This window comes from Hypomesus transpacificus, chromosome 1 (assembly GCF_021917145.1).
Source record: "Hypomesus transpacificus isolate Combined female chromosome 1, fHypTra1, whole genome shotgun sequence".
NCBI lineage: Eukaryota > Metazoa > Chordata > Actinopteri > Osmeriformes > Osmeridae > Hypomesus > Hypomesus transpacificus.
In genome coordinates this window covers 9,150,076-9,285,072 of record NC_061060.1, presented here as the reverse complement: position 1 = coordinate 9,285,072, position 134,997 = coordinate 9,150,076, and the positions used below count along the sequence as shown (strand labels likewise).

General features: G+C 42.8%; 1 protein-coding gene across 6 annotated transcripts; it reads left to right on the top strand.

The window, feature by feature from the left end:
• The first annotated feature begins 20,979 nt into the window (after window positions 1-20,979).
• pcdh19 (protocadherin 19) lies at window positions 20,980-72,341 on the top strand. 6 transcript variants are annotated; one of them, XM_047021995.1, is made up of 5 exons: window positions 20,980-24,198; window positions 26,710-26,842; window positions 49,585-49,643; window positions 51,153-51,337; window positions 69,421-72,341. In XM_047021995.1, the coding sequence occupies exons 1-5, from the start codon at window positions 22,046-22,048 to the stop codon at window positions 69,978-69,980; spliced, it is 3,090 nt and encodes a 1,029-aa protein (XP_046877951.1). In that variant the 5' UTR covers window positions 20,980-22,045; the 3' UTR covers window positions 69,981-72,341. The 6 variants fall into 6 exon arrangements, with proteins under 6 accessions (XP_046877951.1, XP_046877958.1, XP_046877942.1 ...); XM_047022002.1 differs by having other exon boundaries at window positions 26,728-26,842; window positions 51,153-51,325; window positions 69,421-72,340; XM_047021986.1 differs by having other exon boundaries at window positions 26,728-27,055; window positions 51,153-51,325; window positions 69,421-72,340.
• Window positions 72,342-134,997: the final 62,656 nt, after the last annotated feature.

The window sequence follows — 134,997 nt, the reverse complement described above, 5'->3', positions numbered from 1 at the left end:
TGACAGCTATTTAAATGCTGTGCACTAGCAGGGGAAGAAGGCACACTCAAGATTGCATCCTTTCATGGAAAGACAATGGAAAAAGCCAATCACACCATTTTATTACATGAACTAAGCTTACACATTTGAAAACACGCTCATACACTCAAACACTAAACTGCTAGTCCAAGAGAACGAGGGGCGTTTCGAATCAGTTTAGCCCCACTGTCGAGCAGGGCAGTCCCAGCAGTGGAGGAATCCAGATATGAATGCTTGTGAGAAGCCCTTTACCTTTTGAGTTATTGCTCTGGCGGTCAAACACCTACAAGAGGCGAGGCCCAGCTGAAAACATGAATGTTTAACAAGGCGCTTGCATGGTTCACCTCCATGCAAGCCTCCAGCTTTGGTCTGAATTATTAACAGAGGAAAGATTGCTCCAAATTCCTCTTCAGATTACACGTCCAGACTCTTGTTGCAGAATGATAGGATTTAAATGCAAGAAATTCTAAATGTCATAACAAAAACCCATTGGTGCGCCAGGTGAAGAAAGTGCAGGACACTGTCCTTTTTCAGAGTCAAACAAACCCTCAGCTGTAAATGTGTTGACATATAATTGTTGCAAACCAACTGCTGTAAGATCCTACCGGGCTACAATCACCACTATGTGTGGATGTCCAATCTAAACTCTGATTCTGGTTGAAAGTGGAAAATGTTTTCATCTGTCTGTGTAAGTATCATGCAATGCTTTCAGTATCACCAACCCTCTTGCCAGGCTCATATATCCTGCTTGCATGCACTTGCAAAATTAAATAAGGCATAGGCAGCACAACAATGTCTAGCCATACAGAGGTGTGTACATATTTCTAAATCAATTCAAGCCTTTACCCCATGAGCCAAAGGAAATGTGTCGCTGCTGTTGTCTGCGAGGCAGGCGGACAGCATTTTTCACTTGAATACATTCCTGCGGAAGCAGAACGTGGTTTTTGCTGCTCTACATTATCACCAGAGAGGGTCTGATATAGGAAGACATTTTACAAATTAAGAGACTTTAATACTGTTCACAGCCCTGCACACAACCTGGAGCCCTTGAACATAACATAGTTTTTATAGAGTTTAAAAGCACCTGTTGGTGCTATCTGAAATGGACCAATTGAGGATTCTGGCCTCAGTCACAAGATAGCAGACAATGTACATTTGAGAAAACATAATCAAAAGAAGGGAGATTACGAAAGAAACAACAGCCATGTTTATTTTTGATTGAGTGTAAATGAGGGCTGCTGGGGTGGGAGAGTGGAGTCTCAGAGTAGGAGCAGAGTGGAGTCATGGATGGGCTGCTCCTATCCACAGCCTATACAGTTGTTTATCAGTGCTGCTGTCAATTGCTACAGCTCCACGTTTGGCCAGCTTAATCTGGACTTCATAACAGGTACATATGGTGCAAGTACAGTTCATTACAGTGCCAGCCAACCTCCTCCGCACAGCTCTAATTTGATTCCAATGAAGAGGTAGTTGAACTGTGACTGCCGTGAGATTGCCGTCCTCCCGCTTCTAAAGATGGGCCCCGACACAGGTGTATGTGTGTGTGAGAGAGAGAGACAGAGAGAGAGAGCAGCAACATGTGTGGTATTATCTTAGTGAAAGAAAGAAAGGTTATAGAAGAGAGGTACGTAGAAAGAAGTGTTTAATGTGTTGTATTGTAACCAAAAAATAGTATTTTTCACACAAATACTATAGCAGCAATTTATGTTTTATGAGGTAGCTTCTATGCCAAACATACTTTTAGCCTTTATGTCTTTTCCTCACCATGCTTTGAGAAAACAGTCACTCCCCATTCGGTTACGGTTAATTTATCATGCTTCACAGAGATGTTTTCCCTAAAAAGATTTTAAATAGCATCTTTCTTTTGAATGTTCTTTGACTATTTGCTGTGCTTTCTGGGGATAATCAGGGGTGAAAATGTGACAGATCATTTTCTAGTCCAGTGTAAAACCAGGACAGGGGTAAATTATTCCACTTGTGCATACTTAAGGATAAACAGCAAATGAGCAGCGGAGCCGAGGCTGGGCTGCGAGATGAAAGGCAGAGCGAGAGAGAGAACACGGGAGCGTGAGCTGCAACTCTGATACCTGGGAGCAGGAGGGCCTCAAGTCCACACTGCTCCTCCTTGCAACAGGACTCAGATAGAGTCATCATTAAAGGGGTCCGAGATGGAGAGAGATTGAAGGATATGGAGGGAGGGACGGAGACAGAGGGACAGAGAGAAAGGGACAGAAATAGGGAAAGAGGGAAAGAAAAAGAATAAGGAATGGTGAAAAGGTGGGTGGGTACTTTGACTTCACTCACTCTCTTTCTCTCTCTCTCTCTATCTATCTCTCTCTCTCTCTCTCTTTCACCAATTCTCTTTCAACTCCTGGCCAATTTCTGGTGCTGGTGCAGATTTAAGCTTTTGAGACAAAAAAGCTGAGAGCTTCCATATTGCTGGGCCCTGCTGCCCAGCAACTCCAGGGCCCTCTCACCACCTCAACAGCCAGAGAAGCACAGGAACGACCAGACAGGAAGATGAAGGGCTGGTGCTGACACTCCCTTAGGGCCAGGTTAGTACTTGGGGCAGATAACCTCACACAATCCGTTACATTTTCAAATATCCCTTTTCAAAGTGCACATTCTATATATTGTTGCTGTAACCAAAAGGTGTGCTTTCAAAAAGAATTCGGATCCATCAGTGAATCCAGGACACCCCAGTCTTTACCACAATCTCCCAGTACAGTACATTGGTAAAGTAAGATATGTAACCCAAGTTTGGTGGGTGGAAATGATCGCTGAGGCAGATGTCTAGCCATTCTCCTCTTTGTCCCTTCCGTGCCAATATTGGTTTCAGCAACACATCATCCATGAAAAAAACAACTTCATCTGATTGGGTTCATTTGTTTTGAATTCCTGTCTGATATACTCTGACAGTTGGCCAGCCTCCACTCATGACTCAGTTAAAACGGTGATCCCTCTCACCTTCAGAAGAAGTTTAGCCTCCCTGTAAAAAGAATACATTTAAAGATATCATAAATTAATGCTGTAATTCACAGAGCAGAACGGAAAGCAAATGCTGGCTCACGCACCACTTGAAATATGATAGTGTGGATTTAAATGCGCATAAAACACTTACTCTCCAATAAGGCTTAATAGGAATTGCAGTACACTTTAACCATCAGTTGAACCATTAATTAAATGTAATGTCTAAAATCCAAAGTTTGACGATTAAGGCAGAGGAATCTCATGATGTTTGTGTATTTAAAAACAAAGGTTTAACAGCGCAAAGCAACACCATTGTATTATTACATAGTAGTTTACGACACTGTGGTGAGACATAATGATGGCCAGTAGGTTCTTATAAGGAAATGGGAAACAGACAGGAGGACCCCTGTACAACTCTCCTTCACCAGACCACCATTCACATTCACTTTGCACGCCTCCAGTGCGGTAACTATGGAAACAGTTACAGTACTACAAATAAAACAAATTGCCCATCTTTATCATATTTAGCCTGTTATGTTGTTTAGTATCATACAACTTGCTAATATTTTCACTGAATGACTGTTACGCCAACAGCAGGAGACTGAGGATATGACATTTTGCAACATGGGAGATGAATAGAGCCCACTGTCTCTGTGGTAAAGCAGATAGACTGTGGGCAGCTCAACACCCACTCTCAGCTCTTTCTTACCCTGCCAATGTGGTGAGAGGAACGCTTTATTACAAATGGCTCTATTAAGTGCCCTCTGTGGAGGATTTTAAGTGGCCCTGTGGTAATGTTGAATCCTGCTGCTTTGTCTCTCCCTCACTCTCTCTCTGTCTCTCTCCGTCTACTTTGCGTTCCCCGAGAGCTCTGAAAGACACTTGTCTCCAGTCTCTTTTCAAAGGAGAAATGACTTCCCTCTCTCCCTTATTCTATCCTTTATGCATATCTTCTAGAGTTAAAAAGGGTGGGGTGTGTTGGGGAGGGGGGGGGGGGTCTTTGGAATTTAGAGGGCTCCGTTTTGTATTCACTGGGGCCGGCTTATGTTAGGGATGAATGCAGATCAGCGCCTTTACTTGAGAGTGTTTGATACTTTCAAAATTCTTAATAGAAATGATTATGGATTCCAACAGGGAATCTGGGCTATTTGAATAGGCCTGAGCTGTAGGCCGATTCCCGTGCTACGAAGAAAAGAGAAGATCAGGCGTCATTGTCAGGCCCTGACAAGATTAAGCCGGCTCCAAAAGCTGATCAAATTGAGAGAGATACTGCCGGTGTCTGGTCAGGATAGTGGCTGCCTAAGCAGCATGGTGACATTGACAGGGATACATTTCTGTGTGTATATGCGTGTGTCTGTGTGGGGGGGGGGGGGGGGAGTAGGGGTCTTCCACTTGCATCTTGACAGTGACAGCATCATAGTCACCTTGTGCAGGGTGCAGATTATGGCACCCAGATCCCCATGCTCACCTACCTTCTGTGGCAAGGATAGTGAAGGGGTGACGGTGTAAAAATTTACATTGTTACTCTGGAGAAACTCCTATTTGTACCAAGACTTTCTCTGCTTTCTGTACTGTTTTTGAACTTTGAAGAAGTTGAATTTAAACTTAGAATAATTAGTCTGACGACAACTATCAAAATATGTGACCTTTGTGCCCAGGTCCAGATGTTGACCAGATGGATAATTGTCTTTTGTTTAGGCATAGCAAGGGCACTTAAGTCACCTGAGATGGTTTGGTTGGTGTGTCAGACATTTTCAGCCATGTGTCACGAACCCGGCTCAGTGGTTCGAGGCAAAACGAAGGGAACACATGCGCGAGGGTGATCTGCTGTGACCATTTATTAAATAATACTAACGGAACATAGCCAAAGATGAAGCATGTAAGTCAGTAAATCAGTGGTGTACCTGTGTTTGGGTGACTCATGTCAGTGTGTAGTGTTGAAAGGTGTATTACGTAACAAAAGTCAAAAAGGTTGCCACAACTCAAACAAACGTGCTGCGGACAAAAGGAAGGGTCTCCTCTCTCCCTCCGACGTCCTCTTAAAAGGGGAAGCAACACGCCGCCCAGGTGTATCCTCTTATTTCTTAATGGCCGAGGAGGAGGAGGCAGCACACATGTAACACGGAGGTCACATCACAACTTGGACAAATATGCTCAACAGCCAGACATAAGTATAAATTCATATTACATATTGCGACTAGCTAGTTAGCAGTGTGGATGTGGCATACTTAAGGACATGTGTTGCAGTATCACCACTGCAGAATTACCATTCATCAAGAATACCCGTGGATATTAAAATACATATCCAACAGATATACTTAATAACTTAAGATGACTTAGCATGTCATGTATACATGCAGCCCTGTAAATATCTGTGTTTACATTAACTAGAGTCTATTCTTTAAAAAGAACAAGAGTGCAACATTGCTGCTCATTCTAATGAGAAATTGTCTGCAACAGTAATCAGTGATGGTAACCTCATTATTTTAATGGGACATTATGTGAAGGTTTGCAGAGACATTTCACCACTTCTGCATCTGAGCTTAGTTTCTGTGTTAATAGCTGTCAGCCAGTAATGAATGTGGAAATTAGTGGAACAGCTGTACTGCATGGCAGAACAGAGAAAATATAGTAATCACAGTTTATATTGAACCAGACAATTCAGCCAACAACGTCACAGAAAGATTCATTCTCATTGAGATAGCAACCCCCCCACTACCACCACCCCCCTTCCACGTGTGTCTACGTGTGGTCTCCCTTGACAGGCAGAGCGGTAGATTATAACATTAGCAGAACGCCGACTCAGCAGTCACGCATACGTTCCGTTCCTTCTGTACCGCCAGGCGGCCATTCTCCACGTTTCCATTTCCTATGCAAATACAGACCCAGCGGAGCCAGTGATCATTCATCAGAGAACTGTCTCCCAATGGTTACAGCTCCTGTCCTGTTCATTAATTATTCATCAGCACCAGCGCATCCGGCTGTGAGACTCCACAAGTACACAATCTCGTTTAGCTGTTTACTTCATGCATGCGTTGAAAGAAACCAACGCAACACCAATCGCATGCGAGTGCGCCGCTGTAGCAATGTGTGACTTGTGGCCTGGATTCTACTGATTAAGCACCTGTACAAAATCCATTCATGTTTATTGATGCTCCATGAATCTTTATCATGCAGCATAACGCAAGGCACACAACATAAGATTCTTAACATGGAAGGAGAGGGTTCTTCATTCAAAGAGGAGTTGCATACCAAAACACATTTAAAATAAAATGATGAAGAAAAAAAAGAAGAAGCGTTCTCACGAAATGAACTCCCAGATGGCACACGGAAACGTAGAAGGCTAGGTATATACGCTGTCTCGCACTATCTCACGGACAGCTTAATTTAAATTATACGGAGGCACCTCGAGTGTTCCCACATACTTGCAGTACACATTACTATGACCTGGCTGGCAGTGGGAGAAAAATAAGACTGGTGAAGATGTTGCTGCAGCTCTCCGCAAGCGCTTCTCACTGGCAGCTCGTCCTGATCCCCGCAGCAACATTCTCTGTGTATTAATAACCACTTCAAAGTAGGAAGGCTTTCCTGAACGTCCTGCGCGTGCACATGTTCTATCCCCTCGTCATTGTGACACCCCGGGGTTCTAAACATGAAGCAGCAGACGCAAAACCGACCGACTAAATTCAGTCCGTGACGTCTACCACGTTCGTGTACTTCCTCAAGTCTTTTTTTTGTTGCACAGAACTACATGCTGTGCAAATATTGAACGATCGTAATACATCACATTTCATTGGGCACAGTAAAATGATAGAATTCAAGTCTGACAATTGTCACAAGTCAAGTGACAAGGAATAATAAATGTCATGAAATTTGAGAAAAATGGCTGACGTATTTGGCTAATGATGAAAATAACTAAGGTGGCGAAACAGCTGTTGCATACAGCATGTGCAGGTCTGACTCTGAACCTATTAGCAATAGACCACACAGTATGATTGTTTACTGACCAGAATTCAACATTGACTTGACCTTTGTGTCAAGGAAGTGTCTTCAGCAGGTGGAATTTGGGAGTTGTAGTTTTGGATGTAGTTTTGGATGCCTAATGTAAGAAAAGGCTGCTGCACATCTCCCCTTCCGGCTGTCATCATACTTGAGTGTGGCGTCGTCTAGGCTCCGAAGCCCCACCTCATAAAACTGCCAGTGGTGCAGTTTCCTCTGAGTCCCTTAGGGCCCATAATCCTCTTTGTAGGTTGGCTGACAATTTACCAAGCAGTTGAAGCCAGTCAAGTGAGGGAGAGGAGACTGAGAACGAACAAATCTCAGCCTACTGTACTATATTCACAGAACAGGAGCTGTGCTGACAATTATTCAAGACACTTGCCTTCTTTCTTTTCTTTCTTGAGCTAGACTGTCACATGAACAGTCACACACACACACACACACACACACACACACACACACACACACACACACACACACACACACACACACACACACACACACACACAAGGACGGACGCACACACAAGTGCCATACACTCACATACACACACAGAACATATTTACAAGGACACGACAGACTTGCATGCTCCTTTATGAATACGCACACAGAGCCAAAGACAGACTTAAAATGCACAAAATACACAAATGCACACACTAACACATCCATGCCCTCACACAGTAATCAATGTGTGTTGGTGCATGACAGAACGGATTTTATAGTGCTGGTGTATGTATTGTATGTTATAGTGCTGATATATGTATTGTATGTTATAGTGCTGGTGTATGTATTGTATGTTATGGTGCTGGCGTATGTATTGTATGTTATAGTGCTGGTGTATGTATTGTATGTTATAGTGTTGGTGAATGTATTGTATGTTATAGTGCTGGTGTATGTATTGTATGTTATAGTGCTGGTGTATGTATTGTATGTTATAGTGCTGGTGTATGTATTGTATGTTATAATGTTGGTGAATGTATTGTATGTTATAGTGCTAGTGTATGTATTGTATGTTATAGTGCTGGTGTATGTATTGTATGTTATAGTGCTGGCGTATGTATTGTATGTTTTAGTGCTGGTGTATGTATTGTATGTTATAGTGCTGGTGTAAGTATTGTATGTTATAGTGCTGGCGTATGTATTGTATGTTATAGTGCTGGTGTATGTATTGTATGTTATAGTGCTGGTGTATGTATTGTATGTTATAGTGCTGGTGTATGTATTGTATGTTATAGTGTTGGTGAATGTATTGTATGTTATAGTGTTGGTGTATGTATTGTATGTTATAGTGTTGGTGTATGTATTGTATGTTATAGTGTTGGTGTATGTATTGTATGTTATAGTGTTGGTGTATGTATTGTATGTTATAGTGCTGATATATGTATTGTATGTTATAGTGTTGGTGTATGTATTGTATGTTATAGTGTTGGTGTATGCATTGTATGTTATAGTGCTGATATATGTATTGTATGTCTAACAGAAGTGGAAGGACTAGACTGAGGTGACCTTGTATACGCCCCATTCTATGGTCAATTGCAGAACAAACAAGATTTTAGAAATCACTCTGTCTTGTGCTGATGCTTTCTGGGTAACCCAAATTTAACAAATCACAAGCGTTAATCACACTGCCAAGTGGAAAAATCACACCAAAGGAGGCTGGTGACTCTAAGCCAGAGTGACATACATTTAGAAAAAAAGGAGTTGTACCAGCTGATGCTATGGTAGATGAAGAATGCAGAATGCTCTCTCTCTCTCTCTCTCTCTCTCTCTCTCTCTCTCTCTCTCTCTCTCTCTGTCCTCGACTGATTGTAGACATGGTAATGATTGAGGTTATTTATCAAGCCATCTGTATATTCAATTGGTTAACGAATTAGTTACAATAGAGTGCTTACAGCAACCACAAAAAAAGCTGTATTGAACTGAACCAGCGTGCATCATTGAACTCTGATCTCATCTCTGCTGTGGCTTGTTGTTGGTGTGTCTATGTTGGTGTGTGTATGTTGATGTATGTTTGTATATGTATGCTGGTGTGTGTTACAAATAAATAAGGTGGTTGTATGCATACACAAACCCAGCTTCTACTGGCATTTCTCCCAGCGCTATTAAACCATATTTTTGTTTTACATCCGCTTTATGTCTCTCCGTGAATGAGTCGCCATATACCTGTAATATATTGTAAGAAGATATCGGCTTATAAACATCTCCATGATTACAATGGATAAAGGGCTCAACTTGCAATTCACCACAACTTATTTGAGAAAGAACATCCAATTGTAATTTCACAGTACTGCTGGAATGTGTCAATAAGTCTATTGTATTAAACAGCTCTCCGGACTAATTATGCACTGCAAAACACATAAGTGGTTTCCAAGGTGACATGAAGTGGGAGTACAAATCGGTGAGAATTAATTAATTAGGATGTCAACTTCAAAATGTTCCTCTGCTTCATTTTTCTTCCTAATTAGGGGATAATTTTGAATTTGGAGAGGCGGTAGATCCCAGGTAATGAAGATTGACATCTGTTGTTGCCTGGCCACCTTACTCTGACGGCTCTTTAAATGGCGCCACTGACCTTCTGTAAGGTTGCCTGGACCTCCTGTGAGTTCAATATGAGGTCACGAGGGTTCAGCCCCCAGAGGGAGCAAAGATTGGAGGGTTAGCGAAGCGTACACCCCCTGGGATAGACCAGGAAGGCGGAGCTGCCAATAGCTGCATATCTATCTTTAGCTTGACTGCTTTTCTAGGAAGTATAGGCAAAGTAACAGCTGTCTGTTGAGTGATGAGTTCATTTTGTGACAAGATTATTCCTATAAATACCAGACATAACAGCAGTATATTCATATTAACTCCTTTTGCTCCACCTTCTATACAGTACAAAAGGTCATGTATCTGCATCGCTGTTGATCACATACAAGTAGCCTGTAATCACCCACCACTGGCTAAATTGTTAATATTACAGGAAGAATTGCCTTCTACTGTCAAGCAGTTAAGTCTTGGAGTGTTGTGTGTACCCCCCTCCACACACCCACATACACAACTACACACATGTACACAGTTAAATGCTAGTCTGCAACACAGATTAAAGCAGTGGATACCCCAAATGGTGTTGTTTTACCACCGGACAGGCATCATAATCAAACCCAAGCCCCTTTGGCCAATTATCAGCTCTGCTTCCTCCGGGAGCACCAGGAGGTTGTGGAACAGTTGCTGGCCTGGTTCTGGCAGAAGCCGTTATCAAAGGAGAGACTAGGAATCCAGCAGATCGGGAAGCTTGGAAGGGTTAAGCACGAGTGGATTAAAAATCCGGCACACATCCGTTTCCATACTATAATCCTCTTAGTGTCCACTCCTAAGTAAAAAAAAATATATCTTTCCTATCTATCACCGAGGTGAAATACCAGATTAGTTGCCCAGCTTTGAGCATATCATATCCCATCCTCATCTAACACAGGGAAACAGGGGGGACAGAGCTACAATGATGGGTATTGCCATGACATATTTGGCACTTTTGGTATATTTTAAATAACAAAACCAACACCTACCTGATACATGTGTTATGATTCAGTTGTTTGGGGGTTGGCGACTGGGAGTTGCTTCACTGTTATTACAGTTAATCCCTTAAATAGATGATTTATTTATCATCCTTCGATTTTGCCAGAGGATTACTTTTTAACTCTCTCTGGTTTACAATGGGCTGACAGAAACCAGTCCTTCCTACCTGTGATGTCAGAGAAGTGAACTCCTTGCTTGTTCTGCACTGGCGGTTGTGTGCATATATAGGGGTTACTGTAGATAATGTTTGAATATGTGATGGGTTCACAATAAATCTGTCCTTACTGTTTTACCCCGGATGCCCATCAAAAAGAAGAAGCAATTAATGTGTTAATTTATTATGGATACTCATGAACACAAATTAAGTCATTTAAACCTGATATTTTATGGTAACTGAAACGTAAAGACCAGAAGTTAGAGGCCAGTTCACAAACAGCTCATTGTGCATGTGCCCAAATTAAATTGGTTAAATTAACTCACTGCTAAGCAATAGAAATACCCCCTATTCATGACATCAAATTGCTAGTTCTTACCTTTCTAAAGTGGGAATTTCTGATGTTTCCTCATGTGTGCGTAAAGAAGAGGATCCAAGATTCACCCCAGAGCAAGGCCAGCGTGGGTGGAAGCAATACTGATGAGCGACGCACTGACACCTGGAACACAGAGCCCACATCTTCCTCATGCAATTCTCACGCTGGTGCCTGGATTCAATTTACATGGGTCGTCTTTACCCTGAACTTTTTACCCTCTCACTCTCATAGAGCCAATTATTTTCTAGCAATAGTTAATGAGAAATAAAATGACACACAGACTCAACACACTGAATGCACTGTACAAAGGATATGTACAGTATTACTTTCATTCTGAACATTACACAAGAAACAGACACAGGTGAAACTCATGGCAGCCCTATTGATTTTCACAATTATTATTATGACACCAACATGTTACAAACGTTAGAGCCATGCCTGTTTACAGGTGAACCTAACATATCACTAACAGCATTTTCCTCCGTGAGAATTCAAGAAAATGCTAACAAGGCAAATGGGTCTTAGGTTCTAGCTGCACACTGTGCCTGGGTAAGAAGCTGTAAATCCACGGGGTTGCTTTAAGGAAAGTCCCGCTTTATCCACCAAGAGTTAAGCCTAGTACTGAGCCCTGCGGAGGTAAGCGGAGAAGGAGGTAAAATTGAGTATTTCCAAGTATCTAAGACTGAGGTCACATTGGGGTCAGACAGGCTGTTGCGTGGCTAGTGCGTGGTTGTGGTTACCTTTATGAGCGCTTTCTGATGCAGCCTGATACAGCCCGCCAAGCTCCCGGCTGGCAGTCGTGACCGAGGCGTGAAGGCGTATTGATGGGTGAGTTTAAGAGCCTGACTGCAGCTCGGGCCAGAGGGGAACAGTTGTTTCCGTTTGGGTTAAATTGCGCGTTGGCCAAACTTAATGAGGTGGCTAGTGGCAGGGGGAGAGGGCGAGGGGGGTTGTAGCTCATGTCTGCAGGGTGTGAAGTATCTTGTGTGTTAACTACTGTCCCGTATTGCCTCAGACGAAAGCCTTTGTTTAAACAGGGGCTGCTTCTTTTCCAGGAGAGCTGTCACACACATCTAGACTGTACATTTGCCTGTGCGTTACAGCTCTTTACAGGTGAAAAACATTCCAAGAAATGCTTCTGTGTCGTCAGTAGAGTGACATAAACAAACCGTACCTACCTCTTGAGTGAGATACTGTAATATAAATCTCCTTTGCATAAAGAAACACAGAGACTTTATAGCGTGACTTGAATGAATGGGATTCCAAACGTATAGTTCGCTAAAACTTGTGAATGGAAACCGAATGCAGGTAAAATCCCAACAAGGAGTTTATAGATGAATCATACTGCAGCTGTAACAGACAAAGCATCACATTCGTGGATGGATCCAAACCACTGTACGGCCTCCCTCCCCCATCGTTCACTCTGTCTCTCTATCTACATCTCCGCAGTGTCACTCTGTCCTGCGTCTAGCAGTGGGGAAATTACCCATGAATTAAACTACTGTTGACGCAAGGACAATTGTTTTCCCTCCTTGCTCCTTGCACAGAGCAGTGGATTGTGAAATTCAGTGATCCCCCCCCCCCCCCCCCCCCCCGTCCCTGAGAGCTAAACAAACATCAACCGACACATGGGGGAAAGGAATCTCCATGGCCTCTGGCTAGATCACCTCCTGTCCAACGTCGCATTGTTGCCCATTACCTGGCAAGACAGATCATAAATCCAGGAGGAAGCTGCCCGACAATTACCACAGTCCTGAAATCCATGGAGGTGGGTTTTACTGAGTTTAGTATGCCTTGAGGTACTACAGCACAATAGAGGGGGAGAGAGAGAGAGAGAGAGAGAGAGAGAGAGAGAGAGAGAGAGAGAGAGAGAGAGAGAGAGAGAGAGAGAGAGAGAGAGAGAGCTGGGAACAGAAAAGACAAATCAGTCTTGAGGACTGGTTGACATTTTGGGCATGGCTGTTGGTGACCTTCAGGACTAAGGAGGATTTATATGGTACAGGATCCAGACTGAGGATCTGCTACCTACCATCTCACCTTGCAAGCCATCTGGGATCAGCATGATCTCAAGCAGAGCTAGACCCTGCAGACTGGGTGGTCTGGAGCAGTGTTGTTCTAGAGCGAGATGACTCTCGGTGACTGTGTTGAGGAGGATGATGTGCAATACAATCTGCCCTCCGCAGCCTGTCCCACGCTGGACGTGCAATTAGCCTGTGCACTACACAGCATGCCATGGCCTTCATGTGCTATTTCCTTAATCCCCACTGCAAGCAGGGATATGAGTCTCCTAAGGAAACCAATCTCCCATTACCCCAGTGTTCCCTCTACCTCTCATATCTGCAAAGGGAACTGCCACCTCCGAGTCTCTCCTCACTCCACCTTTAATCGCCAGAGGCATTAAAGAGGGCTAATTTCCATAGTAATTTCGTTCTTCTCTACCCCCTTCTTGCAATAATTCCAGACCGGCGCAAGCCAAGCGGACGTGTGTCTCTTAATCCAATGGCGGAAGACTAATTGCATTCTGGGATACACGATTGGAATTCAGAATGTCAGAGAAAAAGGCATCTTATGCAAGCAGACCACATACAACATAGGGACAATTAATAACCCTCCTTCAGGGGAGGGAAAATTGGACTGTCCAGTCTCCAAAAGGACTACATTGCCTCCTTTATTGATATCTCTGGCCAGATAGAGACAGGCCTGCCATCCCTAGGCAGAGAGATTCCTCTGGGGCTACACTGTGACTCCACTGTTACGGGGCCAAGTTAGCCAGCCTGCACCAATCATAGAAGCACAAACAAGCAAAATGTTAAGCCAGATCAGTCTCGGGGGTGGTTTGTCAGGTTTTACAGGGATAAAGTAGCATGAGATTATTTTCTGTGTGTGAGTGTATGCCTGTGTGTGTGTAAGAGCAGGTCAGGCGCCTCCTCCTTAAAATAATACACATGCTCACACACACACACACACACACACACACACACACACACACACACCATGTATGCCAATGTCTCTCCAATACTCAGTGGAGCATCAAGGCCTCTGTGTGGGAGGTCTACGCTGCTCAGAGCACTGAGCTCAGTGGAGAAATGAGGGTGAGGTGCTGCTCCTGATAAGAGCTGCTATATAAATAAACAGAGGAGAGGTGCTGATTAAACCTGCCTTATGGAGCCTGTCACTGTACATTTAAGCATTGCTGGAGTCCAACGGCGAGGTGATGAAGTGTAACATTTAAAGCTGGCACAATCATAGGGCAAAGTCCCCATTACCTTGAACGCTGGTGGCACATTGTGAAAAGCAATAAACACAAGGCCCTTTGCGCCACTGCATCTATCACAGAGGCAGCATATGGGTGTCCAATGAGGGGAGGGGGGGGCACAAACACTCCCCCGGGGCAAACCAACCACAGTGGTATGGACTCTTTAAAGGTAAAGTTGCAAAGAACATTACAGAGAAATGTCCTCATTTATCCGACCCCCGCTGACAGGGGGAAAAAGTAAACAAAGGACTAGTTGGATTCAATGCTTCTGTAATAATGGTTTTAGTCCGTACTCAATGGAAGATTTACAACCCAAGCTTCCATTGACTGATTGTGTGCATAGGACAGTGAAAAAGAGGGGGGTTGGGGTGTGTGTGTCAGTGTGCGCGTGTGCAGGAGTGAGGGGTTATCCCCTTTCAGAAAAACATCCTTCCCTCTGAATTCACTAGCACACAATAACCAAATGAGACTAGGGAGGATTAAGAGAATTACTGGCTATGAATCAGCCATAGCTGCTCATAAACTATATACTTAGATTAGATAGGCAGATTTGGAAGGGAATATAAACACAGACAATATGTTTCTCATTTTTCCTAAGTACCAAGCTGTACATACATAGTGTACTAAACCATCAACACACTTACTGTAGTCACAGTGCTGTGTAGGTCAGCATATTTTCAAACCAGATTTAACCATGCCCCCTGTCTCTATGGTTTCATGCCCATGGCATCTCCTCAGGACACTTTTCTCTTCAGCCAGGGCAAAGTGAGCACTGGCCACCGTCATCAGCCTCCCTGCAAGCTGAATACATTGAAGGGGTCCGCAACTGGTAGCAGAGGCACTAATTTGTCTTGACTAGAAAACAGCTGTAAACGCTCCCCATGGGAGAAGGAGATAAGGGCTGTGTGGTGGAGATGGTATCAGGCTGCAGCATGCCCCACCCAGCCCCTGTACACGCCTCAGGTGCTCCATCCTTCATGTTACACAATTAATCTGGGTGACACTGAATAAACACAGCAACGCAACCTAATTGACCAGACAACAAGCGAACAAGAGCCTTTAAAGTCTATATCACCGGACCGGTTTTTGTATTCAGGCCGTTATGTTTGTGTAGCTTTCTTTTCAAATACCGCCCCAGGCTTGGCAACAAAGGCTACTGATTTTGCACATAGGGGTAATCAGATCAAAACGAAATCTCGCTCACCGTATTGTGTCCGTGATTGCACCTATTGTGCTAAATTTCAGGGAATGGGTGAGAAATAAGAGAGGTTTCATTTCATTCATAAGTCATCAATGTGTATTTAGGTCATGTGATATCAGGATATCATAGGACAGAGAAGATAAAATTATTCTCCAGCAAGGTCTTATCAGGTACTGAGTATAATGAGGGACAAGAAACTTTGATGCTTTGGAGAGCTCTGCAGGTAGTAGACAGTTAAGCTCTCTTTACTGTGGGGACAAAGCATTACTTAATGAATCATCAAAACAAAAGTGGATTTCTGCTCTGTTTCGTAATCATTGCATCACCCAAACCCCAAAACATATTAATTATTACACTTCAAACGGAACAACCACAAGCAAAGCAACCACCAGATCCCTATTTCAATCAGGAGAGACCTGGATGGTGAAAGATATTTATTACAGAATAATAAATGTACAATGTTTGGAGCTTGGACCCCGCAGGGAATTATATAAATCAACGGGCGCCTGCCCAACGCCCGAAGAGAATCCCCCGCGGAGACCAGACACTGGTGGCGGTGGCACATCCGACGACCAATCGAGCCGAAGAAGGAGACAGGAACCGGGTGGCGACGGGGAGGTGGAGGGTCGCACAGTTGATGGCATGAACGAACTACACAGGGAGAGAATCGTATTTAAAGGCACGGATCATATGACGCCATGTATTGTAGGCGGGAGCGCTAATCAACCTGAACCCCAGTGACCGCCCGACCCGGGAACGGGGGAAGGTAGGGCGTTCTTAGCGGGGGGAGTGAGTAGTGTACACTACGATTGCGCCCGAGTGCAGGGATCGGTCTTGCCTGACTGAATTTGCGCTATGCTTCATTTGGGACAGTTTCCCTCCAAATGCGTCCTCGTTCAGAACATTGCTGTCCTGGTCTAACATGAGATCAGTCGTAAAGAACAAAAACATTTTGGTTGCACAAGAAAAAGTCAATGTGGTTACAACGTAAACCACATTTACGTAGTTTAGTGATTAATTCATGTTTTTTCTACAAATACATCATTAAGATAAATGAACATTCTGTGAACTCTTCAGATAATAAGAAAAATGTATAAATTTAACAAACACTTTTATCCAAAGGAACATAAGGTACTGAGAGAGATTCAAACCTGCTTTCTCTTGATTTGCAGTCAAGTACTAAAACCACTGATCTATACCCTCACCCCAGATGAAAACCTGGCTGATGTTAGATGAATAAGTTATGATTTACAACATACTCATTTGGTAAATGTTCGGATCCACATAATTGCCTAGTGACTGCAGAAACAATCTGGGGGTTATATATAATAGCAGCTAATTAGTCAGACATCTTGGATGTTTAGCAGTAAAGGAGCATTTTGCTACAAACATGGGTATATGACACACAATATGGTAATTGCTAACTAACTGCATAAATATTCTGATTAATCATGCACAAACAGGGCATATTTCTCTTAAACATGTTTCATTTCAGAAGCAAATGGGTTATTGGGTTACAAATTATTAATTGCTTAAATATCCACAAACTGCATACTAAATCATTTCAGCTTTGATGACCCAGAACCTGCCCAACCCTCCTGGAACTTCAAACACAAACATTCAACAATGACTTGATTCATTTGCATCTCATTCTCCATCTAATGATCTGCATTTCCCTTCTCATACAGCAACATCTGCATTAGTTTTTTTTACCATGCCAGGAAAACATGGATGGCGAGCATTTGTTGAATGAAACCCTGGACAGCATGCCCAGCAAAGAAAAAACTCATAAATAAAAACCCGGACGTATTTGATAAGAGAAACTTCCAAACACATCACAAACTGAAACGCAAATGGTCAGTCTTTTTCTGAACCAATAGTAGCCAGAGCCACATTGTGTTGTTGACAGAAGCCATGGGGAAAAAACACATATTTCTGGCAACAATGAATAATAGGGAAGGGACATAGCTCAGAACCGGTTTCCACAAATACTTTGGACGTAATAGTTACATGCCATCATACACATACATCCACTATATTTCCATTCAATGAGAGGCGAGGAGTGGGGTATCATTACTGGGTGAGTGACAGAGGGCCAGGCTGAAACCTCTGTACTATGCCTTCCTCTACTGACACCATTAATAAGAAACTTTGGTTTAACTGAGAATGAGCATTCAGAAACAACTAAAACATCCAACTGGCAGACAAACAGCATGGCAGATGGCACAGTAAAAAAAAGAAAGTTTAAATGTGAGACTCGGCAGTGTAGAATGTGTGACGAGAAGACTTTCTCAGACGGAGAGCTCAAAATGGAGACATTAATTGATGTATCCTGAGTGGGCATGGTGTGCGATCAGATGTCATGGAGTGGAGGGCGTAACGTCATTGAGGACAGGCCCGTAGATTAAGCCTGTCAGTTCCTGGGCCGCATGCCTCTGTCCAGGGGCACTGGGGAGGAATCAATTTCTGGGGATGAGGACCGTAATAATAAGGTCATCCTCTGCCTCAGCCAAAACAAGCACGGCCATCTTGCCCATTCCGAATCAATGGGCTGCTGTCGGTCTCAGTTTTCCTCCAGCACCTGTAAAGCCATGTCTGTCTGAGCCTGTGCCAAGTTACAGCGGCAGACTGTCAGGCTAGGGGCGCAGGGTGATAATGCCAGCATGCGTCAGAGAAACTCAGATATTCCTTTCCAACTGAGCAGCAGGGACAGGGATAGAGAAGTATGCCATGCCTTGGCAGTAAGAGAGAGAAAAAAGCCTTACATTAAATCTGTCATTCTCTGTGTACTCTGTGTTCAAGTCTTGAGGCGAAAAGGATTTCAAAATGCTTAAACCTTGACTGAGGTTGTGAGATTGGGGTTGACTTGAGTAGTTTTTGGCATACAGTCTTAGATTATGCACTTCCAAAAAACTTTCCTAGGTATAGCTTTCCTAATTACAAAGTGTGTGCTTGTACATAATTGATGTTTAATTAAGACATACAATAAAACGGTTTGGGTTACTTTTGGTTCATCAATGTCGGTGGACTAAACTGTAATCGTCATCTCAGGTTGACAGTCCTTTTTTCCACTGTTGGTCACTTAAAAGTATCTTTTCAGCAGGCCTGGGTTGTTGTTTTGTACATGGCTATCTCTCCTCTTCTCTTGACTGACATCTGGACCCTTCTCTGACTGTCTATCAGCACATCACTTCCTTTGATGGTCATTTGAGATCCATTCAAATAAATGCTACCATTGACTAGAACTCCCTACATATGCATCACTCAGTGTGGCAAGATCAAAAGCCCTTGCAGACTATCAAAATGGGAAGCAGATTGCTAAGTGCAACACACAGAGAGAGGGAGAGGGAGAGAGGGACAGAGAGAGAGAGAGAGAGAGAGAGAGAGAGAGAGAGAGAGAGAGAGAGAGAGAGAGAGAGAGAGAGAGAGAGAGAGAGAATGTATCCAGGTTGGACTGGAAATGTAATTCAAACACAACTAACACCTTTCTGTGGCACAATATGGATGTTTGCATGATTTTTTGGGGGGGCTGTTTAAAAGCACAATATAGCTTTATGTTTTTTTATGTAGAAAACCATGTTGAGATTCAATTTCTACTGTCTTTTCAATATGGCCTCAAAAAATCACAAGAAAAAAGTCTTGCCATTATATGGTTTGATACTTCCTTGTCAACAAACACCCACAGTTAATCAAGATATGTTTCATATTTCATAAGAGATTGTTATGTGGCTGTACAAAAAAAACGCATTCGTTTAAATGTGTCAAGCTAAAGATAGTTCTGAATTTGTATATACAATCTTTAACTAAACGTGTGCAGTGTCTTATACTTCACTTCATGTGTGTCAGAAAAAAAACATCTACTTGAGGGAAGATGGAAACGTGCTTGGGTCAACGTCGAGAGCAAAGTCAAGCAGGAAAAGGACGCTAGGTGTCACCCTTGTGACTTTAAAACGTGGTTCCTCTAGTGTTGGATATCGTGAGCCAAGTTTACCTCAGTGAAGAATCCAGAGATAGGGAAATGTTTGAGGAGTTATGCAGACAAGAAGAAGACAATGCACAATGATTGGCAACAGCGTATAATTTTAAAACATGTACTCTACTACCAAAATATTTTAGGTGTTAATCTTTTAAGAGTGTGGTGCCGCCTAATCAAAATCTGATTACGAGCGAATATCAAAAATATCTACCGGAGGAACCCTGATAATACTGTGAAAGCAGAACAAAATCGTCCAAAGAACCAAGTATTGGGCCTACCCACGTTTTAAATGAGAGCGGGTATTGGGGAGGTTCCCATGAAGCGACGTGACACCTGTAGGATTAGATACGTTTTCTCATTACCTTCCTCTCTTACTTGCAGATTTTGTTCATATCATGACTAAACAGAGCAGACATGCAGCAGTGAGCTTTTCTTTGAGACATTCTAACGGTAATATACCATGCTGCTTCCAGCTGTATCTTTGTTTCGTAGTTCGGATTCAACCATTCATAGTAAATACATAGAGGGAGAGAGCGTACCATGTGCTGATTTGTGTGTGTGTTTGAGTGGAGAGAGGGACAAACAGACGACGGAGAAAGAGAGAGAGGAGGAGAGAGAGAGAGAGAGAGAGAGAGAGAGAGAGAGAGAGAGATGACTTACGCGGACCTTTGTATATATAGTGTCTGTCCTACAACTGAGTTGACTACCTAGCCAATTAAACACGAGTCGTGTTTAATCGCATTTAGTCGCATTTTTCAGCATGGTGGGGCTTTTAATGAAAGAGCATTTGTCATCTTCTCTGTTTATGTCATAGTCATCGACAACAAGTGTAGCCTATCCACCTTTGAAAACAAGAAACAATAAAGATCTCTTCACAACATTTCTTGTAAAAAAAGAAAGAAAAAAACATGTCTGTGCGCAAGCAACAAGCCCATCGACTACAATAGCTCAACATGATGCTGTTCTGCGCATCCGTTTAGCATACGTTGCAAGTGTTGCCTCCCGAGTCCCAATATGTCCTCCCGTTTAAATTGGCCGCAATCACCTGTTTCTGCCAGAGGAAAAATCCATTCCCTCCTATATGTTAGACCTAAATATTTGTTTTACATCTGAAAATGTGAGGGCATAGAGGAATATGCATGCATACATACACTGGAATGGAAAGTTGAATGAGGCTTCTAATCATTCAGTTGTCGACTAAAAAGATAAATGAAGCGACCAGACCACGAAGTAGCCTACGCCATGTTGTGGAGCTTTGGAAATACACACACGAGCCTACCTTATTTTGATTATTAGCATCCTGAAATATAGCCTATGTAGTAGTGTCCACATTTAACCCATTCCAGTCTCACGCAGCAAAAGTACAGGTAGTTGGCAGAGTTTCATTGCTGTCCTTGGCCCCACCCACCAGCAAATCCAGCCCTCCTGTGTAACCTCTGATTGGTTGAGGGTATTGCAGGTCCTGAGACGGAGCGCTAGGCGCTGAGCTGTGCATTCGGCAGTGTTCTCTAGTGATGCGAGAGGAGCGTGTATTGGAGTCAACTAACTGGCTACTGCCAACGAGTGGAGATTTTCGCCTCATCCCGGCTGGATATTCTAATGCTTTTAGTTCTGCTGCATTCTGACATGAACTGCTTCTTCTTATGACAGCGCTTCATTTTTAACTCTGGTTGTGCACACAGTGGATTTTACACGGACAACACTGGGATATGTTAAACAGCAATTTTCCAAGTGACAAATTTAAGGAAATTAATTAGCAGGAGAAAGCGTCTTGCAATAGTGAGAGGAACCTAAAGCTCCGCGGCTGGAAATAGAAAGGTAACTGTGGACATCAATGAGACCATTCCTGCTACAGCCTAAAATAACTGGACTTATTCCATGATTTTCTCAATCCGGAGTCAATTTTGATGTTTTCATCGGATGTGCAATTTGATTTAATTGTTCAAGAGGAATAAACGCCACAATTGATTCAATCTATCAATTCAACTATTATTCTAAATACGCTTTAACAGTGGACAATCGTGATTCTGATTATAATTCAACTGGAACATTTCTAAAACCTCTATTCATATCTACTTATCATAGTGGACTTGTTAATCGGAATTTTCCTTTTTGAATAAATCATTGAGCGAATTTTTTTTATTTGATCGAAATGGTCTGTTCATCTTTTCAGTCGTGCGTACCAGGTTATATGAGCTGCGCCGATTTACATGGGTAAATCACTGTTCTGAGACCATTCAGTATGTTTTCACGTTGCTGCCCTCCCCAATATCTCGCGCTCTGCAGCAGGCTGGAGGATTCGGTTTAGTGCAATGAAGTGCAATGAAGTAAAAAGACTTTGAACTTACATATTGATTAAAACACATCTGCATATCGGTTAAGAGCTATTCATGCCGTTAAATCTATTCCCCGGACAACTTTTTGATTGAAATGAACAAATTGGAAAATTTAGCCTGTTATCTCTAACGTGAAGGCGAGCGCGTTATTTGTTTATATACAAGATCCTAATTACGGAAAAGGAAGAAAGAACATCAACAGGTACAATGCAAAACAGAGAAATGGATTTGATACAATGTCTTTTGGTCGTCCTTTTATGTTGGACTGGGGCTGAGGCTGTGATCAATTTGAAATATTGGATAAACGAGGAGCAAAAACCAGGTTCAGTCATTGGAAATGTGACAAAGGACGCACAACTGCAAGGATTTCAGATTGCACCTCAACCTCCGTACTTGCGCGTGATCTCCAATTCGGAGCCGCGATGGGTGGAACTCAGTCCGGCTGGAATCCTTACGACTCAACAAAAAATCGACAGGGATGTAGTTTGCCGACAAAACCCCAAGTGCATTATCTCTCTGGAAGTGATGTCGAAGTCGAACTCTATGGAAATCTGTGTCATAAAAGTTGAAATTAAGGATTTGAATGACAATGCACCTAGATTTCCAACAAACCACATTGACATCGAAATTTCAGAGAATGCCTCTCCAGATACAAGGTTTCCCCTAGAGGGGGCAAGCGATCCGGACTCTGGCATCTTCGGTGTGCAATCATATTCCATCACCCCGAATGAGCTTTTCGACTTGGATGTAAAGACTAGAGGGGATGGGTCCAAGATTGCTGAGCTAGTGGTGCTAAAATATTTAGACAGGGAGACGCAGTCTCACTACACATATCAAATCAGTGCGGAAGATGGGGGAGACCCTCCTAAAATTGGTGCTGTTCAGTTAAACATCAGAGTAATAGATTCTAATGACAACAATCCCGTCTTTGATGAGTCTGTCTATACTGTTAATGTGATGGAGAATTCTCCCATCAATACAGTAGTTATAGACTTAAACGCAACGGATCCCGACGAGGGCACTAATGGCGAGGTTGTGTACTCATTCAACAGTTACGTCACAGACAAAACGAAGGATGCGTTCAAAATTGATCCTAGGACCGGCGTTATTACCGTAAATGGTGTCCTGGACTATGAATCCATGCACATATATGAGATTGACGTTCAGGCCAAAGATTTAGGTCCCAATTCAATACCAGCGCATTGCAAAGTCACAGTGAACGTGATGGACTCTAATGATAATCCACCTGTCATTAGCTTATTGTCGGTGAACACGGAGATGGTGGAAGTAAGTGAAAACGCACCTCGTGGATACGTGATAGCTTTGGTGAGGGTTTCAGACAAGGACTCGGGCGCCAACGGCAAAGTGCAGTGTAGGCTTCAGGGCAACGTACCTTTTAGGCTGCAAGAATACGAGAGCTTTTCAACCATACTTGTTGAAGGCAGACTGGACAGAGAGCAAAGAGACACGTACAATCTCACAATTCAAGCAGAGGATAGTGGTATTCCACCTTTACGCGCCACAAAGTCTTTTGTCGTTAGAGTTACTGATGAAAACGACAACCCCCCTCATTTCCTAAAACCCCACTACCAAGAAATGGTCCTGGAAAACAACCTGCCTGGTTCATGTTTGCTGGCAGTATCAGCTGTAGACCCGGACCTGGGCATGAACGGAACCGTGTCTTACACAATAGTTCCAAGTGAAATAAAACACATGGACGTTAACACTTATGTCAGCATTAATCCATCAGGTCGTATCTATTCCATGAGATCTTTTGACCATGAATACACAAGGACATTTGATTTCAAAGTGTTGGCCAGAGACAATGGGAATCCATCTTTATCAAGTAATGCAACAGTGCGTATTGTTGTACTGGATGTCAATGATAATACACCTATTATGACAACCCCCCCACTGGTAAATGGCACAGCCGAGGTGTCTATTCCAAGAAACGCTGGAGTAGGTTACATGGTGACACAAGTTAAAGCCGACGACTACGACGAGGGAGAAAATGGAAGGCTAACATATACCATCTCAGAAGGAGACCGGGCTTTCTTTGAAATAGACCAGGTGAATGGCGAAGTTAGATCAACGAGAATGTTCGGGGAGAACGCAAAATCCACCTACGAGATCACAGTTGTGGCACGAGACCATGGGAAGCCTTCGCTATCAGCATCAGCATACATTGTGGTCTACCTGTCACCAGACTTGAACGCACAGGAGTCTATCGGACCTGTAAACCTGTCTCTGATCTTCATCATTGCCTTGGGTTCAATTGCTGCTATCCTGTTTGTCACCATGATCTTTGTTGCTGTGAAGTGCAAAAGGGATAACAAGGAAATCCGAACATACAACTGCAGGTACTGACAACATTATATATAATTTATTTTTTAATGTCAAATCTTTCCTTCTATACATTACAACATCATTCCACCTTATGGTGTTTGCTGTGTGTGTGTGTGTGTGTGTGTGTCTGTGTGTGTGCGTGTGTGCCTAGGATGGTATTAGTGTGATGGTTTAATGGTTCCACGGTAGAAGGCCTAATGCACGACAATATACGCCCAAAAGTTAATTGGCTTTAAGGACTGTAGGCACAACATAAAGACATGTAAGACATGCAACGGGGTTCATAGGAACATACAGGTGTTTATTTAGGCTATTATGAACAAAATATATAAAGAGGTTATGAAGAAGATCAATTCAAAAGATAGATTTTAGTGTTTTGGTGTGAATGTGACTTTGGTGATCTAACCAAATTGAAATTGTATCAGTGGTGCCTTGGTTTATTGATTTACATAGTCAATCTCTCCTGGTAAACAATTGGCTCATAAATATGGGAGTGGAATTGCCAGGTTCAATTTGTGGGTGTGTCACAGGCCAATTAATAACTCACTTGTCCTAATCAATCATAAATGTTACCCACAAATATTGTGGCACCCACCATCTCCCAAGCTCCTTTTCATAAAATTAATGATGATTTGATTCTTGATAAAGCAGATAGATGTAAGACCATTTACCAAATCACTTAACTGTAACATCTCGTTTCTCTCATAAGATAATGAAGCTAATTACAACAAGCAGCTCATTATCTTTGAATAATTCAAAGTGATCCGCTTTTGACCTCTAACTCATGAACCTTTGGGCTGATGACAAGCCTGGCCAAGGACATTATTTGCTTGATCTTTCCTATTGAAAAGGCAGTTTTCTTCATAAATCTGTAACATCAGCTCCCACTCTGATTTCCCTGTGCTACATTACCTCTTCAAATTTACATATAGATTGCATTTGTGAATTTAACCTGGAGCCATTATCATATTTTCTTCTGAATGTAATTTTGTTGATGTGAAGTTGATTTAGGCCAATCATGCAAAGACTAGGATTTCCCCAAGCTTGTAAAAGCATGGGAAGTGGCCCATATTTTACAAAGAATATTATAGGCCAAATGGATTGCAATATTTATCTTAGATGAATCTTAAATATCTTAAAGTCATACATGTCCAAGATTACTTTGTTGGTCAGAGCTTATCTGAAAAAAACAATACAACGTCTGTATTTCCACAGGTGTTTAGGCCAAACGTTATGTGACACAGCACCTTTAAGGCATCCTTCTAGCTTTATCATAAAGAGACATCATCTTGCGAGTAGACCACATGGGAGTTTGGCTTGGTGGCATTAAAAGTAAAACAGACAATTCAAAATTTTCAAAATCAGCAATTTATTCTGAATCCCACTTACCCATCTCTTTGAAAGTCCTATGTGGGAATGAGGTTCCGTCTGGCTCCTTCAATCAGTATTGATGTGCTGTTCTTCTGAATAGCTACAGTACTGTGAATATGAGCTGTGTTTTATCTGCACTTCATTGCCTGTCCTCTGTCAGTCGGAAGAGGTTTCCAGACAGGTTTTCAATTTGGGCCAGGACCAGTATGGACAATGACAGTCACTTTTTTTTTACCCTTACAACCTCCCTTTTCTCCCCTTCTGAATCTAGGGAGAAAAACTGTTTTCAGATGGCCTGGAAAAGATTACAGTCCAGTGCCGTTTTCATACATTTTCTTTGATAATGCGCAGAGAGAAGAAGACATACAATGACAAAACCTTGTTAGTATGTTTTATATATACAGGACGTCAACGATTGTTTTTTTGCACTTACAATATAAAGGTCTATATATCTTTCCACTCAGGCTATATATAGTCTTTCTAAAGGGGTTTCTATGCAAATGTTCGAACATGTTAAAAACCAGTAGACTACACCATGGTCAGATGGGATTCATGGCTTGAGAGCACAAGCTGATTAATATAAAGGTTCCATTTATACATTTGCAAGCCAGAATGAAGAATAGACATTTTCCAGTTTTGGCATATTTTGATAAAAAATCTCTGGCTTTCTCATCTGGGCTGATTAGAGTCAAAATGCTTTTCTCAAGTTAGCACCAGGCACATATAATTTCTAAATTAATCTGAATCTACAACTCTCCTGCACTCCATATTGCCAGTGGGGCTTGGTAATGAAAAAAGGGAATTAGTGTGGGCTGCGCTTTGAATATGACTGCATATTCTGGTGGTGCTCTTTGATATCATGTGTTCTTGTGTGTGCGCGCTTCTGTGGTTTTGGCATGTTTGCATTGTGTGTGATTGTTTGTGACATGGTGACTTGCAAAGCATGCAAATGCAAACAAATGAGCTTTGACGGCTCCATTGGTGGCCGGGAGAGGAAGATCATCCGAGCGTGAACTTCCTCTCTTGGACACGGCCAATGAGCGTACGTCTGGCATGTCAGCAGTCAGTGCCCTGGCATGGCGGGCATGGCGGACCCTGGCTGAATGGGTGGGCGAGAGGGGCAGATAGAACACTGCTTTATTGAGTCTGTTCAGTTTCTTCTACCTGCGCAGGGTGGCGGAGTACTCCTACGGCAACCAGAAGAAGTCCAGCAAGAAGAAGAAGCTGAGCAAGAATGACATCCGTCTGGTGCCGCGCGACGTGGAGGAGACGGACAAGATGAACGTGGTGAGTTGCTCGTCTCTCACCTCCTCGCTCAACTACTTCGACTACCACCAGCAGAGCCTGCCGCTGGGCTGCAGGCGCTCCGAGAGCACCTTCCTCAACGTGGAGAACCAGAACTCGCGCAATGCCGCCCCCAACCACGGCTATCAGCACACCTTCACCGGCCAGGGTCCCCAGCAACCCGACCTCATCATCAACGGCATGCCACTGCCAGAGGTGAGACCCTCTCCGCTCAACTCTGATCTGCTCTGTCCATCTACAACCTGCGCTGCCAGTGCCTGGAAAGGGGGGGGTGGTGGTGGGGGGGGGTGGTGGGGAAGGGGGGAGCAAAGGAGGATCTGGGGGACATGGGGAGGCAGGTACTGGAAGGGCATAGCTGACTTTCTGGAGTCCGGTTTCGTGATTAGGTGCAGAAGGTCAATTATCAAACCAGTGAGGACGCCATTTTTTTGTTTATCTGTTGTACCTGATCTGAGGTGATGGGAGAAATATCCTCATACATATTAAATCACAGGGTTTGACATTTTCGGTGCCAGTTACAAGGTCGAACGTTATGGAGCGTTTCAGATAATACTAGGCCAGGTATCAACAGACTAACGGTTCATTTTCTATTCATTTGAAGCCAGGCCTATTTGAAGTGCCATGTGTGGCCTGGTATAGGGCCATGAGAGAGGATTCCATCCAGCCATTTCAAGGGACAGGCGACACAGGGACTGACCTGTGGCTGAGGGAGCAGTGCCAAGCTGAATTTGGAGGCCTGACAAAATGGATTATTTGGCTTCCCCTACCTCACTTGTTTTTTTGTGTGCTGAGTTATTGCAGAAGAACAGGAGTCTGAACACCTGCCAGATGCATTGACCCAGCTAATCAGCTCCACCACATGTCATTTCAGGTGCTAGCAGAAAAAATAATCATTGTTTAAATGCTCTGTCTGCCAGAGCACCGGTCAGCTTAACGTTGTGTTCAGAGCAAGGCAGAGGTTGCTGTGTGTAACTGTACAACTATGTCACACTATAGTGAGCCCCCATGCATTCTGTTTATCATATTGACGTTCAGTGCATGGATGGAGATGGCAAAGGTCTCACCCGAAAGACTATTCAAGCTGACAGTGTAAACCTACCAGCGGATCTTTAGTTTATAGATTTGCTGATCTTTTGTTTATAGATTTGGGGCTCTATGAACTGGTCTGTTGAAGTCCTTGGACAGCTTCTCTCCCTGACCCACTTCTGCTGTCTGCCTAGTCCCACAGGGCGAGGGTTTTCACAGCCATGCTTAGTCCTGAAGACAGCTGCAAACAAAGCCTCTCCACATACACGCATACACACAACCGCACGCGCACACACACACACACACATATAATTGATGATTCCAATCTCCAGTTGACAGTCCCTGTGAGGAGTAAAATTAAAAAAAAATCCCAAAACAAAACAAAAAACACGGGAATGGTATTGATCTATTGATTGGCTGATCCAGGGAGATCTGGGCACCTATAGATCCCGGGAGGTCGATAAGACCCACTTACAGCCATGCTGATTTACAGACACTGTCTGGATTAGATGGGAGAGAGAGAGGTAAAGAGAGAGAAAGAGGGAGGGAGGGAAAAAAATAGAAAAATGATTGAAGGGTGCACTGAGTTCATGCACTGAGAAGTTTTTTTAATGTACCTGAAGGTAAACATGCAGGTCACGACCCTCACTATAAGGGAAACAGAGGGAAGAATGGAGAATCCAGCTGCACAGAGGGATTGCCTAGTGTTGTAGGAGCTGTAGCAATGGCCTGTGTCTGAAGCTTAAGCATCCAATAAAAGCACCTGTGCTGCAGGATTACAGAGCCTTTATTTGTTTCAGTTAATGAAAAAGAGGAGGGAGACAAATAGCACAGCGGACTGATTTTGATGATTTCATATGCAAAGCTTGGAGATGTCTGATAGGGCTGTATTGGAGCAGTGTGCTAGATAGAGAAGGATGAAGAGAGGGAGGGGGGGAGGGAGAGAGGGAGGAGGGGATGCAGAGAGTCTTAATGCCAGGTGTCTGGGCCCCACCGCGTTTTCTCATTTTTTCAGAGCCGCTTGATTGGCCTGATAAAGGCAGCGGCTACTTAACATGCAAGCTCCATCGCACTCTGCGTTCCACATGACGTTGACAAACATCTCTTTGACCACAGGCCGTGCATATTTTTTTCTGGATCGAAAAAAAAGTGCTGAAGGCCGTTCAATTGGACCGAGGGAAAGAGAGCAAGTGAGGTAGACAATAAGAGAAGGAGAAATTGAGAGTTTTCTACCGGGAGTGTTTGTGGGTGTGCATCCCCCCCCCCCCACCCCCAAGCGAAGGAAGGCAAGCTCAAGATAGCCTTTTTATTGACATTTACAAAAAGCTAGTAGCTCCATTGTAAGACACTGCTGTTGAAGAAGATGTTGTCATTGTAATTATTTAGCCATTTATGTGTAGGACAAACAAATGCCTCTGCTGTGAAATGACCGATAATAGCTTTGTCACGGTGAGCAAGCCAGGACTTGAAAACCCCTTGACTCCACAAGTCTATCCATCTCCCAGAAGGTCTGCTTAGAACACACCGGCTGCTGCACTATTGTGATTACAGATGCTACTCTGTCCCCCCCCCCAAATAATTGTTGTCACTCTCAGGATGACCTTGCAATCATGTGTGATTTAGCCTTCCCACTTGTTTTTTTTTTCTGCCACACTCTCCATATTTGTTCACAAGCAAAGCCGTAATTGCAGGCTTCGTCTCATGGAGACAGAAGTTTTATGAAGACCAGTTGACTTTGAGCTTAGAGGTCTGCAGTGTGAGAAGGCTAAGAATACAGAGAATATCTTGTAGTTCCATTATTGCATCACACCACACACACCAGAGCTACACACCAAGAGCTAGAAACCAAGCAGATACCCAACCTGCTTTGTAGTGAGTGAGAGCAAAATACACTTTACAGTAGAGAAACAGCAGACTGGAGCAGAGTTGGCCATGACAACACTGACATGTGTCCCAAAGGGTGCAATAGCAGTGTGTGTACAGTATCCCCCTCCTGAGACAACTCAACACTAGAACAGGTTTCCCTCAGAACACTGTCAGTTGTTCTGCAAAGCCTCCACAGAGAACTGTGTGGTTGACCTGCTTGTGTTGGGCAGGAGGAATATAGTTGACTGGAAAATAGAACAGTCTTACATGGCTTAAATAAGGTAGATCAGTTGGTCGGAGAAGACAATTATACAGTAAAGGAATGGCCTCTGGCTAGCATGTGTTTTTGAATTGGTAATGTATACTGTGTCTCTCTGCACCTGTAATATCAGATAATGAACGTAGCAAGAGAATACATTTCCTGAATATTGATTCCTTTGACATTAGCCTTGTGGGGAAAAATAGATTGCAGATTTTTTTTATTGAGTTTCATTATGGTGCTAAATGAAACGGAAAAAGGTAGGTGTTCTTTGCACTCCTCGTGTTAAGTATTACATTTCTTTGAGGTGGGAAGTCTACAAAAGAGCCTTATTCCTCAGCCCTCCGATTTTGCCAAGTTCAGTTCGATGTTAATTGAAGTAATCCTCTCCCAGATGCTTTCATTCTGCTACCTAAAAGATGGCAACAGAAATGCCACTGTAAGCATATGGTTGCATGCCATGTAGTTGCCGTCCTGGGTTTTGTACAAAGTAGAGAAGGCACTTAGAGCTTGGCTTTGTTAATGAATCTCAGTCTGACTGAATTTCCAGCACTGCCCGAGTGACTCAAGGAACTCCACAAACAAAAACAATGGTAGCCACTGCAATATGATAATTGTGCTGTTTTCCCAGTTAGTGGTTAAGACATTTTTATGTCGTTTGGTTGGAAACCGTCAGGGAGCGGTCCCAGCTTGCCTGCACATCCCCCGCTATCACTTCACATCAGGACAATATGCAGCAAATGCATTCAATTGTGTCATATTGAGCATGCAAAATAGATGTCATGCTGTCGCCACGTACTACACATCTGCTTGACCTGCCAATCACTTCTTTTCTCTCCCTTTTGCTTAAAAAAATAGTGCATGTATATATACATATATATATTCAGCAGAGCCCTGAAACATTGACTTTTTAATGAAGATATTCCAATCTGAGTCTGAAATAAATGCACAGGAAGTTAGAGTGTTTTCTGTTTTCAGCTATTTGTTGTCAGATCTGGTACTTTTGATGTTTTGTCTCTCTCCAATATGGGTTGTAATTTATCGAAGCAGTCATTATTGTTTTGAGCTAGTGTTCTTCACATCCCGTGACCCATTGGCTTTCATGAGAGTGATGGATCTGGTTGAGTGGTATTATACAAACTCAAGTAGCTTCGTTAGCTGTGATCTTGATGTCTTTTGTTGTGTTCTGACAATCTAAGCCCTTCGTTTCCCCATCACATTTTAGTTTTCCAGAGTCTTTCTGTCTTCTTTAATCTGGTCGCTTTCCTTTTAAGCCACTGAGATATGTGGCACATGTGATGAGCACTATGTGGAGAATGAGATTTTTGACTCCCATTTAAACAGACAGCCTTTTTGTATTTCTCTAAATTTCATCAGACTAATCCAATTAATCACCCTAAATCCCAGACAAGATAAAGTAAAGGTCACAGCATGCCGTCTCAAACGTCAAGGCTTTCTGCAAAGACTCCATTGAGCTCAGGAGAGTGCTATTCAAACACTTTCAGTAAGAGGTGTCCTCTCCCTATCATGACAAGGAAGAGAAGAGTTGTTCGGGGAAGAGGGGAAAAGCCAGATCTCTCACACATAGAGGCTGCTGATTCGTGGAGGCCTGAACGTTTTATCTGCTGAACGAGTTGCGCGTGTACTTCACTGGCTTTAATGTCTTCTCTTCTGAGTTTGGTGAGAGAGCAGCATCTTATCTTCGACCCTTTCCGATGCACGCTGATTGAATCCTGGCAGATGAGCCTGGGAATTATCAAGAAAGGTTGTGTTTGTATGCCATAGACTTTAGCGCGTGCTGAGCCTCAAGTGTTTCCTTTTTGTCAAAACAAATAAAAAAGTGCCAGTCACGCAGAGAGATGAGGAACACAGTGACATTTATGCACATAGTGGAGTTGTTATGGTGTGTCGTTTTACCGTTGCTCTCATGATGAACCACTGTGAGGGAGGGGCCACTGTCTGATATACTGACGTTGTCCTATTCGACGTGTCTACACAGAGTTTACAAGGAATGGCAGCCCTGCCCTTGGTTGGGTTTATATAGCCTTGACCTGCCATCACTGGGCGTTCTTTTCTATGTGGGGGAGGTGCTGTAAACATGTCAAACCAACTTGAGGCAGCCAATCAGGACGCTTGAAGCCTCTGGACTGTTGCCCTCTTGTTGAGATCAGAGCGTGCAGGCAACAGCTGAGGTGTCAAATCAGACATGAGTGACAGGGCCTGACATACACGTCACTGTAGTCCCGGCCTAACCATATCTGATGACACAACGCTAGGCACGGCAGGCAGAGAGAGAGAGAGGGAAAGAGAGAGAGACCATTCATTTTCTACAAGTAATTCAGCATGCTCTCTTATTGCTCTACCTCCTAAACAACATTTTCGGTTCAGAGTCAGTACCTACACAAAGATGTGCATTTCAGTTGATGAAGTGTAAATAGCTACTCACCCAAAATGTTTGCATGCACATGCTGTGCCCTAAAGCTATGGGAGTCCAAACTGCAAACATCAGATGGTTGCAGAGTTTAGAATGTCAGCACTTCCTTGCTTTGACCTGATTGAATCATTATAGTAAAGTTTTTGAAATTAAAGCAGATAAATTGCTTTAGTATATTTAGAGGTTGTTCTCATACCTAAAGAACTATACAATTGCTATAATTACTTTCCTACAGTGTCTTGTTCAACATGTGATCTTTAGAGGTATGATCTTAATCAGATTGTTGCCCAAAATCCCCCACACTTAAAGAAAATCAGATGATACACATGTTATTTCCCACATCCTTAGCTGTGTTCCACACCAGAAAAACACAATGCTTGTCTTACAATGACTTTGTCATGACTAGAGGAGAATGTAACAAAACCTAATAAATCCCAGGCAATTCAAATATATTTCATCAACAAATAATAATCATAATTTAGCATTATTTTGAACGCATCCAGTGTCCATCTTGGACATGTGAGTTTCTAATGGTGTTGGGCCTGTCCTGGCATGTTCAACCCAAACAAGGACAGTAGAGGCCACCAGAATAAATGGAATGAATGAAAATGACATGGTGATGTTTATCACCAGGGAAAGAGAACATCATTATGCACCTTGTTAAGCCCTTCTAGCAACGTTGGTTTGGACGTAATTACCCATTTAAATGAGTTTCCTCCAGCACTGTTTTTATTTCTCAAATTAAACCCTATGACACAAATATGCCACACTCCATTTTCCTTCACTGCCGGTCTTGGGCTATCTCCAGTACATCCTTAGGCAGGTCTCAGGGCAGCATGTTGAGGAAACATACCTTTGAGCTATTAAATGTCTAGTATCCGTCTGTACTTTAACTCAGAATTTACTGCTCCAGTCAGTATTGTAAAGATGGCCCTGGATGGATCATAACGATCAAAAATGACAAAACAATATTCCTGTTGAAATCCTTTAAATGAATGAACACGGTAGACAAGCTTTGCCCCACAGTAAGAGCACGAATGCATCTTAATCTCAATTTAATCTTTCGTAAGATTTAAAATTTTGTGTATTTGGCTCATGAGAATTCCCGCGGCTGTCTGTTGCTTGGTATGATGGAAATCCATCGTACTGGTTTAGCCCAATCCCGTCTCATTTAAGAGAAGCACAGGATCAAGTGCAGTGTAAAGCATTTCACAGTTTTGTATACAAAATTCATGTATAGGATTTCTTTGTTGGGAGAGGAAACACGATGGCAGAGGTGAAAGCAGGCCTAATAAAGGTGAACAGGTCTGATTGAAGCCCAAATGGAAGTGAAAGCTTCAGGAGAGGGAGAAAATAACTTCATTAAATGATTTTTGTCTCTCCTAAGCTCATCTCTCATTAACACAGATTTGGCTGCCAGCGTTTAAAAATGCCTGCAGTTAAATTAATAGGAGACAAAAGGTCGGCCTACATTCTTAAACATGAGCCGCGCCTCTTGTTATTGCCTGGAGGAAAGGTTACTGTATATTCGGACTGTAGGACACATTCAGAATATGTTATTCTATAGTATTTTTCCCGTATATTCCTTTATTTTAGAATCAGAATCAAGTTTAATCGGTAGTAAGTAAGTAAGTGTAAACAAACAAGGATTTTACTATGGTGGGCAGGTGCACACGGCAAAGATATACAAGTATAAGATGTTGTTTACCATTTAGAGCTGTTTCATCATGGGATTGAAGATAGTAGACTCCCCTCCAGTATGTTAGCGCCCCTCGGCCGAATACTATCAAGTGACAAGGGACTTTAAGGCTCTTTAGGGAAATTAACATAATTCTTTTCATATCCAATGTGTGAGGAACAACCAAACCAAGCTATTTCCAATTGTGAGAAAGAGCATGAAAATAAGTAATTATGACTTCATATAATGACCATCGTTATTTGAGTGCACAAAAATTCATTTTGTCAAAATGTGTAGAGTGGAAAGGTATTAATTAAAATTTATGGATAACGATATAACTTGTATTCCTTTTTTGCACAGTCCTCTGTTGCTTTGCCAGTTAAGACATTTTTCTATACTCTCACTATTCTCTCTAAGGGGGGTTCTCACAACCTCAATAGTAGATGGTGATGTTGTTAAAGTGATTGAGAAGTGGGGGAGGGATGCAGTGGAATGTAACAATGCTCATTGTGAGAAGCAGGGTCATAGGAAAGCTGGTCTTTTCAGGCACCTAACTCCAACACTAGGGAAGAGTGACCTTTCCAAGTTTCCTTCTTTTCGCCTTAAATAAGAGCAAGTAGAAGGATGTTAGTTAGCATCTTCACTATCAGATTAAATGTCAACTTCTGCATTATTGGTGGAAAGAACTGCAAGGAAAGATTGGAGAAATATAAATGTCCTATTTAGCCACTGCAGTGCAGAGGTACATGTCACTGTTGCCACGCAATTTCAGTCATGTTTGGTCACACATTATTGCCACTTTACCTACCTTCAATATAGGAACAAGAAATGCGCATCATTTAATTTGGGAATAATATAATAATCCAGTTAACTATTTAATTCTATACAGAGACAATACATATTTTTTAGATTAGTTTATTATAGTTGTGTAACTGACTATCTGTTTCTGTCTTTTGAGGAATGCAGAACAAATGTTATAAAATAATACAATACATTGTAGCTGTATGATGACAGCGGAGCCGGTTTGTAGCCTAGCTACAGCTACAGCTGCAGGCTTAGAGGCAGGCAGGCTAAGGCTAAAGAAACAGCAGGCTAGCGTAATTGCGCATTGTTCATCCACAGAACAGGAGGCAATGCATGTAATGAGCTGTAGCACTCTCTCCCGACCTGCCTAATGGGCTATGACTAGCCATAGGCCTCTCAGAGGGGCCCCCGTCCCCCTCGGAGTCTCTGCCCGCGCCATCAATACCACGACCATCGTCTCAGACATCATCTGTCTTTCTCATCTTACTTTTTTTCTCTTCCCTTAACCTCTGTCGTTCTCTCTCTCCCTCCTCCACCCCTTCTTTTTGTCACTCTGTCTAAGGAGATGGTGGGGAGCCTTAATGTGTCACGTTGTTACAATGCGTTGTTCTCTTTCTTATTCATGATGTCAAGGCTCTGAGCAGTCATTCTGATGCACAATACTATAGTACGTATTCAGAATAGGCCACTGGCTGTGCAGGATTGTTTGATGGGATACTACTGCGTTAGCGAGCAATACACACTGACAAATGCACAATTCTGTGGGAAAATGCTGATGTTACGAGTAAGGGATTTGTTTTTAGAAATCGGTTTACTTGTTTTGTTTTTTTCTTCAATGTCTGTTTAGCATTTTGATTATCTAGTTCTGAAAGCAATTCAAGTGGGCCTTGTTTTGCTTCGAATTGTTTTCCTTGGATTAGGGCTTTGGAGAAAGGCCCTATGACATATTGTTTACGCCCATACAGTATCTTGTTTACTGGGAGACAGGGACACTGTTTCCTGGGTTGAGTTATATCAGGTCAAGTTAGAAAGACTAGAATGTGTGGCTCTGAATAGATTAAATACACACTTTCAACTGAGCAGGGCAGCTGAAAGGGGCAATAATGATAATGGCTATGGTTGTCTAGCTCTGGAATTCATAACTACATCGCTTTTATCACCTCGCTTATGTCGTCAGACAGCAACGCTCCGCATCCCAGCCAGTGTTGGTGCAACACAATAGGATGTCAGTCTTTGGGTTTCCTGTCACGTACGCCGTTTGACATCCCGCTGCACAAGTGACCGAGTTAATGAATGAAAGCGCTCCGGCTCTGACGTGCTTAGCTGTTGCGAGCGCAGTGGGTTTCAACAAGAGCCCTCAACTTCCCTTGCTCCCCTCTGCCCCACCAGCTGTTCTTAGACTGGCCTTAGAGGGAGCTAGAGTGCAAGGGAGAGCGCCCCTAGTGGTGTCATGGGAGACTACAGCTTGTTGCTGTACTGTAATGATGGGGGTTTAATGTCCCTCCAGGGAGCATGGTGGCAGGGTCACCATGGAGTTGTGCTCGCTCGCTCTGATCCTACCCAAGTGCTGAGGGATCATTATATTAAACCGGGCTGACAGGGCTGTTAATAGTACACACACATACACACACCCACACCCATGCGCACACACCCAGGCAGTCGCACAGATGCACATGTACACACACACAAACACAGTCAGGAATATATGGAAGGAAGGTAAGTAAATGTTTTACTTAAACACCCAAACTTCATCCTAATTAAAACAATGTCACTTTCTCACATATATCATGTGAATGTAGTTTTTTTGAGAGCATCACTGGTGCTATCCAGGGATTTTAATATAGCTTCATGTTGCATGAGTAATGTTATTGCACTGTTGGGGTACTTGGTCCTTTGTCCTTTGTCTAAGAATGGGAATGGAGATGGTTGCACTGGGATCGATTTGAACCCTTCTTTGCACACTCCATACTGTTTGTAATTTCCTTTAAAAAAATAAAACCCCAAAAATATATTCCTAGAACATCTTGAATCTAGTTTCAGGGGTGTTTAGTGGCCCCTTGCCTACAATAGCCCTTAAAAAACCATTGCCTGACTAGCGTGTTTGCTTGTGAGCTTTTCTTTCTGTTATTGGAGTCTATTCCTAAAGAAAACCAGACACAACACTATCGGGGGAAGGGCTACAGAGGGGAGTGACTTTTCATTTATTTGCTCCTCGGTAATGATTATTGTAGCCACTAAGCCCCAGATTTGGCCTTGTTTTGCTGTGAGTAGTAGCAACGACAACAGGGACAGGACAGCCTCGCCCTGGCTGACAGTGTTGTCTGGAGCTAAGCTGGGAGGCTAGTGGTGCCAGGTGAAGAGAATGGAAGACAATGGCTGGGCAGTCACAGGAGACCAGCTGGGCATGGGCAGAGAAAAGGAACAGGGGGGGATTTGGATGGGCAGGGACCGAGCTTGGCGGGTGTGGAACCTGAGGGCTTTGGGTTGTCAACGGAGCAGGATTTTTATTTATTTATCAGAGCCCACTCCAATTGGTCTGTTTTGGTGGGACGCGCCAAGCCTAGTGACTAGGGTCAGAGCCAGCCTGCATGAGCAACTGCAGAAAGATGACTTTTGGTTTAATTTGGAGGACCAGCCATAATCCAGACTAAGTCTTTTAAAGCTGTAGCCCCCCCCCCACCCCCCCCCCACCCCCCCCCCCCCCCCCCCCCCCCCCCCCCCCCCCCCCCACCCCCCGGAGGATTATGGGAGCGTCTTTAAAAGGATAAGGGGCTCCTTATCAGTGCCTCCCTCAACACTTCTTAGCAAACATGGGGGTGGAGGGCTCCCAGGCACCCAGTACTGACGCGCATTCATGTGTTTGTGCCACGGAGATTGCTGATCAAACAAGTGAGATCAATGAAAATCTCAATTGACCGTTCTAAACCTCTAAAGTCATGAAGGCAAATGGATTATAACAACCTCCAACGTATCCCACTAACTGTGGACTGTATGTAAATCTGGACTAAATATAAGACCATAAGGGGATGTCCAGCTGTTCTTTATAAGCTGAATGCTTCTAGCCTTTATAATCACCTTCCCATGCATACCGAGTAACTCCATTTGACACTATTGCCCCAGCACTTATTAAAGGAAACATTTAAAACATGTGCATTTAAGCCCAAATGGGAATGCATAAATGCTTCAATGTCAGAGGCATGAGGATCAAAGCCAAAGTCAGAAATTAGCACATTTCCTCAAGTTTATCTTGTTAATAAATGCACAGCCTCCACAAAAATACACCCACTGTTTTGTTTTGCAAACAATTATCCTAGTCATTTCAGGAAATGCATTGATATGAAAAAAAAGATATATGTATATTTTTGTTGTCAGAATGAGAACTTTGAAGATTGGCTTGAAACATTTCTTCTATTTTAAAGTGGCAATGCAAATGGAAATGTGTTTTTTAGGCAATTAATAAACACTTGTTTCTTGAACTACCATGCTGTGATGTACCTATCACACGGCAAATGCCAAAATCAGTAAATAGAAAACTTGTTTAGATTACATGTTCAGAGATAAGAGGAGAGTGAAGGAGGACTCCAATTTAAACCTGTTTGTCTCACTAGTGCTAATGAAGTATTGTTTTGGAGGCATGACTGGCTGTCAGAGTTGCAAAGGGAATAGGCACCAATATACCACTAGCCATCATACGTGTTGCTTGAGATGCTATATTTGAGTGCGAAGCTGCTATGTATCTCATTGGTGTGTGGAGAGGGAGCAGTGAGGCTTCCCTGGAGGGACCATCCTGAGGATCCTTGGTGAGAGATTTTGGAGTCCAGGGAGAGGGGTGTAGAGCAGAGGGAGGAGATGGAAATAGAAGTGCTTCTGAGTCTGTATACTTGTTTACCTGGTGACACCATTTCAGGCTCAGCTCATTAACCCCTGCACCTGGGTTTGGCAGCTCCATCTCTCTCCATCTCTATCTTTTTCTACTGATGTTAATTAAAGGTGATACTAAAACACAACACAAACAATACAGGGCTAGGACAGCTGGAAGGTAGAATGCAAGTCTATTTCACCTCGTTCTATTTCCAGTATTCACCAATTTTCTCCAGCTCCTAAGCTTGAAGCCTTTCAACTGAAATATTGTATTAGATGTTGGAACACAGGCAACGTGATAAAGTAAAAGGTCGGTCTCAGCGATCCCCAGATGCCATGTCCCTTGCTCTCACAACATCTTCTCTCCCCTATCTCTACGCAGTGAACAAGCCTACAAATTGTTTGGCTTGACCTTTGCTACAGTAGCACTAATTATTACCATTACAGAGGCCCTGGAAACCACACTGCTAATTATATTAGATTTATTTGAAGGGACTGCCATGCCATTTCTTTCTGGCCTGTCAGCACTGCTGTCAATGTGTGTGATCGAAACCCAGACTAGGTTCATTTGGGTAATTCAGTAATAGCAATTAGTGTTACAATAATTGCTTTGCTGTAATATCAACAAGGAGCATTACCATCAGTTCATATGGACCTAAATTAGCCTCCCTCATGCAAACAGTACCCTATGCAAATGATTGACCCTGGACTGTCGAATAAAGAGTGATCAAGAGCCAGCAATGTTGAGTAACACGTGTAGTTACCCTATTACCCTGCTGTTTTTAGTTTCCATCTCCAACACCATGTATAGGTGTTTTAGAAAGGAAGCACATTCAAAGATTTCTTATTGCCCATTAAAGTAGGACCTGCGACCTCAGGTATCACATATTTTGTATTACATAAAGAGCAGGGATGATAGGAAGCGATATTTCTCAAAGCTCCAACATGAATGAACAGGGGCAGAGGGAGCGGGCTTTTGGCTGCCGTGCTACTCATGTAATGAGCCTAAGAGGGGCCCAATTATTCCAGTTGCGATCAAAAAGAGCCCAAGATTACTTCTCTTCCCCTTTTTTCTTTGACATTTCCCACAGTAACATCTCTTGATGGGGATAAAGAGAAAAGAGAAAAAGAAAGCAGAGAAAAGAGAAGCTGCCAGTGAACAGTATTTTGCAAGTGCTCGAGAGTCTTTGAACAGTTGCATGGTGGTAGCGGCCATAGCCATGGTGGTAGAGCGTTCTCTTGTTTGAGGTTGTTTAGCCCTTCTTGAAACTATCTCCCTCTCCACGGCAGATGATCTGCTTTAGCATGCCTGTCACCTGGCCAGGAGAGAGTAGAGGCCTTCCAGTGACTGCCACCTTTAGTTGTGGTAGACCGATGGCTGCACACAATAAACTAATTATTCAGGGTTATGGAAAATCGCAGGGAGGCAGAGATATACTTCTTTACTGGCGCTCATTTCCCAGACTGCTTCCCGACTTCCAGGCTGCACAAAGAAAAGGGGAAGTTATTCTATTATGTTCAGATTTCGCACCCTTTTCATTTAATTAATTCCCCAGATTACAAGTAAAAAGCATATTAGATGTCTCTGGGTAAATAAAAGGATCGCTCTGCCGTAGGATATCAAACTACATCAGCCTGCGAGGAATTAGATTGGCTGTTAATCACAAAGCCATGAATATGGAAAAATGAATAACATTATTCACTGCTGCGCTGAGACAAAGACTAACTCCCCCAATCTACATCAAAACAGATAAACATCCACCCCTAAGATATGTTCTCCACTGATAACCATGCTGTGTATGTCGAAGACTCCCTCCTTCTCTCCTTTGCTCTCAGACAGCTCAGATAAGCAACAACAATTACGACATGTTGTTTACGGCAGCAGAACAAAAGGATTTCAGGTCTTTATTTCAAGGAAGTCGAGGTGTGGAGAGGTGTTTCGTCGGGTGTCTTATTCATTTCAAAGCGACTGCAGGGACTTCATTATGTCTAGGCAGAGCAGTCAGACAGCAGCAGGCATGAGTGAAGACAGTACAGGACGTGTTGAGGCCGCGGTGGGCTGTGTCCTCTGTCCCCTTTGGAACCAGGAGCGGTGGGAGAGAGAGGGACAAGGGGAGGCCTGCCGTCTGTTGTTGTTTTCAGCGGCCCTGGATTTCCTCTCTGTCCTCCCTCACGTTCCTCTCTCTCTCTTTCTCTCTCCCTCTCTGACTCAAAAAACCTGTTTTCCCCCCAAAGACGGCTCTAATATAAATTCAATTAAATGAAGTCGGAAGCTAATCCCTGTTTGTTTCAGATGCTGGAATCACCCTGCCCGCCCCCCCCCCCCTCCCCCGGTGTACCAGCGGGTCAAGCCCGCCGCATCTGGCCCCCTCTTTGCCGGGCACACTCTCAAGCTGCTTCTCTTCTGCTCTCTGATGGAGTCGACAGCAGGCCCCACTCTGCCCAACTCCCCCACTGAGACTGCTGCATGTGTGTGTGTGTGTGTGTGTCCACCTCCCTGCAAGCCCATTGTACGCTTGTAGATTTTTTAATTGTGCATTTACAGTATAGACAGACCAGCACCGTGGTCTTCTTGTCATGTTGTCACTATTAACAGCCATCATTGTCACGCTTACGTCTGTAAACACTGCAAGTGCTGAAACAACACAAACGTGGTTATCACGTGATAACTAGACAATGTGCAACTAATAATAATGCTGAAGAGGCTGGCTGACCAGTAGAGATGATATTTGGTATGTTATGCCCTGTTAGTTGTCTGTTGTGGCTCTGCTTTCCCAGTTTGGGAAAGATTCCACACACACACACACACTCCACCCCATCCTGCAGATGTGACGGCCGGTGACATGCTTGGAGCTAATGCGCTCTCGTCAATCCCGCTGCTGACAGATGCCTGCCATCTGAGGCCATCCTGAAAATGAGCACCAGATGTGCATCACATGTAAGCACCGGCAAACAGGATCAACAAGCTAACTAGGGCTCTATTACTGGATTCCTGATTGGAGTAGCCTTGTTGTGGTTGGAGACCAGGATCTATGCCCATCTGGCCTAAGCTCCTATGTCTGATGGCCCTCACAGCATCAGACCCTACACATCTACCACTGCTCTGAGGCCTGCCTCTTATCCACCAGACAGAGGTCTGGTAACTGGTTTAATGCAGATATTGAGTGCAGATATTGTGTGAGTGTTTGTGTGTGTGTGTGTGTACCTGTGTGTTTGTGCTTTGGGTCTCAGAACTAGCACACGTGCCCTAGCGGGGTTCCATCAGCCCTCTGGCCAGACCGAGCTCAGTGTAAACATCGTTTGTTTGAGTGAGTGGCCTGGTTTGCAGGATTAATGAGTACTGATGAAGTTCCACCTGTATCCAGGGTGCTGCCTTCCTGTTTGCCTGAGTGTCTCGGCCTGGTCTGGAGGCGGTGACTCATGCCTTTACCGAGTGTCAGATTAAGGCATGTCAATAACGAGACCGACTCAATCCATCTCAGAGTGAGTGCATCCGCTCACAGAGCCTCCCAGTCTGTAATGAGCTGCCGCAAATCTCCATCCAACAAAAATGTCTGGAAAGATGCCTTGTCATGGTGATGGAGCTGAGAGAGAGAGAGAGAGAGAGAGAGAGAGAGAGAGAGAGAGAGAGAGAGAGAGAGAGAGAGAGAGAGAGAGAGAGAGAGAGAGAGAGAGAAAGAGAGAGAAAAGAAAGAGATGGGAAGATGGAGAGGGGGTGGCTGCGGTAGAAAGCTTGTCTGCCGCCCGCCAGCCATTTGGGGAAAACACAGCCCAAAGGTACCATCTCATGACTCCACTACTCAATAGTGTGTCACACAGTTGAAATACACCCACAACAATGGCAGAGAGTCCTGAATTTACAGCTTTCTAGTAAACAAACTTGGACTCAGCAAGTGTTGTGTCCTGTCAGTAGCTCTTTTTTTTTAATAACTATTATGTGCTATACCACTGAGGTTAATTCAGTTCAACAACAGACTGACTGAGACAGTGGAGGTAGAAGTATACTTGATTTCTTAGACTGCTTTAATTAGTTCCATGCAAGATTTTGGTTTTTTGAGGGGGAACTTTCAACAAATCTCTGGAAACTATTAGATTAAATAACAGTGGCCCCTCCTCTGTGGAACAGTGTTTAAAAGATAGGCCACAATTGAGAATATTCAAAAAGTGCTTCCTGCTAATTCACTTGGAAGGCTAAAATGGCTGCTACAATAACAGCTCCTGTTTGTCATGCTTATTGCCTGAAGGACTGAAAGCCTAGCAAATCTGTGTGGATTAAATACTCTGTATTTCCTTTGACAAAGCCTGTGCAGAGATGTGCTACCCACATTTGTCTGGTGATGCCAAGCGGACGCTGCCGGAGTTTAGGAGGAAGGGTGTGAAAAGTTTTCATCCTGACATCCAAATTAAGGAAAACCCCCCGGAACTCGCCGGAGGGGAAGTTTCAACTATTGGAGTTTGATTAGGTTCTGCAAGCTTAAAGAAAAGTAAGCCGATTTATTCTTTGGAAAAAGCTATGTGATAGCCAAGTTTTTTTTCTCTCTCTCTCTCCCCCCCACTTTAAGTACTGTATGTAAAACGCGAAATCTTAATCTCATTGATTTATTTTATCTTTTCAAAAAGACAGGGTTGACAAAAGTAAGCTTTGACACACACCTGCACGCACACAGGCTTGAAACCACAGGTGTCAGATGTAACCAGCTCCCCATCCTGCCATCCGTGGTTTGAAGCTGTGGGGAGTGACACATGATGGCTCCCTATTCTTAGTAGAAACATTGGCTGTGTCTAATTTCCATGTCGCCACAAAGGCAAAACGGACGACAACACAGGTGCTACTTTGCTGCTCTCATGACTGGCACCTAGCAACAGGGGTGCGGTGGGGTGGAACAGCGATTCCCTCGTACGACAACAGGCAACGCTAAACCCCAGCCTTGGCCGAATGCGCTGGAATGCAGACGTCGGCAAGGGGGGTGGGGCTGCGGGGCTGGGGGGGGGGGGGGGCGCTATTATTTAAAATCTTTTCATCATCCTGAAAGAGAGGAAAATAGCTTTGACGTTGAAGACCTCATGAATTATGAATGCTGTTGCTATTAATGTATGTATAATTAATCACATCTTCTCTGACTGCACTCAAATGGAGTCTATAGGGCTGAGTGTGGGGAAGCCTGTCCCAGGCTATTGAGTAAGTTACAGGATAAAACACAAGGGCATGATCTGCTTCCCTATCTCTGGCTAACACAAAGGCAGAGCAGGGAAATAACTCAAAATACCCCAGCCTTTTTCCCTCAGTTTATTAGAGCAGCCGGTGATTGTTTTCCACAGAATGGGTAAATATTTGTTTAGTTTCACACGGGAAAGAAGCGAGATGAAGGGAGAGAGACAGAGAGAGAGAGAAGGGAGAGGGAGGCTGAGGCAGGAGGTGGTGTTCTGTCTGTTGACGTACGTATCTGTTTCATTGTGTTTCCTCCTGTCTTGCCGTCCGTCTAAACAATGCAAGGGCTTCACACGTGGTCAAGGCCATTCTCATGATCGTCTCAGATTCTATTCATCACTGTCTCTTTCCCATTTAAAATACAGTAGTATCTGCGGGCAAACAAAGCAATGTAAAATGCTCAATCCAGTGCAGCTTTAAAAAGCCATTACAACATTTTCTCTCAGAAATCACTCATGTTCATAATAAGATTGATTCCCAATTGGGCAAATTGAGTTTGGGCTGAATTGACAAGTGATAAAGTGAAATGATGCAGAGAACGTGACAGGTTATTTGTCACTTGTGCCCCCTTGTCACGATTGATTGCCTATAATTTGAGTTTGCAGGGGAGCCAGTTGATATTAAATGGTAACAACTCCTCGTATTCATCATCATGGCTCCTTTTAGCAAGCAGAAATAGAAAATGTAATCTCATCCACAAGCATGGGTGTGCCCGGGGCGCTCCTTCACCCTTTTTATCACTGATCCCCCCAGAGGGACCCTGCCTTTTCCAAGGGAAGAGACAAATCTATAATCTAGCAGATGGCAGAGGATCTATGGGAAATTCTATAACGGGGGAGGTGAAGTTGGGGGGGGGGGGGGGGGGTTGGTGGAGGGTTTGGCAACCTAACAGAGGCTGAGGAGTGTTTCCTCCCTCTCTGGGGTGGTAAACACCAGGGATAAATCCTCTCCCACTGTAGCAGGGGCTGCGGTGGTCTGTGTCACCATTGTCAAGGGTGCCACACAGAGCGGAGCGGAGCTACTTAGAGGTGCAGGGTGCAGACCTGGAATGCCGAAGGTGCTGGTGGAAGCAGCAGCATTGGTGGGGGCGCCGGCACAGGCGTGCAAATCGGAGCTGTGCTTTTTGGAGAGGGAGAAAAGGGAGACGCTCTGTCTGTGTGTGTGTGAGCGTGTGTGTGTGTGTGGAGAGAGAGTGTGAAAGGCTTGAGGGTGAGCGTCTTTCTTCTCTGTTGTTGGTTGTTGGAACAGGGGGTGTAGGATGAGAGATCTGCTCAGCTCTCTCATGTCTTCTTGGTCATGCACACACACACACACACACACACACACACAGTGACTACATGACCAAATCAACAGAAAAACAGAATCTCCCCTGCTCTGCAGCTTCACTGCAGCATTACACAAGAAGGAATATATGCATATGTAAACAGCTGCCTCAGACATTGACCTTTTCCCAGCCAACAGAGAGTTTGCCCCTCTCCTCTCCCCCCCCCCCCCTCTCCTCTCTCCCCCCCCCCCTCTCTCTCTCTCTGTCTCTCTCTCTCTCTCTCTCTCTCTCTCTCTCTCTCTCACTCTCCTCTTTCTCCCTCATGACTTTCACAGTCCTGCCTTCCTAAGCCTGGCCTGACAATAGGGCTTCTGTTATTTCTAATTACCAATGGCTTGCTCCATTGACAGCATAAAACCTGAAGAGTCTTAGTGTCCTGGTAGAGTATATCAACAACAGTTGCAACAGAGTGTGGTGGCTCATTACATGTCACAGTTCCTCCATGGACTCAGGGGACTGATGAGTAAGTCCTTACGATGAGTCAAAACTAAACCTATACACTGGAACTGTGAAGACCAAATCTGCAATCTGTTTGTAACAGAGATTCATGCTACCGTATGTGTTTTCAGACTCTAGATGACATTTGGGCTGTTTTCCTATTTGTAAGTGGTTGGTATAGGGGAAAAGATATAGCCAAGGGCAAGCCTGTCTGCAGTCATACACTGCTGTAGCTGAGTGTGTTTGCAGGCAGTTTGATGGGATTAGAAAGCTGCATCCATGACAGAACTAAAGCATTCCTCTTCCAGACCTCATTTTTCAGTGCTTATTTTTCAAAACACGTTTTTATCTAACCCTTTCCCATTCCATCCACATTTGAGGAAGATTTAGTCCGCGAATGAAGTAGTTTGCTCTCTAAAAAGGAATTATACAGTGAATTAACAGGCATTTTATCTAATGCTTGCAAAACAAGGACACAGTCTGATAATTAATAATTTGCTGTTAAAGTATGCTGCTTCAATTAGTCTTTTCATTTTTTTGGCCGCAAACCTTCCATGTGTAAATGTGGGTTTAATTGTAATGGTTGATGCATCGCCCTTGGTAGAGATAATGCGTAAATTGCTACCGCCGTCTGACATGTTTTTTCTTCTTCTTTTTTTCTATCTCCCTGACACCTGCTTAACTTGCTTGGTACTTGTGTCCCCCTCCCTTCCCCCCACCCTGGCACCCTGGCACCCCAACCCTCTCCGCTCGCTCCCTGTGCCCCCATACAATGAATACACTTGCATCCAGACTACGGAACCAATTGTCACGCTGGGAGGAAGGCAAATCAAATCTCACGGCAGCAACTAGGCGAGGAGATTGCTTTTCCTCTCTGCGGCAGAGAAGTGAGGCCCAGCATCCCTCGACTCCCTTTACGGAGGAAGTGAGAAGAGGGGCAGAGAGGGAGGTCGAGGGGGTACATCTGGGGCAGAGACAGGCGTCCTCTTCGTCATGCTTTACCCATCTTACTCTCTTTTTTCCCCCCCATCCTCCCCTCCCTTCATCACTTTCTTCCACTTTGCCCCCCCAAAAGCCCCTCCACATCAGTCAGCAGTGAGAAAAGGAGCCTCTCCACTCTCCTGGTGCCCCAGTCCTCTCCAGATGAAACGGAACAATAATTACGGGGATAGAGTGACTCTGCCCGCCAAACCGGGGCCACTCGGATCACAACAACACATTGTCCAACCTGATTAAGTAGCCATTTGTGGTTGCTGGCTGTAGTTAAGCAGCCCTCATCCTCTAGCCTGAAACTTGACCTCTAGGCAAGAAAAATTGACGTCTTCCAATTTGAAGTCAGTCAGGGGCACGGGGTACATTTCTTTACAGGAAGCCCTTTGCTAATGCATCAGATTCACAATCAGGTCAAGCTTTCCAAAGAGGAAATACATATATAATTTTTTTTATATACATTTTTTTTTGCCTAAGTGTGTCAAGAACTGTAGCTTGATTTCAGATTGATCATGACAATCACAGAGACCTTGACTTGGTCTAAACAGAACCAGGGATGGACAAGCATAGCAGTATTGGCACAGTAAATCGTACCACCATTACACACCATCGTGTTTTGTACTGCTAGTGAGACCATACATGAAGAAAAGAGATTGCAGTCCAAACCAATTACAGTTCCAGTCCAGTTAGACTTACACGGTTGTGTTTGTAGCCTGTAGCATATACGGATGTTTCCTTGTTACTCCCTCAATGTATGTTCATTAGCCCCTCTCTGGGTGCTATAGATAGAGCCTTTCTAATGACTGCTCACTAGAACTAAAGTGGGGCACAGGTAGAAGATAAATAAATATACACACGTGGGTACACATGCAAACCTGTAAGACTAGCAAAATAATTGGCAACACCAATTACTTGAATATTAATGGAGTCAAGTCAGACAGGAACAAAGCAGTGGAGTGTCATGAGCATGGCGGTGAACAAACACAGTGTGATCCAAATTAAGGGTCGCTAATAAAATGTTAATTAGAATGGCTTTTTACAAATTATCGTCTCCTTGATAACAACGAGTTAAAGTTTAATTAACTGTGGACCCAAAAAAGGACACCCAGGCGTTAACCTTCAGTGCGTCCAGATTGCATCACCATCTCGCAAATCTCAATCAGAGGCCTGCCCTGCCGTCACCGCTAATTACAGTATTATCTGTCTGCTGAGATAATTAGGACGCGGAGAGGTGCAACGACAAACAATGCCTTATTTGCCGGTGATTGAAGGCATTGCAATGGGCCTTGGGTACGTAGGCATGGCCTGTAAATGTGATATTCTGGATGATAATTATCTCTGTGACACACTTACATTGTTAGACCTGCAAGTTTCGGCAAGGCGAAGCCTGACAATACTGCCGCCAAGCCGTATGATAATAGTTCCATTGTGTTGCCTTTGAAGCTTCCACAAATGGCAAGACTACGAGTGAAACAAACACAGACATGCATTTGCTAGCATTAACAAGCTGTTACATTTTCAAAGACCGCAGCAGGGTCATGGCGTGCTATTTGCCAGAGGTAAACAATACACAGTCCCCTGTGATTTTACTGTTCCTATGCTGTGACTTTTAACAGTGGCAGATTCAAGAACACAGGGGGTTCCACATGCATCTAGTTTATCACCCAACGTCAGCACTGTGCTTTAAATTTGACTGCTGTACAAGTTGTACGATGTAGAAAATCAGATCTGGACCCTAATACTGGCTAACAAGGAGAATGTGCAACTGCATGACCGCCATTTTTAATCTAAATGTGTTTAGTCACCCTGTGTTGCGGTTGCACACGGCTGCTAGTCCCTGAACAGCAGGGCTGTGCTGAACGTGTCCCTCATTTGATAATCAGTGACTTTGTTCCAACACCTGCATTAACTTCTTATCTAGGGGTGACTTTTGTGTCTAGGTCTTGATAGGTAGACTTCCCCTAGGAAGTCAGGCATTGACTCCATCTTTTATCTGGCTGCATTATCGCTCCAGTGGAATTTAATGGGGAGGGGGCAGCTTTTTACTCACCTGCATCTTATCAAGACTTGTCGACAGGGTCGTGTCCTGGCCTTCCTTTGGGCAGCAAAAGTCCTGAGAGACTCTCCATCTACCCCCACTGACATCTTATCTGGTGTGAGTGGAGGCTAACCAGACACGGGGGCTACCTGTTCAACGTCCCCTCACCTCTGTCACTGCCTCTCTCTCTCTAGAAATGTTAATGGGGAAAAAAAGTGAATGCCTTTGAACCATGTTTTCTAATGTGGGCCAGAGATCCATCGTATGCAGATTTTCTGAGGCTTTTCATCTGCAATTGCAAAGTTAAGATTCCCCTGGTATGCTCTTAATTTCATCTCCTTCTCCTACATTTATTTATTTAATATTTACACATTCATATCTGCTTGAAAATTGTGAAAGAGAAGAGTTTGGAGGAAAATAAAAAAGGGAAACTTTTCTCTCTCGCTCTGTCTGCATGATGCACTGTCCTCCCTAATGACTCCATTTTGAAGACTGTGGTCTGACTGGCTGTGGAGGAGAGAATGGAGGGAGGGAGTGAAAGGCGGGGAGGGGAGAGACTCACTGCAGCACTCTCTTCCTCTGCTCTCTCAGTCAGCTCAACCTGATGTGTGCTTTGAAAGAGAATGGGATTCAGCCTTTGAAAGCTGAGGCTGCTCACTGGGGCCTTTTGTGTAAAATAACATTTCTATTGAAAGCCAATTACTGGTTACATTATTTTGGTTCCCTCCGTAATTAAATGCATCTCTGTTTTTCTCTCCCTCTCTTCCTCCCCCACCCCGCCCCACCTTGTCTTACAGACAGAGAATTATTCCATTGACTCCAGTTATGTGAACAGCAGAGCACACCTCATTAAAAGGTAGGTCTTGATTAGACAGTCTGTCTGTTTCTTGCTCATTGTTGTGGTGGTGGTATTGGCTGCACCTGCATGGCTATCGAATGTGAGCATGCTGTAAAACCAAGGCTTATTATTTCTCATCTTGCACAACGAGCATGGAGGAAGAACGGGTCTTTAGAACACAGGCTGTGACTGTGAAAAGCAGATCCTCCTCCTCTAGAATGCGCACACGGTCCTATTCAGAATATTAGATCACTCATCATCTTCAAAACATTAGTCCTCACTCACCATTAAAATTTTATCCAACTTAGTAGTAGTTGAAAAAAAATCTCTTGCATAGGATATGACATACATGAGATTTTAAATGGTATTAAATATGTCAAAGAGAATTACATTTTACATGGACGTGCCTTGAATGTTGGTGAACATGGTGCAAATAAAAAGTACACTATACAACAGTCATATACAACTGATTTAGGAGCACCCATTTGGGCCGGGAACAAGGCTTTTCATTGTGTGCCTACGGAGTCCGGTACATTCCTAAGTCAACCTAAATGAGAATATTAGGGGTATAGGATAGGCATCCATAATAATGCAATACCTGAGGGGCATTTGTGGCTGGGCTGTATTCCAAGAGTATAATTCGGCCCTTTACCTGCAGTCATGGGACATTCCAGGCTTCCTTTGTTTGAGGCCGTACCAGCTTTCTGAAAACCCATTATAGCAATTTTCCCCTAAAAAAGATTCCCGGTGTTTATGTAAACAAAGAGCATTCAAGTGCGGGCTCTGCAGCACAGTACAAAGAGATCCCCTCAGGAGCCTGTGGGCCTGTGGGCCTGTGGGCCTGTGGTCTGGGACAGGTGCAATTACACTGATAACATCACAGAGAGCCAGCTTTACCTCCACTGCAGCCCTCCCTCTTCCAGGACGAGCTCTCACAAGAGAACTGGAGACGAGAGCTGGGAGTCGCTGTCTTGCATCTTCTTTTCTCGCCTCTCTTCTCTCCTTTGCTCTTTTTCCTTCTTTCCTTCTCTTTACTCCTCCTCCTTATTTCCAGAGGAACACTTTCTGAACATACATGCATGGTGTACATTAAATACAATCTTCCTTTAACACTGTTTGCGAAGCAGACTATGTTCCAGTGGGGTACCAAACAAATGAAGGGAAATCATGCTTATACTCTACAGCTGTTGATGGTATTTCCCCCCAACCCCCTCTCTAATGACTGTGAGACCTAAACAAGCCACAGATGCAAGCTGTTTCTATGCTTTCCGTACTTCCTGTGGTATTCCCCCTTTCCTCCCAGGATTTCCTCATCATAACCTTTTTATTTAGTTGTAGTGAGTGAATGAGTGCCTGCCTCTTGTTTGTGGAACAATGACTGTTTACATCACTGCCATTTAAGTCGCAGCACCCACACCAGCCCTTTAAGAAACTTCCTGCAGCTTCTCTGCTATCGCTGAAGTTTAAAAATGGTTGAAAAGTTGATGTGACAGTAAATCAACATATTTCCCCCATGTCCTTGTGTAGCACGTCGACATTCAAGGACCTGGAGGGGAACAGTCTCAAGGACAGCGGGCATGAGGAGAGCGACCAGACTGACAGCGAACACGACGTCCAGCGAGGCCACTACGTGGACACGGCTGTCAACGATGTGCTGAACATGACCGTGCCCCCCAACATCTGCCAGCTGCCCGACCAAGGTAGGAGAAAAGGTGTGTTCATGCAACGAGACAGTTCATGTTTTAGTTTATGTTTGAAAAGAGCAATCAGGCATGTTTCTACTGTAGATAAGACCTCGGTGTCTGTGTTTATAGTATGTCTGTATGTGTGTCTGTGTTTGGTTGCGTTTGTGTGTGTGTTTATGCCACAAGAGCATACAAGCAGTGTATGTTAGCCATTTCTAGATAAGGCCTCAGATCTTTTAGCACCTTAATGTACACCCTTTGATGTCCCACTAAGGCAGCTAATGTTGAGGGATCTCGCCTAGCCTTTGATACAGGCCTGGGCAACGTTATTGACTGATAGTACCCATGTCTGTATTCCACAGAAGCCAACTTCAGATGCGCTTGAATGGCAGCAATTAGGCTGACAAAGGTGGAAGGTGGAAATCTAAATATCAGGCGTCCTCTCATGCATTATTCAGACGGATCATTTAACAAGGGAATTAATGTTGATGTTTCTTTTTGAGTTGGCGTTTAAGAAGACATCCACTCTGCTGGCATGAGTCAGAGGAAGAGTCATGTTCATTATTAGCTACTCCCTGTCACTGTACCCAGCTAGTAGGGTCTCACTGAGAGAGGGAGCGTCCGTAAGGAGGAGGGAGGATATATGAGATGAAGCGAGGGTGAGAGACGGCGTGACAGTGATGAGAGGAAGGTGGAGAGAGGGTGCAGGGAAGGGAGAGTGCGAGACGGAGAGATCTGTGGATGTGGATAGTTGGCACAGACCTGTGTGTAACTGTATGCACCTGGGGGTGTTTATCCAGCTCAGAGGAAACACACACAGGTGTTCAGGTTTGGAGAGCAGGGGAGTCAGTGTGTGGAGTCGGCAGCCATTTCACCACCTCTCGCTCCACTAAGCATTTCTCTTCAAACAGAGAGGGTGGAAGAGTAGGAGGAAACAAGATTTGCTATGTTTTGTTTGTCTTGGTGTAATGATCTTTAATCTCTGTCACTTGAAAGAATGAGATGCCTTCAGCACTCAAAAGGGAAGACAATGTTAGAATGTTATAAATGTTTGTCCTCAGTAGTACACCTTCCTCTTCTGTTTCGTTGAATTGGCTTTTGCTACAAGAGGCGATCGTTTAGAATGTCTACGGAGGAATGAGATTGAATTGGAGCTGTATTGTGATGGTGTCCAAACAACGTTCTTACCCCAAACTCTTTTCCCCTCAGCTTACCCCCACTTGATTTTGGTCCCATTTTCTCAAGCTTCCCCAGTGAGGTCCTCAACACATTAGCAGTTCCTTCGCCCTACATTGTTGTGTTTCATGCCATTATTCTGTAACTTGTGCAGGAAATATTCTAATGAGTGAGGAGGAATGACACAAGAAAAGGAATCACACTTTCTAAAAAAAAAGGGGAAATTATTTATGAGTGGTTTTATGTATTTGTTTAATATTTTAACAAAGGCAGATTGTGAATGGTTAGGGATCGGCAGAGGAACCAATTAGGTACTTGTTATCTCAGGATCATCTGCCCCTCTGGCTGCTCTTCCATGGCTAATTAACCCACCACTTTAGGCATTATGGGTAGAAAAGAATGTCACCCATCATGATTGGCGAATATATGCTTCCTGTTCCTGGTTCAGGCAGACTATCCACATATCACAGGGTCTAGTTTTGAAAGGAATTACGATGATGAAATACGAATTTAACAGATAAACAGGTAATGCTAGGGCGCAGAAACAGGAGGATTTATCTGCAAGGGATTCTGGGAGCACTGCTTCGACAGTGTCAGATGGTAATGAACAATGATTAGTGAGTTCGCAACTATTGGTCGCTGCCCGTAATTATTTCACAATCCGAAAACTGCCAGCGCCTTTTAAAATGCATACTGACAGGTCCTCTGGTCCAGGGATCTCATTATTGGAGACAATTAGGAAAGATGTACATGAAGAATATAACAAGTGGGTAGAGCCCACGGAGCCAGCTGTTTTTTCATCAGCCCGGCCTATGATTGTATCTGTTTCACCAGGACGGATGCACGCCTTTTAAATGTATAATGTGAATAAACATTGTCGGTAAACAGGATGAGAGGCTATTTCACACTGCCATCCACTGTTTTGACCATAGCAAATAGATAAGGACGACAGTTCTGTTTGGAATTGCAATTGGATCCTTTGCGTTGTTATTGCATTCTTCCCCGAGCCCAGTTATTACACCATCCAATGGGCCATTTTTTCTTTAGTTAAGGAGCAGTGAGCGACGGGCAAAGTGGCTTCATTTGGGCCTGTCTTCTCATTGTCTTGAGAGAGACATTGTGGCAGCGGTGCTTCTCTGCGGTAATGAGGGCCTGTACATAATTATTAAATGAATTGACCAAAGACCCTTACACATACAGAAATGTAATGACATAGCAAATGGAATTGTCCTTCCATTACGATCTCAGTGGTCTAATTACACAGTTGAAGTGTATGAAGGGCTGGCTAAGCTTGACCGATTCAGCACAACGCACAATTGAATCTCCTTCTCCTGGCATCATCCTTTCTCAAGAGGACATTAGCTGAAATCCCTGTTACGTATTCCTCTGCGATAATCGACCCCGTTGCCAAGAAACAAAATGGAGCTACTCGGTTTCGGATAACAAGTGTGATTGTCTTTGGTCACAAGGACCTATTCCAACATACTCATCTGGCTTAATTGACACCAAGTAAATTAACACCAACCAGCATCTTGGGTGAGTGGAGTGAATTGCGAGAAAACAAATAGGCATGTTCAGAATCCTTTGGGAAGGCCTCCAGGGATACCTCTGATCTGCCAGGGTCGTCACCTGTTGCTGCTAAACAAGTTGGGGAACCACAATCGCCAAAGGACACAAACATCACAATTCAAAAGTGTTTGTCTTGTGTTTTCACGTGTCAGGACTAAGGGAAGGCATGAAAGAGTCAAGTAAACATTTCTCTGCTGCCTCAAGGGACTTTTACAGTGTAAATGTTTACTATTCTCACAGCAGCATGTAAAGGTGGCGTTCGCACTGGGGACGTACCATTACCTCTGTACAAAGACCCCCCCCCCCCCCACACACACATACACCCACGTGGGAATCCCTGTACGATAGCTCTCCACATACCAAGGCCCCATATTCTTTACACAATGAGCAGGCATTCTTCCTGGCGAAGACTTCTTTCTGATACTATTACCAATGTTTTGTCAATTTCCGGTTCTATTCATCCTCTTTGCCCTACTGCTATGTACGGCAATGCACTGTGTCTCGGCCATCTAGTTCCTAGTACTGTCTCTGTGTCCATACAATACTGAGAGCCTGACCTTCAATCCCTTTTGTCAGTGGACTAGACCCTGGATGGATTGGAAATTCTAAACTGCATGACATATCTTAAAATCTATAATTGAATGTCTATCTTTAACTATTAATGTTCCCCATGCATCTTCCGAAACACTCAATATGGATGATATTGCAGCGTTGTAGATGCAGGAAAGAGTGGAGAAGGAGAATGAAATGAACTCCCTTCCTTTATCTTTATAGGCATGTCTGTGAAGTCGGTACTATTTTGTGCAAATGGATGACATGCTAGCTCTCACTCCAGAGAACCATTAGTGTCATGGGAGAACCAGGAGTCGGAGAACAGGCGCAGAGGGGACCTGGTGACTAAGACAAGCTAAAGCTGCTATTTTTTCCACCTCCTTTGATTGTCGCAGTTCTTGCTTAATTCCTCACGGATACGGATGAGCCACGGCTTTTAAGGCTTAAGATTCATGTATTGCTGAGCACTAAAGTTATCTGCTCAAGGAGACTGTGGAATCTCGATGCCATCTCTTTTTCTTGGTGGGCGTTGTTTTTGGTTTATGAGCGAGCTGGGAGCCTTGTTCAGAAATTCTAACTGGGGGGTTTCAATTGTAACTCCCAGCTTACAGATACAGAGGGTCCATTGTTGCTTCAATTAGCTGCTGAAGGGAACTATGCTCTCTCATTCCTGACATATTCCATATCCTCTCCCCCTGGAGGATCTCACTCCTCAATCTCTTCCCTCTCCCCGTGGGTGTGTTCCTGAAGCTAAGGCCCAGGAATGGAAGCCGCTCCCTGGGCTACAGACTACTCTCTACTCCCCTCTCTACCACCTGTAGATCCACCAGGGCCCAACTGCTCCTAATTGATTTTAAGATTTTTTTTCTTCTTCTTCCTCTTCACTCTTCTAGTCTCTGTGTCTCCATTGTCGGAATATCTCAACCTCTTCCTACCCCTTCATAAAAAAAGAAAAGAAAATCATTTAGAAGCTTTCTGTCAGTCGAGCTAGTTCCTTCCCCTGTTGAATATCAGAAACAGTAAAGCACCCTTACATGTTTATACTGTAAACCTGCCCTTAATCTACTCCGGCAGCATTTCTAGTTTGCAGTTCTCTGATCTACCATTGAAAATGCTGACAGGTGTCACACCAAGGACAGCAGCATGAACAGGGTTGGGAGGCCCTGAGAACCTGAGAGATGGGGAAAGAGAGATAGAGAGGAAGAGGGAGAGAGGGAGAGAGAGAGAGGGAGCGAGGGAGAGAGAGATGCACAGGAAGAGGAGTTAAGCCTAGTAAGCAGTCTAGTGAAAATGAAAAGGTAAGAGAGGAAATGATTTCTGACAAGGTAACGGTGTTATCTCTCCTTTTCTGCTTCATACCCCATGAGTGCATCAGAAGATATCCCTGGACCCTGCAAGTAATACAAATATTCGACCTGAATTAAACATCTAACTCAACATGGTGTTTCTGCCTGGCAACATTTCACTTCGCTCTGATATTTATTGATTCAATAAATTATCAAATGGTAAATTGGAACTGCCCGTTTAGATTTTTTGACTTGCTTAGTCAAACGATAAAACCCATTTGAAACTCGAGGTAAAAGGGCCGCCAGTGAACTCATTTCAATGCAGGCTTTTACTTTTTAATGAAATGTAGAACAAAGCTATATATTATAAAATGATGTATAATGAAAATCAAAAGGACAATGAAAAGGCACAGTTGCTCTGCTATAATGCAAGGGAATAAATTTTTTTTTTTTTAAATCTAATTGTGCCAACCTCATTTCTTTTTGGCACATTTATATATCTCTTAATCCAGTAGTTCAGAATAACTCACTAGGGTCTCAGCCTGGCTATGTCTGGTAATAACCACCTCCTGGTATAACCAGGGTGTAAGCAGAGACAATTCTGTAACACTTCCTCTGTTCCCCTTTAGACAACTATAAAAATAAGTTTCTGCATCCCTTAAGGTTATTTTCCAGGTGTCTGTTGAGTTTATTATCAGCATATGCCTTAAGGAGGCCCTCTGAGTAAGTCTGTGTGCTTAGTGACTCAGTTTGGAAGAAGCAAGGCTTGGCCTCAATGCCTTTCCTTCTCCACACCTTCTGACATTCAAGTTACACCGACACACACACACACACACACGCACACACACACACAGACAGACAAAAGAATCCCAGTCTCCAGCGCATGGCATCCCCTGATCCCTGGTTGTGCCGAGCCCCCTAGACTACACCAAACATATTTAATCAGCTCAAGAGGGGACTGCTTATCTCCCTGCACTTGTCATGGATAGCGCATTGAACATATCAGAAGGAGAAATGGGAACGGTTCATTATTTTGTAGGGCTCGCAATGAGCCTGATGTATCTCATTGCAGGTCCTCCACTGACAGCTCATTTTCTAGACAATCCTGGCATTCAGTTAGGAGCATGCCGGAGTGAGGGAAAATAGGGCCCCCGATCTCCATTGCTTATTCATGATGCCGTGGCATGCTAGGTGTGTTAATAATCTCCTCAGAAACCGAGTGAATCACAATTGTTTGTCGAACACCTAGCCAGGCTGGGCCCCAATCGACAGCAGATGGGAAAACAGGGGGATGAGGATTCTCTGGGACAGAGGGAGGAAGATTAAGGACAGGTAATGTGCTGGAGCTGATGGGGACTTAGAGAAGGAGAGAGGGAGGGATCTACGGTCTCTGCATTTGAATTGTTTGCGTGTTGGTGTGCATGTGTGTTTATGAGAGCAGTGGGGGCGGGGGAATGTGTGCACATGGCTATTAGAAAGAGAGAGGGAGGGAGAGTGTGTTTGTGTGTGTGTGTGTGTGTGTGTGCGTGTAGTAGTAGTATCAGAAGTAGAGCGCTGCCTGTGTGTGTTTAAAGGTTAATGAGGGAGAGAGAGGGAAAGAGAAGAATAAAGAGAGGGCAGGGAGAGATAAAGACTGAGGGAGAGAGAGAGAAGGACCGTCGGTGGGAGTGAAACCTGAGCAGGCGGTCCGTCGCACTGTCTCCAGTCTGCCAGCCTATTGTGGTTCTGATTGATTCTGGCCACTGTCTGGGAGCCAATGGCAGAGCGAGGACTCCCCTTTCCCCCCTACCCCAAAATGCACCCCCGTTCTCTAGGGACACCCCTTTAGGCACCATCCTCTCTCAACTGCAGCTGTGCTATAACAAGACTCAAGGGTAAAATGGTCTGGAGGCAGGGGAAGCTGTAGCCTCATCTATACCCTGACCGCACTCTAAATACCATCCCTGGACCTGGAACCAGAGCCCAGCGCAGCTGACCTGACCACAGCTCCTCTTAGGACCCTTGATCGCGATCATCTCGTTGAAGCTTAAGAATAAGAATAAGATTCCCTTATTCACCACCCCAGACCAAATCTAGCCTACTCTGAACCACCATCCTGGCCTTGAGTATCTTCAGTAGCGGTGGAACTGTCCAGGGCAAGGTTACTGCTGCCGGTAGGACGCTGTGCTGTAGGCTCTCTCCTCTGCGTGTGGTGGTACCGTAAGAGAGCAGGACAGCAGTGGAGTTTGCTGCCAAAGCAGGGCTTGTATTACAGAGATCCTGTGGTATCAGACACCCTCCCGCCCGCCCGCCCGCGCCGCCTCAACCCCCCCCCTCCTCCCCTAGGCTGGGCCTAGCTAGCTGGCAGCCTGCCCACTCTGAGCTATAATCAACCCCATTAGCCATAGTACAGACTCCCATTCAAAAACATTCTCACTGTAGGCAGCAATGTTCATAGAGGGAAGCATGGGCAAGTGTGTCCTATAGCACGTAGTGTGTCGGATGTAAATTAGTATACAACCGTCCAAGTAGTGTGCACACGCCACACACCATGCAACCGTTTATGATTATTCTCCTCATGCGCGAGCACACAAATACCATCTTGAGTGGGGGAGATTTTCTGGACATTATGGTCTTTGGCGATAGGCGTTTGTTTTATCTTCTCCCTCACTGAAGTGAAAGATTAAGCATATACTGTGCTCTGTTAAAGGGGAAAATCAGCTGTCTTCTGACAAGTACATTGTAGCCTGCAGTTTTCTGTCCAGAATACAAAGAGACATTTATCATTGCAGCTGCTGAAAGAGAGAGAGGGAGAGCGAGAGAGAGAGAGAGAGCGAGAGAGAGAGAGCGAGAGAGAGACAGAGAGAGAGAGAGGGAGGGCACCCCGCCATTGCTGCAATGTGTACGTTTCTCTTTTTAACCCCATTCACTTTCTCTATCCTGCATTTCATCATTGCCTTTTGCCGGATAACATTGCAACTTATTTGGAATTTGTTGCAGTAAAGTCATGTCCTCCTCTTCCTTGGTCGTAATTTAGATGGCAACAAAAGGTTAGTACCCCTGGGCATTTGGCATTTCCATATCTTGCTCCTCCACTCATGTATATTCAGTGGCAAATGATTTATTCTTTAACATTAAATCATTGGGAAAGTAGACCTTTCCTTGCAGAAACACAGCACACAGACGAGGCTATAAAACATGTGGAGTGACAGGCAGTATTCTATGGATTCCCTTGCTGGGGCACAGGTTGAGGAGAATCTGTCCGAACCCTCCTCCGTCCTCCGTCTCGGCCATATATCCCTCACGGATTAGAGTCTGTGTCCGCCCAGTGTCCCCTCCGTACGACCTTGGCTGGGTGAGCTCACCGCATTGAAATTCACAATTTTGAGCTGCGGCGATGTTGATAGAGCGAGGGAATTTCCCCTCTGTAGGTAAAGGAGTGTAGGTAGCCACATAGCCACCTGGCTGGGCCAGATTATCAGCTATTGATGAAAGATTAAAGCCCCAGGGCAGCAGGGTGGACGGCGGACGGGAGGAGGAGAGAGGGGAAGTGGTTAGGATCAGTGAAGATCCTGCCCCCCTCCCACTGCCCCCTCCCACTGCCCCCCTCCCACTACCCCCCCCCCCCCCACACCTTTCTAGAAGGCCTGTGTGAGTGCCACTGATAAACCAGACCTGCTGAGGCCACTGCCTCCACCACCCCCCCCCCCCCACCCCCTGCCATACCTTCATGTGCAAATGCCTCCCTTTCAAAGCAGAATGCTTTCCTTCAGGTCTTTTTTTTTCTTTTTTTGCAACCTAGTTTTTCGATGAAAAACATCAACAAATGCCAAAGTGCATTCTGGGAATGCCAATGAAACATTTTGCAGTCTGTGGTGGTTGTTGTTGTTTTTCCTTCTCTAAAATGAAGTGCATGGAATTCCATCCCTACACTGTTAAGGCCAGCCAATTATGATATTCAGACCCCTTCTCTTCATACCCCTTTTCAAAGGAGTATAAAAGTAATGGGAGATGTTGGCTGTTAAGTTTAATGGCAGGAAAGCCTCAGAACGGCATTTTTTAATGATGTGCTTGTTGTCATGCACTTCCTATTAAACAATACCCAGACTGTCCGAGTAGATGGCAGATAGAGGGCCAGGGCCAGACCTTCACTGCCCCAAACATGCACCACAATGGGGGGCTCAGGCCCGTTGTTCTTCTGCTGGCCAATTGATAACAGCACATAACCATGACTATAATAGATATCTTGTGCCTCAGTTCAACTCATATTGCATTAGCATCACAAAGACCTAAAACAAGAAACCTAATAAACCAGAATCAGAACAGAATCAGCTGACATTGATATCTTGCGAAGCTTACAATAGACGTCTAATTTAATATCCTGCTGCACAAGATTATTAGTTAATTTAACAATGGTTTCCTTTAAGGACATGTCTGGGGCTTCTCCACTCCCTGACCCTTCCAGAACCTAACCTTGTTATGTGCGTCTGTCTGTGGCTTTAAGCCTGGCTGTGTCTATTGTGTGTGTGTGCGTGTGTGTGTGTACGTACACATTTGCATTTGACCATGCATGCAAGCACACATGCGCATCTCAACCTACTTCTCAGGGCACCGTCGAGTGACGGGCAGAGCAACGGGGGTTCTAGAAGGACTAGGGTTCTAGGGGGAGCACCATGGTTCCCTGACACCAGTCACTTCCCCTCCAGTTCCTCCGTGCCTCCCTGCCCCTCCACATGGGGAGTTTAATGTCACACCTCAGCGTGGCAGCAGGAGTGGGCACAGGACCTAGGAACTCCAATTAAGACACCACTACCGTGCTCCCCTTGTGCCATAGTCGTGCTTCTCAAAGCAGACATGTACTGCTTCGTTTTCTCTTTTCCTTCTCTCTCTCTCACCTCAGTCTGTCTCCCTCCTCTACTCCTGTCTGCGTGTCTTAGATACCGACAACCTGCCTGGGATTGCCTTGGTGCTGACAATCCACTCTGTAGCCTGCCTCTGGGTGGGTGGCTGTACAGAGCGACGTGGACATGTGCTCTGACTGTGATATTAAATGCTACCTCTGCCAGGGTTCTCGGATGGGAACAATGGATAACCTGGCAGAGGATCAGACTCCCAGATGACAAACACAATATTTTGAAGATACAAAAGAAAATGGGACGTCCAACACAGACCAAGACCGCGTTTACATTTGGCTCTAATACAAGGCAGCAATAGATGTCTTTGCTAGCACAATTGCTACTTTTCATGCAGTGTGCCGGAGGTATAAATACAATGCGTGTGTGTTTGTGTGTCGATGAGTGTTTTCACTCCATTCCTTGGAGACCCCATCTGTCAAATTCACAGAGACTTTGTTCAGGTTCGACTGGCTGGGAGTGCTCTGGTGAACCTGTGGCCTCAGAAGCAGAGTGACCTGAGCCTGTAGCATAGCGGGCCCACTGGCTGGCTCTCTTATCAGACTCCACTGGACTGTTGGCTCTTCCCAGGAGGTCCAACCCTGCTTAAATGTTTCTGCATGCACAGCCAAACCTGCCTTGCCTGGCGCACCGCATGCTACATTGTCCTACTTCCAGAGATTGTTAAAGTAGCAGGAAAAGGGACAAGGGTAGTGAGAAAAAGGAAAGAAAAAACTGAAGGTTGGGGGCGCAGGGAAGAAAAGTAGAAGAAATAACAGGAAGAAATGGCATGAGGGAAGAGAGAACGCTGGTACTTTTTACATTGAGATGAAACAGAATATAAAACACATATAGTCCTGGCTGACACAGAGCGAACATGACTGAATGAGAAGGCATATACTATTAATTATTGAAGAGGTCTGTGTTGAAGCAGTGCTGAGTCTCACACAGGAAGCTGGGAGAGGGTGTCTGGAGATGTTAGTATGCCGGCCCAGTGAATTGGGCTTTGCTCTGGAGGACAAGATACAGTACATTGATTTGTTGAGGGCTGGCTGTGAGAAGTCCAGGTGGGTTTGTGTGTCTGTCTGCATTTCATCAGAGTAGGACACTTGGGATGAGGGGAAAAAAAAGAATCAAAGTACTCCACAGTGAGAGTGTAATGGGTTTGTGTATTAGTCTGAGGTGGAGGCTGAAAGGCATGTTCAGCCTCAAATCCATTCCCCTCAACTGACTCGAATGTTTCGTTTTATACATTTCAAGTAGTTTTGCACCAAAAAATAAAACCCTACCCCATTCAGAAGCCCCTCCTTAAATATGGTTGTCTCCCTGGAGATGGGAGAGAGCCTCGGCAGACTGCTCCTCACAGATCATTTCATCCTGAGCAGAGCTGCAGTCGAGCAGGGGGCTTTGATCCCTCAGCGCCACTCCCCCCCCCCATCCTCCCCCTCCCTGGACTCTATCCTCCATCCTTCTGTCCCCTATCCCCCATCCCCCCCTCCATTCCAACCCCAAAAGCCCAGCTCGGCCCCCATTTGCAGATGTAATTGACTGTCTGCTGCCGTCCCCGTCGCTTCTCCCAGACTCAAGGGTTTAGGAGCAAATTAGCTTGCTAGCTCGGTCAAGCTTAAACACAGAAATGCAGCATTTGTTCCAGTGTATTTAAAGATGTCCTCTGCCGGATGTATTGCAGGCAAAATGAGAAAAACCTGCATGCAGTAGGATGGCAAGGCGGGCAGCAACTAGGAGTGCCTATTGGTTGGCGGCGTGCGACGCGTTGGGATCGCATGCCGTTATAGTGTGCCTGGAGCACCGTAACCAGGTTAATTTGAGGTCTGCCGTTTGGAGGGTACTTTGGTGGGTGAGCACCCACTAGACTGTGTCCTCCTTCATCTAAGGAGCCAGTCAGCTGGAAGACCACAGCAAGGACTCCCAGAAAGGGATCCTGTTCTAGCCCTCCTGTCTCTGGTACCTTGGCCTAACCCTCAGTGTGTGCATGCTTGGTTGAACAGCTGGGCTCCATTCAGCCCACCCTGATCCAGGCCCGTTTAGGGCGCTACAGTGCTCGGCCTGGCACAGTGGGGGCAAATGGGTGCCATCTTTGTATTGCAGACACATGCGCGTGCACACACACACACACACTTCCATTCTCAGGCCTGTTTAGTCCAGTTCAGGCAGGCTGAGCCCTGCTCAGCTCTTCAAGTGTGTCAACCTGGGTTAGCTCCAGTTCAGATGTGTGCTGTCGTGGTGAAGGCCTGCAGCCCATGGCTCCAGTGGCATCATAGGAAGGCCGCTGCATGAAAAATTACCTCCACTGATCCAAGGGACCTATAGATCACGGCAGATCAGTCATGATCACTTGTGAGATATGTCATGTTTGGGGCCAAGGGTAAGGCCCCACAGGTATTTCCAGAACCTTCACCCAAGCACTGTGACCTCTGGAAGCCATTGATTGTAAGAATAGAGGCGTGCTGGGGAAAGGTGTGGAAAGATGCCTTTCAGACAAATAGAATTAGTTATCAGTGGTGGCAGTATCCGGAAACCAGCCCCCCCCCCCTCCCATCTACCCCCACCGCTTACTGTATGTCATCATGACAACCAGCTTGCCTTGTTACCACTACAGCAAGCAGTCCATTGGCCGACGCCTCTTCCTTTGAACAAAACATTGCACCACGATGACAAAGTGATTTATAAAACAACACAGAAAATGCCTTTTCTCTCTCCCGCCGTAGTTACACAGCTGTTAAGCAGATGCTGTTTGTACCAATTTAGAAGCTACTGCATTGTTTGTCAACACCGGTTTGGAAATTCATTCTTTAAGCTCGACCTGCTATAGAATTCTCGAGGCAAGACCAACAGACCAGAGGCAAGGACGGGGAGGGGTGCCTATACTGAATTAGTCATGATTCAATTATGACTGCTAAAGTAGTTGATGAAAGCAACACTTAAAAAAATGTAATAAAGAATAGATAAAAAATGGGGTCGGGTGTTGTTGATCGCAGATAGAAGTGATGCTGTCAGTTTGCATTAGCTTTCCTGGAGCCGCAGCCTGGCTGGGTAGAAGCGACTAGCTGTCAGACACACTCACCAGCTCTCCACAGAGCGGATAGCAAATCACTTTCTGATAAATTGACTGGTACTAATGCTCAGAAAGAGCGGTAAGGCTGCATCAAGCCCTCTGCTTGGCCGTCCGTACGCCAGCCTTAACAAGCCCGCCCAGAGAGTCTCATTTCCTTCATAATTAATATCTAGCAAGAAGAGGAAGTGAAAGTCTGGAGGTTGGGATATCTGAGAAAAAAAGAAGAGGTATTTTCAGTAGGATTTATTTAATTAAACTGATGTACGTGAGACAGACAGAATGACGCAGATGAGATAAGAGAGGAAGAGGGAAGAGGGGCGGGTTGGGGGGGAGAATGAGGACAGAAGATTAGCTGGCCAGGGAGTGGGGAGGGGAGGAGGACGAGGATGAAGAGGGGGGAAAGAGGGAGTTGGATGTGAGTGAACCAGATGCTACTGGGAGAGGGAAAGGCCTCTGCGCTGTGCGGAGAATGATGGCTTGCATGGCGCGGCTAAGGGTGCCCCTCCACTGTTTGTAAAAACAAGACCATCACACTCCATCTTGTGCTCCCGCAGGAGCCAGGGCTCCGGGCTGATTTATGGCCCACAGACGGAATTGGCGAGCAGGGATGACAGCAGTGCTTGGACTCTCCCTGGTGTGTATTGGAGGAAGTCTGTCTGGCGTAGCGCAGCCTAGTCATGGGGGCTAGTCCCTATCATCTCTCTGCTATCTGCCCCCTAAAACAGACCAGACACTAAGTCCCACTCCTGTGTCTGGATCAGCCTTGCTCGAGCCAATCAAATCCTCAGCAGGCCTCAGGTTCTGGGATGTGGTCTCCGATTGCAACACCAACCACACAACCACTCCCGTCCATTCGGGGCGAAAAACTTCTCTCCATCTCTTTCTTTCCCTCTGTACAGTAGCCCTCTCCCTCTTTTTCTCGACACTTCTCGCTCTCTTCTGTCCTTCTGCATCAGCAGCGTTGAGAGCCTGTAACCACTATTCAGATGTAATCTCTGTAATTTGGTGTGTGGCTGCTAGAATGGAAAATTAATATGGAGAGCAATTAGAAAACAGCAATTCCGCTATTACAGATATGGAATGGCACCTTGAGAGCAAAACCGAGGAGTGACAAAGCGGCGTTGCTGTAGCAGTGATGCTCCGACTGCCTGGATACATGGTGAAGTCACCCAGACATGACAGAGAGTCTGCCACCAGGACTGTGCTCAAAGGGGTCAGCAGGATAACTGCCTTGTCCATTTCGTTCTCATTTTGTACCAGTCCCTAGGACCGCTCATGCAGTGAAGTGAAAGAGACAAAAACAAAATGTCAGCCCTACAGTAGCTGGCTTTTGCTCTCTCGTCGTCTACAGACGATTATTTTGTCTCTCTACACAGACGAGAAGGAAAACAATATCAAAGACAGCAGGGGATGATGACAGTCAAAAGTAAAGCCTTTGTCGCAGAGTTTGGAAATCTCCCCAAAAAGCATGAATCTCTGCATGATATTGTCTAACCGTACCGTAGGGCGGTAGAATTATGTGGACTTATACCTGACCTTGCAGTGTAGATTTGAATTTCGACTGAGTCTAATCCAAAATGGTGGCACTAAGTGTATCCAATTATCTCTGTGTATTCTTTCTTTCACGATTATTACTTTTTATACACACAGTCTGCTCTATATTCTTTTTAGGGCTCATCATCATGTTGTAAAGCCAAAGTGACTGAATGGTGTCATACTGAGATTCCCCACAGCCCTATGGCCGCAATTAAACCCTCCAATAGAAAACGAGAGTTAGTGTGTCCAGAATATGAGCTCCTGTCATGTTCCTTCCCCATCCCCTATCCCTGACTCCAGTAGAAATGACCCCCTATTCATCCCTGACTCCAGTAGAGATGACCCCCTGTTCATCCCTGACTCCAGTAGAGATCACCTCCTGTTCTAGAGCATAACGTTGGCCGCTTCATGGGATGACATTATTGTTGTAGACCTCTAGGCCCTTTCCCTTCCATTTGTAGGGAAAAGCATGTCTGTTTTGTGAGACCACTCTAGCTGCCAGACGTGACGCAAAACTGCCTGGAGAGTTTTAGGAGGAATCTTTTCCTTAAATTAACGTCCCTTCCCTTCTGTGTGCTTGGTGTTTAAATCTTCATATCTGTTTCCTGTTCTTCACTTTTGCATTAAGTTCCTCTGGTACCATGGTGTCAAGGAAATAGCACCTCCAAGTGTACCAGATTGCTGGAATGGAGCACAGTAATAGATGGACTGGTGGTTGTGTCAGCTTCATAAAATGAGATGCTGACCTCTTGAATGCGGTGATGTATGGTTGTGACACCTTCCGCTGATTGAGAGAGTGAGACTGCACTGAGCTTACATAATGGTTGAATAGGTGTGATTTTCATCCGCTTGTTGACTTGTAGAATGACGTTACTCTAGGTAACACCGGAATAATACATGCACTGAAACATGGTCAATCCTGTCAGGAGATGAATGTGGCAATATTTATTATTCCACATTGTGCCGTGTATCAGGGCATACATATTTAAAGTGCTCCCCAAAGCCTTTTGGTATTCTTTGAACCCTGACTCAGAATTAAAGTGCAACATTTCCAATTTGTCGCTGCTGTGGGACTTTGAGTCCGCCCATTTTTTTAATTTATTTTTTATTTCCTCCCCACTATTTAGCTTGATTTCTATTTCAAATCTGGAACGCTGAAAAACACAGCCGGCTTCCGCATCCCGACGGAGCTCCCTCAGTAATTAATAGGTATTAAATCCTAGATAGGAAATGTTCCCACTGATATACGGCTCTGTTTCGTACTTTAAGACTCTTCCCGGAACTGATTGGCAATCTTATTTTGTGGATGACTTTTAATAGACATTCACAGCAGGGGTGCCTCCTCTCTGCTCTGCTCTCTGCTTGTCGTGTTTCAAAGCCTCCCCAGCATTGTAAAGAGCATTTAATTGCTTCATTTAGCTAGCATTAGATTTCACATCTTTTTTTTTCCTAGTGATGAGAAGAAATTTCAGTTTTGTCACAGGGTCGAAGGCCTTTGGGCTGTCTTGTTTTATGAATTTGTTCTGTTGTTTCTTTCTGGGGATCTTTGAGAACGACATCTGCTTGTTGTGGGGCTCCAAGCGGAGGCAGGATGTGTGAGTGCAACGTTAATGGCGCTCGTCTTTCAGAAACGATGTCATTTACAACCCAATCGGTCCCCCGGAGACCCCCTAAAGGAGAGAGGGAAAAAGGGATATTCACTGCATGTGCATGGGCCACTCGGTTAGCAGCATAAGACTTGAATAAGTCTCTTTGTGCCCTAAGACCTTTCAAGCTGAAACGAAATGCTTGGATTCTATTTGAGGAAAGTGGTATTGATCAAGCAGATGCTGATAAATTCCTGTCCCTAGAAAGTAGGAAGCTCCCGGTATGAGAGATGAAGTTTTGAAGGGAGATGGGAGGGAGTGGAACGCCAGGTGCTCAAGCTAGCTGCTGCCACTCTATGAATAAAGGTATAGCTCACTTCTTGTTGCCATGGCAATAGCATTGACTTTTGGTAATATAAAGCCCTTTCAAGATGTGGACTTATGTGTGTTCACAGGGTCTGGTAATTATAGACTAAATTTGAGCCACTCGAGGCACCTCCATAAAGCTAGAGTTTTATTTCCAGAACCATTAGATTTTTTCTTTTTTTTGCTTTCCTTTATTTAAGGTGAATGTGTGGGTGGGAATGGGTATGAACATTGTATGAGGTGTATATGGTTGTCAGTTTGGATTTGTGTGTGTGTGTGCACTATGGGAGACTGAGTACGCACAGTCAGGGTACTCACACACACACACACACACACACACAGACACACACACCCACTCACACACCAAAGCTCAAGGTAATCCTCCAGCACAGCCCTCCATGAAACATTCATGATAGAATTGACATTGGTCGCCCATGGTCCTTGCCTGGTTGGTCTTCGCGCTGAAATGTCCCTAACCACGAGCAAGCCCCCAATCCAGCTCTGAGATCTGCCATAGCTGGGTTAAAATGGCCCACAAGCTCAGCCAGTCAGTCATGCAGTCACCCAGTTAACCGTCAGTCTCATCAGATCACAGTTTAACGGAGACAGCTCTGGCAGGCCAGCCCCCAGAATGCCTGTCTGCCATCTTTAAATATCGATCTCCGAGCCTTGAAGCACAGGTGCTCCTCCGAGTGCAGAAAAGAGGGGAGAAAACTGATAATTAGTGATTTTAATTAGGTGATCTGTCAAACTGGGAGATCCAGATGTAAGCACACACACTTGGTCGATGGCAATCCCTCCCACAATCCCCTACCGTCACCTTGGGCTTGTTGTGTGGGGGAGGGTCCTTTGCCCGTAGGAGGGAAAACCAATAGGAAGTCTTAGAAATGTGGCATTGAACATCTGTGTGTCAGTTCATTTTACAAAGCTGACTCCAACAGCGACAACTCTGAGACACAGTGGCAGCCGGGATGCTTAACACTAATTACTGTAACTATTTAGGCAGTAAACTGTAATCTAGAAATGGTGCTACTTAGTTTGTCATTGATGCTATTGAAAATGGATGCTAAATAATCACATTAAAGGTTACATTTCCATTCTAACACCAGGCTGCTCTGTGCAGAAGCATTAGCATATGTGTTTTTATTTGATGTCTTTTGTCCTCTTCATGGGCAAGTGTGGTCTGGATAGACAAACAAACACTGAGGTTAATTTACAAACACGAGGGCATCTAGAATGCCCTTGTTAGTTTATCAGTCCAGGTGGCCTTTAATGAAATATGTATGGATTCAAAAGGCTATAAGCTTCAAGTACTGACCTGGCCTCTGAATGGGAAAGAGAGCTTATTTGGAAATCAGCGAGCACACTCTTGGATAATAGAAACGGAAGGAGCGCTCTTGTGCTTTAACACAGTAGTCGGCTTCTTTTTTCTTGTTGTTTTAATGATACAGAAATCGCCTTGAAACCCCTTCCCTCCGACACAACAAAGGCTGAGCGTGCGTGATGATACAGATTCAGACAAATTTTTCACAATGGTGTTTAAACATCATTATATATTTATAACGGAGCGCCGGATGACTGAGTGAGATATAAAGCAGGCAACAATACTGCAGCTATTCGTGAAATATCTTATTGCACTGTTTAAACCTCAGCTTTCATCAAGTCGTGCTACAGAAAAACGAATTATGTATGAGCAGGAAATTGACTTTTGATTTAACAATACATCCTTTAATTATCGCATTAGAAGTGCATTAAATATCCAACACTAGTGGCCTATAACAATGAGGCAGCAGAATAGTTTTGCAGCCTGTAATGGCAGGAAAGCCACACATGAAAGAGAGACACAAATCCACAAAAATCTAAACTAAGGCTGTTCAGATTACGACAAACTTTGCCCTTTTCTTCTTTTTTTTGACGCTTTGCAGCAAGATGAAAGCCCGTGAACACACCATGGTGAAATCCATGAAAGCGAGCACAAATGATTTAAAGCAGTGGAAAATAGTCCGCTTTAACAGACAAATCTAACGATTCCTTCTCCCCTTTCTCCTTCCCTCTACCCTTCTCTCCCCCACCTCCCACCATGCATCCACAGATCCCGGCGAAGGCTTCCATTGCCAGGATGAGTGCCGTATCCTTGGCCACTCCGACCGCTGCTGGATGCCCCGCGTTCCGGCCCGCGCCAAGTCTCCGGAACATGGCCGCAACGTCATTGCCCTGTCCATCGAGGCCACCACCGTGGACGTACCCCACTACGAGGACGGCACCGGAACCACTAAAAGGACTTTTGCCACCTTTGGCAAGGATGGGCCCGAGGATGTGGAGCGGGGCGAGCTAAGAGGCAAGCGGACAGCCGAATCTCAGGTGTGCAGCCCCAAGGCTAACGGCGGGGCGGTCCGCGAGGCCGGGAATGGGCGTGAGGCGGCCAGCCCCATCACCTCCCCCATGCACCTGAAGAGTCCCCTGTCCAAGACGCCGTCGGCTTACAACACGCTGAAATGCCGTGACGCCGAGCGAATCGCCAACCACAGCCTGCTGAGGCAGCCAGAGGGGAAGGACAGTGAGCCGGCCGTGAGGGAGATCAACACACTTCTACAAGATGCCCGGGAAAAGGAGTCTCCGAGCAGCAAGCGCCTGAAGGACATTGTGCTCTAACAGGCATCAGTCCCACACATGCTCTCACACTCATACACACACACAGTGTAAACACATGTATACATATGTGTGTATATATATGTATGTATATATACACACACACATATATATTTATATATATATATGTATGTACTCCGCAATAGCTGTGTGTGGTCAAGTTAAGGAATTTTAGAGAGACAAACACACGTTTCTGGCACAGTGTACACTTCCAAAGTATCAGGCCACACAAGGCCAGATGAGGAACTGAAGTGTTCTGAGCTTGCTATGTGCTCGAGAGCCAAGGCAGTTAATGTGGCTTTGTTGTAGTCGCAGTACTTTTGCTTTTTGTTCAGTTTCTTTGCGTGGGTTCCTGTAAGTAGACCAGCAGGTGACTGTTGACTGCAAAACGTGCCCGAGCGTGCTCTTTGGCCTGTTTTGCCGCAGTAGGACACCGTCGAGATTTGTTTGGACTCTTATGACGGTTCTAAGTACAGTTAGCCTTTTGAACTTTTTTGGTATCAAGTGAACTGATGTTTGCCTTCCACGGTTTGCAGCTTGTCTCGGCTGCGAACTCGCTCATTGTTCGTCTGTAGAGCGAGCTCCCACAATGCAACAGATGGCAAACGAACAGACGTGCCCGGGATTCTGTCTGAACCGTTGCCTCTATTTGCTCCTTCACCAGTTCTCTTTGCAGAGGGAGGGGGAGAGCTCCACACACCCTAGTCTCATTTCCCCCTCTGTCTGATAAGAGGATCCAGATCTGCGCCCCCCCTAAGGACACCCCAGTGTCATCAGACTGTGAGGTCTTTACAGTATTTATGTTTTATCACAGATGGAGTTAAATGAACTCTGCCTATCGGCCCAGCCATTCTGAACGCTGGAAGTGGGACAGACCGATCCTTCTGTTTCAGCTGAGCTGTATGAAAGAAAAAAGACACTGCTTTTGAAATCTCCTCTGCCCATTCTTGATTGTAGCCAGTGGAGCATAAATTAGAACTTTGTGCTCTGGTCTTGTACTTTTTCTGACTTTTGACTATGGGGCTAGGATAGAAGGGATCGTCACTCACGTCTTGCTATGTGGAACTCTGTATAGGGTTTACTATTATCATTTTTAATAACCTGTTGTTATGTGACAATCCCTTTTAATGTTTTGTTTTGAGAGTAAAAAAAAAGACAAATAAACATTGGTGTTCAACTGAAGCTACAGTAGCGTTTGTTACACAAACACAAAAAGAAAAAAACATATATGCCAAAATATATTTTATAAATAATTTAAAAATGTATAATGAGAATATTTAATGCTGTGTAGTTATTTTGTCAGTAAGTTATATTTGAAATTAACTTGCTTTTGTTTATTTGGTCTTTTTTTTAAATTCTGATTGATTTCTTTTTCTTTTTCAAATGAACTTTGAATTGTTTTGTTAACTGTGTTACCCCTGGCAACTGTTGACTTGCAGTCTACCTTGTTGTAAAGAGTTTCTTATTGGTCAGTTCTTGTGCCATCAAGTTTCCGTGTGGGCAAATAGAAAATGTAAAAAGACAAAAAAAAAGCAATTTCAGCACCAACAGTAGTGTGTCAGTTCAATGAGCTTAGAGTGAGATAGCAAAAGAAACCAAAAAAAACGCAAACAAAACCTTAAAGATAACAGGTCGTTGCTTAATCTAAATATTAAAAGTAAATGAACGAGGGTTAAGCTTGGTGGTTAAGCAAACAAGGGGATTCCACCGATATCTGTGTCTAGAGAATGGCCACTGGCCCTGTGTTCTGGTTGGAGTGTATAAGCAAGGCTTGTACTGCATACCGTAACACAGGAACACAAGGTCAGAGTATACCTAACTTTAGGCTATGGGGATTCAGAGACATTCAGAGACTAGCTTTGCTCAACAGCCTTGTCATCCTGCACTTTCTGCTTTGAATTGAATTCAAGGATAAGCTTGAGTAGAGGGTGACACAATCCAGGTTCACCTTACAGTTGGGAAGTGGAACAAAGGCCTTTGAAGAAACTTATTGCAAATCAGCAATGAGGTTTTCTGTTGCTTTGCAGTTCACTATGTACAACTTGGAAAAATGTGAATGAAAAAAGGACAAATTGCATACAACGAAATAGATGGTGTAGCTGAATGTTTTTTGCTGGTCTCACCCATGGCTTTTGGCAACATGAAAATCGGAATAATCACTGAATGTATACAGCAGCTTATTATTAAACTATTAAATGTTCACCACTTTGTTTCAGTGTTTTCCGTAGTCATGAGTTTCTCTTCATCTCAAAATTACCATCAAATAGTTCATAATGAAATGCACGCAAGTAGGGTGAGTGAGTGAGTGTGCATTGTTGTAAATTAATGAGCATGACTACAACCCTGCATATTGCAATTATCCGTTTTCATATTATCTTTTGTCTTGCCATAATTCATTAAAATCTATAATGTGATCTGAATATCTGCCAGAAGCCTTCCTTGAAAACCTCATGATATGACATAGAGTGATGACTATTATATTATCTATCACGATAAAATGTAAATGAACAGTTTTTGTCATCTCAACTCATACTGTAGCTGCCATTACATTTTCAGTCAGGCACCAATCTGCTCTCATTATAAAGTGCCTTGTGACTTCAGTTTTAGGTATCTCGATGTTTTGATTACATGGAAAATGGGAACATTTGACCAGTAGCAGCCACTGGTGTTAAGTAGGTTCGATGCTGGTACCGTCAAGCAGTCTGGACATTATCCAGCCACAGTGTCTGATCCTAACATCAAACCCATTTCATTTTCTGGAGTGGGTCAAATATGCCATTCTCGAGGCATTTGACATGCCCCATGTCCTCTTCGCTGCAACAAACAGAGATTGAGAGGAATAGTGAGGCCCGCAATTGAAACTCACTTAGATGAGTAATGCTCTCTCACAGCCAAGAACATGATGTCATTATGACAAGAGAACCCAGTCTGATGCAATAGCTATTGATTAACAGCATTGGTGGACTGAAATCCTAGAGCTAAGAAATGAGCCAAAAAGCCAAGGCAAGACCCCTGGTCCTACATTTCCCTGACATCCTCACTCGATAGCGCTCCACTTTTCACCTCCCTCAGACATGCAGATGACTCCCTTGAGTAAGTGAGATGGGATTGATGCACAGAACCACAGAGCAGACAGTGCACCAAAGACATTCCAGAAGGATTGCTAGAGAAGAAAGAGAGAGAGAGGAGGGAGAACAGCAGGGGCCACCTGCAGCTGACACACAGCTGCCCACTCTGATAAGGGGAGGAGGGTGGTTTTATTTCCCTAATTAACTTACCATTGCCTCTCCCCTCCGGTAGAGCAAACATGAAAGTTGGTCTAAATGTGCTCGATAACACAACCATTAATCTATTAGGGGGATCTGTTGTCCTCCAGCTAAGACCTCCTCTAGGGCACAAGCTCGGCCCCACTCACACCAATGACTTATGCAGTTCTAATTATTCTTTGGAACCCTGTTTTTTCTCTGCTAACATCTTTCCACCTAGGGCTCACTTGCATTTAAGGTCAAAGCATGCACTTCAAAGAGTTCCTTTATAATTCTTATTAACATTGCAAACTGATAGCACAAGTAGCACAACAACACAAACACCAAAAGAAAGAAAGAATGGAAACCTGAACCCCTTGTGTATGTGCCGTGTCTGCAAAACGTGTAGTTCAAGCCTTCCAAAAACGAAACTTGTCTACTTGTTCTTAATTACTTCTGATTCACGTTGGTCAGGGTAAATTCTACCCCATCATGTTAAGATTTATATGAAAGGTTACCAGGACACACGTCCTATTAACATCCTATTAATGTTTCAATTATAATTTTGCAAAATGGCGAGAGGGAAATCAGAGAACAATTAAACTGATTTATTTCTGACACAGACATGCATTGAAAAGACCAGGAGGGGGGGGGGGGGGGGGGGGGGGGGCTTACATTCCTCAGATTGTGTGTCCTTTTGAAATATTCTCTCCCTCTCCTTCTCTCCTTACCCCCCTCCTACTCCCTCTCCTTTTCCCACCCTCTCTCTCTCTCTCTCTCTCTCTCAATCAAGCCCACTGATCGCTGTTGCTGCAGCGACCTCATTCTATCAAAAGGCCTGCAGCTGCTACTCCTGCCTTAGGGACAGGCGTCATTGTGACCCTCCATTCCAATTCACCCTAACCTCTGGGGCACGCCCGGGAGCCCAGGTTCACTAGGGATTATCTGGAAGACAGCTAACAAAATGTCTCCTACAAGACACACATGTAGCAATGGCAAGTTACAAGGAAGCCTCAGCTGAAGTAATTTAAGTCTCATGCATTTAATGCCGATACAGGGCTCTCGGAAATCTCCAGGGAGAAAAGTGATCTTGTTTTGATTGAAATAAGGGTGAAACAATGATCTAAAATGGCCTCTGGTGGGTCTATTGTGGGACCAAAGGGGGTGGGGACCTCATGTTATACTTTAGTCAAGGGACAATGGAGCTATTTAGCACATTACAATGTTTCAGCTATTCAGCGAGTCCCGAATGCCCAAGCTGTGTCTGACCACCAGTAGACCACAATTGGACAGCAGTTGCTTTAAAGAGGTCTATTTCTTTTCCAGGTCCATAAATATCTAAAGCTAATGTTCTGCATTCTCCCAGTTCTCTCCCTAATTGCCAAACTCATTCAGTCTAAGGCATGCAAATAAGGGGCTAGGCTGGTTGACTGCAGGCGCTTCCCACAACTCCTCTTTCATTCTCCAGTCAGATCCCAGCTGGAGACCCACAAGAGAAGAGAGGCCCAGACATAAGAGGCATGCGGCAGAGAAACCAGGCCCAATCCAAAAGGAAATCGAGCCCAGGATTAAAAATCATCTTCCCTTTTTTCCGATGATTCCACTTCCTTCCCCCAAAAACTTGACAGATAAAAAATGAATTAGCATATTTCCACGTGGTCAAGGAGTGGACAAATAGGAATGTTCTCTCATGTCTTGGATTAGCATAAGTGTTGCTACCTCAAACCCATAGTTAGGGACTTGGTTGGAGGGAGGTGCATGGAGAGAGGAGGGGAGTGTCAGGAAGATAATGGTCTGGTGTATAGATCCACACCTTTAGGCAAGGCCATTATCCTCACGGCGGGAGAGTAATCGGATCGACCCGGCACCAGGGCCCTTCTTCACTGCATGCAGCCACACAGCCCATCTGCATGGGTCTGGGTCTGGATGGGGGGAGGTGGAACTGGGCTGCAGTACACCACCCAGGAGTGAATCAGGCACAACGCTCACTGCTGTAAAGTCACAGTCATTTGAAGGTGACAAGCCCAGAGAATGGGATATTAGCTTAGAGACACTGGACGTAGGTGGAATAAGATTGAGAAAATTAGGAAGTATTTTAGAGCGATGAAGCTATTTTCACCATTGGAGATTGTTCTGACTTGAGGAAACTAGAAAGCTAACACTTTCAAAGAATTTCAGATCATCAAAAGAGGTTCTACGTTGTTTGTGACTGTGAGAAGGGGGCTGGTCACTGCGTTCAGCAAGGAGACAGATTACCCTCTCCACCCCCCAGCCACCACTACATATCCAACAGACTTGGCCACTTCCTTTTGTGGCAGGCACAATGAAACTTTGATCGACCACTGAAATGAGAGGCTCAAACAATGGCTTGTATTCATGGTGCATTGCAGGGCCCCGGAAAGCCAGAGAACAGAGAGCCCACATTCCCCCGTATAGCCAGCTGTAATTGGGAGTGATGCTAGACAGATGATATCATAACGATTAGAGATGGCCTGATAAAACTGACCTGGGAGCTGCACTCAGAGACTTCTCTGTCTGAGAGGAGGAGCAGCTATTCCACCAGCCGCTCCCACTGTCCCCTGGCCTGCCAGCTCGAGCAGCAATCAGAGGCTAACCCCGATCCCCTCTCCCAGCCCTTAATGCCCAGGACGCGAGCTCCTCGGCTGGAGAACAGAGGCTGTTGACCTCCCGTCTCTGGAGGACAAAAGCGCTGATAGCAGGGAGTAGAAATTAAAGAGTATGGCCTTTGAAAGCCTCCATTATTGTCAGCGCAAGCAGGGCAATGAATCTCCCTGGCCCTCTCCATGGACGAGCATTATCAAAGGCCTGATTAGTTGACCTAAACTCCCCACCCGCCAATGATTTACTTTACCCTAGCACAGGTAATCTCCCTGACCTGGCTGATCCTAATAGGTGGAAAAGAGGGACAAGAGGGGAACAAAGTCTGGCCAGGTGTTAGCAGGTGGGTAGTATGCCTGTCTTTCTAGTAGACCAGTTAGAGTTGGGGGATGGCACAAAGGATCAAGGTTCCTTCAACAAAGGACCTTTTGAGATCCAATTTAAATCCCTCGATGGATCAACTCATACATGTTCCTCACTCCCTCCAGAGCAAAGCCTAAAGTGAACCGATTTGAAGTGATCGGATCAATTGTTCCAGTGCTACAGTTATTCAGAAAGATAGATTGCAGTCCAAGGTGAAGCTAGGAAATGGGCTGTGGATAGCCAAAATCATAGGAGCATGTCACTTTAAATGTCAGTTTTCATAGTTATTGAGGTGTACCCTGAGACGAGGGAGAAGAATTTTATGAAAAATGCAATATCTTCACAAACTTTGGGCCAACTCCATTCGGTGGCTGTTCAGAAGTTGTTTGAATTAAGAGTAGTGATTCACACGGTGATTCACTGCTTGCTTCAAAGAACTGGACCCATTACAACTGTCAATTAAGAGTCAATGTTTTCTGTATTTAGAAGCAGAACATCAATCTGTGCCAGCTCATTACAATATTCTATTTTAGTAAACATGTTGACCATAAATCACATTTCACTTTCTTTCAAACCTGAATGACTCATAACTTTGCAGCTTCTTTTGTTTTCCCTGTCCATGCAGTTTGTAAGGAATTATGTTGACAGAATGTATTTTCTCTGGGCACATAATGCATGTGAAAGAGCCAACATATTTCACACTGATAGGCTCTGCCCTTATCAATTATCACAGCCATGATGGACTGCCAGGGGCCTTGCCAGTGAACCAAGGTTAGCTCTCACAGGTAGCATGGAGGACATTGTTTCCTTTGTGTGTGGGTGAGTGGTAATGTCACCCACACAGTGAGAGGCAGTTGGATGGCTGACAATGGTTCTGGCCAGGTGCTTGATGAGTGCTCAGTAACAACTGAGAAAGTGGAAAGCAGGGAGGCACTTGAACAACTGCTGTCATAAACGATCTGGGCATGATGGAAGTGGGAGGAGTGGAGGTGTGAAGAAACATTTGGATGTACTCAGTTGTTGCATAAATTCTGAAATGGGGTCGTGCACAAGGACTTTGTTAGCTTTAAACATGGATGGAAGTACAATATGCACTCACACACACTTCTTTGTGGACGGTTTTGTAGCATTTGCATTCAAACACAAAGATGATTTGGAATCAGGTTTAAAGACAGAACATGTGTCAGTCAACACTTGTTGACGTAATGGAGGAAAACAAAGATCGCTATCCACTGCAATATCTACAAAGATACACTTACAGCCTATTACAAAACCATCCGTCTAGCAAGGAGAGAATATTTTTCCAACATTATTACAGAAAATACCAGAAATTCCAGAGTTCTTTTCTCCAACATTGACCAGCTGCTAATCACTGTCCCTGCCCCACCTCCATCTTCAGCAGTTAAATGTGAAGAGCTTGCTTTGTTCTTCAAGAACACAATAACTTTGATCAGAGCTAGTATTATGAATGTATGCACCTTCCTGCCAAAGCAAATTTCTTGTCTGTGAAAACTTTCATGGGGATTAAACCCTTTCGGATTCTGATTCTGATTGTCTAAATCAATTATTTCTCTATTATTACTGGGATGCATTTTTCTATGTTGGCGACAAGAATGACAACCTGTTGGATGGCACACAAACATAGCCAGACTTGTGTTATCTGATGATGATCTAAGTTAACTCTCTTCACGTGAAAACACAGGTGGCTTTCAAGGAATCTTGAAACATTGACATGATGCTTTACTTTTACAGAACACAAGAAATCGCTGTCCTGTCATTTGTATGAAATTTGACAAAGGGATGATAATCATATGTAACTGCAGTTATAGAACTTCTTCCTCTGGTGTGTTAGTTCCTCCCTGTAATGACTCCACAATGTAGGACAAAATATGTAAGGGGCTGTTCCATAAAAAGAGCCTATTTACACATCAGATGAGGAACCTGATTGACAGAACGAAAGAACAAGAATGCAAGCCTTTGGACTAACAGTACCTCTGAAGCACTGATTTCCATTTTTTCTCAGTATCGGAGCCAGGATGAGTGATGCAATCAACGCTGGAACCCCAATCAAATGGTATTTTTTTGCATTTCCCCTCTAGCAAAAGCAATTAGAGTGAGCGATCAATTAAAAGGCTAACAAAGGGGGTGCAGATGTGTGTGACGGAGCTGCATCTGCCAGGCAGACATCCGTTAGCTCACAGAGAGGCCTTGTTCTGCAGGGTCACTCCAAGCCCACAGGGTCTGACCCCACTTGAGAAGGGTTCAATAGAAAATGAGGTAACGATATGTTGAAATGGATTTCAAATTGTGCATTGTTGTTCGGTGGGATAGTGTTATTTACTGTGGAGAGATAAGGGTCATTCAGTGCACGCTTTGGCAATATGAAACAATATTCCACTCGTACACAAATCGTTGCACACATATGCACGTGTATGTGTATAGGCTACGCATGCATATATGCAGTACATGACATATACAATTCAGCCACAGTAGTATTCAGGCACATATGCATGTTATTAATTCATTCAAGTCATTGAAAATGCATGGACAAATACATAGTGGAGTCCAGACACACTTCTGCTCACAATTCAACATAAATACATTTTGAAATGCTAATATGGAGCAGTCATGAGAAGTTCTACACTCAATCCCTCTGAAATGCATGGGGTGAGGTAGCCATACTACCCCCAGCTCTGAACTTGTTGACATTTTAGATGTGTGGAGTGCGTGCCTCTTGATTTGTTCACCTTAATTAAGTCTCCTAACAAAAGTGGGGGGCACGCCCGGAGCTTTGAGGACAGGTGTGTACACCCCCCCAGTGCAGCAGGTGGAGGAAATTGGATTTGGTTTCTCTTGAGCTTAAGTTTGGATGATTGCTCCAGACAGATCACTCCACGGCATGAAAAAGATATGTAGAAAAAAAACAAAAGGTTTACTATTAGTGTCTTATGACTGAATCTGTAAAGGTTTCTACTGAGCATGTGGTAGCGTGTGTATTCTAGTGGGGGAAAAAATGCAGCTGAGCCCCACTGTTGTAGCTGAGCCTGACATTGACAGCCCTGGGGGAAAACTGCCTTTGTTTGATGTGGTCACATAAAGAATAAGTGGCATGGTGTGCGGTTTTCTCTGAGCTCCTCAGCTGAGGAGCTACTGGTGGTCCGGATGATGCCTCCAACACAGAGGAAGGGAGGAAGCTGAGGTGTAGTGTAGCTACACAGACCCACGGCCTCTACCTCCATCTGAGCAGGGCTGTCTAGCAGGATCCCTGCCAATGAATTTGCACCTCTGTTCCCAAAACAAGCAGTTTTTTGGTGGAACCGCATGCCGCCATTAGGAGGGACCCTTGAGAAATTCCATGCGGCCTTGCATCATCTGCAGTTGCTCAGTATAGTCGTGTGGAGTGTAGGATGCTGGGAAGGCGGTGCAGGGGACTGGAGGAAGGACGACTGCTCCCGCTCAAGTGGCTGCAGAGTAAAGATGGAGGACGTGTGTGGAGGCTCGTTGAAGAGGATGTGTGTGTGTTTGCTCTCTCTGATTGAGGGGAAATGTCACAGCGAGTTTCCTTACCGATGTAAGGTGCCTTATTTCCCTTTAGAAATCTTATGAATCAAGGCTTTTTCATCAACAATTTAATACAATTTAATACATTCTACAGAGAGGACATATATCTTTCATTGAGCAGAGACTGCAGAGGCGCTGTAAGATGCAAAGCACAGGGCAATGATCTATGATGTCTTAGTACTGCTACAAGAAAGGTAAACCAAATTATTCATAGTGTTGGTGAGCAGCACTATGTCTAAACAGAGTCCTCAACATTTGTGCTGTATTTGTTTCAACTGGTCCAACTGAAGTCAATTGAAACACAACTTCAATAAGAAAGCCTGTTTCAAGCAAAGACAGAATAAAACTCACAAATAATATTATTGTTTTAACTTCAATCAAAAATGTGCAACAAAGATACCATACTTTGACAAAAAGGACAAACAAAATGAAGGGATCAAAATCAGTTGAAACAGGGCAATTGAAACAGTTGTATAGTATAGAGTATTATAGTTGTATGTTTTTACCTTTTAATGTGATGTGCAAAATATAATATAATTTGTACTTCTAAACTACAGAATAGTATTTGATATTTTTAGTGACTTTTGAAATATGAATGAATAAATATATCGGTCCATAGCATCCTACTACCTAATAACTTCCTCCTCCGCATGTTAGTTTGCTGATTACTGTGTATTCCAATGCAGAAGGCACACTTGTCTCCCACAGACAGGAAACACAAAGACCTGACCCATTGGTTCGGGCGCAGACAAAATCCTTTCCCTTCTGTGTCACTTTGTCAGAGAAGGCACAAAGCCCCTTTCTTCTCACAGAGATGCACGCCTCAACTTTTTCGGTAATGTCTTCAGTTGATACCTTTTCTATCCACCTGCACAGAGCCAGCCCTAGTTGTAGCACTCCTCACAGGATGTTCGGTGACAGACGGCCTCCTGGGAGCCTGCTGGCACGGTTGGGTAGTCTGAGTTGGTGCTGAGTGATGGTCGACTCAGTGTTCCTGCGGTTGGTTCTCTGTAGGACCCCAGACTGTGAAACAAGGCCTTGCCATATCACTTTAGACATGTGTCTGATGCACTTTGTGTAAAAGGGTTGCATCTGTTTTAAGTGGCATCTATGGACAGTTTTACATGCATAAAAAGTGTACAGTATACACACCTGTTAGACTGACATTCATTGAGTTGGCAGTCATTTTTGTTGTTAATAATTGACACGTGTTCCTGTTTTAAACCATTGGATCTTCAGAGCTTATTGAGCATTGTGAAGTGAATATTATATTGGCTGTGATTTTGTTAATACTGAAACTTCAGTGGGGCTCATGGACTGTAGTAGGTCTTCACACACACACACACACACACACACAAACACACCTACACACACGTTGTACACACATAGACACACTCGTATACATGCACACATTTGGCAGTACATCTCCACAATTCACTGGCTTTGACATTTAATTTTCAATTTTTCTTCTAATAGAACAAAGCCTGTCATGTTGATAACACCAACAAAAATTATAATCGTCATTATTATAATCATTATTACAGAGGCATCAATCCACACAATTACCCTGCAGTCTTGGGTAGGGTAACAAAGATAGTTTTTTGGTCTCTTGCAAGCCTTCATTAAAATAGGTGTTTGGCGTGATTAATGGATACATACAATTTGCTACAAAAGTACCAGCTATGCAGCAGGATTCAGAAAATGCCCTCTAGAAAATAAATTCTTGAGAGAAATGGGTGGTCCTCTTGCCTGTGTTGGAACAAGTGATCTAGTTTGCCATTTTGCAATGTGCTGCGCAATCTCTCTGTGTCTCTGTGTCTCTCTGTCTCTCTGTCTCTCTGTTTCTCTGTCTCTCTCTATCTCTTTGGTCCTACTATTTAGGAAATAATAACTTGTTTATCAATAAAGTAAATTGTTTGAATAGGTTTTAAAGTTGTGATATTTTTTCTGACGCCTGATCACTATTTTCCCATTGTGCATCAATGTCATCAGATAACATTTATCTTTGTCCGCTTTAATGAAGTGATCATTCCATGATAATTAACGTAATCCTACACCAAAGCAGATTTGTCCAATGACTGTTGTTGTGATATTCAGAGTTGGTGAGGGAGAGGAGGCCCCTGGTGAGAGAAGTGGAGGCAGGATGCAAAGCAAGGGACAGTCGCGCCATGAGGGGAAGAGTGGAGAAAAGTGCTGTGTAAATGTACCTTAACTCTCTACAGTGTGTTGGATGGGGTGGGGTGGTGGGGTCTTGTACTTTACATTCAAGAGTACAAATAATGGGGTGTTACAGTAATAGGTCAACTGGATGCCCATTTCCCTCTGAGAGACTGAGACGATTTTGCGTGGCCCTCCCTCGGCCTAACTACAAATATGAATGTCTGGGGATGATAAACGAGGTGAGAGAGGCCTCAACCCAAGGTATTGTTCCTGATGTTTCATTTGTGCAGAGATGTAATTTCTGACGTTGATTTGTTTGGTATTTGTTTGACTCACACCACTTTCTACTCCGCCAGGTCATTTTTATTTGCCCAATTATCACCTTGCCAATCAAAATGAAGGAGATTACATGATTTCTTCGAGAATTATTAAAGATAATTTAGTGATTTGCAGTGAGCAAAATCATGCCCATACACATATAAATTGTAAATACAGAACATGGTCAAAACCTTTCAGGGAGCGGTCTTTGTTTACACCAACATTCCTTAAACACTAAACATCCATTTCAGTCTAAATGTCTGTACCATTGTTTCTATATCCTGAACATACAGAAAAACATTTTGAGAAAGAAAGAAGTTAAAATATCTTACAGCAAAAACATGACAATTTTTTAAGTTTATGCTAGGTTTTGGTTAAAATATGATTTTACAAAGCCCATAAAGATGGATGAACTCATGTTATTACAAACAAACTGTGAGCTTTCAAATTATTTTCACTGATTGTTACGCTCAATAGTCCTTCATCCATATGACTGAGAGCACTCCCAAGGAGATCAAATTCCCTGAGGGTTCAACAGAGAATATGGGGAACACAGTTAGAAGAAGAATTTCTGAGATAAACAAAATTGGTGTCTTATTGATGAGTAAATTATTTTGCAGTTTTTCTGCAGGAGGGCCTGACAACTTGTCAATTGGACCAATTTTCTAAAACCGTAGGATCCTTTCATCAACTATGGAAAAAATAAAGTCAGAATGTACTGTATAGTTGTTATGTACTACAATGGTGACAATGACTTTTGACAAAGATCTTCAACGACTTGCTCAGACTTCTCAATGCAATTCTTTATACTTTATAACTGCAACATTCTTACAGAAAGAAAGAAAGAAAGGTGGGAAAGAAGATGAAAGGGTTAAAGGCTACAAAGAAAGCAAAGTCTTCACAAAATAAATGTTACAGCTCATCTAATTCGCTATGGAACATCTTTGAAGCCTTAGATTCCAGCTGTGGAAGATTGGGCTGGACACAATGGAGGGAGACATGGTGGCCGCTCATTAAAACTTCCAATTTGCTGGGAGAACAATGGAATTGGGGCCCAAACATTCTCACAAAGCTGGGCTACCACAGTTCTTTCACTTGGAGGTTTGTATCAATTAAGGAGCTTGTCAAGTTCCTCTTTTAAAAGGAACTGAATAATTTAAACATCTGGGGTCAGATCCCATTAACTAAGGTGACATCATCAGCTGTCCATTGTGGATAGGTTTATTGAGCGACCAACATTGGAAATTGGATGGAGAGGGAGCAGAAAATGAGTTTGGAATGAATGGCAAAATGCTTATTTGTATAATAAATGAGTAACGAATCAATGAATGTGTAGGCAAATTTGTGGACAAATTGCTGAATACATAAATTAATGAATAAATGAGTACATACCTAAACAGAGAAGGAGATAATTCACCCAAGCATCTCCTGCATTGGTGCTAAAAATCATACACAGTATTTATCAGCTGCCCACACCATTGCTGAAACATGTCCTTCATGTCTTCTGCTCCCTTCCACCTCATTAACAGGTAACAAAAAGCAAATCTATGCTGGCCGCCTCCAGAGATCCACCCATTCAGGGCACCACAACTGTGTCAAATCAAAGCATCTCCACTGGTCTCCTGCAAAGGTGAGGGCAGATAACAATAAATTGAGATCCTGTGTATATTACCCATCAGATCTTCTTCCGCTCACTGTCCTTTCATTCAAGATCAAATCAGGCAACCAGGGCCTAATTCTCTTTCAAGGCTTTCAACACCTTGTTAAATATTGTCTTATTCAAACAAATCCACAATGTACTGTAAAATGTTCTGCTATGAACTTTGAGTTGTGCAATTTTGTGTTGTGTACTTCAATTTTTGTGAAAAGTGAAATAAAAATAAATGGCAGTATTACATCTGTTCATAGAAGAAAAACCCTACCGCAAAGAAGAAATGTCACACTTCTGTCTTAACTGTCAGAATTTGACAAGCAAGGTTACCAGTTTAGAAAGGTTACCATCTTATAGTATCACCTCATATAAAAGCTTTGGGATGATGGAAAATTAAGTTATAAATTGCCTTACCTACATACCTTAGACAACTCTCCTGCATTGTGTCTCACTAGACTGTGAAATAGTGAGATAGGTCAGGGTGTGGACCCCTGATGATTAATTGAAGACATCACAGCGTTGCTCAAATACGATGGAGGGAAAAGCTCATCTGACCGCAGGGCTTGTTAGGGTCTTTCACATCCCGATGTTTTAAACCTATTATGGGTATTTTCTGTTTCTTTATCGTGAAACAGTTGGTGTAGAAACCTATTTAATTTGACCTTGACATCCCTTTGTGGTTTTCCAGCAAGCCTAGAGTGCCGCTGTCCTTAGAGAATTATATGTATTCTATAATTAATAATTCATGAATCCCATGAAAACGGATAGCAGTCTGGTGGTAAACTAAAGTGGAAGTGACACAGTTCTAGCTGGAGCAGTCTCTGCCACACTGTCCTAATGAGGTGTTTGTATACCTGATTATGTAACGAAACCATATTCAGCATCATCTTTCTTCTGCTTCGTCTTGCGTTTCTCACCACACAAGCAGTCAGCGCTTACTGATCAAACCATCTTCTCCCTATTTCTCTTTTGATGTTGTCAATTTGCTGCGGGTTTTTAAACAGATTACCTTTTCACCGAAAATGCGTTCCTATTGAAATGATGGTTGAATCCATCCATTCTTCACAACTATCAACATCTTGGCCTTAGTTGGCATCAATAGTCCAATATTGATTACCTCTTTCATCCACCTCAACATTACCTTGGAGCAAAACAAATGGCTCATCAGAGTTTGAAGGCTTTCCTATTGATTGATTACAAAGCTGACATGGTTAACATAAAACAATGCATATACAAGTGTGATGGGATTGTGTGCTCCTAGGGAATGTTATTGCCATTAAATCCATCCCAGTTCGGGCATGCAACTGTTCAGATATTGGGATTAAGTGGCTACCACACTTGGCATGTTGATTGAGAATAACTCAATAAAACAAGATCAGAACTTGTAGATTGGACCCAGAAACCATGACCACATACCCCGGGTAAGAGGCCCGGACTGACGACCCCCCTCTGCTAACACAGCTTCTAGTTCGTGTGACATTAATATTCATTTTCTTGGTTTTAACGAAGCAGGCAACAGGCATGGGGCGCCCCGGGTGCACTGTGTTTAGCATCAATGGAGATGCAGTCAAACAGTCAAACACAGGGGAGGAAGTCGGCTGTCTCCTTCCCCTGGGCTCCATATTAATGAGACAACGCCACGCCACCGCCAATTACAGCCACTCCCAGACAGATGCCTTCGGTCCACGACAACCTCCCACCGTAAATGGAACAACGCCCTCCGTCTCTATCGCCCTTGCAAGCAGCCATAAAGAATTTTCCCTCAAAATACTCAAATATTCCTATTTGTGTATACGTGTTTGTGTTTTTCCTTGTTACCTGAAATAGGGCCAGTGAGCCCCAAGGTTTTCCTTCAAATATGGGTGGAGCACAGTTCTTACAAACCGGCTCTGAAAGCATTACATTTCAAAAGCTTTCTTGCACATGTACCTGTTTTTTTCTTCATATTCAACAGATTCAACTGATCTGAATGGGCAAAACATCCTTGTTGTTTAGGGTCAGGGTTCCTTCATAAAGACTTGGATCAGCGGCTTCCTATTAACAGGAGGTTATAGTCCAAAGAGAGAGCACTGATGCATATGCAATCACTCTGAAAGGGTGAACATATTATCCCCACTAAAGACGGCAAATAAATAGAGTCGGATTGTACAGTGCCAGTGTGTTTATTTCTAAATAACCAAGATGAGTTGAAATGCTATCAAATAGTCCCTCATTAAAAAATATCTGTCAATTTTCCATTGCATTTGACCAGATATACTCACTGCCATGTTTCATTGAAAGATGGCAGTTGTATTGCTGTTATTGTGAATGGAGTTAAAGGCCAACTGCATTCCAAGCTCCTAGGTGAAGTTGAGCAATAGAAGAAAAGGTGACGAACAAGTAAAATGCATTTTTTCTGTCTGACTGAGGAAGTTCTGAGCCACAGTACAGATACTGTAAAATGAAGTGCACCATTGCTACTTCGGAGAAATGTGGATAACAACACACTTCACCATTGTTAGCATGTATGTCAAGACCCATGTACGTTTAAAAGATACAGCAAATAGTGTAACTCAGACAAAAGTCATGCATATCACAAATTTGTTTTTGATGTCATTACATATTATGTAAAGTGACCTACAAAAAGTAATGAAAATGAAATGCATGTGGATGCGAAAGACCACACGTACTTTTCAATTAGGCTACTACACACAACCCTGAACCATACAAAGTTAGAAGCATAAACTAAATTCCATTTAGGAAATAGAAAATGTCGATTTAGGACAGTCACATTTTGTCGACAACCACTTTTGCGTTCCTCTCTTTCTCCCTCTTGAGGTCTTTATGCTCTTCAAAGCAGGTTGGTGTGTAGAATGCCTCATCCACGCTGTATGTGATGGCTCATTAATTGTCCATTACAAAGGCTCGCCACCCGAAAAGTGACTACCTGCCTGGCATCAAAGCAGGCACTTTATTGGACAGTGTGAAAACGGGCCTTTGAATGAGTAAGCTTTTCTTAGTGGCGAGGCTGTATTCAGAACACTGGGAGCAGCCCTTCTTTGTTGGCCCAATGTGGCCTGAATGGAGAATGAGTCTTTGGGGCAGCGACAGTCACTTGAATCTCCAAGACTAAAGCCTTATTGGTAGTCAGGCGGCGAGTCACGGATGCACAGACTTGCCGTGCACTCATGCATGTATGCACACAGGCACACGCATACACCATCACTAACGCATACACAGGACGGCGCGTTCATGCAGAGAGGCGCTGAGGGCTCTCTAGCTCCCATCCATTTGTCCAAAAACTTCCTTTCTTGACATGATCAGTACAGGGCGGGAAATAAAGAGAGCTTAAAGATGGCGTGATCTGCCAGCTTAAACTGTGGGCAGACAAAGGAGTGGCCCAGTAGGAGAGTGCAGGCAGGCAGGCAGGCAGGCAGGCAGGCAGACAGGCGCCGATGGGGGCCTAGGGACCTTAGAATCGTTGAGGCTTGGCTGGTATTCAGGGTGCATCAGAACTGGTAGTACAGTGCATGGGGCCGATAGAGAAGGGTCGTGACTGGAATTAATTGGCTGTGATTGAGTCGATTGCCAAGGTTACTGCAGAGGAGTGTCACAGGAAGTGTTGTGTTCAAAGCACAGTATCCTAGGTCACTTCTTGTGCGAAGGAGATCCTAAAGACTGGCTTATTTTTCACCACTTTGAGAGACCGAACTATATAACCTACCAAGGTCATCTCATGGCAATGTTGTACTATTTGGGCACATAGCATTTGTAGTATTTTGTTTATTACACACACATATTTCTAGAGTAATTCATTAAATTATTTCAATAATGAACATGTTTTATATCCATTGAAGAATCTTCCTGAAAGGTTAGGGTTATTCATGCAACAAAATTGATTAAAATGAACTCCGCATAAACTACAAAGAACTCTTCAATGACATTCACGAGACATAAACATGATGTAAAAAATTGATTACCCCGTTGATACATTTCACAGTTGATCTTGTACAGCAGGCCCTTGGAACAGTACTCCCTGTGGTGTATGTGTTCATTTTTCCTGTTTCTCTAACTGCCAACTCCTCTCCCTCACTCCCTTCTTAGAGGCTGTAATCACATGCTCTCTCTATGTTAGTTAGAGAGGTGGGTGGAATGACCTTGAAGAATCTGCTTTTACAAAACATAAAACATTAAGCCGTTTTAGAATGGAACAAAAAATCCTGAACTTATTGCTTTTACGTAAGATGAATGCGTTGGTTCCAACCTATTGTATGAAATGTGCTATATAAATAAAGTCTTACTTACTTACTTACGGGCTGGTATCAGATTGAATGGTGACATAAACCTAGCATTGCCTGTGGACTGCAAATGAAATAAAACTAGTTAACTTGAACAAACCGATGTTACCAAAGTGCCACAATTGAAAACTCTTTATTGAAAGTTAGCCAGGATGTTTTGGAATGCTGATAGTTCAATGTGATTACAAACATCTCTCCCAGAGTTTTTCCTTGTAGCAATATATGCTATTAGCTAATCAGGGCTATTTTGCCATGATTAGCAACAATTATGAAAGAGCTAAATGTATTTGACATGCAAGGGACAGAGAACAACGGGATGAGGCTTGTGTGAGAAAAGGCCGGTGGGTGTAGGGACACATTTATAGTGTGTGTTGCTGACTGTGTGCGTTCCTTTGTGTGTGTGTGTGTGCATAAGAGACTAAAAGCTTCTTATATTTAAAGAGACAGGATTCTCAGGAGTGTCAGTGATTGGGCAGGTCTTGGCACGGAAGTGTTTTTGGAACATGGAAGACTGGTTAATGAAATCCTCTCCAGTAACAAACCTCTCGGGTGATCACAGAGTTAGTGTGGCCTACTCTACACCGACAGTAGTCAAAGTTCACTAGCCTCAAGAGGGAGTGGCCTTAACATACCTCAGCTGTATCCAGGTTTTTGTGGATATTGGTAGACTTTTTGTTTCAACAAAGCTTGGTCAATAAAATACAAAGTATACCAAGGTCTTATGTAGCCTGAAAATGACAAATCAACCTACACATGGAAACTTTAGAATCAGAATCAGAATGGGTTTTATTCGCCATGAAAGTTTGCAGAGACAAGGAATTTGTTTGGTAGGAAGGTGCATACATTAAACATATAGGAATTCTAAATTTAAATATGAGGACTAACTAGTTCTAAGGGTACATAACTAGCAATAACTAAGTGGAATTATAATTTAATGTACAATAAAATATAAAATAAAATATTTTTTTTTACAATATAAAAATACAAGAAATACTAATATTACAAAAAATACAAAAGGTACAAGATACAATTGTGTGATGCAGTGTAAAGAGCAATGTGTTTTAAGGACATTTAGTCAACGTTGAATTTGAAACACTGGATAACGTTGAAGAACGTTTGTACCGTGTTTGGCTATTGTTAGTCAGTCGTTACCCTAGCGTTATTTGGTTGTCATTCATCTTTTTTTTTCGTTGCGTCGTTTTAATCGTTTGCTGTCATCACACGTCATCGCGACCCAGTGACACGTCATCACACGCTTATAGTTTTCTGGGGTGCCTTACTTGGTTGCTGTTACACGCTCCTCATGCGTCAGTCCCACGCTAGTCATGCGTTATAGTCAAACGTTAGTCACACGCCGGATGTGTCTACCTCGCCCTAGAACGCTCGAAATGGAATGATTAGAACGTTCAGAGAATGTTGACCAGAACGTTGTGGTGTGACGGGGCCTTTAGGAACATGCTTTTGAAGCTTAGGTTCTGGTTGTTTACTGTTTATATTCCAGTGTGCAGGTATTGGATTGGAAAGGTAAAGGATGAAAGGTAAGAGCTTGAACAGGTGTTATAAGAATCAATGAGGGATTCGTTGGCATTTCATCGTTTTGATAAACAACACATGACATATAACTGGAGGACAATCAAGCCGTTCTGAATGCTGTTAAAGAGCAACCCCTGCGGTCTTTGAATGCCGGGCTCCCTAATGAACAAGCTGACATCCAGGCTGCTAAGTCTCTCACTGATGTCACCTTTAAATTATAAAAACCCTTTCATCCTACAGAGATGCAAAGGTAGGAATTCTACAGGAAAAACATTTTTTAGTCCAGAGCTGGCTGTCAGATGGCTGAATTACAAGGCATTATTTTAGTTGACTGTAGCAATCCTAGATAGACACACTCCCATCAGCAGGGGTTGTGCTGCAATTAAATCAGTACGCTTTCCCAAAAAAACGAGTCGCACGCAATGGGCACTAATTACAGAGTAAGTAGTGCCACCTGGGAATTGCTCTGAGAAGAGCCTTCACTGATTCGATATTACTCTGCATTCAGGGCACAATCTATCTGATCAGAGGAAAGCATCCCTAGATGTGCTGCTGGGCTGAGATTGGGATTACTGTGCTCAACATTAATGAGACTGCATTGTTCGATTTCTCAGGTTTCAGTTATTCAAACCTGTTGTGAAACAGCTCACATGATGATAAATTAATATCTGCGGTGGCAGTAAGAATTATTGACACCAAATCAATATGACAGATCCTCTTTAGGAAATTTGCCATTTTTATGATTGAAAAAGCTATCCAAAAGTTGATCATTTGCATTTTCAATAGCCCTTAGAGAAATTTAGAAAATGTTATTAATTTCGCAATAATTACAAGAGTAAAAACAGCAACATATATTGCCAGCACTCTGTACCATGCATCAGGTCAGCCCTTCTTCAATGACACTTCTGTATCTAACCTATTGGCTTCCCGTCATGTTCAGTAAATGTTTCGGTCATTACCCAAGAGACCACAACAATAAAACAGTTTGATTTTAATCTAATTATGATATTCAATATCAAGTTAATCTATTTAGTTTGAAGGTGACTGTGACATTTCTTTAATATATCTGGATTTGCAAAATTAACATCAGAAAGATCTCTCACCCATCACTGTAAAAGTAGTGGTAGGCAGAAGAGAGCCGTCTGCAATCTCATAGCATGATTGATATTGTGTTGTTAAATTAATTCTCCCTAAACCCTTAATTAATTGTAAAAATAACAAGGTATTATGTCCAATGAAAAGGCATATAAGGATTATACATTAAAACTATACATTTCTTCGCATTCAATCCCAATCCAGCCTCTGTTTGCTGGTAACATGGTCATTACCTCTTACCCTCTGTGAGATGTCCCTCTTCCTGTTGTCCTCAAAGCTTCTACCGGTGGATGAGCTGAGTTCCATGGTAACAATTTGCTATTAAGTGTGAGCAGTACGATGTGGGCAGACAGAGCTGGCCTCTTGCCCCTGGATGCTTCCCATAGGGCAAGGGGAGGATCCTTCTTTGTCCAGGTCAAACTCTCAAGCAAACAGAGCACACATCAAACTGCAGGGACAGCGGTCAACTCCGAGTCACCCAGGATCCTCAGACAGTGGCGCAACCCTCTAACCTGAAGCAATTACTTGCCAGGAGGCCTCCAGGTTGTTACGTCTTCAGCAACTCAAAAGAGGAGCAGGGAAGAGTAAACAAAGACAAAGTTGAGACATAATATTGACACTTCTGGCCAATTACTCATATCTGTTGTGTTCAATTGGCCGTCTGGAGAGTGGATAATGCGTCTAAGGTCTGAAAGTGAAACATCATTAGAGTCCAACAAAATCCAATCCCCCACTGTCCTCCCCTATATTCTTTGGAGTTTAACATCAGATCTCAACAACTTCATACAAATTTAGCTCAGAGGGATTCACATCAAGGCCATTGATTGGCTGCCTTTGGGCAGTCCACTTCACACTTAATTTCACTGACAGGTATGGTGTGCACAAATAGGTGGAGCAATGTGCTTGCAACAATATTGATCGTTTTGCTTCGAACTAGTCATTGTCTACTTAGAGTGAGACAGTCATGACTTGACTGACAAGGACAACTGTGGTCATGGTATCTTCTCTCTTTCCATCATTTCCATGTTCTTTTTTCCCAGTCTCCCACCTCCCCGGATTGTCTATCCGCTGTAAACTATACAATTTAAGGTGAGAGTGATCTCTTATTGCTTTCGGTGGGAAAGAGACCAGCTATGGCTAAAATGATTTTACTTGACATCTTCACACCACTGCAATCACATCAAAGCCTGTGTCATCTGGATGACACATGATGTCATCTTCAGCCAAAGGAAGAATTGATTCTTTAGAAGAAGGAAACTGAAACTTATGAACATCCCAGACAAGTTAACCTGGGGTTAAAGACCTGTTAAGATACCTATAGGAAGGTCTGGTTGAACAAACACTGTTCATACCATGACATTCACAAAATACCGTCAACGTGTCTATTGAATTCCTGTCTTCAGTATACAGCTACATCGTGACAAACTGAGGTTTTGTGACAACAGCATGTTTACAATGCCCCAAAAACAAACAATATAGTCAATTCAGGTCAATTAACAACACATTATAAAAGCTAAAAGTAACTTGTTGCTCTTATTTGTAATTTCTGACTAAAGTTAATACAGCAGAAGAGATGGACAGATAAAAGTCACATTGTAGGTTGCCCACGTAGTTACCACCATACCCCCTGTGTTCTTGTGAATTAATCTTCAAGGGCAGAGTTTCAGCAAATATTTCATTTTCCAAGATAGCCATCCGTCAAGCTACTGCTTGAACAACTAAAATCCATCTTTGGTGGGGAAAAGAAAGAAATGATAGCTGGAATATAAAAAGTGGATGATGACTCAAGATTGCTTTGTGCCCTTTGTAAGTGTCAATTTCTGGAAGGGGCTGTTTTAGGATGGAAACTGGAGATGGGACTCTGTTTTTCCTTTCCAATTTTCCTCAAATCAACAGTGGGGTTTTGTGAATGAATTCTTGAGAAACTTATATTAGGAGAAAATGCTTATTTACTTTATTTTCCTGTGGGGGAAAGTTTTTTTTTTGCACTATGTGTTTTGTCTTGTTAAATAAATAAATTAAAATACATATACTGCAGGACACAAGTCTCCACTTTTCTCTGTAATTGCCACATTTTAATATTTTTCTTTTCTCACACAACAGCGTCAGTATCAATTTTAAATTGATAAGACCATCTTTGCTTGTTTAATCAGTAATTAAATTAAGATGCGTGCAACATGCCAACCACCCAACAGCAACGTAAATAGGGCATCTTAGAAGTATTTATTTTCTAAACTGGTAGATCAGTGACAGTTGACCAAATTCTATCAACACACTACTACCAATTCAATACAAAGCACTACCACTGCAAATAAACCCTTTTCAGTTTTTAAACTTAAGACTTGAACTTTGCTCAACCACTGCTTTAGTATCTTCTTGCATCGCATTTGATTGCAACTTTGGCAGCAACAAAGCAAAAACTCTCCTCTTTCTGTGTCAAGCTGTCCCTGGGGAAGAGGACATAGAGCCAAGATATCTCTACAGTGCATGTCTAATGGGGGTGGAGGAGGGGGCTACAGGGGTCATCAGGCTAGCTGCTGGTGCTTTCACCATGTTGAAACAGGAGGCAGGAGGTCACACTAACCCTACCCGGATCTGGAAAGATTTAACAGTGCATTAGCCTACCTTTGTTCTCTTCCATGCAAGGTTCTCTCCCACAGGAATCCCTCATTCATTGCCCCGCCTTCAGCAAGTCAGAGGTTTGGGGGGTGGGCGGGTAGGGGACTGGGGTTGAGGTCAGACTACTTTCTAAAGGCCGGCGTCTCTGTCTGTTAATCTCCCTAGCTCAGGGTGGAAAGCAACTGTTGCTGGGATACTCACAACATAGGGATATTAAAGCTATTCATCTAGATGCTCCACCAATGCAGAGGCAGCTTGGAGGGACTCATGCTTAATACTGCTAATCACACTCTCTCCCCAGGTCCCACTGCTCCCCTCGACCCTAACCTGTCTCTCTCTCGAACATGCACCCACACACACACGCATTCACATTCACACGCATGCACACACATGAACACACATACACACAGAGTTCACTCAAGTAGACACACAAAGGTACACGCACACGTACTATCTCATGTACACACAAACAGATAATAAACTTTGCACAGCTCCCTTTGGAGAGGCGATGAGCCCTGAGAAGCTCTGATTGTTTTTAAAACGACATGGCATCCTCAGATGACCAACTCAGTTGTAGAGGCCAGGTAACACATCCATGTACATATTCATCTGGTAGTGTAGCAAAGTATGTGTGTATGTTTGTGTACGTGTGTGTGTGTTTTCGGAAAGTGGGTGCAAGAAGGTGTAACTAATGATGATACAGACAATATGGATCACATAATGGACAGTGATTAAAGCTTTTGTATTTTGTCTGATTCAGTATTAATGCAAACTAAATATGCAATTCCATGTGCATAATGCATTAATTTAATAACCTTTTTAAAATGAATGAACATAATGTAATGATGTATTCATTATTCAGTGGGTTTACTCAGTGGATACACAAGTGGAAGCGCATTAGTGCATATTTTGAGTGGGTGACGGCCTCCAAATTGATTAAATATAATCCAAGATAAAAGAACAACACATCTTATTTCATTTAACTGGTGATGTGGAATGTGATAAAAGCAGAGTTTAAAGCATGTGATAGTCAGTGAGGGGAGTACAGGTAAGCCCACAGTGTATATACAAGGCTTCATGCAGTGACCTTTCCCTGACTCCACAGCCTTCTAAAAGCCATGTTGACACAGTCATTTGCCATTGAGTTCCAGGTAAACACACCCAGGAATTAGATACATGTGCAAGACAGAGTGGGAACACTATTTTATGAAGATTATACTTCCCTCCTCTCAAACTGTGTTGATGTTTGGCATGCAAGAAAATATGTATGGATCAATTGGCATTGCATTCTCAGTTGAACTGGGTGGGAAAACGTTGATCTTTATGAATAATACTTGATGATTCATGTGGGGTTTGGGGGTGTGATCTGGCAGGTTATTGATGTGAACTCCAACTCTCATCAGCAGTGAACATGACTAGATAACTAGTGTACTGATCTGTATGGACCAAACCTGAGACTGTGAAACAGACAATACATTGTCAATTTTAAATGTGTAAGTATAGTCTGCACCACTCTTTCACCAACCGTCTCTGGAGGAGGGGATCCCTCACTCAATTACTAATCCTCCTAAGGTTTCCGTTTTTTGTCTTCTCAAATTCGTTTTCCGTGGAGTTTTTTTCCTTGTCGTCCATGACGGTTTAGGTTGGTTGATGGGCAGTTTTATGGGCATATGTGAAGCCCTCTGTGACATTGCTTATAAGAAGGGCTATACAAATACAATTTCATTTTGAAATCTGTTGTTTATTACTGTAAACTCAATGTCTATTCTGTCAGATTGTGGTATTAGACATAGAAGATGCATAAGGCCATTCAAGTTATGCCGGTACCCTGTTTAGTAATAAACCAAGCAAGAATAATATATTTTTTTAAATGATAATGAAAACATTTAATTAACAAATCTTGGAATGTAGTTTTTTTTTACTACATAGGCGTCTGGCTTGTGCCCATCCCATTGGATTAAACATCCATTAGAACAGGATTAGTTGTGATGAATTGGCAGGGCCTGTGTGGGACATCTGTGGTTACCATATGTACAGTAGCATCCATTTTACCTAGGAATAACCTAACCCATATGACCAACTGCACCAGTTGCATATGCTCTTGTCTCTTCTCATTTCAAATAATGAAACCCCTAATCTGACTCAGGAAAAAACTACAGTGCTTCGCCACACGCTATGATAACTATCTGACTTCCTTTTTCTTTCTTGTTGCCACAATATTGAATCGTGGAAAGTGCCTGCGTTTTCTGACATCAAAACGAATGACACTCATTTGTGATGTCTGCACTTAATCTCTCAGACAGATTGGAGGAAATGAAATGGTGCTCTGTAAAAATCTCTTCAAACCTTTGATCATGGAGTTTGCTTCCAGTGTCATTTATAATCCACTGAGCAATGCTTTTTGTGTGTAATCTGAGCAAATGCATGCAACTTGCCCTCATTCTAGCCCTGTTTGATGTGCTATCATGGCCTTTACGATTAAGGAAAGTGTTAGGAATGTAGAATTTAATTATATTGGCCGGGTTTCCCAGATTCGTAAAGAAGCTCTCCACGCTAAGAGCTTCTTAAGAACGTTCTTAGAGCGCTCTAGGGCCCTCTTAGAACGTTCTTTAGAAGCTCTTAGCGTTAAGAGCTACTTAACGAGTCTGGGAAACCCGGCCATTGTTTGTACACTAGCATGTCTCTGCAATGTTAATGCTCTGCTGGAAACAACAGCCTTATCTATTCCTAAACAAACTAAGAATCTGAAGACATATATGATAAGTAGTTGTGGATATTGATACCAAGCTTACTTGTTTTCAAGAAGAAATATGAAATTATTACTTACTTTACACAAAGGCATGCTTTTTTGATTATTGTTCAGAAAAGCTACATTTTACTGTAAGCCATGCATTCTGAAATCATAGCACTAGCATGCACTACTAATGATCATACAACGATAATACAGCATTTTACATATTTGCATAAAAAGAGAACTTACTGAGGTCAAATAAAATGGCAGCCTCTGTTATGTTCAGAGTACGCCTCAAGGCTACAGGCAGTTGGTTGCCCTGGCAATTCAACAATAAAACAAGATTATCTGTACAAACTACATCAAGTCCTTTCTCAAAAGATGAACCTTCATAAAATCTGCCTAAAGTGCCCACATTCAAAATAGAATTTGTTTGGAATCAATGCTGGAAAGTGTACTAAATAGAATGTGCAATAGTGTGAATGGTTATGTGAAGGTTACTGTCAATTCAAATCCTCATCTTTAAAGCGAAATGTACACAATTAAAGAAAATAACATTGCTTATTACTTTTTGTGAGGCTTAACAATAAGTAACTACAAAGTTCAACATGTACTGACGTTTTACGACAGCTTTGTAAAGGGAACTTCACATAGTCAACAAGTCTGTGTTTTATTTATCTTTTACCAGTTAAATTAAATGCAATTCTAATTAAATTAAATTCTACTAAACAAACACGTTTGTGGGGTGTGCAATGTTGTTGGTGGTGTTCAATTACCATTGACTGAAACCAGAAACATATATGTAATTAATAGGTAATGTAATAAGTGCCTCATCTGTACCTTATCTGGTTAGTTAAAGTTGTACTCTTATTTCACTTTAAAGCCTCACCACTTTAATTAAAGTAGATTAAATCATTTGGAAACTATCTGGTTCACAAAAACTGTCATAAAATGTCGTAAAAACACATTGGACAATTTTCTAAATGCAATTTATGCTGTGATTGTGAAATAGGTGTTTCTTTGCTATTTATTGTTTTCAAACTGTACACCAGTTATATGTATTTACAGTTAGATACAGAAGCAAACAGGTTCTTGACATTTTGAAAGCTACTCTGAATGTTTGTTGCATTTCTCAGAATAGAATCTCACCAAATCACTCTTATGACTTCATAGGCTACTTACTCAGATAATATATTCTATATAAAGCTGTTCAATACACCAATCTATTCAGCTCCCCAGCTCTAATGAGTATATGACAGATGTTATGCTTGAACAGGTTGACACAGAAAGATGATTAAAAACCTACAGCGCGTAGCCCCTCTTCTACCAGAAAGCACATTCATTTGTTAAACAAACAGGATATGTTCTATCTCTCCATAATGCCAAATAAAAATGTTAATCAAGCTCCTAGACAGGTATTCACTGGTAAGGTTCTCCCCAGATGAAAAAGAGAACTTACAGTAATGTTCTGTATCAGTGTGTTAGACTCAACTATGATAATAGTGAATGATAACATGAAATGTCATTTTATATTAGCATTGCTCAATGCTAAATCTTTATTTGTATTAATAACAATACCTGGTTTACATAACTGATATTCCACAGAAATATGCAGTTCAAGATGAACTCACTCTAATATTACCTCTTTAAGATTGCAAGAGAAATACAGAGGGTCATTGAGTAATTGTGTGTTGGCTATTGCATGAGACAGACACTAGGGTCTCATTTACTAACAGTGCGACTGCAGCTTAATCTGCGTCTTTGCCCAACCGCAAATAGCGCACGGTGTATTTCCGCATTTTGCCAGGTATTTATCAAACCAGATCCTCGTCGGGCAATCAGCGCCTTACTCCGCCCTTTAGTGTTAATTAGCGCGCAGTTAAAAGACGGGAGAAATCGCCTGCATGTAACTGCCACCATGGATGATTCGAGGAAAAGAAAAAGAAGGTTCAGCAAACAGGAGATAGAAATGTTACAACGAAGAAATACACATCTCCTCCCATCTCTTTGCGGCACACTCCCACAGCAGTAATCTGCGTTTTTACTCAAGTGCGCTGCCTTTGGAAATACGGTTGCATGTCTTTACCCGCAATTTTACGCCTGAAATGGGCGCAATCCTGTTAGTAAATGAGGCCCTGTGTGGTAAATGCCCTTCAGTGAAAGCTGTATAAGATATTCTATTGGTCTGCACTTGAAGCACTTGAGGGAAACATCTTACAACAAGAAATGAACATGACAAAGTATCCATACCTATAACATATTTTCCCTCAGGCTTGTTCCTAAGAAACCAACTACTGAGCAAATACAATTAAAGACTCATTTAAAATTACATAATGTAAGGTAAAAAATAAGTTTGCAAGCAATGGTGGAAAAATATAACATGGTTATGAAAAAATATACTCCTTTACTTATCTTTTTTTCATGTATGCTCACACATAAATCATATATTGTCTCTTTAACAGTGTTATCTCATTACTTCGGAATAACAAACACCATAATCAAACTGTGCTGATGGCATTTTATTTATTGATGAGCATAAATCTGAAGACAACACCATAGAGCAATTACAATGTCTGTCTTAACGAGCGCCTCAATTGGTTGATTGCCAAAGAGAAAAGCATCGTTTTCCTGCACTCCTCAGTAGATCATGGAAATTAATTATCTTAATGTGCATGATAAACAAACAATAAACAAAATATGACAATTTACTAGCACACTACATACACACAATGTATTTGAGTCTAAATGAGATGTTGCTGCATGAATTCAAACCTTTTTAGTGTTCCCAAGAAGCTGTAGACTCAAATGTCTCCAAGCCTAATTACATTTTAAGGGGCTAAGGAATGAGAACTTGGTGTGCAAAGTTTTAAGGAATTGAAGCACGGATGATGTTTAAGACAAAAGACGTTGTGTCCTTGGGCAAGGCACTTCACCCTACTTGCCTCGGGGGGAATGTCCCTGTACTTACTGTAAGTCGCTCTGCATAAGAGCGTCTGCTAAATGTAATGTAAATGTAAATATTTGAGAGTATATTTCTGTACTAAAACACATACCACAGTAAATCCTTGAGTTAGTGAAAGAGTTTAGCTTATTTGCTTGTTTACTGTGCTGATGCATTGATTATTCACCAGTGTGATATTAATAATTTACTGTGCAGCAATGGTATTGACACACACTTTATCAATTACATAATAATCATCACAAAGAATAAGCCAGCAGTACTTATTCCTTTAAAGTTATTTTTTTCTCTATCGATTCCCTGTGCTTTTACGGACGCCACACTGTCGCTATCATGTCCCACGAGAAAGGGACCATAGGGGACAGTTCTAAACGGCTGAAACACTGGCACCGGGGACTAGGTCCCCTCTGAGCTGCCCGAAGGACTCCAGTGACAATCCAGCAGCTCTGAAAAGGGAATAATTTCCTCTAACCCTGAACGGACATGTATGGCCATTAGTCTTTCTGTCACAATGTGTTCCAGCATCTCCCAGACACACCATGCCAATATTTCACCTCAACATGACCTTCGTGTCCACATGCATATGCACCAGGGTGCCAAGTAGGAAACTCATGAATAAAAGAATGACTTGATTATTTGCGATTTTCATTTTAACTATCATTGGTTGCAAAATAGCTCCACTGTTTCTTGATCTGCATTGCCACAAACAAATGTGTGGTCATACAGATGCAATACAGATGCATATCTTCCCACATACAGCACATATCTCGAAATTATAATCATCGAGAATCAATAAGCCTTGGCAGGGACATTAACATTATTTCTGAGCCTTAAAATTGAATAGAGAAAGGATTTTCACCAGTGGACAGCATGAAGATCTAACGTAGTCCTTTTGAAAAGATGACATATTCTACTCTCCACTATCCCAGCATCCAGTTATCTCACCCCTGAAGAGACTGGATGAAACAGCTCTGTCTTTTTATTTTTCCGGATCAGTTCGTTTTCCTTTAATGGCGGTTGAACCACAGCTGTGTGAGAAATTCCCCATCCTCGCCACCACATGTCCATGTCTATATCCAGAGGCCAGTTTCAAGCAGACAGCCAAGTGTCATACTTAAAGGTCACATATTGTAGGAGTCACAAGGATGCCCACTTCCACACATCCAACATGAATCACCTTTAAACCTGTTGCCAAGCAGACTTTAAATAGTACTCTTCCTTACATTTCCGATAACAGCGTTTCCTCTGAGCTGGTAGACGTCCAAGTCTAGAAGCAACTAAGTTTTTAATCCTAATGAGGACTCTCCCATTACTTTAGTGGACTGATAAGGCGACTCTCTGGCGCTCCATTTAAAGACCTAAACCCTATCTAGAAGCCATCAAGTGAGAGTATGGCTGCATGTCCAGTGAGTGAATGTCTAATTAACTTATTATAAGGCATTTCTGAGCTGGCTATCAATTCCCTCCTCGAGGCACCAATGCATCCATCTGACCTGATTGGATTGCACAGTCACATTAATGAGCTCTAATGCCCCACATACAATCTTACCTCGCTCCATAGCTGCAGCCCACAGTGAGAGGATAGACTGGGGAGGAGGGGTGGATGGAGGGGTATGGCAGTGGGGCTTGAATTGGGAAAGGGAGACCAAAAGAAAAGGGAATTTCTGTAGATATACAACTGGTTCAGCTGCTGAGGAGAGAAATTCATACCTACAAGCTTATTCTCCAATTTAAGGTTAATTGGTTTACATGAATTATTAAAGGACCTCTGTTAAATGTGGGACTTTTATACAATGTTCTTTAGTGGGATGAAAGCTGAATGATTGCAGAGAAAGAAAAAAATTGGAGAAGGAAATTTGGAGCAGGGGGGGGGGGGGTCGAGGAGCTCTCTGGAAATATGGTTCACATCTCTGTCATCGGCCATACTAGGTTCTGGTCCCACAGTCAAAGACGGATATTGTCAACAAATATGTTGATCTGCTGCAGTGTGTGTGTGTTTGTATTATGTGCTTAAGTGAAACCCCACTTCGCAACTTGCATAACTTTTTTGTAGTGAACTATAAAAGCAGTCAAGTACTACACAGCACAGTTCAATGACCTATTTCAGTGCAACAAACTTTGCTATAGCGGAAGCAACTGTCTCCCTGGGAAAACAACCATTTACGACACAAAGTACACCACAGTAAATACTATTTAGAGGCAAAGGACAACTGTACTAAATTATTTAAATCGTTGCAGTTTAGTCTTGTCTTTCAATTGATTTGTTTAGTTTACACTTCATTCAAGTAAGCAAACTGACAATTAACCTTAAGTCATACCAAAGCCGAACATGAAGGGCACAAACATTTTATTTATTTCCAGATTATGAAGGGCTGTGTGGACAAGCTCTGAGTTTCGACTTCTAGGCCCTCCTAAGCTGTTTACACTACTTCCTTGATTCTGTGTTGTTTCTGCTGGGGCAAGACGAGACTGACCCAGTGTGCTGTCCCCCTCTTGTGAAGGAGCCACCTATAGAATCCTACAAATAATGTAGGATTTGTAACATGAAGGAAAACAAATCATTCTCATGTATTCTTCTTTTCTTTTTTGTTTTTCTGCTTTCTGATGACATAACAGCAAGGGAGGATTTCCCCCATGAACTGAATATTGCACTTTCATCCCTGATTATCTCCAACGTTATTACTTTGAAAATGTTGTTACCAAGCTCATGGGTAGATTTACTATTATCCTTTAAATCAAATTTTCAAATTCAAATATTCTGCATTTGAGTTTAATGGATTGCACTTATGTGGATCCCAGGAAATGTGTTATTACTTTGGGGTAACTGCTGTAATAGAGAACAAAAAAATAACAACAAATAGATGGATGTGGCACTGTATGTGACATGTAAAAAATAAATACACATTTCAACCAGACAAAGGATTTGAATAAATTGTAGCACAAGCCTCTTACAGAGAAAATTCAAATCAGAAGACCACCAACATAAGTGCTTATACAGCAAAGTATCCTCAACAAACAGCTTTATCAGTTGGTAGAGAAAACAAAAGACACAGAAGTGAAGACAATGATACTGTTTTAGGAAAGAAGGCTATTAAAATTCCTTTTGAAGAGCAGAGGTCTGCAGTAGAAAGAGAAAAAAAGAAATGTAACAAATACAGGCTGATGCTGGGGACTAGGAGACTCGATCCTCCCCTGAATTCTAAAGTGCAGCTCCTTCCTGTGATCAGTCAGCCCCTGGCGATACTGGCACGGCTGGGCTGTGTGTGTGTGTGTGTGTGTGTGTGTGTGTATGTGTGTGTGCGCTAGCTGGGCCCTGGGCTCACTGCCATGATACAAAACTTCCTTTGAACCAAGCAGCTGTGGGCTGCAGGACTGATATAATATTTAAGGTATTAATTACATACACAGTGAAAAATACTGCTGCTGGGGAGTATACCTTACATGCAAAGGGATCCGGGCAAAATCCCTACTAATGGAGATTACTTTGGCTTGATGCTCTGTCTGTCTGTCTGTCTGTCCATCTCTCCGCCTGTCTGTCTGTCTGTCTGGCTGTGTGTGTGTGTGTGTGTGTGTGTCTCTCTCTCTCTTTCTCTCTCTCCCTGTGGGTTGGCCTATCAGCCTGACTGTCATTCCCAGATGTCATTATACAGACATACAACTGTGAAATTTTAAATAGAAAAAACAGAAATGAAACATATTATCAAATGAATTAATGGCAATTTGATTGAATGGATCCAGCCAATACGCTGCTTCATGGCTGCATGTTATGGTTCCTAGTACTGGACACGTACTTGATGTTGCACTGGCTCTTGCAACCCTTTGTGTGATGTCAGCTCAAGATGTCGCAACAATCAGAAGTTTTGCTTTCACACTTTTGTCGGGAAGTATGTATTTCACATTCATCCAGAAAAATTATTTTTTTTGTACTATATTTTAAATGGAAAAAGTAAGCTCAGTATCTCCTGACCTTAACCCCTTTCAGTGATAAATATCAGATATCCGTACAAATATAAATGAGACACTGTATGTTTTTCCAACCCGATGTTCTGATGAGTACAGATTACCAGTGATTTTTATAATAAACAGCCATACGGACAACAAGTTTGCTCAATAACAGATAGATGTTGTTGCCTAGCAACAGCCGAGTCCCACAATCATGACTGGCTACCTGTTCCCGGAGTCGGACTCCATCTTGTGCATTTCGTTCTCTTTTAATTGGCCAGGTGGGCAAAGAGTGATACTATGTGTCTCAACCTCTGTGGTGGTGGCCAAAGTCTTTAAGTGACAGGTAGTGTTGCCATTATACACCAGCATGCCGACTCTGGGCTCATGTGCACAAACACACAGCTACCGCTGTGACCAGAGATGACAGCATGAAATATGGAGGACATTTATTCTCCTGCAGAGGAGCACATAAATACACTGCCTAAAAGTATCTGGAATCAACAGGGTCTGTCCCTCATTCCCAATCATTTTAAAATGATTCACGTGATTATTCATCACATGCAAGTGGTTCTGTGACGCCCAACAGGCTGCTGTAAAATAAGGTTAGTAGTATGTGTTAGAGTAGAGTTAGATTAGAATAAATAGAATATGTTGGAGCAGGCCTACAGTAGATGTAGAAGCAATGATGTGGTGTATCAACAGAAAAAAGTTACTGTATGAGGTACAATATTCGTTTTATCCTAATCTTGGAAAAGTTCTGGAACAATCACAGTCTTACACATTTGAAGGTATTACATGAATATAAGTTATTTACTTTACATTGTCTCCATGCAGGGTTCATGGTGTCACATTTACATATGATATGGCTGGCAGTCTATATAAGAGTAGAGCTATTACATAAAGTTGAACTCTGACATATTTCATTGTTCTAAGCTGATTGATGAATACAAAGCTCAAAGATGACATTTCACAGCTCTGTAATTTGGAGAAAGATCCCACAGTCGCTTTGTTATATCAGTGTTGTGTTTCTAGGGTGGCCTCTGTGAAACGGTGTAATACTCATCAATATTCTCATCCTGGCATAATTAGACACATTCACTGCTAAGAGAAGAACTTTTCACTAATGAACTCACTATAGATTTAGGATTGGATTGATTTAGGGATTACGTTTTGGAAAACAAAAATGCTTATGGATATCCATCGCGATGTGACTCCAGGGCTGCACCAGAACCAAAATTGCAAGTTCATTTTGATATCTAACTGAACACTGTCATCAAGTGTGATTACTTTCTCCTTCATATGATATTTCATCATCACAATGTTCCCTTTCTCCAAGCTCAACCCCAGTACATGCTCTACAAGCTCAATAATTCATAGCTGGACTCTGTTTATCAGATAGATACAGACTCTGATAATAAGATATGGGTACAGTAGTGAATAAACAGGCCAGAATTGACAGACAATATTCAGGTGTTGACAAATACAGAATCAGAAATATGTTAAACTTCATTGGTACAGCATGGTCCTGTGCAAGCATGCATCTTGATGAACCAGACATACTATTACATCTGATTTGGTGCAAATGACCATGTCACAGCAAGTCAATGGGCTGTAGGGTGTGACTCACCAACAAGGGTTTTTCAACCATGGCTTCAACTGACTCATTCACACATCATCAACGAGCCTCCACCCCACATCAGTTATCACTACCTGGACAGAATTGCAAGAGATGGCTTGGAATATCTGTCAAACACTAGATGGGATACAGGTCAATGTTTTATCTGTTTAATCAAGCATTTCAGACCATGCATCACTGGCCTCAATGTGAATAGTTGTAAGAAGACATGACATGGACATCCTTGCTTCAGTGCATGTAGAGGGAATAGTGGCCCTCTCCAGAGTTGTGATAACGTGGGTCATCTCTACAGGCAGGTTCCATCGTAGATCCCCCCAGGGAAGGACAGAGGGGGGGAGAAAGAGAGAAACAGAAAGAGAGAGAGAGAGAAGAGAAGACAATGGTGCATCTAGGCTCAGGCCCTCTCACACTGAGGTAGAAGACAAGAAGAAGGGGAAAAAAAAGCGTTGCTTCTGATAAAAGAGCCATTCAGCTGAGAACAACAAGGACCTAATCGTCAAAACCAGCCTTGAGATTGAGCCAGATCCCGAAGGAGCAAAAAATGGGGAGATAGGAGCATTTCTGTACCCCCGAACTAATGGCATTTATTTATTTATTTTCCCCCATGACACATCTCAAAAGAGATTAGGATCCAATTCAATTAACTTTTATCTGAGTGGAAAAAAAGACGCTACAAAAAATTGTATTGGAGGAAAGGAAGGAGAGGGAGATGACAAAAAAATGCAAGTAATAAGCTGAGTGCTGTAGGGATTGAATCACACGTGTGGTTCTTGGAGGAATGCTTTGAGTTGCAACATGGATGTGTTTCTGTGTTGCCACAGAGTGCATTTACAATGCAAATCAAATCCAGATGGAGCTGATATTTTTATGTCTCCCTCTGGAGATGTTTGCCACTCTGACAAGTGCTGGCTGATCATCATCTCTGGTCTTGGTGTGCTTTGCCTTCTAAGCAGCCACCTGATCTGGTTATCTGCTCAGACGAGTGGAGGAAGATGAGACTTGTAAACATGGAGGGAACAGTTTGTGCTATACATCCCTGCGAGGCCTCATAGATGGCTTTATATTCAACGTTCATCCAGTGTTGGTGCAGAAAACATGCATAGTAGACTGCATAGCAGGTTTTACAGGTTTCATGAAGCGGATGAGCAAGGTAATGTAGCATGGATTTTTTGATCAACATTTTAATTGACATAAGAAGCATTTTCATCTTCTCCCCCCTTATGAAACCCATGAAATATTAACAGGAACAGAAGAACAACAATGTTATCTCTGCTGTATCTCAACATGTTTTGATTACATTTAGTCAGCATTACTGACGCCTGACTACATGGCTTCTTTTTTTGGTCTGTTTTTCTTGCATGTTGTTTCCTCATGGTGTTCTCTCCCACAAGAGGAGATTTAGGCTCCATAGCACTCTAAGAGGATTCTGGATCAGTGACACAGCCCACATGACTGTCCAAAACAATACGGGAAGCTTAAAAAAAACTGCAAATGGGAATTGTAGTAGTGCTCGTTCTAATTATAATAGCATAATAATACTGAATGGCATAAACTAAATACAGCATCCGTTCAACTCTCTGAATATGACACAACTGTCACTTTTTATAGATGACTCGTTTTTCGGTCTTGTCAAGGTGAACAATAGCTGTTTTGAGCTCAAGGGACACAAAAGAAAACATGTACGAAAAACTTCCAAGCAACAGCCACGTCTTTATTAATGTTTGAAAATGGAATGAAGCTAGAAGGTTGGAGCATAAAACACAAGGTACAGCACACACTGTGCAACTGAGGACCCAATCATGTATGAGCCATTGTAACATGAGAAAATACTCTCTCTGGTACTGTACATGACAGGAAATTGAGCTTCAAGCATTGTTCTCAAGGAGAAGCACTATGCACAAGTACATACTGTAAATAACAGTAAACATTGTCATTCTCTGTAAGCATAGGAACATATACAAGCAGAACAAGCACACAAGGTCACCTGATTTGTCGACCCCAGTAATTATTATTATTTTTTGTATACTTTAAGATATTTGGGAAACTATTTTACATTTCATTTTTAATGTCTGATTTTTGTGGAAAGTAAGAATCTTGAAGAAGTGTTCAAATTGTAAACATAAATTGAGGCAGTATTGCAGTCACCATCATCCCAAGAAAAAAAATCACATGTTTCCTCCAATGGATAAGAAACCTAGGATCTGCTTCTTTGGTCATACTAGACACAAAAGACTTAAATATTTAGCATTGGTTATCTTTTTCCTTTTAAGTCTACATCATTGGTCAGTCAAACTTGAAAAATTATGCATATTCACACTATTAATCAGTCTGCGATTCAAATATGTTCAGCACTCTAAAACGGAACCCTCCCAGGTCTCAATCTCTCTGAGTTTCAATTATGTATATGCCTACCAAATGCCAGTCCTATGACAGCTTGTCAATTACCGTCAGGATCAGTAGTGTCGTCACATGTCTGCCAGCTTTCATTACATCCCCTGTCGGGCTGTGGCACGTTACATTTTTTATAGCATTGCTCTTTTGGAGAGAAAAAAAGCCTCCCAAATTATTGTTGTGTTATACTTAGGAAGTTTTAGTATTAGGGTTAGTATAGTCGATATTTATTGCTACCTGTATATGTAGGAAGTTTCACTTATTTAAGCTCAGCATTGATGTAAATTGTGTTCCGTGTACTTATATGTTGTGTTATGCCAGGTGCTTGCGTTGTCTTGTCTTAAGAATTTCAGTGCCCAGTCTAACCTTGTCTTGTCTTATGTACCTGACAAATAAAAGACTTGAACTTGAACTTGAACTTGTGAAAGGTGTGTGACACAGAGCAGTTTTTGTTCTATATGGAGTGTTTTACCAGTTTCCTTTGTCACGTAGGATGTTAATGGCTGATGTACAGTATTAGTCCAATGATATCTGTGCCTGTTTCCCTGTGAAAAACGCTCTGAAGACATGTAAATGGACCCAAAACACTGGGTAGTGCCAAAGAAAGTCTACCAATCTTTCTGCATGATACTTAAGTGTTGATAAATACATGGTTCTGAATTGATTCATATAGTTCCAACACTTAGAATGGTCACGTGAAAAGAGAAAGACTGTCTAATCAGCTGTAATGCAATGTGTAATGCTGAAATTATACCAATACCACTTCATTGATTTCATTGATGACATGCTAGCCACTATAAGCTGTTATGCAGCATAAAAGGAAGCACTACTGTCCTACAATTGTTAGAAAAGACAGTGTAAAGGTGAAACAAAAACATAGTTCTCCATCATCAGTTTGACATTGATCAAGCTTCACTGTGAAGAGCAAACTGTGTAAACTGCAACCTACACTGAACAATTCAGGGAGAAGGAAAGACATAATTTCATGATGTAGAGCATGCGGTGTCAACAAATCAACCTCAAACTGGCCTGTGATTGGCAGTTAATGAGCTAATGTGAGTGACAGGCAGATTTGGCTGAGGGGCAACAACCACACAGAGCAGTGGTAGGTCACAAGTCTGGAATAATGAAACAGTAAATGGTCTTCATCTCCATTATGGATTTTCCTTAACCTTCCTCTATGTTTTATGTTCCAGATCATCCACCAACAGAGGACCCATTTACATATGAAGCAAGCTGAACATGCTCTCTTATTTCTCAGTGCATGAGAAACTGAAACAGCAAGCAAGCTGGAGTATTAGCTCTCCCTGCAACCTTTGTCTTACATTGTCGACACTGCCGTCCTTCAGCATCCTCCCTTTGTGACCAGATACACTGTGTCTGTCAGTCTGGCACAGTGGACAGCTCTTCACAGGTCCTCAGATAGGACCTCCCCTGTCATCATTTTTTAATAGACAAAAAGAACAGCTTGGCAGAAATCACGGCGGTGGTGCGTGCGTCAAGGCCAAGGTGGACCTTGAATCTATCACTTTCCTCCCACTTACTGCTGGTCTTATCAAGTCACTCATTAGCATTCAGCCGTCAGAGCTTGCCGGCCTCCTGCTGAGTTCTCTTCGTCCTCCTCCTCCATTATCTGATACCTCACACTAGCATGGCCAAGGCCATGTGCCACTCTGTGCCTGCCGGTCTGCCTAGACCTGCAGCACACTGCCAGCTCTCTGATGCCACCTCCCTCCGTTCCCTCATCCAGTCAATCATCAATCCATTTGCTCCATCATTTGCTTTTTCGTCAGATACCCAAATGCATGTTTTCAGAAAATGTTGCCAGATTGTCTCTTTAGTCATGGTAATGAAGTGGAATGGAGTGTGTCATTGTGTGTAGTCAGTCTCTCAGCATACACTTCCCCGGAGCTGACATGTGATACTCATGATCCTCAACAGTGCATAAAGGTCAGGTATGGATCGTTGGCAGCCTTTGATTCTTACACTAAGTGACTCTAGTCGTGACTACCTGATAAATGAGAAATTAGGTTGTATAGCTCACCGCATCTCTCTGCACATCCCTGGAAACTTTTGAGGGTGTCTTTGTGAAAAAGATGGAACAATCGAATCCCTCCGAGCAACATAAGCACAGTGACTGCGTGGGATTTTTCATTTGTTGTTTCAGAGAATACAGGATTTTACTTCCAACTTTATGGTGCTGTTGAAGCCTAAAAACATTTTCATGGTTGCAGTCAACTAATTTAGATGATCTGTGTACTGTTACAACAACGTAATCACACCTCCCTGACAGTATGTCTTGTAATACAGTAAATCAAAGACTGTGTACTTTTGCAATAATGTATAACCTAATAATAGTGCACACTCTTCAGACATCAAAATTACCCATTTAATTGACATAAAAGACTACAGTGGGTATTGAAATCGTGAAAACGTGTATGAGACACACTGTATACACTCCATTATCTTTCATATATTTAAATCATCCATAAGGAAGCTTTGTGTCCTGTATTCTCATTATTGAGTCAAAGCAAAAAGTCAGTATAGCAGTTCCGATTAATTAGTAGACTTTGCAGTACTGGCTACATTGATTTAAAGAGCTTGACTATTGTAATGTAGGAAAATATGGATATGGCAAATGATAATTAGGACCAGTCAGCATATAACGTGATGTTACTATACAAGGACAAATTCCACTCCTTTGGTATTTCTTTTAACTTCAAAAGGTGGAATAATTACACAAGAGCAATGAGGGGAAGTATTCATCTGCTGTTGAATTGCATTCTGCAGACTCTTAAATTCCATTCTGCAGAAGTACCGGTTTCAACATTTAAGTCATTATTAGACCAACGCAACCATTCATTGATGATGGTCTGGTTCTGCCTCTGAAAATGTTTCAAAGAACACATAATAGCTTTACATAATAAAGCAATGCAAAGTATTCATAATAACTCTCGACAGCGAGTGAAAACAGAACCACATGTGGAGACTGGGATTCAAAGAGCAGCAATGAAACAACAAAAGGATAGTTAATGCATGTAAACTTTTAAAGTAAAAAAAATACATAATACGTAATGATGCAGGTTAACTAAAGCATTGTCGGATGAGTATCAAATGGCTGCATCTAATATATCCAATCTAAGGTTAAGTACGGCCATCCTTTTTCATATTATTTAACAGTTGAAACTGTCATTTCATTCCTCTTCGTACTCCACATCTTGATTTCCTGGAGTTCCACAGCAAGAGTAATCGCTGGAGAACACATGGAGAAGATAGGAATCCAAGATATATCAATTGACTGGTGATTTCACAGTTTTTAATTGGATCATATGGATAAGCAATATGATCTCATGGTAGCTTGCTATCTCAGTTCTCAGGATGTTTGTGACTCTGGGCAAAGGCAGACCAATCTGATGGGAAGTACTGTAGAGACACACTGATGCAGCCCCACCGTGCAGTCTTTACATGAGAGATATTCAGATATTCAGCTATTCAGCTATTGTATGACAGCTCACACGAAGACAGTGACTAGGAATGTCGAAAGAGTACCATTGCCTACAATACATGCAATGCAATGGATGCATGAGAATGGAAAAATGACATTGTATATAGGTTATTGTAAGACAACAGTAATTTCCAATGGGATACTTTATGCCATTGTAATTTTGCAAAATGATTAGGACCCTTTCAACAAATGTAGTCAAATGTGCAATTTGGTGCCCAACACGATGACTTTTCCAAAACATATTTTCTATTGACATGATGTCTGTTCATTTTATTCAGTGTGCAAAGATGCCTCAAGCCCCTGAATTGTCACTTCCAAAGGCTTTCTATTCCGTTAATTTCTTCAGAAAAACCTACAGATGGATTCCATCCAAGCTCAAAATGAATTATTTTGAAAAGGCCTATTGATCTCCTTCTTCTTTTCCCCTTTAATGGCACTTCCCTTTCATTGGATCTACCCATGCTTGCTGCTGAAGGGACCCAGTGTAACGGGATAAGACCCAGTGTCCTTGGTCAGGCCTTGAGACCACAACACACACACACACACGCACACGTCCGCATTATTTTCCTGGTGGGCTGCGCAGGGAAGCAGTGGGCCATGCATGCTGGGTAATGGAGGACAGTGTGTGTCCCGGGATCATGGTAGATCCTCCATTGCGAGGGCGATGAGACCTGAAGGGCGACAAGGAGATGGAAGCATTGGGGGAGAGCGCTGCCGCACCCCAATGCTCTGTTAGGTGACTAATGGGAGGCAACCGGGAGGCAGGGAGCGCCTTGGGCCCACTGCACACAGAGGAGCACCAGAGGAGACAAGCCATAGAGGCAGAGAGGGAGCTCAGGCATTGAAATGTGAATGGAAACATTCAATGCTGGCCAATGTAGATAATCCCCAATGGCTACAAAGAGTTATTTTATAACCGCTAATACTCCTTTTCAGAGGGTGAGTTGTCATGGACCTGGTCTTGGACAGTTTACTCTCTGATTTCTAAATGGAATACTTGTGAATTTCACATGTTCTCCACCTTTTATGTCCATCTTTTTTCTAATCATACACATAATCTACAGCAATGCAGTAAGATAATTATCTGAAATGACAATTTCATACATGCTGGGGATACACTGTGTAGTTCCTTACTACTCAGATATTGGGTGGACTATAATGATTTCTTCTTTTTCATCCATTACAGATGGTTCAAATTCCTTTACTACCATGGATTTAATGTGCTTTTGTATTGCACCTGTCCTACTGTACATCCAACAATAGACTATGGTTAGATCATTACATTGGATTTGTGTGTAATAAACGTTGATTGAAATCAAGGCACACACACCTCAGAATACAATACATTTGGTTTTTGTTTTGACATTGTGAAGTTATTAATATTTGAAAATCTCCCCTGCACATTGTAGGGCTTACATGGGAACAATTGAAATGAATAATTTATGTAAAGGTTCTACACCTGCATTATTGAATGCCTAGGTTAGAGGATGTTGGTTACGCAAACACTGAACTCATACTGTACAGTAAAACAGCAGATATATTGTCCAATTGTAAGCAACACCGCAGAATTACTTCCACTTATAAAACATTTGTTGAATTATTTGTGTGCCTTCAGTTGTGGGGATGCAAAAGTACTGCGCATTCCCAGATGATTATCCCTTATCACACAAACATTCAACTGTGTAACAACATAGGTGAACAATGAACCACAGATATAGACCAAAGCTTTTGACTTGCAACATACACAATATTACTTGTGATAAACAACATTTTTTATTACAATAGAAATACAAAACTTTAACAATGCTTTTTCATATTCCTTGTGTTTACGAGTGCAGTGGTTAGAAGTGGTACTCTAATAACGACTACACCTGCAGTCACTTAAAAACAACTTTAAAATGAGAAACAGCCTGTATTATGTCTCCTTCTGTTAGAAAAAGCATGTGTAATATTTTGTTTATTGTGACTAAAACTATCGCAACAATCAATCCTGACTCTCAATTTCTGCTACCTTTGTCAGTTATAACCACATTTAGGGTGGTATATGGTCCAAATAACATATGGTCCAAATAGAAAAAGGAAATAGGATTTTGTGTAGACAGAACTATCATGAGACCGGTATGAGAGACTCAAAAGAAAATGGCTTCCAATACTTTGAACCCATTACATGCTAATACGAGACTGATGTTAACAAGTGAACAGGATTTTATTCAAAAGAACCAAGACCATTAACTGTTTGATTGATTGCAGGTTGTACCGTTTCCATTTAGAAATGATTTCTGAACCAGCAGGGTGCATATAGCTTCAACAACTACTTGTTTTCCTCACAAAGCAAAGTGAATAGAAAAGTGAACGCTCCAAGGAATCAGCAAGCGCGCTACATGCACAGACCTCTCAATGTCTCCTTGATCTTCTAACTTTATTTGAAGACTTCACACAGAGTCCTTAATTGCAGAATAAATTGATTTAAAAATGCATTTGTCCCTATGTCAATAAAACATTTTAATTGCAACAGATACAAAAGCAGGAGGTCAGGATTGACTCTGGAGGATATTTGCCTATTAAAGGGATTGGTGCAGATCTTTGTTCTAATTTATGTTTGTTTTTTGGTTTATATAAAGGTGCTTTTAGGAACCTTGTTGTATTTTTTGACTTTTGTATGTGAAATGCATTGTTACAACTGCAGCATCTGTGAAAGCCCAAGACAAATTGTCTACTTTGTGGGACAATAAAGTTAATCTTGAATCTTGAACCGTATCTGTTCTTTTAGCCAATTTATGCGTGAGCTGGTATACACACCAGGGAGCACATTCATTGAGAGGAAACGGAAGGAAACCAGGTTAGGGAGCCAAAACCCAATAGGACTGCAATACAGTCCACTCAATAAGAAAAGCTCTAAACGGATTTCTGCGAGTGAACTACTCTGGGACAACTGAAGAGATTGACGGATACACGTTCTGCATGCTACACTGCAGGTTACTTATTGACAATTACAGCAGGGGGAGTCTCGGGAGGGAGAAAGCGCCCAGAAGTAGCAGATGCATTTCTGAAGGATATTGGGTAAGAGTCTGAAAAATACACAATCACGTTTTGCAAGCCAGGTTTCCCGGGATGTGTACCAGCTACTGAAGCACTGCATGGGCGTGTGCAAATCAAATCCTCTCATTGTGTTTCTGCAGATTCAATACATTTGAAGGTCACTGAGAGTCACCTGTAATTGATTATTACAAGCGTTCAGCATAGGGCTGATAAGCTCCTTTCACAATCTTAGTGCTGAGCCTATTTGACAAAAGACAGTATTCATGTCCACACTGTTGACTGATGACTAAGAGGTTTAATCCCTTAATAGCATTTGCTACATATGACCACATCTACCACATGTAATCGTATAAACATATCAGGGTGCAGATGATAGGGTGTATGTTCTGATTCTGCCAGATTGTACAGTAGCAGCTCTTTGTCCTTCAGACCGTGCATCGGGCTATGTGTGACTCGTCAACACATCACTGCTCAACGTGGGGGATTTGGACGAGCTGGTGTTTGCCAGTGAGACGAGACAGAGGCTTGGTGGTGAGCCACTGAAAGGATGGTGAGTCAGATGGATGAGGGTCATTACAGGAGATCTGCATGTATTTCATGGAGCATTTATTGTCCAAATATTGTTTAAAGCAGAGTTGGTCACAGGCACGCTTCCCATAGAACAGGAATATGAGAGAGCAAATCAAATACGGTGAGAAAGCCTTTTCCAGTTCTGCTCATAAACTGTGTCATCTAGCTGTAAGGGACACAATCACTCCAGGAGAATAGGCTGTGAGATTAGCCGGCGTGCAATTCAAAGAGACATGAGGCTCCAGCAGCATATCACAGGTGCTATCGAATGCACATGCTGAGGAATAACGGCACAGTTTTTCTGAGGCTTTGATTTAAAAAAAACTCTCCCTTTTCCTTTTACATTCTTGCACCGGGGAATGAGTGGCTTGCTTTTAATGTCTCACCTGGACACATGGCCAGTGGAGGGGCTGCAGGTGTTGATTAGATGTCAGGTTTGCTTTGGGAGGTAAGAAGCAGTGTGAATGGGGCGTTCTTGATCTTTCAAGAACACTAGGTGGTTTTTTAGACCTGGTAACATTCCTCATTTCGTTGTTAAAGCTGAAAACAAAGGCAGTGATGCATTGTCACAGTGTCCTGAAACTAACTGGCACCTGTACAGTAATAACACTAGTTACATGAATTTGGTCTAACCAAATCAATGCATGTAAATATGTAGTAGCCCAGTGGATAAGTGGCTAATAATGTGCCTGCTCATCCATAACATTTGAACAAACAATGCAAATAAACATGAATAATATATACAAGTCTTTGTAATTGACCAAGTACTGCCATGACAAATCCACTTATTGAATTAAACAACTTTAGTTAGTCCCATACTATTTGTATACAGAACATCCACATCTAATTAACTTGGGTTCATCCTCTTTCACAATGGGTTAAAACAAGGGTAGTAAGTGTGACATGGTTGCCTAGCAACACAAGCTTCTCGGCTTCTATGAATAAAATAAAAATGTTTTGCATGTGTGTGTGTGTGTGTGTCTGTTAGGATGGGAGGATGAGAAAAGTTCATTAGTAATTCAAATGATTGTTATTTTTCCTGTTTTGGCAGGCCTTGTTCTCTGGAGAACTTCTTACAAGCCATATGATAAAAGTTTTGTGTGTCTTACTATGAGGGGATTGGGGCTGGACAGGACTCCAGGCCACAGTCACAGCCTCAACATGACTGGGAAGCCTGATGTTGCTGCCTTAGTTACTGTCTAACTCCAACTCTGACCTTAACCCTAACCATACACCATTAATGTTATATTTGTATTCAAGCATGGGCGCTGGGCATGTTAACTAGAACAGACATCCTAATAGGATAGGGTATTTACGTAGGGTATTTAAGAAGACAACCACAAGGCACCACCACCACTGTATAATCTTTCGATTGTGAATTGCGCATGAAGAAAATGTGTTTCTTGCTTGTATGACCTGATGTTTACACTCTGGTCATATGGTCTACAACTGCTGATATGATTGTCAGTGCAGTATCCCAGGCACTGGGATATTGGAGATGATGAAATCACTTACTTGTAGATGATCCAGGGTATTGGATTGTGTGTATGTGAGGGAGGGGTGGGTGGGTGGGTGGCTGTCTAGGGGGAGTGGGGGACCCTAAGTCCTTGCAGCAGCTATCCGTTTAACAGAATGTAGGTCGTCCCAAACGGCTCCCATCCCCCAGCTCCAGTCCAGCTCACGTCTCTGGTGTAGAAAAGTACCTGGCTCCTGGCTAATCCCTGGTCATACTGAGTTTCAAATTCAATCTCAGTTTTCTCATTATAGGTTTGGGAGATACAGAGTCCATATTGGTTGAGAGATAGTTTGCAGCTAATCTGATAGGTTTCCACGTTAAGACCAGTGGCAGTGATGATCCTGGGTCCACGGTGGAGGGATTGATATCCACAGAGCGGGGGGGGGGGAATAGAAGGACCAAGGTGCGCAAAGGCCAACAGCAGTACACCTGGGTAAGATTGGTATTTGCCTGCTTGGTCAGCGGGCAGCTGCTTAAACTGGCCTAGTAATGGAAACATTCCAATAGGGTTGCTCTGGGAATCTTTAAAAATGAGTAAACTTCCAAAAATACTAGTGGAACATAGTCCTCCCTCTGCCTGGAAGGTATGACCACTCGAGTCATGACTCAGCTGTCCTCACTCCCGTCCAACAGATTGAGACACTTTAAATGATGTACACAAACACACATACACATGCAAGTACACACATACACACACACACACACAATACACAATACACACAATGTACTGTACAGTCTGTAATTTACTACACTGTATGCTTTAGGGTGTGCTGCTGTCTGTATTTCATGTCATTTTGATTAAGTCTACTGCTTTCTCTGTTCCTTCCCCAGGCAATATTAACGTGATGGATTTAATTCTTTTGGAACGAGCACAAACTGTTTGAGGAAAGTCAGAGCAAATGTGTGTTTGTGTGACATGAATCCAACTCTATCACATAACAGGCTAAAATCTTCCTTACTGGGGCCAGCAGTCGATCAATACTGTTGACATGCTAGAAAATAGGTCATGATGTGTCTGAGTAGAATCTACACTGGGGAATAGAGGATCCAGTGCACTGGCTCTTATCAACCTCCCTGACGTGGCAGCAGAAATGAGAAACGATGTTTGGGCATTTCCCAGTCATGAAATAATGGGTTTTGAAGTTGTGATACACACAATTGCAGGTCAGGGTGTGTCTGGGGAGAAAAGCTAGACTCCTCACATTCCACTATGATGCGCAATCTGGGCTACGCGTTAAGTAAAGCCTCTTCTCATCCTGTTTATATTCTGACTTGTGCCGGCCAAACAAGAACATCTGGGTTGCTGCTGTTCTTCAACGGTTGCAACACTTCTCCTCTATGACACTAAACATATTCTCGGAAGAGCAGGGAAAAAGTTTCTGAATGTCATGACAGCAGCTTTTCTTCATTTTTACTGCGTCATTCACATCCCCTGTTGCTCAACCGTTATGGCTGAACCCTAACCCCGCCTTTTGGACAGGATGCACAGAGAGTGTCTTAGTGAGAGGTTTAGAGAACAGCCCGAATGCACTCGCCTTATCTTCTTACAGTCTCTGTTCTCCCTGTGGCACTGCCACTGGCACAGTGTGGACTGTTGTATAATTGACCTCTCAGTTAGACACTTTCCCATATTCAAGCCCAGTCTGAGAGGTTTCTCCTGCAGTGATCTGACCCATATAGACAGTCTTTACATAAGGGTAAATTAGGGGAAGTTATGATGTACATCAATGGGACTTTTGGGCCCAGCTGACAAGACAAATGTACTGAACTAAAAATAGACACGACTAACAAAAAAGAAATCTTGTTCTCGGCTGGGGGTGATTTGAGCTGTGTCCTGGGTAGAAGGTGGAGAGGCTAGCGAGTGGTTGCCAACGTGCCACATGGCTGGTGGGTGCTGAGCATGTGGTGGTGAGGCGAAGGACCTGAGTGGGCAGATGTGGACTACTGATAAGTCTGCAGGCTCCAGCGGTGGTCCAGACTGAGGAGAAAACCCTCTTGGAGAGATTCAGAGATTCTCTGCAGGGCGCACAAAGCTACTGAGCTGAGGGAGAGAAAAAAAACCTCAGAGCTAAAGTTCGACTTGGCTGGATGAAACACATTTTCAAACGGATAAACTTACGCAACTTAAACTTACATAATTCATACAAAAGCACACAATAGTAGAATAATGGAGGAATCCAGATATTAGTTGTGGACCACAGTGAGCACCAGTCTCTGCCTCTTCCTCCTACCGCTTTAGAAGAGACATCTTCTTTTTAATTAAGTCAATCTCCCCATAAGACGTCTTAGTCCTCATACACGAGAACTGACCTATTTGTGATGTGCTGAGTGAAGTTAATATCATCAAAGTCCTCTCATCCCCCAAGAGGATGGCTTTCTGATTAAAGGTGGCTTTCAAGACAATCCTTGTCTGACATTCCCCTGTATGTGGAACTAATGCTTGTTTATTAGCTTCTGATTGACTAGAGGTCCTGATGAGCAGACCCCCAAGCTCCCATCCACACCCTTCCTGCTTCAACATGGGTGAATGATAAAAACAGGGATGCAATTAAAACATTTAGCTTTTGTTCTAGTGGAAGTTGATGAGGTGCATCATCAGAATCACATTTAAGAAACAAATAATTACAAAGAGACAGTCATATCATTTGCAACTAAAAACAATACTAATGTTTTAAGTATGCTTGCTTGATGAGCATTCATGTAAAAAGAAAAACATGATAGGTTATTTTTTTCAATCCAGAGTTCATGGACTCACACCATGGGTTAGTATGAGTCTATTGTTGTTCAACCATGGTAAACTAGATAGGATAATGTGCACATTGCTATGAATTAGTGTGGCCAAGCCCAAGGTCATTATAGGTCATTATGGTGACCACCTGAGTAACATTCCATGACAAATGACTGTCTGTTAAACAAAGCAAGTATATATTTTCAGTACTGGCTTGGAAAAACCTTTGGCTTCTTCACCGCATAGTCCAGTCACATGGCGTTTTCACTGTTCAATTACTGGACAATGTCAGACCTCCTGCCCTGATTATTATTAGTAATTCATGCTCTCTACGTCTCCCAAATGGCAATTACCACACTCTATTCACAGGTGGTCCAACATGAGATTCATTAGCAACCAATAGGAGGACCTGGATGACGTTTGTTACAGTAATAGCCTTTACACTTGAAGTCCCGTCACACAGACCATGGTGAAGAAAAGAGGAAGTATATTTCAAAACATTATTCTCTAACATACTTTACTAATCCCTTGTGTGGTTGTTAATAACCCAATGTCTGTAGGTCTGATGAACCATCTCTGTTTCCATCTGGATTTTCCCTTTTTTTTACGTAAACATCTCAACAAAAACTACTTTTTTTTAGCAATGGCTTGATTTGAATAACCAACCGCTCTCTCACTGTGCTAAGCACATGCCAAAAGGGATTGCTGTTACTGGCCGTCACAGAAGGACTCACTGGCCCACACCGCTCATCTGTGTGATTGATGAAGGAGCCCTGCTCTCTGTAGTCCAGGAGCATCTCTCAGTGGAGCCTCCCCTCAGCAGCCACTGGGATGTGACAGGCAGGCCAGAGGAGACTCACTCACACCAGCCAAGGTGAGAGCAGGACAGATGGGAGACCTCTCTCCAGAGCCTCGGCCACATAGCGGAACCCACAATCTGGTCAAAAGATTCACTTTGAATCCCTCCCTCTCTTTCCATTTCTGAGTTGCACTTGCTCCTGCTCCCCTCCTATCTCACTGAAGGTTTGACTCAGATGCTCTTCATGCTCCCGTGATGCTCTGAGCCCCTGGTCTTTGCTGTTAATCGGTCTGGTGGGTGTGTTCGAGGATGTTATTCAACCTCCGTAATCCCATGGAGATGACCATATATCATTTGGGGAGGCAGGGAGGAAAGGGGTGGGGCTGCGGGGGCAGAGACTCGCTCCAGTAACCTAGATCATGGACTTATAATGTGTTCCGGCAGAAAACACACTCCTGTGATTTGCTGTCAAACTTTAAATCAGCGGGTGGCTGGCGAGACTCATGTGAAGCATGAGGACGGCAATTCACATGCTTACCCAGCCAACCAGTCAGCTAGCCAGCCAGCCAGTCAGTTAGCCAGCAAGCCAGCTAACCAGTCAGCCAGCCAACCAGCCAAGTCAGCCAGCCAGCCAGCCAGGCCCTGTGCACGCCAGAGCAGCATTCCAAACATGGAAGAGCTGACCTTGTGAACAGTCATAAAACACCTGGAGTATTTCTCCACATCTAATTACATCTCCCATTATCCCCTTCCAGTGGAAGAAGGCAGTATTCCCATCAGGGCAACACAGCCCTCCCTGGCTGCCAAATTCAATCCATAATCTGGCTCTTTTGTAAGTGTATTTTTTGGATACTGCTGTTTTGAATGGCCAATGGACCATCCTTACTGTACATTTTTTTAATAAGCATTCTAAACTGGTAACAACAAGCAGACTCAATTACTATTTTCCAACCTTCATTTTCCATGACCACAAATACATCTGTTCGTAATGTGAGTCAATGTTGTGTTCCGGCGTTGCCTGCTTTGCTGAGGAAACTGTGTGTAATAGTAAGAACTATTTGTATAGAGGGTGAGTTGTAAGTGAGGTGAGGTAGGGTGGGGACTCGTTTTTAGATATCATTCAACGCTCAGACAAGACTGCTCAGAGCAATTACAACCTTGTCATTGTTTAAATGGAGTGTCAAATTCAAATCACTGAAGAGAATGCAATTACAGCTGAACCTGACAGGGAGAATACGGCCCATTGTTCAAATGTAGTTTGACTTTAGCGTTATACATCATTTATGTGGTGGGGAAAAAGGAAATTGACAGGTGTGTGTGTGTGTGTCTGCATGTAAGTGAGCAAAGCTGGCACAAGGATAAAAAATGTAGTAAAAATCCTCTGTGCTCTATAATGTCTACAAAAGTTAGCAACAAAACAATGGTCATAAAAAAATGTTGTTAACATAGTTGCTTTTTTATAATTAATTATAACATTAGCTACAATATAAATATCTTCAGAAAATAAATTAGGAAAAGTGGATGCATGTCGGACCCCAGTGATGAGAGACAAGATGGAAACACAAGTGGTAGAACAGTGAAAACAATAAACGGTTGAATGAAAGCTATAACATTACATTAGGTGAATCACATAACTACAGCCGATATCACAAATGAAGGTAGGCTATATACTAGATTGCAACTAAAGAAAAGTATACCATTCATATTGACTGTATGATATACGTATTATTTAATGGAGTTACAGGTCGACCAATCCAGATGCAATTTGGAGTCACTGATGCCATGCCAATGTGTAGAGCATTATTTCTAAGGGTAAGCCTTCTAGCCGACTGTTCCCAACAGGCAACAAGGGAGAGGTATAAAGATGGATGAGACCTGGAGCTCTTACTGTGCCATTGGTCCACTCTTATCACTCATGACTCTTCAGCCAATTGTGTGATGCTTCAGAGGAGGCGGAGGAAGTAAATGGATCCTCTGATTGGGAGACAGTGTTTTGATTTCAGGTCAACACCACCTGCAATCAAACAGCTGGCACTAGAAGGATAATTGACAAATGAGATGCTAACCGTTTATAATCTTAACCTCCACTTCTATATTCAGGTGTGGTCAAGGCAACCAGCCAAACATAAGAATAAATCAAAAGCTTTTGCCTCTTTTGTTCTAGACAACAACATAATGATATGTGAGCTTGCTGCTAAATTGTAGACAATTTGACATGATGGATGCTTCTGTGGTTCAATATAAAGCAGATTGTGTGGCAGTACAGAGATTAATGTGGGCTAGCTCACAGAGCCCAGCATCCAGAAGTTGTTGTTTAGTTTTATGGTGGCTTGTTTCTTGAATACGGCTTGTGTTTGTGTGTGAGGTTGATCACCCTTCTAGGTGCCATAAAAGCTGGAACGGGCCACTGGCTTTGTACAATGGCATGGCACCCGCTTCATGATGGTCCCCAATGGTCATTGACTCTGCCTCCTCATTGTTCTGCTCTGTGCATTGTGAAGCCTTTATGAGCCCAGCTGCCACCTGTCCACCATAATATTCAGCATGCTCACACCATCCATGGGAAACACACATTCATTGCATAGTTAGAGGAGACCTGTTTATAGACCACTGACAAACATTGATGACCTAGTGGATACACAACACCCGCATTTCATCTGAATATAGGAGTGAAATAACAAGGCCCTTTGTCATTGGTTATGTAGGATTCTAATGTCTAAAACTGGTCCCACCGCTCAAGACCGCCCGGTCCCAACACAAGCTCTTCTCCTGCCTGGCCCCCCAGTGGTGGAATCACCTCCCCACCTCCATCAGAGACACAGACTGTCTCTCCACCTTCAAGAGAAGGCTCAAGACGCACTTGTTCCGGGAGTACAACGGTACTTAGGAATGGTTTGTTGAACCCAACGCTAGTTTCCTCAAGGATCACAATGACTCTTGCTTAGACTGTTGCTCTTGTTGGTTAGTGGTAGCTGATTTAAACTGTTGTATTATATTTAATCCTATTTTTATTGCTTTCCTACAGGTACACTTGCACTTAGAGATTCATGTTGTGTTTTGTAATTTGCTTAACTACATGCTCTTATGGTTTCTTCCCTTTAGCACTTATTTTTGGTTGTTCACAATGCATACTTCTGTTTTTGGCTACCTGCAATGCTTTGGGGCTATCTTGTTGTTGTTATTATCAGTGACCTATGCACTTTGTAAAGCTCTCTCTTGGAAGTCGCTTTGGATAAAAGCGTCTGCTAAATGAATAAATGTAAATGTAAAGCTTTAGAGAACTCTAGGGAAAGCAGGTTTTTTGTAATTTGTTGAAAGAATACAATGAAAAAGTACCTTGTCCTAATGATGATACATATCAATTGAATGTAGGACATGTCACAATACTAATACTCACAATGTCTGCTATTGTGCTGAATAATAAGTGTGATTACACCATGTATTTTTGAATGGCCAGTTCCAGTATCTAAAAGTAAGGATGTGAACTCATCATGCAGGATGCCCACAGAGCCAGAGGCCTCTCTCCTTTGTTATGGGCCTCATAACCTAGAGATATTGACCTCTTCTGACAACACCACTGCATTAGGCAAGTTTTAAGTTACATATTCTGCTGATATCGGCAGATGGTTATATTGTAGTCATTACAGAACCTTTCGTTTCAGAGAGCCATCAGAATGTCTCACTTGGCTCCTTTATTCTCCACATCTGAGGTGATGAACCTACTTTAGATTTTTATTTTTGTATCCTTACTCCGTGCCCCTGCTTCCTTCTTTAAGGCACATTAGCATACACATAGTAATATGCTTCCTCTCAAAGTACACTTCATTCCAACAATTTAAAATATGGTTTCACATTGCATCCACCAGTTCTGTTTAATGGCAACCAGACAAAGCTATGAAATAACAGCAAGAGAAATAATGGGAACTGACAGATTGCTACATCAAAGATGTCCTGTTAAACAGAAGGTTCTACCTTGTGTAGTATGCCGAAGCTGCTCCATTTAAAACTCAGAGGACCTGTTAGCCTGTTTAGATGACTGATTCAGGAAAATGACCCGAATTAGGCTGCTAGAAGAATGTCTTTTCCATGCCAAAGTGCATCCAACAGGGACGCATAGACAAATGCAGGCACCCTTCTCAAGCTGGGCCTTAGTAAACATTCCAATATTTCAGCCGGCTTATTAGCCAAACCAAGGGCCCTGTGAGGGCTACATATGGCCTCTCTGAGAAAGCAAGACTTGTTCAGAGCAGTTTCACGAACAAACACCCACAAGTTTGGTTTGGCAGGGGCCAGTATTCCTTGTGTATTCTTTATACATGGGATCAACTGTTATGGACCAAAATCTTCATTAATATCTGCAAATAAATCCTTTAATATAATGTATGAACAAATATTGGATACAAATCAAAACGGAAGCACACTGCGACAGACTACCTTAGGATTTGGTGGCATTAAATATGAGTGAAATGCAGGGAACAAAACTTTTTGGTCTATTGTTTTTGTGGAATTACGGTTTGGATAGCGAAATCCCTATTCACTTTTTATCTAGCCTGGCTCAAATGACTTTTTCCACAGGATTAATTGCTGCACTCAAAATACAATAACATTCCTTCATAATCTCAAGTACAGCCTTTAGAGAGCATCTTAGAAGACATGAACAATGTGAATAAATCAAACCCATATGTTGAAAAAAATGTCATTCTTAACTGGAACCAAAGAACAGTCATTAAACTAAAGTTCATGAGAGCATGTCTGGTATCACAGTAATTGCATATGTTTCTATGAAAAAGGTTTAATATGGAGTGTAATGAATCTGCCAATTACATTTTCTCTATCATATTACAACTCTTAATTTGCAAAGTAAGTCAGAGTGTGCTGTATAGCTTACATGACCAGCGCTGTAATAGAGCGACAACTGCTGACAGTGCATCAACAGTGAAACACCATGCCCTGGGAGAGCCATCAAGCAGAAAATGATAATTAATTAATCATGGAGTGCAAGGCAGGCTCTTCTTCATCAGCCCTTTGGTAATGCTGCTCCACTGAGGCCTCTTCAGCACCCTGGTTACTGCAAAGACAACTGCTCTGAGGAACGTTCAAGACCCATAACCCCATCATCATTAGGCAAGGGACTAGGTCCATGTTTGTTTTGGAGATAGAAAGTGTTTGTGCCCAAGCAAGGCTTTATTTAATCCTTCAATCCTTACATCCTTAGGTCTACAGTAAACAATTGTCACATGTAGTTGTTTGGGCATTTGTTCTGGGCTTGTGTGATACTTCAGAGACACAGTTGATCCTATTAGAACATATTATGTTTTGGATTTTTACATTCTATGATATGTTTAATAAAAGATTCAGGTTAGAATATAGCATCTAATATCACCAGCTGCTGCGGTGATTTTGGTTGGTGTCCAATACTTCCTCATCATCTCGAATAGATTCTGCTGAACCATGTCTCTTGAACTCTCAAGGCACTGCTAATTTCATAAAAGTGTGAAATGTTGATTCAGCAGAAATTCTTCATGGGCCAACTTCAGACTTTTAAATACTCAGCAGAGAGATTTATTTTAATTTTAAATGATCAACATATAAAGCCTTATCATCAAATAGGCTACAGTACCAGCCAGAGGACATTTCGTATTGTTAGTTGATTTCAAATGTATTTCTAAAACTAAATAAAGTTAAATAAGATAAATAAATACATATAAATAAAACACAAGGTTTTGATAACATTACATTTTAGTGTAGACTGTCCTTAGTTTAGAGCTAACCTACGCTAACAAGTAACCAAGCGCTCCCTACCCAACATTTAGCCAACTTAAAGTTACAGTAGATCCACAACAACCTTTGGACTGGTGGGAATGATGTTTCACCTCTAAATGAATAATGATTACACAACAAATTATGATTATAATTAATCATTGTGATAACCAACCCAAATTAAAATGTAACTGTATCGCCTCACCAATTAAAATTGAATCAAGATGTTAAGAAATACAGAGGTGACGGGATTGAATGTGTTGATCTCATTAGGAAGGGTTGATACTGCAGGTTAGCCTACAATGGTTCTGACAGCAGCCAGAGGCATCATCACACGGAGAGACCCTACATGAACGATCATAAATAGATTTTTAACGTGTGAAATTGACTATCTGGCATAGCAACGTGATGCAGCATACAAGCCATTATTCATCGGTAGACTTGGTATGCAAAAGCATGCCCATGCAATTACAAAGCAGGCCCATAAATTAGTCCCTGAATCTGTCTTAAGTCATAAGAGAATGCATCAAGTATTATCCTACCCCTCCCCATGGATGAATCCATTGAAATGGAAAGGCTGAGACTGTAGTTGAGTGTGACAACAGATAATCAGTCTCCTCTTGAGAGAAGTGAAAGACTTATTTGGGGGGCCAGTGAGTACTGTTATTTTTAATAGTATTCCTGTGCAAAGACAAAATGTAAAGTGGAATTAAAATAACCCCACACCGAGGCATTTTATACTGATCGATTTTGTTGTCATCTTTGTCCCGCCTGTTATCACATTGTTGCAGACCTTGTTAAGTGTGTCATCCACTTTCAGGAAATGATGGTCACATATTAACCCACAAGCAAAACACATTCATTCAAATCACTGCTGCTGAAAGTTTTTTGTTGTTGCCAGACACAGCAGCCTGTTACAATAGTTAGACCAATTTAGGTATGGCCATCATTTTTTCAGTCACAGAGAAAAAAAGAAAGGAAGGGAGGACACACACTACTGCTTAGCCTTCAGAGGAGATGACGGGGGGGTTTTGATTGGCACATTAAGGCGTGCACAGTTGCAGGTGGTGCCCACACCGAGCTCCCCAAAGACTAGATAAAAGCGGTGACAGACACCTAGCCCCTCGCTGCCTGTCTGATCTGCATTTGATTAACATTTCAACATGGACACACAAACAGCATGCAGACTCCAGTGGTGTATGCTGCCCTTGCAACTCGACGCTTGTTTCGCAATTTGACTGCAATTATTCCTATACTCTTGTCTCAACTAGGTCAAGAGGAAGTCTTGAGACTCGCTGAATCCAAATATCATTCACAATTACCTAAATTAAACTAAATCACACATGCATGGCTGAATTATACATTACATTTTTATTTTGGTGACAGAAAATGTGGCTGTGAGATGTTCTTTTTTGGTGTGTAAGGGAGTTCCTTTGTCAATGCAGACGGTATGAGAAAATGCTGTATGTTATGGGTTGAAGTAACACGGTAGACCGTGTGTTATAACATCCTCATGCCTTTACTATCCCTCTATCACAATGGAAATGTGTGTCATCTACAATCCATGAATAGCACTTGTAGCTCCAATTTATAGTAGCCTACTAAGAGTAATACACTAGAGCTACACTAGAGCTTCAGGTAAACCATGCCTGTACTTCTCTTAATGGCCTCCTCATACTACAGGAAACCTATCCTTGTATGTTTGCCCTCATTTCATAGGGATCACCTCGGGCCCAATCTGCCTGACTGAACTTTTCTTCCCTTCTGTTTAGTTGACATTTTTTCATCAAGAAGTTTGTGCGTTGATTGCAGAAAAAATGAATAAGTCTGATCCGACCAGACAAACACCTTCCATAGCAAAGCAGTATTCTGGCAGCAAACAGTGTACGTGAGTGGACGTGCATCATTTGATAGAACGTGACCCTTGACTTTTAAGTGCAGGTGCATGCAATCTGTCTCTTTGACTTCTGTAGTGGGTAAACTGGCCAGCGATGTCTGTGTTGGCTAGATGCGATAAAATACGGAAAAGTTGGGCGCATTTGAAATTGTAGAAATATATTTTCACTCTCTACAACACCCCCCTGTTTGGTGAGCTTCTGTTACTAGCTCCACACTACTATTCAACAAGTGAATGTTTGCGAGGATCAAGCAGCCACCCTCCGTGCAAGTAGCTGTGATCAATACGCAGGACATTGGATTCAGACTGACGGCCGCTAGACGAAAACATCATTGGTAGGCCTAAGTTGTTTCATATACATTTTTTTGTGAATTGTCATGCTGGCTATTTCAAAAATGGCGTTGTTGTTGCTCGTGTGACCGCTGTGTCTGCTTGGTTATTGTAAGGCACGGTCACTCGTTGCATGCAGTGCGTTTTTTTTGTGGGTTGATTGTGTGGCTTGATAGTGTAGGTCTGTATTTTATGCCCGCGCTCCCGCGAGGAGGTGCGTTTTAGGAAAGTCAAGTAGCCACCTAGCAAGCAAGCTTTTCTTCTGGAAGCAAACTAAGTGAGTTATAACACTTTTGAAATGCATTTTACAGTTGTTATCAAACATATAGCTTTAATCGCATCACTCTTACTGTCATGTTCACCTTGCTACTTCAACTTCCTCATATCGGGCTCTTATTAAAATAATAAGTGATATTTCCTTTTATTTTGAGTGCTACATGCACTTTTAAAAGTTATCGTCAGATTGTATTAAAAAGTGTATTCTCTGCCATAATTATATTGTCCCCAGCCTTACACCTACAGTATGTGAAACTACATAATCTAGTAGATCCCAGGAGAGCACTGTTTCCTTCTGTTTCATGGTCCCTGGACCACCTTTCCATTGTGATCTGGAACATCTTGAAGTGGAGCTGAATGTGGGCTGGTGCTGTGGCGAGAACAGGGAAATTAGCCTCATCCACACTCATTAACCTCATTTTCAGTCTCCTGTGCAGCAGTTGTGGCAAAGTATGTGTCACCACAGCCTGGAAATGATGAATTGGTTATCAGTTGAGAGAGCTGTCAAGAAAGTCCTAGAAATTGAGAATTTACACACGTTTGCCCTTGCATTAACTATTTTGTAATCAAATCACTATTTATGGTTGGCTCGGTCAGGCTGGTTTTATGTGTTGCTGTTGTCATATGTGAGCTGAGACAAGAAATGAATGGATTTCTTATTCACAGCAGAATAAGAAATCAGTGGAATGACTACAGAGTTCTGTAAACCAGGTCTGAATGTCATTTTAATGATAGAGACTGTCTCCCAAACTTCAAATATTCATGGTGATTCATTTTTAATGACACTATTAAATAATTCATAACTGAATTATTGAAGAATAAATACACAACAAATCAATACTAATGGTCACACCCTCTGAAAAAAATGAGATGTCATTTAGTCCATTACAAAACCTAATACATTGACAATCAACTCACTTTGAGTTACAACTCACTCACTTTTACTTTGAGTAATCTTATAATCACTTACAATACTTAGACAGGAGAAACAATGATTCAACAAGTCTATGGATGTATTTAAAGGGTGGTGCCTGTGCAGCCCCAGCATCCGACCCAGAAGCCCCTGGAGAGGAGACTCCGAGTGAAATCAATACAGTGACAGCTGAGCGCCAGAAATTCCAGCCTGTATCCTAATTAGAGGTCACTGCGTACCAAGACATTTCTCTTCCCTAATTGCTGTTTAAACTTCTACGACGGCGAATGGTTGAGAAGCAAAGTGCTTGGGAGGGCAGCCGACGGGTAGCCTACCAACCTGTTGTTAATGGCACGCGCTTTAAACGTTAATGAGAGGCTGGGTTTTAAAGCAGCATTAGCTAAAGGCTACGTAATGTGAAGCTATGTGGATTAACTTTTCATTACCTCCTCATTAGGTGGGCCTAGGGATTAGACAGACCCCTGTAAGAAATGTAGCATGAAAATACCAAAGTGGTCCTTATTAAACCAGTTTGGATGGAAAGGAAGTATGAGGGAGTTAAATAGTGATTGAGTTTTCACCCTCACCATCCCCTTCTGTCAAACACCCCCCTGTAGTCTGTGGCCCACACCATTTACCTGCCATTAGTCAATCATGAGACCCAACTATTAGAGAGGGGGTGGAAAAGACCTACCTCTCCAGAGGAGTTGACATTGAAAACTAGATTGGGTCATTAAAAGTAGAATAAGGAAGCCATTATAATTCCCACACCGAGTTCTCCATGTATTTGCATTGTGGTGTCCCTGGTGCAATTGTTAAATGTCACTTGCCAAGCTTAATGAGTAAAGTTAGATAGTGTGGCCAGACCTGATTAGAGTGGTTGCTACAGCAACCACCCATGCTCCAATATGTCCAATTGTGAATTATCAACATGGAGAGAGAGACTAGCTAACCATGCCCATGTCTTTACCAATCACAACTTGTATCTGATGTCTATCCCTGATCTAAACAAGTGTTACTTTCCAATTAGAATCTTGGAATTATAGTTATGAAATAAATGTGAGAATGAAAATTGGCATTATAAAATAAAAGTCCCCTGATATAAATGTGTCCCCTAAATTGTTCTACAGTACAGTGTACAGTCTTGAACTCTGTCTGTCCTCCTGTCCGTTTGTCCAGGAGGTAGAACATGAACAACTGGAAACAACAACCCTAAGAGGTATGAATCTAATGTGAATTAATGAGGCCACCTCATAGTGTTCCATCTAAACTGACTAAGGTGGTGTGTGTGTGTGTGTAGTGGGGGGCAATACTGAGATAAGAGGTTGTTAATTAATGCACTTTATTTGGACCTCCGACTTGCATTCATGCAGTGATATGGTAATAAGTTAGACAATGATATTGAATTGCTATCCCGTTACTGTACACACCCAACATTCTGCTGTTCCCATAAGACATGCCAAAGTGGCTTTAAGGAGTTTGGGTGGTTTAACACTGCATGAAGTTCGGGTAATTAGACTAGACCAAAAGACTTGGTATTGTTCAGGAGTTCTTGTCAGTGTAATTTGCTTTACCACTCTAGATCTTTCCTTTGAGACAATAAAGAGGTGCTTCTTCTGCATGTTGTTAATGTTGGCCTCTGACAAGTTCCCCCAAACAGTTCCTCATCGTTCTTAGCGACACAATTTCAATGGCTGATTTCCCTTGCTGGCCAATTACACAGAACAAAAGGATGATAGTTAAAGCTTCACTCCTTTTCTCAGAAAGTGAAATGAGAGACTCACTCACAGGCCTATGGAAATCAGGGAGTTCTTACCGTATGGGGAAAAAACAAAATAAAAATACACTACCAACAAGACAGGGTTAGTACAGTCTTTGTCGTTATATTTTTGCTAAGGCTATTATTCCCCTTTGTTAACGGCATACAGTAGCCTTTGATGTCCTAGGGATAAGCTCAACCCTTTAGATAGCCGTCTGCAAATGGCATATTGATCCATAATAGAAGATGGGTTGTCCCAATTAGCAGAATACCTCATAATGCCAGATGTCTGTGTGCAAGAGTGAGTCATGCAGAAGCTTGAAAAGCCTCATATATTCCAAATCGAGAATGCCAATTATCGATCTTTATGTATGTGCTCATGAGCCAGTTATTCATCATGGGCCGTAAACCCCAGGGTAATTAAACAAGAGTGCACTGCTTATGAAGGCTATCATCAGTTTCTTTGCTGGATCGGTCAATCATTCTATTAAGGGCCTAGCAGGGCCTTTGCATCGACGGAGGCCAGTGGCGATGCCCAGCCTGAGGCTACCAGACCAATTAAAAGGCAGCCCAGTGGAATAAAAAAAAACCCAGACAGCCTCTGCCTTATCCCAATTTTAAACTTCATTTCTACATAGTGTACATCTCTTTTACTTGGCGTTTCCCTTGCTCCCTCTGTGGGCAATCTACCTCAGCAGTTCAATATGAAGATGGATTCATGTAACCGTAACTTTAGTGTCCAAATGGGAAAGCAATAATGATTACTTTAGTATATTTTCCTGTTGTGCTCTGTTTTTCTCAGTTGGGAATGCAACCATATTTGTAGCACATGCTGTGCTACAAGACTTTTTATACATTTAGCTCTTTCATCCAAAGGGATGTATAAAAATTGCATGTAGAGTAGTAAGAGAATAGTCTGTTTACAAGCCACATCAGAAAGTAAACACATTGGAATACTACCGGAGTGAACTGCGAACACAATAATACTACAGTGGAGTGCAATAATAACAAATCAATAACTATGGTGTCCTGTCTATCACAGTCCAGGCCCTAATTTCCCTACAGATATACCTATCAATCCATCCAAATCAAACAGAAAAGTAATACCCACTAATTTTCCTATAGACTATAGGTTGATTGGCAGAGGCTGTAAGTGACTTAGTGATTGACCCCTACACACAGATGTCAGGTGGTGCCAACCTCCTGCTTCCTCTTCTGATACTTCGTGTACTGGCATTCACCAATGGGGCCTTGATGCATAGAGGTCTTCCACACACACAGACACACATACATAAACACACACAGACACAGTCACACACGATTCATTCCCACCTGCACTTTGATCAATGCTCTGGTTCCCCCTCCCCTCAGAGAGCCCAGCCATCCTTCAGTAGCTGTGGAGGAAGTCTCTCACTTATTCACATGCATAATTAAAGCAGGATTACCACCCCAATGGTAGAGCAATGGTAGAGCAATGGGAAAGGTTATCGTCGCTTTCACAGAATACGGCTAGGAAGATCATGCCTGTGTGTTTCTTGATGATCATTCTAAGGACTTTCATATACAGTGAGTGTTGTTGCTATGCAGGCCCCATTCACATATCCTAAAACCGAAGTTTCACATACTGTATGCAAGTTTAATACATAAAATTCGGATTTTATAAATCCACCTAACCCTTAACTTTTGCTTCATAGATCATTTTCACAATATCAAAGCTGAATATATTTGAGACTCCATATAACAGCAAACACGCATTATTCACATGCCACCTATCTATGAGAGGGGGGGAGAGAACGAGAAAGCGAGGGTGAAACAGAAAGCGAAAGAGAGTGGGACCGAGAGAGGGAGAGACAGATGAGAACGGAATGCTATATTTAGACTGTGACACGAGTTGTTTCTTTTCTGTTAGTGTCAGGACCGGAGGCATCCTCTGGGGGTTTTGGGACGGCTCTCCGCACAACCAAAGATGGATAATTGGTTATTCAGAGTAATTTCATGAACACAGCTCAGCTGCTGCAGCTCAAGTAAACAACACACCTTGGGAATAGCCTCCATTCAGAGGTTGTCTTGAGAATACATGTCTGATGTTTGTCTGGTGAGCAAAGAACAGGCTTAACTCTTCTAATCTCTGATCTGCACACACCAGCATTAAATATACATTTTTGTGGAAGTGAAGACTGTAAGGTAGTGGTGTAACGGACCGTAGTTGATTCGTCCGGATCACGCCCCACGGTGCGGCACACATATGAACTGCGGATCAATGGCAAAGTTTACCCACAATAGTGTGAAATACTAAATAATATTATTGCCGCTGTTACTTTTTCAAGAAATAATTCCCTAAATCTCGATACAGAGTTGCTGTGAAAAGAGAGACCACACAGATGCGTGCCATGTTTTCGTCTGAAGCGCTAAAGGTTAATTGGATTATTAATGAGCACTAATCAGCTGTGACCACGTACAAAAGGCCCTATGCAAATGTGGACTGAATGGATGCGTGCACATGCATCCTTAAAATGTGGGCAATACACCTGTGATTTTTTTGGGGGCCCATGAAAAGGATATTCAACTCAGACAATCAGGAAAAGGCCATGATTGCTAATCTTGCACAATAACATCCAAACAAAAACTGCTTCACTTTTTCACAATTGCTATCAGAGACAAATATAGCTGTTTGGTCTGTTTATGTGTGCTGGTATATTTCCTTATAACTCCCCTGTTTATGTGAACAAAGGGCTCCCTGCTAAACATCTGTCAGCACAGATGGCTCTGTCATCTAGTCCCCTCTGTGGTGCTATCCACATAAGATCCAGATATTAAGGGGGGCTTCATTGTTATAATAGGTACAGTAAGATGTTGGTGTTGGCTGCCTCTCCAGACACTGCTCTGCTTTGGCATCAGTCATCGGAGTCATGACTCATGACTGTGGACTCAACAGTGATCTTTTCATTCAAGAAATGATTACATCTGTGTGTCTCAACAGGAGAGCCACAAATCATGTCTGGAGATGTTTTTTGGTCAATTGGCATCACAGTGCTTGAAAGCTACCACTAAAACACATGTATTTTATAGTAAGGCAGAATGGGGGAATTAAAGAATAGAAGAGATTGCTGTGATTACCTACAAACAATACACAGGCTACATTGTAGTACAGTGGTATATCACAGTCTGGCAGAATCTTGCTGCAGCATCAGCAGCAAGTGTGACCTCTAGTTTGATGTGTTTTATGTAAATCTCCTCAATGTATATGGTGTTTAAGAACAGAATAGCCATCAAAATTAGCTACTCTACTCAGGAAGACTGCAGCTGAGAGCACAAGATACATGGATTTTAGACACAGTAGCCCAACACTAATTTGGGTGAACACTAATAGCATTATCCCCTTGGCTCATAATTCATGAAGTGAATTATCATTTATTGCTATCTCTGATCACGGCCATCGTTTATTTCCAAAACTAAAGATAAGAAGATTTTCCTGATTCTAATATGCATAACCTCAGTGAATAGTTGACTGGTGCGAATATAATCCCTTAGGTATTCATTTTTACCATTACCCTTTTAATTTATATTAAGTCAATACCTCTGACACACATGGTCCTTTCACTACCCTATAAGATTAAAAATACATTATATTGTAAGTTAAGTAGGTTCACATCCAATCAATGTTTGGCTCTGATGTTACCATACATTGAAGGCAATAGCTGTTGATATCAAATCACTCACTGTTTCTTACCAATGTTGTGTGTGTGAAAAGAAAGTGCCACAACTCAAAAATACACACAGTACATTCAATTAGGGTACAAGACAGGCTATTCCTTCTTTGACTTGAACGTCTCACTAAGCACCGCAGGACTACAACTGGAGTTCGGCTCTGTCAAGTACTGCATCTTCGTTAAGAAGCTTGAAAAGTGGTCTCATGTGGGCCATTGATTCCAAAACCACTGCTTTTACTGTATAAGCTTAGGGGACTGTATGGTAAATAATACAACAATATGTCTATTCACTACAGTAAGAAAGCCTGTTTTGAATATACAACCAGTGTTTCCCACAGATTAGAAAGCTATATGTGGCGGGGGGGGGGGGGGGGGGGGGGGGGGGGGGTGTTGTTTCATGTCAGACCGGGGGGGGGTCGAAATAATTCACAAAATCAATCAACAACAACAAACAAATAATTTCTGCATATGCAGGTAGCGACGCTGCATACAGGGTGCTAAATAACTATTTAACTGGTCGGCTCCATGACGCCGGGTAAGTAGCTAGCTCTTGAAACTTCTCACCAAAACAACGAAGGGGAACCTTCGATTAAGACATGTCCGTCGGTACCTAGCGAAAAGTAGCCTCAACTTTCCTAGACCTTTAGCTACGGCACTAATGCTGAAGGCTCGCTGATGTAGCTGTCGGTCTCACTAGAACGGCGTATGCATCGTTGCTAACGTGTGCTGACGTAGTGACTGTGTGTGTATGTGAGAAAGACGCGTGCGTGAAAGAGACGGAGGGAGAGCAGGGAAAGGAAATGCAGCTGAACGAATACGCTGCGTGTTTTTACCTAAATAGCGATAAAAAAAAATGTTTACGAAACGCAATGTGTGGCGGCCGGTGTTGATTCTGTGGCGCACCGCCACAAATTAGTCTATGTGTGGAAAACACTGACATCTAAGGATTTCTTTGAGCCAGAAAATACGGATTTTGTATGGTAGTTCTGATTTGTTGACTTTATATTTAACTCTGGGGATGGAAGGGTTTTAAGGTCCAGAGTGACTGGCATGGTTACAGAATCCTGCTGTTTGGTAAAGCTGACAATCTGAACAAGCTTCTCAGGCCCTCTCGA

Excerpts from the sequence above, each read along its gene's own strand:
- pcdh19 (XM_047021960.1), top strand. The coding sequence starts at position 22,046 with ATGCAAAACAGAGAAATGGATTTGATACAATGTCTTTTGGTCGTCCTT. Across the intron at positions 24,199-26,709 it reads ATCCGAACATACAACTGCAG|TTTCTTCTACCTGCGCAGGG; the intron begins GTACTGACAACA and ends GAGTCTGTTCAG. Across the intron at positions 49,644-51,152 it reads AGAGCACACCTCATTAAAAG|CACGTCGACATTCAAGGACC; the intron begins GTAGGTCTTGAT and ends GTCCTTGTGTAG.